Consider the following 144,179-nt stretch of genomic DNA (forward strand, 5'->3'; position numbering starts at 1 on the left):
TCCTCCAGGTTGGTAACGTCCCCCTCCGCAGACTCCTGGTCCACCACCTCCGGTGGCCTATCCGTCCTACGGGGTGGAGACGCCGAGGCAGGCTCCTCCTGTCCTCGGTTCTTCCCTTGACTGGCAGCTGGCTGGGCCTTTGTTCCAGGCTCCAGCCGGAATGAACTCCCTCTTCGGGTAGTCACGGACCTTGTGCTAACACAGGCCCAGTCAGGTGTACCCAGCATCTCGGTGTGAGTCCGGTATTCCACCTCCTTCCAAGCGTTGTGCTCCATGTCATTGCCCAGCAGACAATCGACTGGCACGGCAGGGCTTACGGCAACTCGAAGTGAACCTGCAACCCCCCCCCATTCAAAGGGAACCTCAGCCACGGGATAGTGGCCGGTTCTGCCGTCAGCCATCGCGGCTGGGTGGAGTACATCGGGAATGACTTGCTCTGGAGACACCAGTTGGCTACGTACCATAGTCATACTGGCTCCTGTGTCTCTCAGAGCCTCCCCTCTTTGGCCGTTGATGGTGATCCACTGCCCATACTTTGCGGTATTTGCGGGCACCTGGATCTTAGGAACCATCTCCCGTTCTCCCAGGGACACTAAAGTGACACCCGCCCACTCCCTTCCCTTAGTTAAGGGCATCTCCTCCCCGAGCACTACACTAGCTACTCCGGGGGGCTTTCCTCCAGTGGGAGGGGGTGATCGTTTCTGACACTTCGGATCTCCTTTATAGTGTCCAACGCCACCGCACTCGTAGCAATGGACAACCCTAGGCTGCTGACTCTGGCCAGGATTAGGGTTTCTGGGTGGGTTAGCCTTAGAGGTGAATCCTGTCCCCTTCCCTTGGAAGTTATTTTGGGGGCCTTTGGAGAACTCCTTTTTCTTTTCCCCTCCTTCTTTCTTCTGGGGGGCGCCCTGTCCGGCCTTTTGAGTATCCCCTCCAGTCCCCCTTGTGGACACCCGGGTACTAGCCCAAATGTCCGCCTCCTCAGCAAGCTTCCGGGGACTGGTCAGCTTGCTATCCACCAGGTGTTGCCGCAGTTCAGGGAAACATTTCTCGAGTAGGTGTTCCTTCAATACTAGGTCAAACAGCTCCTCGTAGTTCCTTACTTCACTGCCCTGAATCCAACCTTCCAGTGCCTTCTTTGCATAGTCCAGGAAGTCCACCCAATTCTGTGTGCCCAGTTTGTGACTACCCCTGAACTTCTGTCTGTACTTTTCCGGAGTAAGTCCAAACTTCCTGATGAGCGCCAGTTTCATGGTGGGGTAGTGGGTTTGCTCATCCTCTTCGAGGGCCAATAAAGCATCCCTACCAGCTGGAGGCATGTATTTGTACAACCCCCCTCCCCAGTACTTCACTGGAACCCCATGGGCCCTCAATGAGACCTCATAGGCTGCGAGCCACTTGGCGATGTCGTCACCCGCCCCATAGCTTGCTACAATGTCCTTTGGCAGGTAAGGTTTGGATTCCCTAGTGGACTCTTGGTTTTGGCTGCCACCATTAGGAACAGTTGGTGCCCCAATTCTTAGGATCTGAAGCTCTATCTCCTTCAGTCTTATCTCATGAGCCATCCTCTCTTTCTCCGTCTCATGAGCCAACCTCTGTTCCTCCTTCTCCTTCTCCAGCTTTGCTAAATCCCATGTGAGTTGTCTTTTCTCTCTCCGATCTGCTAACTCCACGCTGGATAAGCCCCCACTAGAGGCACGGCTGCCCCCCCTAGAAAGTGTCCTGGGCCCTGCTGACAGGTTCCCCACCTCAGGTTGGTACATCTCAGCCCCCTCGGGGTCAGGCTCTCCATCCCTGTCTTCCTCCTCAGCCTTGCTTTCCCTGCGTGCCTCCCCCCAAGCCCTTAAGCTGGTTTGAAGTGCACCCTTCTTTGCTCCTGGGGGACAGTACACCCCCTCTCGCTGGCAAAACTCCCTGAGTTGGGCCACAGTGTATGTTTCTAAATCTTCAAGAACAAACTCCATCTTGCCCACTCAGGTTAGAGGACAGGTTTTGTGCAGTAACAATGCAGGGGGGTACCTTTAGTAATACCTCCTCCCACCACCAGAGTAAATTTGAAAAAAACAAAAACCCACAATTAGGAAGGCCGCTGTGAGAAAACTCCCGGTGTAGGCCTATGGACTACCCACAGTTATTGTTGAGTATATGTAGGCACAGCTCTATCCCACCACTGAACACCAATTTATGTTGGAAACAGCCCACTCCCACTCCGCAGGGTGGTGGTGGACCTTCCCGACACAACGGGGTAGCTTGGCTCGAGTGGTCAGGAAACAGGCGCAGTGCTAAGCATACAATATACCCATACAATAACCATGCGTGCATCCGTTCCAAAAACGACTCTACACCGTAAAAATTATGAAAATATGTTCTCTTTATCTTTCTTCTCTTAGTTGCTGATTGGGAAAATAAATAACAATCACAGTATATACATTTTAAATAGAGCAGGTCAAATAAATATTTGCTGTTTGCTGAAATAAATAGGGGTGATCATAAATAACAGGGCATAAATACAAGTGCAATATATACAGTCAATTAAATACTTTGAGGTAATAAATACTGTACCAATAAATACTGTCCCAATAAATACTGTACACCAACAAGTCCTGTGGACCTATAAATTCAGTGCAGCAATAAATAGATAAGAACTTAATAAATACAGTATCCCCAATAAATAATTAGAAGTATACAGTACACTTTGTGAATCAGATGGCACTTCAACTCTTAAGGGCTGATTTGGCCCAGGTACAGCTTGTAGGGTGTGGAAGGCTTGAGGGGGGCTACTCCCTGGCTGAGGCAAAGGCTGAGGCCTAAACTGAGGTAGATCAAAATGGGGGAAAATTCCAATGCCCTGGCTTCCCTCCTCCACACAACCTCTCTAGGTCAGTCCCAGTTCACCCCAGGCACAGTCAGGTGGGTTTCAGCACCTCCCTAGCCCCTTAGAGTAGTCTCTCAGGTCTCCACAGGGCCTTAGGCGCCCTCTACTCCACTTACTGCCCTTTTCTGATGTTCCGACGCCGCTGGAGTCGTGTCGACGCCGTGAGGCGGTTCCGGTTCGGTCTCGGCGGCCTCGGCACACTGTCAGTTCTTTGACGACGCCGGTAGGCGGTTCCGGTCCGATGTCGGTGGCCTCGGTTCGAACTCGACCTCCGATTCGACGGCGTCGGGCAGTCTCTTCACACGATGTCGACTTCGGGCGGCTCCGGTCCGATGGCGCTCTCGGCTCCGATGACGTCGGCCGGCCTGGCCTCGCTGTCGACTTCCGGCGACTCCGGGGTGCGATCCTCACCCCCGACCTCCGGTGTTCCTCCTCACAGGTTCCGGGCGACTCCGGAGTGCGATCCTCACTCCCGACCTCCGGTGCTCCTCGACCTCGGTCTCCGACGACTCCGGAGGGCGGACTTCACTCCTCCGATGACGCCGCTCGCTCGACCTCGGTTCACTTCCTCCTCGACCTCTGGTATTCCTCTCGACCTCCGCCGGCGCCCTCTTACGACCTCAGGCGGCTCCGGGTACGACGTCTGCTACCTCAGTCAGCGCCGCTTCTCCACCTCGGGCTCCAGGTCTTCGGCTACTCGACGCCAGGCTCCAGGGAAACCAGTTTCCAGGTCAGGATCTTGCTGCTTTCTGCTTCTAAGGCCTGTTCCTGCTGTCCAGGTCCTTAGGCTGAGTTTTTCTGTCTTCTTCCCACACAGGGCTATAGGCTGGGATCCATCAGTAGGGACAAGTATCAAGGGTGGGTTTATGGACCCCACTCCAGGCACAAGTTTCCACCCCTGCTGCTTCACTCCTTCCTCCTTCACTGCTGTGCTCCTCACTCTTCACCAGTCAGGTGCCAACTGCCAGCTCCAACTGCCAACTGCCTCTCTTATCCTCCCAACATTCTAAACGGTTTCCAACTGTCACACCGTTCTGGAATCTCCTGGAAGGTTCTGGAAGGTGCTGGTAGGTTCCAGTGGATGCTGGTGATGTCATGGGAGGCCACCATTTTGTGCTCCAGGCCCTCAGACAGAAGTTTCAGGGATAGCTAAAATGGCTCCCTGAATCTGTAGCAACACGAAAAAGTCTGGTGGTTCCCAATAAAAAGGAAAAAGTCAAACAGGGTTTGAGGCAAAAGTGGGACAAAATAAATAATGATGAGGAGGGACCACCCAAAGGGCTGACAGGTCTAACATAGAGGCTCAACGATTTGCTTCAATATCCGGGTATAAACTCAACACCAGTAAAACTCAAACGATTACTAACATTGAATACAGCCCCTGCCCGTCTATTTTGGGTGTTACCCAAAAGGCCACCTATCTTGGGATCAATCTCAATAGTCACACTGAGGAAATAGTTAAGATTAACTATGAACCACTACTCAAGAAAGTGGCTACGGATCTACGTAGGTGGCATCAGCTACCCTTAACCATCTGGGGGCGCTGTAATGTTATTAAGATGAATGTCCTCCCAAAATTTTTGTATTTGTTTAGGAGTATTCCCTTGCGGGTTCCTTCATCATTTTTTAAACGACTGGACGGCATTATAGGTAGTTTTGTCTGGGGGTATAAAAGGGCCAGGCAGACCATTAAACTTCTTAAACTCCCATATGAGAGGGGTGGTTTGGGGTTACCTGATTTTAAATTATATTTATGGGCAGCCTTTGCTACGCGCTTGCAGAGTCTGATGGACGGTACCAATACGTCTCAAAAGTGGACATCATATCAGTTAGCATGCGGGTCGGACTATAGGTTCGTACTAGCCCAGATGACAGACCCAAATTACTTCAAACGCGTTCGCTTTAAGATTTTGAGGCATGCTGCTTGGATTTGGCGAGACATTTCAAAGCAGTATAATATTCCCGAGCTGCACGCTAGCACGTATTTATCGGGGAATCCCAGGTTGGGGATTTTATTTGGTGATAATGCCTGGAAGGTCTGGCAACAGCGCGGCCTACTGCAGCTAGGGCAATTATATGATCAGGACGGATTCAGGCCATTTTCTTCTTTTAAAGATGACTTTGGGGTTCCCAATCACTCTTTCTTTACATTTTTGCAAATTAGAGACTTTCTTATTAATAGGGAAGGCCTAGTGAGAGTTAACATATTAGGGGAACCCGCAAGTTCACTCTTACAAATTCATGGCAGGGGTTGCATTGGGAAGATCTATAAGTGTTTAATTTCAGACGCAGTAGACGATGCTCCCCAGGTAGTTGAGAAACTAAATCGCCACTTTGGTACTAGTATTACCACAACTATTCTATACAGGTCATTGTCGATAATTAATACCTCTGTCACTTCTATTAACTTAAAACTTCAGCAACATCAGATGCTATTTCTTCTATATTATACACCTGAAGTTATCTTAAAATGGTCTACGTCTAACTTGGCATCTAAAACTTTTTGTCCTGCTTTTTGGACCAGGATTGCCAGGGAGTTATGTAACCTCTCAGGGACTAATATTGTTATCTCGGAGAAAGAGATACTGCTGGGAATAATAGAGGAGCCAGGTTTAATCACAGCAGCTTTATTCTCTATTATTATGGCTTGTTGTCGATTATGTATCGCTAGGGTCTGGATTGAACCTAAACCACCAACGTTTGTGGAGTTTTGGCAGCTGTTAAGGGGGGTGTTTGAACTAGAAACCGCCCTGGCAAAGGCTAGGGGACCCCGCTCTCAGAATAGAACAGAACGAATTTGGCAGTGTTTACAATGGGACTAAAGAGTAGCGATAATTTTGTTGGCACACACTATGCTTCTTGGATTTTGTAACCTATATTTGCCTATCCAGTCTGTACTCTTCAACCTTATGGTTTGCTCTGTATTCTGTCTGGTCGTTTCTCTCTTTTGACTGAATAAAAAAATATATAAAAAAAAAAAAAGAAAACGTTGACACAAAAGGCTGTTTTTTTCAACTAATTTTCAATTTTTCCTATATTTAACTGTTAGTTTCTATAAAGAAACCTTGAAGGATCTACACAAATGACCCCTTGCTGAATTCAGAATTTTGTCTACTTTTCTAAAATGTATCCATTATTGCTTTCATAACCATTTCTACCATTAACTGGAAGGAGGTTGAAAGCACAAAAAATAGCACAAATAGGCTATGTCCCAGAAAAATGCCAAAACTGTGTAAAAAATGTTGGTTTTCTGACAAAAGTCTGTCATTCCGTAAATGCTGGGACAATGGTGATTTCAGCCACACAAACCCTTTTTTGATACCATTTGCATGGAAAAACCCAGACGCTTTTATTTGCAGCCCTCTATTCCCACAAAAACGAAATTTTGCTGTACTTTGGCTAATTTCTGGGACCCCTCCAGGGGAATCCACAACCCCTGGGTACCTTTAGAATCCCCATGATGTTGGAAGAAAAGGACTCTATTTTGGCATGGATACCTTATGTGGTCAAAAAGTTACAGGGGCCTAAGCGCGCACTACCCCAAATAGGTAAAAAAAAGGGCTTAGCACAGGGGGGGGGGGGGGGGGTGAAAGGCTTAGCAGCGATGGGGTTAACAAAAGAGACTAAGAATTTTGTGTTAAAATGTAACATCTGTCAGCAGATGAAGGGTTCCACCGTGGCAAGACCAGCGCAGACACCTTTACTAATATCAGACAGACCACTAGCGTGTGTCTATCTGGACCACTGTGGCCCCCTACATTCGGATGGGGCTTACAAGTATATCTTGGTGGCAGTGGATTCATGCTCAAGATTCCTATGAGTATGGCCTCAGCGCTCGGCCGACGCTTGAACCTTTATAAAAGATTTACGATTCTTTATAGGGACATACGATTCTTTATATGGACATAGGGACATACGCAGTAGACACATTACATTCTGACGGTGGCCCCGCCTTTAGCACTCGGGCTTACAGGGAAGCCATGGAAGGTTTGGGTGTAGTATTGCGGTACTCCTCTCCGTACCATCCCGAGGGAAATTTGGCTGGGGAGAGGAAAAACCAGGACTTAAAGCAGTCTTTAAGAGCTAGAGTATTAGATTTGGGTGGTAGTTGGGTCAATCACCTATATGGGGTACAGCGTGCCCTCAACAATATGGCAAGAAGTTATCTAGGGGTGTCACTCCTTGCGAAGTACTATTTGGGATGAGAATGTGGGTACCTGATCTAGATTGTGAAGGCACAGTGGCGGATGAAAAACCGTTTGAAATCAATAAACGTTTGGCTGTTTTACAGGATCTGAATGCATCCAGAGCACTACTAAGCAACGTGAAGGTCAAACGAACCACCACTGGGGGAATTCAAATCAGTCACAGCAAGACGTGTCTGGGTCTCAAAAGTCAAGGGATCTGGTCAATGAAAAGATCGAGGACAAAAAAGAATTTGGGCTATCCTACAGAAAGCCTGTACCTGTCCTGGCTGTCGAAAGTACAAGAATAGTACTTCTGCCTCTTGCCGGCAAAAAAGAAAAGAGATTTGTCTCCATTGATCTGATCAAACCACACTATGTGGCCGATACTGAACAGTAGGCCTCGTGGGCTCCTGTGCACCAACAAAGTCCTCTCGCTACCATACAGGAAGTTCAAACAGAAAGACCAATAACATTCGAAGAGTCACCAATACAAAGTGATGGAATTTCCAACAATCAAATGGGACTTGAACCTCTGGAAACTGAACTTCAAACTACAAATGAAAGACAAATATCAATTGAGCCTACCACCGATGTCTACATCAATATGCCTCAACAAGAGACATCAACTGGTTCCACACAACCTGCTGAGCTACCAAAGATAGATCAAACTGCATCAGGCTACTTCATCGATTTTGATACCTTCTTTCTTCATCCCAGCGAACCTGAGACACCACCAGCTCCAGTTTCCCGTAAGCAACAAATTTGTGAATTCTACACTTTTCTGAAAACGACTTACTTACTGTTACCTTGGCTCCAGCTGTTGATCATAACTGGAATATAGTTTTTTCTCTTTTGGATTGGCCTAGTGACTGTCTTTTGCTTAATGGTGAATGGAAAATATATCCCAGAAAGCTCTGCAGTATCAAATGTGAAATTGGTCTTGACACCTCATACATCATCTCATCGTGAACAAAGAGACTTGTTTTCCATGAACATTACAGCTGTTCCAATTCCTGATGGTAGAGTTTGGGATAGGGTTGGTTATGATGTATTTGGCCCTACTGAACTTTTGAAAGTACCACATTTATTTAAAATTTCTCTAAATGATATTATTACCTCCAGTACATTTTCTGACGATTGGGATTTTGAAACTGTGAATAATATGTTGTCTGATTTAGACAAATCTGCTACATTTTCAAACAATAAAATGTTAGAAGACACATCTGATTTTGATAATATGTACTGTTTTCCTCATTATGACCATCACTTTTTACACAAATCGAGTATCCCTCGAAATGTTTTCACATACCACCAATGGGAACATTGTCCAACACCACCAAAAGTTAGTTTGAAAACGTTTGCACAGATATGTTCATATTTTTCAGGGTTTGACACTTCTGACCCAACCTCATTTTACTATAAGGTTCCACCTACACCTGCACAGAAAAATATGATGACTAACACCAAACAGATTTATTCTGCATCCTTTATTGCCCAACTGTCTGAACAGGGTTTCGACTTATGGAAAGACACAATAGACACAGAATCAGTCTAGGGTTCTAAGGATTGGCAAGTTCAGGGACCATAAGCACTATTTAGAGCGTGCCTCATTCCGCAACAAATGATATTTTTGAATGAAACTGTGCAACAGACTTCCTGTACTGGACTAGCCAGGAACAAGGATTTGAACATACCACAGTTTCCCACACCTTCACACATCAATTTTACATCAAGTGGAGGGGATACAATAGATGACATCATGCAGTACAACACATCAGACCCCGATTGGAAGGGAGGTTAGTCTGGCCCACAGACACAAACAGATGTCAGTCAAGATTCAGGGGTACAACCAAAGGGTTAAATATCCATAGGCCAGACCCACGATATGTACAAAGAGTACATCCGGGGGTAGTGACATCATACAGTGTTGGGAAGTTGTGCCTCGATTGGCTAAAAACCTCAACACTGTCCCAGGTGAAACAGCACTTATCCTTACTCTCAGAAGAGGTGGATCTAAGGGATTTTTTACTAGGTCCCCAAAAGCCACGTCAGAAACGTTTCTATTACGCTGTCTATAATGAACTCTTGAAAATCTCTCAAGAGGAAGCTGCAGAGAGACTTCGTGAAATAGATAGAATTAAACTAGAAAAGGCGTTAGCTGTAGTTGACAATGGTCTGACTACATTAACTTGCAGGATTTATTCACTGTGCAACATTGTATCTTCTGCTATTGATATACTAGAACAGGATCTGTATATTCTATAATACGGACAATCTCAACTACGTTCTATTATGTTATTGAGCTGGACGCTGCAATCATTGCGTGCTGGTTATGTGCCATGGCGATTTATCAACACAGCACGTCTCTATTTTCAGCATACAATCTAACAGAAAAACAGATTACAATGGCACAAAGGGGAGCAAAATATACAATGCTGCGTATTGAAAAACTTGACAATTTACCTTTTACTGTGGCAGAGTCACCATCCACAGAATGGTTAATCCATGGCCATATAGCATTACCAGTCACTACTTTCCAGTTTCAATATTGCCTAGAACGACAGGCAGGCAGATATGAAGCAATGGGTAGGAAATTCATCAGGGAATCTTGGGAATTGCTGTACAGATTTCGATGTAGGAATGGGGACACGGAAGTGTTTCTTAGCGGTACCAATTGTGAGAATTCCTTAAGTGGATCTCTCATATGCCAGGATATTATGCTTCATGGGGCCTGTAATGGTTCAGTTGCTAACTTATCCTGGCACTTGAAAGGTTCCCCGGCTGTCGTGATTAATCCGGTATTCGAGTTACTTTTAAATGGGAGTTACTTGATGCTGAATGGTCAAGGTTGTTGTGGGATGCTCCCGGGCATCGCATATCTTTTCAATGTAAGCTCCAGGGTTACTTGCTGTTTGCAAGTATTGTTTCCACCGACCCACACAATCAGGGAGACGCCGTTATGGCCTTCATTGAATGTTTCCTTTGTATGGTTTGATACTCTGAGCCGAATGAAGGCTTTTACAGCAAACCGTGCCCTTAACCTCCGCCCGAGAAACTTACGATAGTCAGGTTGCAAAGTCCTCGGGTGAGATATAGGCACTGATACAAATAAACTGCCCTTTCCATTTCACAGAAATGGTACAACGTATCTTTAACATGTCTGATACAACGGGTATTGTCCACCTATTTAAGACCATAGGTTCAGGACTGTTAAGCACCTTTCAGACAATCCTCTGAGTTGCTCCCAACTTTATACACTCCGTATTCTGAAGCATTTTTGGAGGGTTTCCGCTGATCCTGTTTCTAATAGCAGGTATTCTGATTGTCCTTTTTCTGCTACGCAATGAAAGTCCCAGTCACCAAAGAGATAGAACGAATGCTCTTAGAGCACCGATACTGTGATCGCATGGTAATCCATCTGGGCACACCTCGTCTTTGAGAACTGAGCAAGTCTTGGTTCTTGTCATTTAGACCAGTCTGGATCAACTGTATTCTGCCTGTCCTCCGATGCCTGTTCTGTGGACATAGATGCGTGTTGGATCTTTGTCTGACACTTCCAACAATTGCTCCACTGGACGTTGGTGCTTTACTGGACCCGATAACGGCCCTCTGCAGTGTCCTCAGCGTATTCCAATGTTGATGTCTGCATTCTTAGAGCCACCACGGGATGCTTCAGCTCCTGTTTTGAAGGATACCGGCTCCTCAACAAAACCTCAGGCCTCGGATGACACTATTACATCCCCAGAAATGTCTGTGGTGAATACAGAGGAACATCTGTGCTCGATTGACCTGATCTGCCATTGTTTTTAGAAAAATCTACATTTTTTAAGTACTATTTTTTGGATTTATTAATAGTTGCCTACCACATTTATCAGTACGTTAGACTTTTTAGTATGTCGTCCAGTCGGATGAGGAGTGGGCGTTATGTTCCATATAGGCCTCCCAATATAGGATCAGATAGTCACCTAACCTCTCACCTATATTCTCCGTACCATTACACTAAATAATGGTTCTTAGTACTGACCTTTTACCTAGTTACAGTAATGTCCAGAGGTGACATGGGGTTTTCTCTGAAAAGCTTAAGCCTCATTCATTTTTTTTTTGTTTAAATATCTTTATTGGTCTTTTCATATTTTTCCATTTTCTCAAGGTACACAACATAACAGAGCGTCAGAAATAAAAAAAATAAAAATAAAAATAAAACAACATTTTCAATTACATATTGCATTTTCGCAACAGCACTGTTGTGAATTAACTACTCATGTTAGAGCAGATCGCATTTCGATGCATTACAACACATCAACTTAACATCAAGGCTGTCTCTCATAGCGTCTTCGTGATCCTCTGACCTCCATTTCTCCCCACACCACTTAATCGCCCGTGATGACAGAGGCGTGCAACCAGAAAGAAAAAGGAGAAAGGAAAAAGGGTTCCCAACACAACATGATGGACATCGCCTATAACAATTAAAGCAACCCTGATCTGATCGCCCCGAGATAAGCAAATATTGAAAACAGTCCTATGCGGCCAGTCCGATAGGCCGACAATAAAATTGTACCAAAAGAAAAAGAAAGAGGATAAAACCAAATACACCAATTAAATAAACAATATAATAACTATTAACAACATAACTAAAGAGCTGCCATCTAAAAACCATTATGAAAGCCAGTACATTACAGAGCATGGGACTATAACGTGTGGGAGGCGCGACAGGGCAGCACACTGGGGTGACAGTCAAACTCGTGTCAGTGCCAGGAGCCAGCCTCATGAGTGCAGGCACCGGGACAAGAGGGAGTGAAGACCACGCTACACCAAGCGTACTCTGCGAGGTGACATCCGGTGTGGTGTAAGTGTGTGCCATCATGTTCCCGTCCCCCGTTCCCAGGATCTCTGGCATGCGTCCTATGGAATAGCTGGCTAGGTGTCATTATCCTCCCCGGCATCCGCAGTGTTAAAAGCCGACAGTATGGTGTCCCATTGTAACGCTACGGTATATATACGAAGCCCCGCCGTCTCCTCCCTGTGAAGAGAGGTGCTTTCTGCCTGTGCCCATATCTTAAGTGATTTTGTCCAGCTGATCATCTCTGGGGGGTCTGCCTCTGTCCATCGTTTTGTAATTAAGCGCTTGGCAGCCATTAGTCCTAAATCCCTGAATCGCGATGAAACTCTATTTTTCTTGGACTTAATATAGATTCCTAATATGCAGATTTCCCACGTGGGTGGCAGGGAGGTGCCAATGCAGAGCGCCAACGCTGCAGCAACGCTCTGCCAATAAAGTCGAAGGGAGGGACAGGACCACAACATGTGGAGTATATCCGCGTCAAGTTGTTGACAACGTGGACACTCAGATGTAGCAATGTTGAAATATCTGTTAATGTTGTCAGGAGAGAGATACGCTCTCTGTATAATGTAAGTTTGTATTAACTTGAATTTAGAACTCCGTGGTATATATGTGGCACCAGCCAGGATAGTGGTCCACTCCTTGTCTGTCCAGGGCTGGCCCCTGTCAGCCTCCCAGCGCGCGCGAAGCGTCAACAGTGGCCTCAGCGTGTGCATGAGTAAGGCTGTCACCAGCCAGTGCACTATGTGGGAGCCCGCCCCCATGACATATAGATATTGCAACAACAGGTGTGTCGGCGGTTCGGATGTTAACTCCCCCAGAAGGGCCGAAAGGGCTCTTTTGAGAGAGGTATGTAGAAGAAATTGGCCAGCAGGTAAGTCAGTATCCTCTGTTAGCTCCTGAAATGTTAAGAGTATGCCCTCTCTGTAAAAATCCCCTAGAGTGTCTACTCCCGCCGTGTGCCAATGCCGGAGGGCGGCTTCAGAGGTACCCAGTTCTCCTCTAGGTGTCCCCAAGAGCGGTAATATCGGGGCGTATGGGAGTGTTGCACGGGTAAGGTATAAGCCCCTGTTATAGCATCTATGGGTGAGGCCCAAATGGAATTGGAGCGGGCGTGGGGTCCGGGCAGCCGGATGGAATAGGTGATATATGTGAGTGTGAGTCCACGGTTGCTGCAAAGTCGCCGTGTCCTCCAGATTAGTGCCATTGAGCCACTTCGTTACCCACTGCAGCTGAGCCGCTATGTAATACAACTCCAGGTTGGGAACAGCCAGCCCTCCCTGAGAGGTGGGGGCGTATAGTTTCCACAACGCGACTCTGCGCCTGCCCTTGTTCCATATGAGGTCTCGGGACATACGCTCCAATTCACGGAAGGTCTTATTTGGAACATAAACCGGGAGGTTTGAAAAATAATACAATAACTTGGGAAGAACTATCATTTTCAACAAGGTAACGCGACTCATGGCGTTCAACAGGAGTGCCCTCCAGAAGTGCACCCGTGCTCGTACCTCCGAAATTGCCCTCATCAAATTACCCTCCAATAAATCATCTGGGTTCTATATATATGGATCTCTAAATACCGAAAGGTGGTGGGATACCATGGGAGCCGCGAACCGTTAATGAACACATCAGTTTCTGTTGTGGCCGCACTAAAGGGATACACTCCAGACTTGGCCCAATTTACCCGGAGTCCCCACTGTTCCTCAAACATCCTCAGTACATCTGCTATGGACGCGGGTATGTCAGTGACATCACGTACATACAATAGTAGGTCGTCAGCATACAGAGACACAGCATGCGTCCCATCCCCAAGTTGTATGCCCCACACCTCACCTCTGCGGAGCAGCATCACCACAGGCTCCATGGCGAGAGAGAAAAGCAGCGGGGACAGCGGGCATCCCTGGCGTGTACCCCTCCTCACTCTAATAGGAGCAGACACAATCCTACCAGTGCGGACGCAGACAGTGGCGCGTTGATACAAGAAGTGTACCATGTTGAAAAAAAGTTCACCTAATTCATATTTGCGCAACACTGCTGCCAGATAGGGCCATTCCAAAGAATCGAAGGCCTTCTCCAGGTCCAAGACCAGACATCCAGAGCGGGCCATCTTTGTGTCGCATACTGCTGTATTCTAAAAAATCTACAGAGGTTTAGTGAGGTGTTCCTAGTGGGTACAAAACCGTTTTGATCTGGGTGCACCAATGAGCACACCAAAGGCGAAAGACGCTTAGCTAGAAGAGATGCAAACATTTTGTAGTCGGTGTTTAATAGTGCCAGCGGGCGGTAGGACCCCAGCAATTCAGGGTCTTTGTCAGGCTTGAGGAGGGACACCAGCAGGGCCTCATTTTGTGTGTCAGTGAGCGTGTATTCTTCCAGCGCCGACTCATATACTTTCAGCAGTTGCAGCACCAATATATGTGCATAAGCCTTATAAAATTCAGTCGGCAGGCCGTCCGGTCCTGGTGACTTCCCATTTGCCAAGGAGAATATGCTGTCCCGTATCTCCTCTGCAAGAAGAGGATCATTTAAGTCCTCCCGCTGTATGCGCGTGGGTGTCGGTAGATCTAACCCATCTAAATAAAGCTGAAACTCCTGGGCCGTCGCCTGCGTGCGAGTCACATATAGTCCCTGATAATGACCAACAAATGTATTGTGTATGTCCCGCTGCGTGTAAACGAGGCCCCCAGCCGCCGTGCGCACCGACGTGACAAGAGACTGCATTGCATCCTGACGTATAAGCCATGTGAGTAATTTCCCAGCCTTGTCCCCCATGTGATGCGTGCACGCCGAATGTGCGGCATAATTGAAACATCGTAACCATTCTAGTAGCCTGGCATGCTCCTTTCTATAGCCATCAAGCTGGCCCCGGGGTCCCCCTAGCGCGACCTGTTCTGCGGTCGCCAGTTTCCTCTCTAAAGTGGTGAGTTCTTTTTCCAGCTGAACTCTAATGCCCGCCTGCGCGCCCAAACAGTGACCGCGGACGACTACCTTAAGGGCATCCCACTCAAGTAGGGGCGAGGAAGCCGTGCCAGCATTCTCCTCAAAGTACTGTGTCACGGTCATGGCCAGGAGGTCTCGGAAGGGTGCTTCGAGTAAAACATCTGGCTGAAGGCGCCACGTAGGTATCGGCAGCCCCGTATCATCCCATTGTAATTCTACCATGTGCGGCTTATGATCCGAGTGTGTGCCCCCCATATAGTAGGAACCAGATATGCTCGAAAGCAGGTCAGTGGATATCATAATGTGATCCAAACGTACATGAAGACAATGCGCCCCCGAATAATAAGAATATACCCTGTCCTGCGGGTGATGGTGGCGCCATGCGTCAAAAAGACGCCAATGTGTGGCCCACTGATTCAGTGCTTTCGCAGCCGCATGTGTAGCTGTGCCAGACAAGGGAGGGAAGGAGCGATCTAGCGACACATCCATAACACAGTTATAGTCCCCGCCCAGAATCATGGGGACATTAGGCCATTCGGCTAGTCTGTGAGAGACCGTTTCGAGGAAGGCCGCTTGTTCCGTGTTGGGTGCATACAATGATGCAAGTATAACCTGCCTCCCATCCAAAACACCCCGGACCACGAAGTACCTACCCTCTGCATCTATGCAAGATTCCAATAACCCGGAAGTGAGTCCCCGGCCTGACCCACACCAACACCCCACGCGCATATGCTGAATTTCCTGTCGCAATCAGTTGACCCCGCCAGCGCCTATGCAGCCGGGCTACTTCCGACTTCTGTAAATGTGTTTCTTGCAATAATGCAATTTGGACATGATGGCGTTTCAAGTAGGAATAAATAAGGTAGCGACATGATGGACTATGGATGCCCCTCACATTCCAGGTGCCAATCTTGATGGGTGCCATGTCGTTGGAAAGTTAGGGGCATATGTGGGCCAGGCAGGCCTGAGGAACGGGCGGACAGGGTAATGCACGTGAGTATAAGTCCAGAGGCAACTCCCCAGTGTTGAGCAGTGTCATAGGTGTCCCGTCTCAAAATGTAGAATTTGGCATTCAGGGGAATAAAACAATCGGCAGCAAAGTTAAACAAAAAAACAATATCACATGGGCTACCACGCAACTCGCAGCCACTCAAACTGAAGAAAAATACCAAAAGGGCGAATATGCAACAGGCAATCGTCCAAACCACATATGTAACCATCGTACAATCTACGTCTAAGGGGGTGAGCTGTGCGCTATGGACTAAAAAATGTAAAGAAGAAAAAAGAGTGTCCCCCGGGCTCCCCTGTAACCAGCAAAGTATAGGCACACCTGCTCATTGCCCCCCGGGGGTGCCGAGTGATCTCCACCAGTTGAAGCAAATATAAAGACATGGGGCGTATCTGCCGTGTGAGAGGTGCTTCCCATTCCATGACACAGAAGATAAACCAATCATGAGTGGCATCACTACAATGGATCAGCAGGACATATGACATTTACCGTGTAAAACAACATACAAATCACAAAACTTTCAGCCATATACTTGCGTGTAAAGTCCCAGGACATGGAATGTATCGAGGGGAGCGAACAGCAACAACAATTGTCAGGCTAAATCATCGGCAGTCTGTGGAGTGATGATCGGCAGTTCATAAGAGTCTTGCGTGGTGAGCGGGTCGTCCGAGAGGTCTCCGGCTTCGCTATCTTGTTCTTGCTGGCTAGTGACAGACTCGCTCTCCTCCACCTGCGACCCGCTGATACTCCCCACAGCCTGAAGGGTGCCGCGCTGGCCTCGTAGCACCTGGTCCAGATCCGGTCCCGTCGTCTGTGATGAGTGCAATCGCTTCAGCTTCCGCACGCGGAGACGTTGACGACGAGGAGCTGTGCCAGGTCGTTTGTCCCTTGTATGATCAGGCAGATGCACAGCCCCCGCTGGGGAATAGGTGTCTAGCCAGCTCTCCGCTTCCTCAGGTGTAGCGAAAAAGTGCGTTTTGCCACTGGCCACCACTCTCAGGCGCGCCGGGAACAACAGGGAATATTTTAACTCGTATTGCCGGAGGCTTTTCTTCACTGCCATGTAAGAGTGTCTTTGTCGTTGCACTTGAATCGTATAATCAGGAAAGAACATCACTTTTTGATTGTCTACTTGGACGTCATGCATCTTCCTGGTTTCCTGCAAAATAGCGTCCCTGTCCCGATAATTCAGTAGCCTGATCAGGAGCAGCCTGGGGTTCGATCCTGACGGTAGTGGTCAGGGTGGCACCCGGTGTGCTCTTTCCACCACAAAATACGGGGATAAGGTCCCTTCCGGTAGGAGTGTGCACAGCCAGGACTCCTCCCTTCTTTTCCCTCTGACAGACCCACCACTCGGACGTTATTACGTCGGGCCTGGCCTTCCGCGTCCTCTGCCCTGTCCTGAAGGAAGTCTACCCTAATGAGGAGCTATTGTATGTGCTTGTCTGCTGCCTGCACATTTGGTGACACCTCCACCATCTTGGTTTCCAGCGCTTCCATTCGGTCAGCCAATTTGCGGTGGTCTGCATGAAAAAGCGTTAGATCAATAATCGCTTCGTCTATTTTGCCCTCCAGAACAGTACGGGTATGGTTCAGGGTTTCCCACAGTTTCTCCACAGCAGCCAGGACCGCGTCCAACTTGCCAGACATAGCAGCTGGGGACTCTGCTTCCGCCATTCCACCCGCCGCGGCCCGCGCCTGCGGGGGGGAGGGCTGAGGTGTCAGGCACGTTCATCTTACCCCGTCTGCCCCGCGACATTGAACCAGGTGCGCTTGTGGTTCAAGCCAGGCGTGCCAGGACCATTCCAATGCTATTAGGCCCAGGGGCTACCACCACGCCTGTGCACTTGCACTTACTTCCACCAGCTACACAGGTCACTGCAATCGGCCAGTTCCCGGGGCAAGGCACGGAGACTTCACTCAGGGCAACGCCGCAGAGGCTGGGACACGGGCATGCCACCCAATGCCCACTCAGCTACTTGGTCCTCGCCTTCAATTTTCAGGGCACTACCTCATCTGCAGGGCCGCCACAGGATACCAGGGATCACCATCCGCTCCACCCCCAGCCGGGGTCCAGCAAGAGCCACGCAGGGGCTCCAGCACACGTATATCCGCCACAGGCGGCACAGACAAGGCTCACGGTTCGGGCAATCGTGCCAGGGAGGGGCCGGTGTCCACAGCGCCAGCCGCCGCCACCCCCGCAGGGTCCGGGAGTCTGCTGGAGCCGACCGCCGGAGAGCGGGACAAAAAGAGCAGCCAGGTCCACAACGTAGGGCAGCAGGCCCTCGGTAGTGTCCACCCCAGCAGCGGCGGGCGGCCGCGGCAGACCCAGCGACAGCAGCCAGCCGTGAGTGCGCCACGCCGTGAGGCCTAGTGGGCAGAGCCGAGCCCCAGGCTAGCGCGATTCACCTCGCTGGCGCGGCCACACTTTGCCCGGCCTCAGGGAAGGTAGCGGGTCCCGGCGCGGAGTGTGCCATCCGATCGCCCCCAAACTTGCATCGGAGCCGCAGGAAGTGTACATCAGGCGGTGAGGGAGGTTTCACCTCCTGCAGAGCCCCTTTGACGGAGGATAGGGGTTAACTTGGGGAGCCTCCGACGGAGCTCTACTCAAAGACGTCCTCCGCTATAGCCAGCGTAGCCACGCCCCAAGCTTAAGCCTCATTCATTATGCATGAGGATACTTGGAATCACAGCAGGCCTACCATCTTCTGCACAATAACTATGTATAAGTGTCATTCCTTCCGTCATCCTAGTCTGACATGACACAGCAAGGTATATCCCCAAGGGGTACCACTTTGGGTATATATACATCATCTCTTGCTGAGATAGTCAGAGGAGAAGAGGACTTCCATGCCGACACATTGACACGAGACGCTGAGGCTTCTGTATGCAGATACTCCAGCTCGCAGTGGTCTAAAATCCCTTGCGGGGTGTTCAACTTGAGACGAAGACGGGATCCCACAGGCTCTCACTTCAGATAGTGGAGTTGACTTTATCCTAGAGGAATTCTTGGCTTTACACCCACATACATGCTTGGTACATTCAGGTACATCTAGTTAGGGACGCATCGTAGGAGTACGCATTTTTCTGTCATGTATTTTATATACTTGCCTATATTCACTGTTTTAGCACGATGGTAGAAATCTACCATCCTTTTACTCTGTTACTGCTTATAATCATTCATATCTGTTATTGTCTAATGGTTATTTCAGCACACCTATTTTACTTTAGAATAATGCTGGTTCAATAACTGCTTATTGAAAAACGTCCCCACCGTTTATTTTGTGTATCTATCTGAGACAAAGTGAGCATGAGTGACAGAGAGAAAAGTGGCACTGTTTCCATGATCCCTGATGGGACAGGGTTGTTATGTTCGATAGTTGCCAAGAACTATTCTCACCTTGGTAAGAAGAGTTTCTGGTGGCACTGTGAGATTGCTGGTACCCAGGCTGACATATCCGGTAGGGGTGTCCAGAATCAGCCTGACTCCAATCCTACAGTATTTGTTGTCTAAACGCGCAGATTCTATATAAGTTTATAGAAACTACATGACAAGATTACTTGGACATGTTGCGGCTAACGCCTTTCTCAAAGTTTAGTGGGCCTGCGCATTTCAATACAATATATCACATTTCATTGCCTCAATCACTGATGGCATCACAAATTCATTGACATAAAGAAAGTAGCATTTGCAAGAGGGCACAATTCTGAAACACATTCTAGTGAGTAAAGCATATCTATATAAGTCATCACTGGGTAATATAAGATACCCGGGCACATATTAACTACAAAATAAGGCATGGTAAAATACCAGGCAAGCAGTACTGCAGTATGGGTTTTTATCTTTAATTCTAATTTTCGAACCATAGATGGTTTTAATTAACAATCATTTATGGGTTGAGAAAGTGATGGAAATTTGATAGAATGAATTGTAAGTCAACCACTAATGAATGTGATGTCAATTAACTAAAAGGAGTATAACAACATATAATTTAGCCGTATGGCATAGAATTCATCCCGAGAAAGTTATTGCATGTTAAAAAATGGTGGCCACAATTGCACAGTCCTCAACGAAACCTCTCGAAAATGCTACTTTCTTTACGTGAATTAATTTGTAATGTCATCAGTTATTGAGTGCAGTCTCTTCCTTGTGATGTTGTGAAGGAGAGATCATTTGTGAGTCCACCCTCTCATATGACCAGCACTCGCCCGTGAGTGCAGTGCTTTTCTGGTGGTCCGGAGCATTGATATATATATATTACCTATTGGTGGTTGCCAGCATGTAGCTATAGTTAGGACCTACTTTCCAATGGAAAAGCGTTTTTTGTTTTGCCAATATCTTTAGCACCCGTTTGACAAATCTTCCCGAAATCTTCAAAATTATTATCACGTGCAGTTTACCTACTGTGTTGTATGTTTCGGGATGATCCATCAAGCGAGGGCCAAGAAAAAGGGGGGATCCCAAAGTGTGCTTTCCCCATGCAATTTCCACAGGGATTTTCAACACGACTACAGCCCGAACCATTGGACGGAATTACACCAAATTTGGCAAAAAAGTAGCTCTTGGTCTAGAAAGAACCCTTTCTTGTTATTTGGTGTAGATCCATTCAGTAGTGTTTGAGATATTAATGGGAAAACAAATTTGTATACCTAGAGGCGCAAATGTTTTGTAAATCCTTAGCGACGCATCACGAAATCCACATGCCAACTTCAATGCTGTGATTGGCTGACAGCAACCTTTGTAGAAAGTTGCAGCCACAATTTTATGTAATGGGATACGGTCCTGGGGGGCTCAAAATAAATATTCAAAGTAATAGAAGGGGTCAGGGTAGAGGGACCTCATTGGTGGAATATAGGGGTCTTTGTGGGACTGCTAATGTTGTACAAGATGTCGAGAAAAGAAAATTCCCATGTGCAATATTTGCAAATCATTCACGATGCTCAGCATGGTTCCCCCTGGTAAAGTTGCAATATATTCCCGAATATCACTGAAAAAAAAATATATGTATATATATACTTTCACATACTCACTCAGGCACTAACGCACTCCCTCACAGACCCACAAAGAGACCTAAACACCCGCTCGCTCACCCACTCAGAAACTCGTGCATTCACTCACAGACCCACTCAAACACTCACACTCCCAATCACATGCCCACTGAGGCACTCATGCACCCACTCTAAGACTCATATTCCCCCTCGAAAACCTACTCATAGACTCACACACCCACTCAGACACACCCACTCAGACACTCATACACACACTCATAGACCCACTCAGACACTGATGCACCCACTCGCAAACCCACTCAGACATTCATACACCCACTCAGAGACTGAGGCACACACTCAAAGGCCCACTGAGACACTCATGCACCCACTCACAGACCCATTCAGACACTGATGCACACACTAATAGACTCACTCAGACACTGAAACACCCACACCCACCCACAGGCACTGATGCACCCACTCAAAGACTGACTCAGACACTCACACAGCTACTCACAGACCCACTCAGACATTTATGCATCCACTCACAGACCCACTCATTGACTCATGCACCCACTCAAACACTTACTCACAGACCTACAGACACTAATGCATACATTCACCGACCTACCTATACTCACACACTCACTCAGACAATCACACACCCACTCACAGACCTTCACAGACACTGACACACCCACTCACAGACCCACTCAGACACTAATGCAGCCACTCATAGACCCACTCAGACACATGCATCCACTAACAGACCCACTCAGAAACTCACACACTCACTCACAGACCCACACAGTCACGCATCTATTCACTGATCTGACACTCACTCACATACTCACTTACAGACCCACTTAGACACTCACTCACCCATACACAGACTCACACAGACACTCCCACTCACAGATTCACTCAGACACTGATGCACACAAACCCAACCAGACATTGACACACCCACACACAGATCCACTGAGACATTCATGCATCTACCCACGGACCCACTCAGACAGTGATGCACACACTAACACTCACAGATACTGACACACCCACACCCACTCACAGACACCAACACACCCACTCAGATACTTATGCATCCACTCACAGACTTATGCAGCCACTCACAGACCCACTCACAAACTCACTCACAGACCCACAAAGACACTTCTGCTTGTATTTAGAGACCCACTCAGAGACTCATGCACCTATCACTCATCCACTTAGAGACTCATGCACTCACTCACAGACCCAAGACCCACTTAGACACTCACTCACCCACACACAGACTTACTTAGACACTAACACTCCAACTCCCACTCAGAGACTGGCTCAGACACACACGGTCCCACTCACAGACCCACTCAGAGACTCTTGCAGCCACTCACAGACTCACTCAGACACTCACGCAGTCACTCACAGACCCACTGAGACAATCACTAACCCACTGACAGACCCACTCAGACACTCATGCATCCAGTCAGATGCATAGTCACTCATACAGTTGTGAATTTTAAATGTGCTTGTGCCTATTTAATGTCTGAGTGTGTTTTGTGGAATTGCAACAGATTCACAAAATCATACAAGAACTTTAAAAAAGGGATTCCTAAAGAAATGTAACCAGTGTTAGGGTAATAGGGTGGCTCTGAGAAGAGCCACTGTGTTTACTGCATGTAGATGATAACTACACATAACACAGGATGCAGTGTTTCAAGTTGTTGAGGAACACCTTGTTGCCTTTCTCTGTGAAATAAACTCCATCAATTGCATAGATATCATCCATATTAAAGCATAAAGTGTTGCTGTAGATAGAGCCCATATTATGATCTCTGAGGAATGCAGAAACAGTTTTATTTACATTTTTTCTGGCTTTGTCTATCTATGAACAGAATTTGTTTGACCACTTCAATTTCTGCCTTTAGCAAATGTGGAGAACAACAAGGCAGTCTGAGGTAAAAGTATGATTTATTGAGCAAAGTATCCTTCATTAGGATTTCCAGTCCTTCCCCAGTTAGTGCGCCTAGGTCACTGTCACCACAATGCACAATCATGCGGTCAGAGTGCTGGCAATCCACGATGCTTTCAACTAAAGGCAGCAACTAATGGCATTTTAACTCTCTCTGGCCAACCCAACTAATGTCCACATTAGGCAGACCCAAGTCCCTCTCAATGCCACTCTTTCTAGCATACTCTGTAGTCCAAAACACAAAGCTATGACCCACAATCCACGCTCTAACCATTTTGAAGGCAAGGAGGAGTAGCACACAGGTGAAGGCAGAAGCTGAATGAGACAGTATTAAAAATGAAAGGCAGTTAAAATGGAGGACCTGGCCCGGTTTTAAAAAAGGGACATATTTAATTGGATGTTGTGAAAAAGTAGATAGCTAAAACTAGGAAGTGATTTTTAAGGAAAAGTAAGTAGATCTGTGATTGGCTCTGATAAAAATAAAATATATATAATGCAATCTTGGATATGCTTTTAATTGCAAACAGTCAACCACACCTGTTGCTGTTGATTTTGAAACTAGTATGCTGCTTCTAGAATGTGTTGTGAACGTTTGACCTACTGGTTGAAGAGAGTGTTCTAAAGGAGTTTGCTATGGAAAATCTGTGGGGGGAAGTGCATTACACTGTAGTGTGTTAGTCAAAGTTAGAGTGGTGTTGACTCATTGCTTATTAAGGAGGATGTATTTTCTTAGTCAGAACTATCTTATAAAGTGTGTTGCAGTTGTAAAATATGAAGAGTGCAATGCTAAATACTTTTTCGGACTCCCACAGGTATGCACAAATCCATCGCGAATTACACAGGAGTCCGTGATGAGTATCGCAACGGATTCGTGAACCCACCCAAAAACACTACCAGATTGGGCTTCTTTACAGAAGTGCAAGAAAGGGTTAAGAAACTTTGACCATTGAGAAGTGGAATAAAAAAATGAAACAGACGTTATGATTTGCTAACTATGACAGTATCACTGAAAGCAAAGTTGGAAAGATTGCCATTAATGGCTGCTTAGTATGAGTGGTGTACCATTCTTATGCTTAGATTTCATGTTTTCTGTGAGAGAAGAGTGTAACTGATAAACTGAAAAACGTACCAACCAACAAACTCATTTAACTGATATGTGGTTTAGAGTGAAGTTAAAAAAAAATTGATTGAAAAGGTATGTGTGTAGATGAGGTGGATAAAAGTGTGTATGGTGTTAACAAAAGTATTGAGGGGCTTATTTATGAGCCCCTGTGTCACATTTGCGCCGCAGTTGCGTCACTTTTTGTGACGCAGTGGTGGCGTAAAATATGCACCACGTTGCGCCCTGATTACAAAGTGAGGCATCTAGGCTGATGCATCACTTTGTAAACCCCTACCCTACATTATACCTGCGTCATGTATAATGTATGCAGGGTGGGCGTTCCCCTGCATCTAAGCCTGGTAGAAGTGGCGCATTGAAATCTATAAGATTTTAGTGCGCCACTTCTAGGACGCCATTGTGTGAAATCCTTACGCATGCCTCAGGGCAAGCGTAAGACTGACGCAGGCCGTTTCACATGGGGCTTGCCCCATGTGAACGGAACATTGCTGGAGTTGAGCCATGCTTCCGACACAACTCCAGCAATGCGTCAGTTTTGCACCGACAGATACGTTAGTAATACTGACGTATCTGTCATTCTTTGCGACATGATGTGTCATACAGTAAATATGTTGCATTCATCATGTCGCAAGAAGGGCGTACTGAGAAGTGACGCATTGCTGTTTTCACGCAGTGATGTGTCACTTCTCATAAAGAAGGCCCGAGTGTTTGTGGTGATCTGTGAGTTGGTGTGTGAGTGTTTTTGTGGGTTTATGAATGGGTGTGTGAGTGTCCCTCTAGGTCTGAGAGTAGGTGTGTGAGTAGTCCTTTAAACATGTGTTGGGCCTGCTACTACTGTTGAGCGTTAAATCTGCTTGCCAAGCTTTAAACTTCTCTTTTGCTACATACTATTCACTACTAAGTTATGGTGTAGGTAAGTCATAGGGCATGGATCTATGTGCTGAAGAGGTAAGACATGCACTTTGAAGTCTCAGTGAGTCACATGTGTACTTCCAGACCCATAGGCACAGTTCAATATCCAGTCCCCCACACATACTGTAACTCACATATGTATTTACAAAAGCAGTCACTCACTTAGCCAGACAGTGACAGAGGCATTGACATGCCTATACTGCACATACGTATCCAGTAGTAACGGAGCCAGTTCCATACACAGTTATAAAACCCAACACTGCAGTAGTAGAGGCAGTAAGTAATATATACAATCAGTTACATACACATATAGAGACCCTTAGACATACTTAGATAGCTAATCATATAGCGTTATAGTTACTTACACATCCAGTGACACACCCAGAGAGGGACTGATACACTTATTTAGGTATGTACTGAAGTACTGATACCCCATCAGCCATCCAGACGAGTAGTCCTTTAAGCATGTGTTGAGCCTGCTACTGCAGAGCATGTGTGTGCAGTTTAACGGCCAGGTTGAGTTGGCATTTAACACTCCTTGTCAGGTTTAAACTTCACTTCAACTACATATACGTCACCCCTAAGGTAGGGTTTACGTAGGCCATAGGACAGTTTGAAGTTTTAGTGAGGGACATGCACAGTTCTAGACCTATATGTAGTTAAACATTTATTTTTTCACCTATACTGTTACTCACATACCTATTTAAAAAAGCATACAGATACTAACAGGCCCAGTTAGACAGAGACAGAGACACCTACAAATTCAGTCTCATACCCATATAGCACCTATGTATTCAGTAGTAATAGAGCCAGTTCCACACACAGTTATATAATCTTAGACTCACTAATACAGCCAGTAAGAAATCCATAGAGCCATTTACTTACATATATAGAGACCTATGCAGATACTAAGACAGCCAGTCCTATAGCAACTTAGTTGCTTACACATCCAGTGACATACCCAGAGTGGGACTCATACACTTATTTAGATTTGTCCGGAAGTAGTAATACTCTTAGTCACCCATCGAGTCCAGTAGGTCTTTTAATATTTCTCGATCTGCTACTGTGCAGACTGTGTGTGCAGTTTTACTGCTAGGTTGAGTAGACATTTAAAATCATTTGCTAAGCCTTAAACTCCTTTTTTGTACATATAAGTCACTGTTAAGATAGGCTGTAGGCAGACATACACTGATGCATAAACTGAGACACCAAGATACACATTTATGCATACACTGACACACCCCAGCACACTCTTATACATACACTAACAGAGGCAGGCACATACTAATGTATACACTAACATACCCACGAACGGAATGACCCATACACTGACACACCTAGGCATACAAGGATTTACTGATGGACACACTAACACACCCGGTGACACATTTACCCATTCCGTACGAAATGCACCCACACACTGATCAATATACTGGCACACCCAGGTAGACAGTGATGCAGATGCTTACAGACACTGATACACTCTGACGCATACACGAGTACATTTAGGCACACACAGATAAAATACACATACACACCCAAGCAGACAGTGATAGATACACTGACATACACAGGGATGCATTCATGCATACACTGACACACCAAATAACACATGTACGCATACACTGACACACCCAGTCACACACTGATCCATAGACTAAGACACCAACGTGCACACTGATGCATACACTGACACACCCAGGCACACTCTCCTGCATACAATAATACAGCCAAGCACACAGTGATGCATATGCTGACACAGCCAGGGATATACTGAAATAAACATGAAAAGTAACAGACTTAGAGTGACTATAACATAGCGACATAACTGTTTGTCAGTACTTAAATGCTAAAAATATGTAATATAATAGTATATAATGACAAGCTAAACGTATTGATTTGTTTTCTCTTTCCAGAAATCTACTTGCACTTAAAAACAGAGATTTATAATGCTGAAAAAACAGAAAGGAGAAAGAAACAGAGGAAAGGATATTATATCCTTACAACAGAGAAAGACAAGTGACAAAGTAGGGACAATGTAATTAAAGAGAAAAGAGCTGCTGGTAAGAAAACTAAAACGTTTCTTAAAATAGTATGTGGAAAAATGCAAAGGAACCAAAACCAAGCAAATAAAAAGGAAGGTTTCAAATTAGCTAAGAAAGGATAAAAACTAAGTGACATTAAGAGTAAAAACTTGTATAAGAAGGCAGATAGTTTAACAAGAAGACAGAGGCAATATAAGGAAATAAGAGTCAATGCTTCGTAGTAGGGTAAATCAGAATTTGGTATGAACTACGAGACACTATAAAAGGAGAAGAGAAGCAGTCAAACAAAAAAGAACATGTGGAGGCTGTAGATGATAAAGCTGCTGCAATATTTTTTTATTCAAGAGCAGACTGAGAACACTGGATAAAACAGTGTTGTCTCTGAAGACATGCAGCCCAAAAAATACTTGTGCATAGAAATAATTTCTGTAAATTTTACAGAGGTGTATGGAAGGATATGTCCAGTACTGAGCCTTTCTTTAATGAAGAAAGCTATTTCCAAGAGAACATGTTAGTGTATGCAGTTGAAACAACTGTTCAATGTTATGAAGTGAAAGATGTTACTCCCTTTGCAAAAGAGGAGATGGTTCCTAGGAATGTATAGGAAGTGATAGCTGAAGAGGTACAAGGAAGACATAGACCGGCCCCTGTGTACAGATGAAACTGTAGCAGTATTTGCAGTGTTCATTGGGAATCAATTGATATATTGAGAACTTTCCTAAGTGAGTTTCCATGTAGAAGTCAGAAACAGAAAATCACAATTTTGTAAGGATTAGATCTATGCAAAGTAAGGAAGCATGCTAATTTTCAGGGACATTCACTGGCATGTGTATCGAAGAAAGTGTGCAGAAGCATCTTCAACACTTCAGAATGGTAGCTGTTCATCATCCTAAAATGCAAAATTTAGTTAAGAGACTTTACTATGTGAAAACTCCTGCCTTATGTTTAGGAGAAATGAATAGAGCTCTTTTGCATGGCACAGTAGCAGAGGTAGAAAAAGTTTGTGAAGATGTTCAGTTTTGTTTCTTTGGTCCTGAACAAGAGTCTAGGGAAAATGAGGAGTTGGTATGTGCAGGTGTAGAGGAACAAGACACAGGTATTATTATTGAGAAACGTTACCCAAGAGGTCGCAATGTTTAACACAGTATCTTCAGATAAATCAAACTGTGTTTGTATTTGTTGTCGATGCACTAACTACACAAGCCAAACGCGCAATGTTGTTCTGTACTCAAAAACTGAACAAGAGAACAGAGATAAGTGGCAATAATTTGCATTATATTTATTTGTAGAGGAGTGATTTTATTTGCCCACACAGAAAAGTTTATGTAAGTAGTCCCGTGATAAGTTAGAGGTTAAACAATACCAGCTAGAGCCATACATACCAAATTAGAATTAATATCAATTCTAATTGCAACTTCAGGAATTAAATGTTTATGAATCAATTCTCATACAATATATACACCCATTCCAGGAAATAGTATGCATGGAAACAAAGACAGGGAAGCTGCCACCAACTGAGTTACAGAAAGGCCTTAAAGGAAGAGTTGTCTACTTACTTTTAGATTTCCAACAGAATATTGAAACTGTAGGGGTAGAGACAGATATTGATTAACCACTTAGCATTATAGTAAATGGTGTGCCTACCAAGAACAAAACAATCTGGCAGAGTTAGAGGATGTTAATAAAGTAGCAAAGCAACCTTACACCTGATAGAAAATAATATTTATTATAAAAATGTTGTTTGATGTGGGAAATGGGGTTTCTGGATGGCTAGGGTTTGCACCTAAGCCAGACAGAACCCACCACTCTAGTCAGGGCAAATACGTTACACACCAAAGATAACCTGTGCTCACCCTCTGGTAGCTTGGCGCAGAGCAGTTAGGCTTATCATCAGAGGCAATGTGTAAAGCGTTTGCGCAACACACTCACACAATAACACAATGAATACACCAAAAAAGAGACTCCACACAAGATTATATAAGAGTGTATAAAATATATTATGCATAAAACATAGACCACAACAACATGAACCATATGCACTGTGCATATTATGCAAATACGAGATCGTATGTGTTATCCTGACAGTGCAAGAATCAAAACAACACACAATAAAACCTCAGTGAATACTTAGGGCATGAAATGCAACAGATGATGGAATGAAAACGTGAATTACCAAATGTCACCAGAAAACCATAAACATGTGTAGGTTAAATCTTCCAACATTACAGTGAACACATAGCCCGAGCGCATCTGCATTCCTATCACACGTTATTCGGTAATACAGGGAAGTAATCCTCTAAAATTCCAGTGAACATATCGGTATAGCGCACCTGTGCTCTGATAACAGGTTATACCGTAATCTAGGCAGTTTCCCGAATGCAGAAATACTTGGATTGGTGTCCTCTGTCATTGACTCACTTGGAAATGCCAACAGACAGCATTGCAAGTAAACCCCGGTACGGCCCAACAGGGGAACAGGCCCTCACACACTGCAATCAGTAGCGGGGAGACCTCACTGAGTCCCGCACGTTTGAAACAGCCAAACGTACCTGTCCATGTGCGCGGTGTATGGCCGTTAACCCAGTGAAGTGAAATCCCCTAAATGTGCCTTGCAGGGTAATGGGGGAGAAGACCCAAGCTCAGGACATCGGCAGGGTGGCGTCAGGCCATAAGGAGGCCAAAGTTGCTTCCAAAATTGTGTACTCCTCGAGGCACAGGCGACTTAGGGGGCTGGCAGAGTGATTTTCCTTTGGCAGCTGGGCCCCTCCCACTGCTGACATTGGCAGGGTTTCCCCGCAGGGCCTTCTTGACTGCCACAGCTGAGGCTGCCCTTCTCACTTCAGAGAGTGCTGTGCCGATGGGGAGTGGGGGTAACATGAAGCACTCCACATGTGCAAAAAAAGTTGCAAAGCGCTCAACACTAGCTGACCAAGACAACTTATTTTTTTAAAGGGGAAAAGCACTCTGTTCTGCTAGTGTTTGGGCCCAAAGACGAATAAAAAAAGAAGCGCTCATCATGCGCTAGTTTTGCAGACACAGTGTAAGCCAGCATGCCCTGGGAGTACTCTTGGTGGGACACACTCAGGGGCCAGGCAGGCAGTAGGCCAGTACACAGAGTCACTTTGCAGAATCCAGCTAGTTAGCACAACAAAGCAAATAGTCCAAAAGGCGGTTCCTCTTGGCAGCCCAGCAGCCCCTTGGCAATGTGCAGTATGTAGAGCAAGCAGTGCCTGGTTACACATCCATGCATTGCCTAAAATCATGAGGTCAGAGCCCCTGTACTTATACTCAACATTGTCTTTGTTCAAGGGAGAGCTTCAAAGGAAACTTAGAAGTGCGCAACACTCCCTTTCAGCCCTAGCTCCAGACATCAGTAGAGGGTAGATTTTAAAAACAGAGTATGACATGCTGTTTGGAGGAAAGCACTTACTGTGTTGACCTACTACAACGTACCACCGTCAATGGGCAGTACTGGAAATGTAAGCATTTGGCTAAACTTCCAATACAAGGAACTGCTTAGGAATATGCGTCAAGCATCTGACGATGAATATGGAAATATTCTGAAGGATATTAGAGTAGGAGTTCTGATAAAGGAGGATAAACATTGCTTAGAAAGTTGTCTTATCAAGAAACAATTTTCTTCAAACAAAACAGCAGGACACCTAATGTTCAATTTAATTGAAGAAGGGAAAACCATAATCTGCCTAATGCCTACACTTCAGGAGTGTTCCAATGTTAACAAAGAATAACTACAACTGGTGAAAGAAGAAATTTGGGAAATTACAGCAATCGACAAAATGGAAAACCAGGGGCTGATAGTACTACTAAGTGGAAAACTACGAGCAAAATTTAATTCAATGAAGAAATTTGTTTCCAGTACTGCAGGATTAGAAAAAGACTTACGCGTATGCAAAAACTGTAGAGTAATTTTGCAGTGTAATTTAAATGTTGAAGAAGGATTAGTAAATGGTGCTATGGGTGAAGTGATTGATTCAATTAACTTTCTAAATAGGGATGAAGTTGAATACTTAGCCATACAATTTGATCAGAGTGATGGAGTGAAGCAGATTGGTAGATGTATTGCATGTTTTTTGCTTCTAAAATACTTATATGTCCATCTGCAGCAGTTCCCAGTCTCTCTAGCATACACTGTAACTATCCATACATTTCAAGGTTTAAGCGTAGACGCAGCTTTTATTAATATTAGTAGTGCTATATAGCATTGTCTTGAGTTAGAACATTGTCCGGTTTATTTTTGTTTGATTTTGATGATAGCAAAGGAAGAAGAAAAATCTGGAGAATGAGGCAAATATTTTAGGTTACCAGTTATCACACCCTACTGGTGTCAACTGCAATGCAAATACTGTTCTCAATGTACTCTTTCATTCACCACATTTCATAAATGAAATTGAACAGAAACCACAGAAGAGATTATGTTCTGCACTCTGTCATTTGCTGCAACGTTTACATAGTGATAGGACTGTAATACAGTGTGCTTTAGGAATTCGACATCTACTAGATATATGTAGTGGAGCAGTACAATTTACTCTCAACAATCAACAAGATGCCCAGGATTTTATAATGGTCATCCTCTGAGTTTTAGAAGATAAAATAAGTATTGATGACTGTTTTGGAATGAGTTACTCATTGAACCATGAGTGTGAAGATTACTTTATGTCTACCACCCAAATCAATTCTGATCGTTTTCTGTACTTAACACTACCAGATTCCAAAAGTGTATCTTTTGAAAGATTGATGAGAAAAGCTTATGAAGACAATACCTACCCAAATTGTCGATCAGATGTTGTGCCTACATTACATATACGAAGAAGTGGAAAATACCTTATATTAATGCTACAACAATGCAGAGCAGATGGAAGAAAAATGTAAACAGAAATTAAAAACTTAAAAGCTGGACAAATATAAATATCTGGAATAACTTATACTACTATGGCTATCATCTTTCATGGAGGACTTAACCTAACATGTGGACATTATACTGTTCGTTTAAAGAGTGAAACTGGATGGACCGAATGCAATGACAGCAACCATAAATTCAAACAAAAACTGCCTTTCAAACTACCTCATTCTTACCATTTCTTTTTTCAAACAAAGTTCTATGGAGGATTATTGTTTAATAAGTGATATACAGTATTTGTTCTACGTGGATCGTATGTGTTTAAGACATCATTCAGCCTATCAGGTGTAATGTTTTCAAAAGAGTCTCCAAAATTCAAGTGTGCTTTATATTTATTAGTACTATTGTATCACTTTTAATATTAATTGAGTTATTTTTAAGATATGTTTGTTGAGATTAGTTCAGTAACAATAGGTAAAACAATTGAATAAATAATTGTAGTGAGTGCAATGAGCAGTGTCACTTATTTGTAGTGATATGCTGTGCAGTTCTGGGTACTTCTTCTACAATCTTTGTGATTTTTACTTCCCCGCTGTTCAAGGATGAACGTGTATATGATACATTGTTTATAGTGTAGAAGTATAAAAGCTGAGAACAGAAGAAAGGGAAGATTAAATGCTTTACTATAATTTGAAACACTATTACAACATAATCTATGTCTACTATTTTGTTTGTGGAAAATTCTAAATGTAACACTAACTTATATTTATTTATGTTCTTTTTCAATAGATTATTGACATCATCTATTGGAGTAAAGTAATTTCCTAATTACTGTGTAGTTCAACAAACTTACATTGTCAAGGCACACACCAAGGAAGACACTGATACAGCTACTGACACATCTAGACACAGACTGATACACCCATTCACGCATCCATATAGCAACTTACACTCCTATTCATGCACACATACACCCACTCACCCATACAGCCACTCACATATCCACTCCCTTACCCATACAACCACTTACATACCTATTCATGCACCCATACTGCCACTCACATACCCAGTCACACACCCATACACCCACTCACTCACTCACCCATACAGCTATTCATACGCCCTCTCACTCACTTATACAGCTACTCACACATCCACTCACTCACCCACACACCCACTCTTTCACCCATACAGCCACTCATGCACCTTCTTACTCACCTACACAGCTACTGACACATCTATTCACGCACCCAATACAGCCACTCACACACCCAGTCACTCACAAATACAGCTACTCATGCACCCTCTCACTCACCTGTACAGACACTCACACCCATTCATGTACCGGAACAGCCATTTACATACCCATACACCTACTCACACACCCCTACAGCCACTTACACACCCTTGCTCATCTATACAGCCACTCATACACCCATTCATGCACCCATACACCCACTCACACATCCACTCGCACTCAGTTACTCACCCATACAGCCACTCATATACCCACTTACTCACTCATACAGGCATTCATACACCCTCTCAACCACTTATACAGCCACTCACACGCCCATTCATGCACTGAAACAGCTGCTTACACACCCATACACCCACTGACACACCTAGTCATTCACCCATACAGCCACTCACACACCCATTCATGCACCCATACACCCACACACTCAGTTACTCACCCATACAGCCACTCATGCACCCACTTACTCACTCATACACTCATGCACCCTCTCAACCGCTTATACACCCACTCACACACCCATTCATGTACTGAAACAGCCACTTGCATACCCATACACCCACTCACACACCCACTCACTCACCCATATGACTTACACACCTATTCATGCATCCTTACTGCTACTCACACACCTATTAATGTACCCATACACCCACCCACACACTCACCCACCCATACATTCAGTAACACAACCAATCACGTAAACTTATAGCTAATAACACACACACTGACTCACCCTTACAGCCACTCACACACCCACTTACTCACTTATACAAACAGTGATATACTAAAAACACATAACTTGTAGCTTGTCTTTTTTAAACAAGGCAAAGGTGGCTCCCACAGGAACCTTTTTTTTTTTTTTTACTTTTTAGGTGCTTTTTGTTAAAGTTTGAACAGTAGAAACTGTAAAACGAATTCCAGAAAAACAACATGCATAACTTGTGAACAGCTCTTCAACAAAAGAAAATCAGCATTTGTGATTTTTGGCTGCCTCGATAATGGCTGGGATAGATTGTTCACCCATTGTTAAAATTATGTTGCAGAATTTGCAATGGGTCCCTATATTAGCCAGTTCACGAGCTGTAGCTGGGATCATGGGAGTCGCAGGATGTGCAGTTGGTAAAATGTCTCCCAGTTGTAGTGGTTGCACTGATGTTGATGATGCAGTACTTGCATCACGCTCCCTTTCTGCTCTTGCCAGACGTTTCGAATGCAGGGACTTCAGATGTCTTAACATGCTCCCTGTGCCACATGAGTACTTCTTTGATGATCCCCGAGAAAGTACCGTTTTACAAATAATGCACGTAACCTTCTGTGCTGACACCTTTTTCTCACCACTTGGAATGGTAAAGAAATTCCACACAATACTTTGCTTCTTTGGTGGTGGCTCATCTTCGGAGGAGGAACTTCTATTATCGTCCTGTGGGTTTGGAGCAGAAGAAGCCATTAAAAGAAAAAATGCAAAAAACACCAACGTTCTAGCAGTTTAACAAAAACAGAGGTGTGAATTGCAACAGCCACACCTAGAGGATGAAAAGAATGAAAGGTGACTTCCTGTTTAAATGATTGATAGCTGTTTTAATCAGTAAAATACATTTCTTCATGTGCTATATGGGATTCACGACGACTTTGCAATGACAACGAGATGTCATTGCAAATCCCAAAAATATACTAAAACAACATTTTAGACTATTTTTCTTATATACCATATAAGTTTCTTTATTATTTTAGTTATTCACTTATTTCAAACATTAATTGTACATGCTCTATATATGTCTTTAAACACTGTCCAAAAACACGCTGGTTTCGCACATAACTGTGGTACCGGAATACACTTATCGGGACTAGTCACAATGGATTTGCGATTCTAAAAACAATTCAAAATAAATCTACAGATATGAAAATATGAAGCAACATCAATAACATATACATATATATACATACATGTGTATATATATATATATATACATACACATATCCCAATAACGAAGTAACGTACGCTCTCAGTAGAAATAGGCTAATACACAAATGCTGGTTCCAAGTGTTTATTTCACACAACGTGTTTCGGCGGAAAGCCTTGTTCATGTGAACTGAGAGTGTACATTACTTCGTTATTGGGATTTGGATATTGACTGACCGGCGTGCTCCGCCGGAGTGTACGCCAACCTTCGTGGGTCCCAGTAATCCGGAAGGAGCACTTTTTGTTTTGCATATATATATATATATACATGTATATATACATATAAATATAAATAAATATTTATATAGAACTTCTGTTACAATTTGTCTATATATGCTGCTATTATGATCCATGTGCTATTAGTAGCTGATTATCTATTTCTATTTCGATGGCATTTGATTATTTTTTCCAATCTGTTTAAAATATTGACTTTCTGTCTAATGTTGCACTATCTACTCTATAGACGTTACTAACATGCATGATATGATTGTCAGAGAGATATTTCATGGGGCACTTGCCCGATATATCATGATTGTATTTTTACCATCAATTTCTTTATGTGGATTTTTTGAGTTGTGGTTTTAATTTATAAAACACTATAACTGTTTTTTAAACTATGGTTCAATTTTGACCCAAAACAGTTTACAAAATTCTCCACTATCGTGTTTTTACATCTATCTCTGGACATATCTGTTTGTATTTCACATTGTTTTGATATGTGCTGTAGTCTGTCTTCTATGGACTTGAGTCGGGTGTGCTTGTGTTTCTAGGCGATAGTGCACATTTTCACTTTTTAATGAATTCCTTCGGAGGGGAAGCATCCTGTGATCAAGCTCCCAGTGAGGAGCGAAACGCGTCATGGCAGGCATTATGCCTGTACACTTTGTGGTTTAACCAATGGAATAAATTGCACTGATTCATCCACCAATGCTGTGTGGGCCTTCGTGATTTTTTGCTGGAGTGTTGAAGTCCGTGCCTGGAGTTCCGCCTGACCGAGAGGCGGACAGGATTCCTTCCGATATCACTTCATCCAGAGCTGGCTGTTTCCGAATTCTCAGGACCCTCCCGACTCACTGAGGCACAGCTGTTATTCAGACGTCTGCATTTTAGCGCATCAATTTTCGTTCTCTGAAGAGATTTGCAAGTGCTGTACGGGGGGCTGCAACGAATAAGACAGTACCGGAAGGATTCTCCCGACGGCGTGTAATTGCGGAGTCTGTTTGGTCGGAGGACCGGGAAAGCTGCATTTCTACCACCGGTAAGGAGACCTTTGGTTTGGTAATCAAGCCCTGCGAGGTTTGCAGCAGGTTACGGGATTCTCCTTCAATATTTTACCTTACTTTGCTAAGATTCAGTGGCAACCGTTATTTCATTCATATACCACGATGTTTTCCAATGATGCTATCCGTGATAGGGAATCAGCGGCGGAGGCCCTGTTCCAGAACCTACCAAAAGTAACAGATGAGCGGAAAGTAACTAATGCAGACACAGGAAATAATGATGTTACACCTTTATTGAAAATGTTAGAAAAACTATTAAAAAATGAACTCTCAAAATGGTGGGAGAAGAAATCACTAGAAAAGTACAGAGACGCCAATCGGGTTCCAAGAGGGTTGCGTGTGCTTATTGCCCCCACATTTAAAAACACAAATCCACTTATGATACAAGAATGGGCAGAGAATAAATTGCAGTCTTCAATGAATATGATTCATATTTTAATAAAATATGCAGAGACCGATCGTAATGCTCTCCTGTTCGGAATTGATCGTATTAATGGACTACTTGATGCTACTGGACAAACTGATTTGATTACCAAAGGAAAACATTAGATTGAACTACGAGTAAAAAAACATGAAGACACCATTAAGGAAAGAAAGATTTTCAAGTTTGCGCGTGATCAAAATTATTATGCTACTGGTAGAATTTTCACGTTTGCGCGCAATATGACAATTACAAAAGACAGGCTTTGACTGGTGGCAATTCCCAAAGCAAACAGGGACAGACTAGAAGTGAGGCCACAGTAAATGAAGTTGATTCTGATTCCGTCTCTCTTACATCTAATAGTGGATCTGAGGACAATCAACCGAGTACATCTGAAAATTTGGCATCAGGCCCCTCTAGCTTCACCCTAGTAGATGAACTGAATTTTGTCAGCGAGCACCAGCGGTATACCTTGCGCCCCCGCAAACCTCAGTATGCGCAAGGAGAGCATCTAACAAACGTAGGAGGGAGAGGAGGGTCAAGCACCGCAAAAACTACCTCAAGAGGGAATGCACAAAGGAATTGGAAGAAATAAATACTGGCATTCAAAACACTGTCATTAATTTAACGGACATTATTTTATCTAAGGCTGAAATGCAACTCTTATCGTTGGGGTCTCTCCTACTGTCCTAAACATCGTTTTTCTTATAATCAAGCCAGGATTGATGTGTTTAAGTTCATCAGAAAAATTAAGCTATTAAACATTTTCAATTAAACACATTTACCAGCAAATCTTTAACCAATTCTTCCAGTACTACCAATACAGAGGGTACACTTCAAGTAAAAGACATACCCTATCTAAAGGTGCTTTATGATCTTGCGCAAGAAAAAAGTGGTGATGACTCAGTCTCTATCACTCAAAAAATGTGCCTAAATAAGTCGTCTCCCAGTCCTTTTCGTCCAATGTCTACGTTTCTTCCTCTAATACAGAAGGATGCAGTAGACGTCTTCAGTGACAAGAGTCATTACTGAATTGAAAGCCTTAAACAGAACAGTAACTCCATCACAACGACGTATGGACTATAGGAACATACAGTACCATACCCTAATTTCCAAACTTCAAAAGAACGCAGATCTCATTATCAATAAATCAGATAAGGGTGGAAACACTGTTCTGTGGTCATGTACTGACTATCTGGCAGAAGCGGACCATCATCTTTCTGATACCTTATGCTATAGGAAAGCAAACAAATTTGAAATGAGATCAGCAGAGGATAAAACGCGTAAGTAAATTCAACAATGGAGGAGAAGTGGTCTGCTGACTAAAGATGAAATGAACTTTTTAACTGTTGAACATCCTGTAACTCCAATGCTTTATTTCCTGCCAAAGGTACATAAAAAGACGACTCCCGTACTGGGCCGACCTATAATCTCAGCCCAAAAGAGCGTGAATGAAAACCTTTAGAAATATGTAGACTATATCTTAGAACCGCACGTGACTTCTCTACCTTCATATATAAGAGACACAATTGATTTTCTAAATACGATTCAAAATGTAATATGGTGTCCTAATTATTTGTTGGTGGTCATGGACATTGAATCGTTGTATACCAGTATCAATCATGTGAATGGCTTGAGCGCAACTATGCACTTTCTGGAGAACAGAGACATTAATATGAAAGAATGTAACTGTATGCTTTTGGAACTTATTGAACTGTGTTTAATGACTAACTACTTTATATTTCAGAATGAAGTATATCAACAGATTGTGGTGTGGCGATGGGGGCATGTTTCTCCCCCAGTTATTCATGTTTGCATGTTGGCTGCTGGGAGAAGCATATCCTCAGGGCCAAACACCTACATTGGTGTAGTCACATAGTTCTTTATTGGTGTTATATTGACGACATCTGTTTGATCTGGAGTGGTTCCAAGGAGGAGGCTGTTGAGTTTGTAGGAGACATCAATTCTAATGATTTGAACTTGTAGTTTACAGCCTCCATAGATAGCTCCAGAGTGGAATTTCTTGATGTGCTGTCTCCATTGAATGTCAAAAGGATGCGTATTGTAGATTCCTTGCTCGGGGTTATAAGAAATCTCTTCTGACCCTATCCTTGAACAAAGCCAATAGTCTTTCAAGAGACACTCTGTTACAGCCCAAATCTACCAGTGCTGCTAACATTAATGATGGATTTTCTAACGAGGTACACTCAGTTCGATTGATTACTACTTTCAGTGAGCAAGAGGATAAAATACGCAAGATAATTTACTCAGAATGGCCTATTGTACTTACTGACAATATTCTTGGACCCATTTTACCGAGCCTACCTGCCATTACTTTTAGAAGGGCACCCTCAATGAGGGATGCCCTGGTGAGACCAATGCCAGAGGTTAAACTTAAAAACACTTGGCTCACAAAAACAGGGTTCTTTAAATGCAACTCCTGTCCTGCTTGCAGGTTTGCTAAAAATGGTACCCATTATAAAACAGCGTTTAATGATAAACCAATAGCCATTCAAGAATATCTTACCTGTTGTACTGAATACTCAATCTACAAATTGAAATGTACCTGCAATTTGGAATATATTGGCAGTACCAAACTGCCGGTGCATAAGCGTATCCTCCAACACATAAGAGCCATTGGTAATTCTGACCATAACTATCCGGTCGCCAGACATTTTAAAGCAATTCACAACAATAGACTGAATGATCTGGAATATACAGTTTTAGGGTCTGTCCCTAACCCCGGACGGGGAAGGAATCGAGATAAGTTACTTAGGCAACGTGAATCACATTTTATACTAGCTCTCGATACAAGAGTCCCTAATGGCCTTAATATGAATGAGGATTTGCACAACTTTCTATGATGTTAGTTGGATTTCTCTATTTTTTCTGCATTTTTTTTGTGATTTATGAACTTTGTCCACTCATTCGTGATTGAGACTTTAGAGCAATTACTAATTCCATTTTTCTTCTTTGTGTCTGCCTTGGTCTTTTTATGCTTATTATAGATGTGGTTTTATCTGCGAACTAGATACTAGGTGATGCACTTGTACTTTATTATCATTTAGGTTTAAATGATATAAGGGTCTCTCTTATGCTGCTAGTGAACTAGTATTTTGCACAGCACAATTTTGCACAGCACAATTTGCACTTTTTCTACTTTGCACTGATAACAATCTTTTTACAGACTATTTAACGTTGGATTTTAACATGATTTTTTTACTCATTGGAAATTACTGAATTTTAACTGGAGTTTGGATCACATTTTTTTAGAGCTAGGAGTATACTGTTTGTTCTGTTCAGTCATTTATTTTCACTTGCATTGTATCATGACGTCTCATCCAAGAACTTCTGTTACAATTTATCTATATATGCTGCTATTATGATCCATGTGCTATTAGTAGCTGATTATCTATTTCTATTTCTGATGGCATTTGATTATTTTTTCCAATCTGTTTAAAATATTGACTTTCTGTCTAATGTTGCACTATCTACTCTATAGACGTTACTGACATGCATGATACGATTGTCAGAGAGATATTTCAGGGGGCACTTGCCCGATATATCATGATTGTATTTTTATCATATAGCCATGTCTGAACTGGGGTATAGGAGTGAGCTAAAGAATGATGATGGATTAAACCCAGATCAGTTGACTGGGGGTGAGTGCTTGCAATGTTCGAGAATCATAAAAAGGGGGAAGTCAGAGGGAAGGGAAAAGCTAGGTCCACCCTCCTGTATCAATCGTGAACGAAAAAATCCCAAAGTTTCGGAATAAAGAACCTAGCTACAGACAAAGTTTTTTGTTTAATTGGGAAAAAAACTTTGGTATTGAAAGGAAAAATGTCCTTTCTTGAGTCCCCTCACTCACCGGGGTTTCCCCACGGTGACATGCTTCATCATAGGGGCCATCCCAACCCGCTGCGAGTTGAGGCGTGCTACGACTTGCGACACTACGTAGGAGCACTGTTGTTGAGTGACTATGTGTAGTGCAGTGATGTGCGTGGAGTGGGTGGGTTAAAAATATCTAACTAGTGGGTAAAATTACTTTAATCGGGCCCCTAGTTGATATATTAAAAACGGGGTCGGTCTCTAGGGTACCTGTTGGTTATGAGTCAGGAAGTCCCTAGTGGATGTCAACTAGTTTCGAGCTTCCCCAGTGCTCTTCTTCAGGACAAACACAGGGTCCAGCCCTGTGTGTACCACTCCTAAAGTGACCTAAAGTGAGGAAAGAAAATTAAATCGCGCTGCAAATAATTAAGCAGGCGTGGTTAATACATACGATATATTAATCAGTGGTATCTGTGAAGTAAAAAGAGAAAGTTATCACATATAACCTATTCCTATTGGTATAAAAGTAAAGCAGTATACATGTTCGCTCATATGTTAGTATGCTTGGTTAGTGAAAACACACAGAATTGCGCACTCTTCTTATTTAAACCATTCCAAAATTAATGGCGCCGTGAATTAGTTTTGGGAAAAAATAGAAACAAACAGAATAACAAATAACAAAGGGTTTTAAATGAACATGATGGATAGAAATAGTTCGATGACTGGTTAGGCGCTTGCAGAGATCATGCGTTCAGGAGAGTGGATAAAATAAATAAACAATCGGTAAAAACACCCGTGTGCTCTCTCAACATGGTGTTTATCTAAAGCGCGTGGTTGTAGCGCTTTCTGTTGACAATTTAAAAGAGTCTGTACTGATATATTAACAAGACATACAAACATGTAGAAACACATATGAGGTCTAAAGAGACCTAAGACGACATACTATTTACGAAGCAAAATTGTGCCTCATGGTCATCGGGGGGCTGAGAAAGTTTGACTGGAACGCTGAGGGAAAAAAGGAAAAGAAGCAATGTTGAAAGCTTCATGGTGGGCCGGGGAGGGAAGAACGCGGGGGAGCCGTCGTCGGTGCTGCCGCCTTCCCGGTCTGTACCTGTAACTCACAGAAAGTACTTACTTCAAGGGAAATCCTCCCTGTTGAATTCGCCTCTCCTCGAGACCGCATATTGCTGAGTGTGTCTCCGGAGGAGGTTTTTATGGGGAAAGGTCCCGCCTAGTCATGCTGAAATGACTAGAGCGGAAACGTTGACAAAATGGCCGCCGCGATCGGCGCTGGTGGGGGCCCTCTTGGAGGGGGATCGGAGTGCTGAGCTGAGATACCAAAAATACATCAAAGGGGGAATACTAATAATTGAACAATACTCAAGGAATAAAAAGGGGGGGGTGATAAACATATAATGATACGTATAAAACAAAAGATGATTAACTGAAAAAAGTTTAACTGAAAAAAGTGCTGGGAATAAATATAAAAAATAATAAAGAAAGATAGAAATAAAGTTGAAAAAATACATACATACAGACAAAATATGGTGTTTGTTGGTTTCGACTATGTATTGTGATTGGCCAGGTTGAATAATAATGTCAGTGTTTAAGAAAGGCCAGGTTACAATTCAATGTAGGTGTTTAAAAAAGGGATGTTACGAAAACTGTCTCAAAAGGAGGGGTGTTGGTGTTCATGTCACTTGGTGAAATGCCCCCATGGTATGCCATCATTTAGGCCTTGGCTGTCTGTGTGAAGTTTGAAAACCCAACGTTGCTCTTTTTCTAGTAGTTTTTTCTCTAGATTGTCACTACTCTTGATGTGTTCCAGAACTACCCAACTCAGGTCATTGGGTGTGTGTTGCTTTTCAATGAAGTGAGACGTCATTTTGGTAGTGGCTCGCTTGCACCTGATGTTACTGCGGTGCTCAATGATTCTGGTGCTTACTTTTCGTGTGGTCATACCCACGTAGTGGAGGTTACATGTACAGGTGATAAGGTATACCACCCCTGAAGTATTGCAGTTAGTGAAATTTCGTAACTCCCAGGTCATTTGGTTATTGAATGTCACCTTTTTGGTTGCAGTCGTAAGGTGACACACACTGCAGTTGCTGCATGGGTAGTGTCCTTGGGGTAGTCCTTGTAAAGTTTCTTTGCCCATCTGATTTTGCATTGTCTTTTGGACGTGTGTGGACAAAGAAGTTTCGTAAATTGTTGCCTTTTCTGTGGCTAAACATGGGTTTTGGTATGTTTAGTAAAAACGGGGTCGGTCTCTAGGGTACCTGTTGGTTATGAGTCAGGAGTCCAAGGCTGTCCTTTGCCTCCTACAAGATCTGCAATTCAACCCTACCACTGACATTCTTATTGGCCTTGATGTGGAGAGTCTTTACACCAGCCTCCCACACAAGGAAACTCTACAAATCCTTGAAGAAGTGCTTTTCGATAACCAATGGATTTATCACACACCCAGGCACGTAGTTCTTGAATGCTGCCGGCTGGCCCTTACAGAGAACTACTTCAGGTTTGAGGATACCCTCTTCCGCCAATCACACGGTACCAGCATGGGGAGCACCTTTGCGCCGAGTGTGGCAGGACATTACGTCCATCATCTAGAAAGCAAAAAAATCCTCAACAATCACAATCCACACATCAGACACGTACAACTCTGGAAACGCTACATCGATGATGTAATTATGATCTGGGAAGGCAATGAAACTGAAGCAAGGGATTTCATCATTTGGCTGAACCTCCAAGACCCATTCCTGAAATTTACTTACACCATGAGTAAATCCAAATTGGTCTTCCTAGACCTCAATATACTGGTCAAGGAAGGGGGCTTGATAACTACCACGCATTTCAAACCTACAGCCAGGAACTGCCTTCTCACCTATGACAGTTTCCATCCAAGGCAATTAAAAGACAACCTCCCTTTTGGACAATTCCTGCGTCTACGACGTAACTGTACGGAGAGATATGACTACCACACTCAAGCCCAGGACCTATCCAAGAAACTAGAAGCAAGACACTACCCCAAACATCTGATAAAAACAGCAAAGAAACGTGCCGCAAACAATAACAGAGAGGCGCTTCTAGAAAAGAGACAAAAAGAAACTACAATGCAGGACACAAGACCAATTTGCATCACCACTTTCAATATCGCCTCAAACAAGGTACCCAAAATCATCAAGAAACACTGGCGGACACTAAACAGTGCTGAACTAAACATACCAAAACCCATGTTTAGCCACAGAGAAGGCAAAAATTTACGAAACTTCTTTGTCCACACACGTCCAAAAGACAATGCAAAATCAGATGGGCAAAGAACTTTACAAGGACTACCCCAAGGACACTACCCATGCAGCAACTGCAGTGTGTGTCACCTTACGACTGCAACCAAAAAGGTGACATTCAATAACCAAATGACCTGGGAGTTACGAAATTTCACTAACTGCAATACTTCAGCGGTGGTATACCTTATCACCTGTACATGTAACCTCCACTACGTGGGTATGACCACACGAAAAGTAAGCACCAGAATCATTGAGCACCGCAGTAACATCAGGTGCAAGCGAGCCACTACCAAAATGACGTCTCACTTCATTGAAAAGCAACACACACCCAATGACTTGAGTTGGGTAGTTCTGGAACACATCAAGAGTAGTGACAATCTAGAGAAAAAACTACTAGAAAAAGAGCAACGTTGGGTTTTCAAACTTCACACAGACAGCCAAGGCCTAAATGATGGCATACCATGGGGGCATTTCACCAAGTCACATGAACACCAACACCCCTCCTTTTGAGACAGTTTTCGTAACATCTCTTTTTTAAACACCTACATTGAATTGTAACCTGGCCTTTCTTAAACACTGACATTATTATTCAACCTGGCCAATCACAATACATAGTCGAAACCAACAAACACCATATTTTGTCTATATGTATGTATTGTTTCAACTTTATTTCTATCTTTCTTTATTATTTTTTATATTTATTCCCAGCACTTTTTTCAGTTAAACTTTTTTCAGTTAATCATTTTTTGTTTTATACGTATCATTATATGTTTATCATCCCCCCTTTTTATTCCTTGAGTATTGTTCAATTATTAGTATTCCCCCTTTGATGTATTTTTGGTATCTCAGCTCAGCACTCCGATCCCCCTCCAAGAGGGCCCCCACCAGCGCCGATCGCAGCGGCCATTTTGTCATCGTTTCCGCTCTAGTCATTTCAGCATGACTAGGCGGGACCTTTCCCCATAAAAACCTCCTCCGGAGACACACTCAGCAATATGCGGTCTCGAGGAGAGGCGAATTCAACAGGGAGGATTTCCCTTGAAGTAAGTGCTTTCTGTGAGTTACAGGTACAGACCGGGAAGGCGGCGGCACCGACGACGGCTCCCCCGCGTTCTTCCCTCCCCGGCCCACCATGAAGCTTTCAACATTGCTTCTTTTCCTTTTTTCCCTCAGCGTTCCAGTCGAACTTTCTCAGCCCCCCGATGACCATGAGGCACAATTTTGCTTCGTAAATAATATGTCGTCTTAGGTCTCTTTAGAACTCATATGTGTTTCTACATGTTTGTATGTCTTGTTAATATATCAGTACAGACTCGTTTAAAGTGTCAACAGAAAGCGCTACAACCACACGCTTTAGATAAACCCCATGTTGAGAGAGCACACAGGTGTTTTTACCGATTGTTTATTTATTTTATCCACTCACCTGAACGCATGATCTCTGCAAGCGCCTAACCAGTCATCGAACTATTTCTATCCATCATGTTCATAAAGCAGCGTCACGGGTTAAAACCCTTTGTTATTTGTTATTCTGTTTGTTTCTATTTTTTCCCAAAACTAATTCACAGCGCCATTAATTTTGGAATGTTTAAATAAGAAGAGTGCGCAATTCTGTGTGTTTTCACTAACCAAGCATGAATAAGCGTGCACACTAACATATGAGTGAACATGTATACTGCTTTATTTTTATACCAATAGGAATAGGTTATATGTGATAACTTTCTCTTTTTACTTCACAGATACCACTGATTAATATATCGTATGTATTAACCACGCCTGCTTAATTATTTGCAGCGCGATTTAATTTTCTTTCCTCACTTTAGGTCACTTTAAGAGTGGTACACACAGGGCTGGACCCTGTGTTCGTCCTGAAGAAGAGCACTGGGGGAGCTCGAAACTAGTTGACGCCCACTAGGGACTCCTGACTCATAACCAACAGGTACCCTAGAGCCCGACCCCGTTTTTAATATATCAACTAGGGGCCCGATTAAAGTAATTTTACCCACTAGTTAGATATTTTTAACCCACCCACTCCACGCACATCACTGCACTACACATAGTCACTCAACAACAGTGCTCCTACGTAGTGTCGCAAGTCATAGCACGCCTCAACTCGCAGCGGGTTGGGATGGCCCCTATGATGAAGCATGTCACCGTGGGGAAACCCCGGTGAGTGAGGGGACTCAAGAAAGGACATTTTTCCTTTCAATACCAACGTTTTTTTCCAAATTAAACAAAAAACTTTGTCTGTAGCTAGGTCCTTTATTCCAAATCTTCGGGATTTTTTCGTTCATGCTTGCAATGTTCAACACTCCGTCCATCATCTCATTTGGTTTTGCTTTGTTCGTCCTAAGTTGGCAGGGTATGCCCAGACGTGGGTCCCTTGCTCCCTTTGCCACTGGATTCAAGATAGCCTGGCTGATGAGGGTTATGAACCCGAAACCGATCCCAAGATGCTTGTTTCCACTCCAGGGAAGACATGGCTTGGCAGTTCGGGCTGGACTGTTCCCATGAGGCACAGGGTCAGAATGATTTGCATATAGCCACGTCTGAACTGGGGTGGCGGACTGAGCTAAAGAATGATGATTGATTAAACCCAGATCAGTTGACTGGGGATGAGTGCTTGCAATGTTCAACACTCTGTCCATCAGCCCCTTTGGTTTTGCTTTGTCCGCCCTAAGTTGGCAGGGTATGCCCAGAAGTGGGTCCCTTGCTCACTTTGCCACTGGATTCAAGATAGCCTGGCTGATGAGGGTTATGAACCCGAAACTGGTCCCAGGAAACTTGTTTCCGGTCCAGGGAAGACATGACTTGGCAGTTCGGGCTGGACTGTTCCCATGAGGCACAGGGTCGGACTGATTTGCATATAGCTATGTCTGAACTGGGGTGGCGGAGTGAGCTAAAGAATGATGATGGATTACACCCAGATCAGTTGACTGGGGGGTGAGTGCTTGCAATGTTCAACACTCCGTCCATCATCCCCTTTGGTTTTGCTTTGTTCGCCCTAAGTTGGCCTTTGGTTTTGGTTTGTTCGCCCTAAGTTGGCAGGGTATGCCCAGACGTGGGTCCCTTGCTCACTTTGCCACTGGATTCAAGATAGCCTGGCTGATGAGGGTTATGAATCCGAAACCGGTCCCAGGATGCTTGTTTCCGGTCCAGGGAAGACATGGCATGGCAGTTCGGGCTGGACTGTTCCCATGGGGCACAGGGTCAGACTGATTTGCATATAGCCATGTCTGAACTGGGGTGGTGGAGTGAGCTAAAGAATGATGATGGATTAAACCCAGATCAGTTGACTGGGTGTGAGTGCTTGCAATTTTCAACACTCTGTCAGTCAGCCCCTTTGGTTTTGCTTTGTTCGCCCTAAGTTGGCAGGGTATGCCCAGAAGTGGGTCCCTTGCTCACTTTGCCACTGGATTCAAGACAGCCTGTCTGATGAGGGTTATGAACCCGAAACTGGTCCCGGGATGCTTGTTTCCGCTCCAGGGAAGACATGGCTTGGCAGTTCGGGCTGAACTGTTCCCATGAGGCACAGGGTCAGACTGATTTGCATATAGCCATGTCTGAACTGGGGTGGCGGAGTGAGCTAAAGAATGATGATGGATTAAACCCAGATCAGTTGACTGGGGGTGAGTGCATGCAATGTTCAACACTCCGTCCATCATCCCCTTTGGTTTTGCTTTGTTTGCCCTAAGTTGGCCTTTGGTTTTGCTTTGTTCGCCCTAAGTTGGCAGGGTATGCCCAGACGTGGGTCCCTTGCTCACTTTGCCACTGGATTCAAGATATCCTGGCTGATGAGGGTTATGAATCCGAAACCGGTCCCAGGATGCTTGTTTCCGGTCCAGGGAAGACATGGCATGGCAGTTCGGGCTGGACTGTTCCCATGAGGCACAGGGTCAGACTGATTTGCATATAGCCATGTCTCAACTGGGGTGGCGGAGTGAGCTAAAGAATGACGATGGATTAAACCCAGATCAGTTGACTGGGGGTGAGTGCTTGCAATTTTCAAAACTCCGTCCATCAGCCCCTTTGGTTTTGCTTTGTTCGCCCTAAGTTGGCAGGGTATGCCCAGAAGTGGGTCCCTTGCTCACTTTGCCACTGGATACAAGACAGCTTGGCTGATGAGGGTTATGAACCCGAAACCGGTCCCGGGATGCTTGTTTCCGCTCCAGGGAAGACATGGCTTGGCAGTTCGGGCTGAACTGTTCCCATGAGGCACAGGGTCAGACTGATTTGCATATAGCCATGTCTGAACTGGGGTGGTGGAGTGAGCTAAAGAATGATGATGGATTAAACCCAGATCAGTTGACTGGGGTGAGTGCATGCAATGTTCAACACTCCGTCCATCATCCCCTTTGGTTTTGCTTTGTTCGCCCTAAGTTGGTAGGGTATGCCCAGACGTGGGTCCCTTGCTCACTTTGCCACTGGATTCAAGATTGCCTGGCTGGTGAGGGTTATGAACCCGAAACCGATCCCAGGATGCAAGTTTCCACTCCAGGGAAGACATGGCTTGGCAGCTCGGGCTGGACTGTTCCCATGAGGCACAGGGTCGGACTGATTTGCATATAGCCATGTCTGAACTGGGGTGGCGGAGTGAGCTAAAGAATGATGATGGATTAAACCCAGATCAGTTGACTGGGGGTGAGTGCTTGCAATGTTCAACACTCCGTCCATCATCCCCTTTGGTTTTGCTTTGTATTTTTACCATCAATATCTTTATGTGGATTTTTTGAGTTGTGGTTTTAATTTATAAAACACTATAACAGATTTTTAAACTATGGTTCAATTTTGACCAAGACAGTTTACAAAAGTCTCCACTGAGGCTGATGAAATCCCTTGAGGAGACTGGCGGCAGGCCCTATCACAGGTTTTAATTCACCAAGGCTCCAACTACCAGAGTGCAATGAATGCACGCGCCCACTGGGCGGGACTATACTGTGCAAATTACTACAAGTATCACCTGTGAGCTGCTTCTCCCTGTTACCATCCCTGTGAAAAAAGGCGAGATGAGCCTGAAACATGTCAGGAAAAAATGGGCGATAGAAAGCTGCACTTATCGTACACCTGTTTGATGCTGCCTTGTCGAATAAAGTACAACACGTTGTGAGAGGGCCTCCAAGTGTTAGGTGTCTTCATTATATATATATATATATATATATATATATATATATATATATATATATATATATATATATATATATATATATATATATATATATATAAAGAAAAGTTCCCAAACTCCAACAAATAAGTGGAAACAGGTACAGACCACAGCACGCTGTAGAATATAGTTAGTGCAGGTTTATTGTAGTCGATCGGCATGACGCGTTTCGGCCGCGTTACTACGGCCTTGATCACATGACACGTAAGGAACCAATCATGGAAGATATAGTGCAATGTAGTAACATCCCTCTCGTTTGAACCAATGGAATTGCGGCATACAAAACAACAAACTTCAGGATAAAACAGGGTGAAAATGGAAAAGATACTATGACTCTACATATTTCCAGGATAAATGTCCAATATTGAAGCCAATACTACCATAGTGGCAAAAAACTTGATGCACCCCGATTTGTATTATGCACGCATTTCCTTAAAACCAACTACTTTGTGTCGCAGAATATACCCAATCAAATTGGAAATGGCTTCTTTAAAAATGGGAGGGACACCCCAATGAAAACTGTCGATACACATAAAAGATTAATTAATTAAATACAAAGAGGTCATCGCGGAACACCATCTTAAAATATAACCTTCAAATCACATGACATAATTGAAATAATTTCAATGTAAGCAATTATCGACCACAAAGTACTTTAAATCATTCAAATTGTTCTGGTGAACTAATTTAAAATGACGGGCAACAGGGTAGCTTGGGTCAGAGTTGACAATAGCTCGTAAATGTCAGGATAAAACAGGGTGAAAATGGAAAAGATACTATGACTCTACATATTTCCAGGATAAATGTCCAATATTGAAGCCAATACTACCATAGTGGCAAAAAACTTGATGCACCCCGATTTGTATTATGCACGCATTTCCTTAAAACCAACTACTTTGTGTCGCAGAATATACCCAATCAAATTGGAAATGGCTTCTTTAAAAATGGGAGGGACACCCCAATGAAAACTGTCGATACACATAAAAGATTAATTAATTAAATACAAAGAGGTCATCGCGGAACACCATCTTAAAATATAACCTTCAAATCACATGACATAATTGAAATAATTTCAATGTAAGCAATTAGCTATAAACCCCTTCTTATCGTTTCCATCTCAAAATTGCTCATAATTACACATTGATATAAATATACACATATATACACATTTGCAATCATGATAATAAAACCAATATAGTTGCTCAACTGTATATGAAATAAAGTGCAAGTGCATCTGTGCAAATATCGCAAAGTATATATGGCAAAGGTCAAAATGTTGCAAATGCAACAATATGGGATTCTGACCTAATATAGTTGCTCAACTGTATATGAGATAAAGTGCAAGTGCATCTGTGCAAATATCGCAAAGCATATATGGCAAAGGTCAAAATGTTGCAAATGCAGCAAATAATAGATTCTGACCTAATTAAAGGAACATTCATAAAATATTCATTTGGCCATACAGCGAACAGTACCTGATTAAAACAACTGTACAAGAGATAAAGTGCAAGTGCATCTGTGCAAATGTAGCATAACATGTGCAAATAGCATAACATTCTAGCAGCAAGAATAATAAGGAAACAAGAGGGGTTATAACCAGATGGAATAAGTAACATACTGAGTAGAAAACTCACTAGGGCTGGGGTTACCTAGTAGAATACAAATGAAAGCACTTATTCATTCAATAAAACCTATAACAAGAAGACCATAGTAAAAACCTAAAAACAACCCAGAAGGGGTACGGTTAGGTAAAAACCACAGTCTGAGTAAAGGTGTAAGAATGATAAAATCAACTCACCAGGAGGACTGATACAAAAAGTGCAATAAAGAATGCAATAAAAGTTTGTGGTGAGAAACTGAGTCATCAGATAGCACAGAGAAAAATTTACCTATGAATCTTATTCATAGGAAATCGTGCATGTCTTCCCCTGTGTTAAGGCCGTTCGGCATCTTAGTGTCTAATAAAAGTATGTATTGGGTTTCTAATTGTCTGAGATGCTTTTCCCTGTTGCCCCCTCTTGGTAATTTAGGTACTGCATCGACCACAAAGTACTTTAAATCATTCAAATTGTTCTGGTGAACTAATTTAAAATGACGGGCAACAGGGTAGCTTGGGTCAGAGTTGACAATAGCTCGTAAATGTTGTAAAATCCGTGCTGATGCCTGTAATTTACTGCTGCCAATATACTTTAATTTACAGGAGCATTAAAGTATGTAAACTGCATGATCAGTTTTACACGTAAAGAAACCCTTAAGAGGAATGGGAATCTGATCAAATGCACTAATGAATTCACAAGTATTTATACCAAACTTGCACGCTCGGCACGAACTGCACTTAAAGAAACCCTTCCGATTAGACAACCACGTATTGATATTCATGACCTCAGGACTCGTTCTCACCAGGGCATCCCTCATAGAAAGTAATCTGAGGTAAATCAGGCACTAATTGTGACATAGTAAGGTCAGTTTTCACTATGGGCCAGTTTTTGTACATCAGTTTTCGTAAATCCTTGTCCTGGTTACTAAAAGTGGTAATAAAACGAATAGGGTTAGGCTCATTACACTCACTATTAGTACTGAAGATAGATTTATGGATAGTCGTCCTGGTAACCGACTCAAGATATTCGTTGCGGTTTGTGGTATTGGCTTTAGCTAGTGCAGATTCCAGATCATTTCTCTTGTACCCTCGAGCTAAAAATCTCTGGAATGACTCTTCCTGGCATTTACTACAATCAAATTCCGTGCTACAAATTCGCTTGATGCGAAGGAACTCACCATAGTGAATGCTTTTAAGTAAATGATATGGATGGAAGCTCTGAGCATGCAGTACAGCATTACCAGCTGTACTCTTGCGATGTACTTTAGTCTGTATGTTATTATCATGGATATACAATTCAACATCAAGAAATTCAACATGATCTGCACTAATATGGGCAGTAAAATCGAGATTCAAATTATTCAAATTGACCAGCTTCACGAATTCATTGGCTGATTCAATTGACCCATTCCAAATAATGCAGATATCGTCGATGAACCTCCACCAACGTACGACATGTGTCAAATATACTTCACCATGGGTGCATCTGAGGACATGTTCCTCCCACCAGCCCACGTGTAAACACGCGTAACTGGGGGAGAAACATGCCCCCATAGCTACGCCCTGCAGTTGCTGGAACACATCTTGATTGAACAAAAAATAGTTATTACATAAACATAACTCAATCATACGCAATAACATAATGTTGTGTTGATGGAAGATGATGTTTCTCTTCTCAAGATAAAATTTAACTGCCTGTAAACCATCGCAATGTCGTATGCTGGTGTAGAGAGAACAAATATCCATAACAATAAAAAGGTATCCATCTTGCCAAGGTGTTTTCAATACATTAGAAAGAAAATGCCCCGTGTCCTTAATGTATGACGGCAGTTCCTCCACAAATTCACGCAGAAAAAAATCAACATATTTGGATATGTTCTCACACAGACTACGTTGTGCTGAAATAATAGGTCTCCCAGGAATAGGCACTTGTTGTTTATGTACTTTAGGGATAAAATACAGGACTGCGGTAGTGGGAAACTCAATTTTCAGAAAACTATGTTCATTCTTATTCAATAAACCATCTCTTTTCCACTGTCCAAGTTCAGCATAGATGGAATCTTTCAATTTTCTAATATCATTGAAGGTAGCCTTTCTGTAACATAATTCATCATTCAAATGGCGATAGGCTTCCTGTAGATAATCGCTCTTGGCCCACAGGACAACATTGCCACCCTTGTCTGCTTTAGTTATTATAACTTCAGTATTGTTCTTCAATTTGTTGATTAGGGTGGAATATTGTTGCTCCTGATAATTCTGATGTTTATGTGATTTAAGAATCTTTCTATTCAGTAATTTAAGATCTTGAGTGACACAATCACTGAATATATCCAATGCATCCTTTGGCATGAGTGGGATGAACGAGGAATTAGGACGAAATGGGCTCACAGCCGGTGAGTTACCAATAGTACCTGAGTTGTGGAGTTGTTCTTGATTTGGACATACTGCATCATCTGTATTACTAATAAGAGCATGTAAAGTTTTGAGATGTGTCACATCGCTGGCAGTTAGTCGTATTCCAGTATTATCAGAGACTGCAATTTGTGCAGCAGTTTAGTTGTTTAATTTGAAGTGTTTTAGTAGTTTTAATTTTCTTATAAACTTGAAAACGTCAATTCGAGTTTGAACATACCTAAAACGACTTCTAGGGCAAAATGACAATCCCCTTGATAATATTCTCACCTCAGTCTTCGTAAAATTAATATTGGTCAGATTAATAACAGTATTGTCCCATATCAAATCATTATTCAATTTCTCTTCTTCGTATTTCTCCATCTTCCCCTGTTGTTTCCTCCTTTTGGCTTTACGTCTTTGTTTTCTACACTCATTTCTCCGTTTGGTCCTCTCTTGGATTGAGTAGTTTGCCGCAGCGTATAGCGGCGATCTTCCACTAAAAAACCAAGCTCCTCAGATGGGGAAATATTGCTTGGAATTGACGTAAATCCTGTAATGGGTCCACTATCATCTGAGCAAACACTGCTAACAACCGAGCTAAACTCTGACTCAGATTCTATTTCTTCAGGATGGCGCACATTGGAAGTTGATGTTGAAGTTACTTTCGATGTCAAAGCTTGCCTTTTGACATTATCGAATTTCCGTGCAAAAGTAAAAATTCTTCCAGACTCATAGTCACTCTTATCTCTGGCAAATTTGAATATTTTACATGCCTTAATAGATTCTTCATACTTCTGAAGTCGTAAATCAATTTCTCCCCTGCTCTTGGTAATCATTTCCTGTTGTTCATGTGACGCCAGTGTCAGGTTGAGAGCGTCAATCTGTTTCAAAATCTCCTCTCGGTCTATAGCAGCATATTTTATCAGTTTGGTTACCATGTTCATTGAAGCCTCAAGATTATTAGTAGCCCATTCCTTGAGCATCAGGGGGTTCGGATTTTCAAAGGAGGGGGCTATGAGCACTCTCAGCCCCCGTGGTACTCTTCCCACTTCTTTATATTTCTCCAGTGAATGTTTCTCCCACCATTTATTCAGTTCTGTACGCAAAAGTTTCTCTAATTTCTTAAGCAGAGATTTGATATCCGTAGTACTCGTGGGGTTAGTAGTATTGGTAGCCCCAGTGTAGTGAGGTCGATAGGAAGGTTATCAAAAAGGGTGTCCACAATGGCCTCTCGGTTCCTTAAAGCGTCTGCCACTGATGACATAGTGAAAATCAAACAAACCACTTTATGCACTCAGGTTTGTCCTGTCCGTCAGAAGCAGGTCTCCTGAAAGAATTGTAGCAGCGATGTCCTCGCACCCGCAAATACCCGATAATAGAAAAGTGTAACTAGATCACGGCTTACCCTCACTGAGCACCGAAAGGTCCACCAGCGTCCTCCGAACTATATATATATATATATATATATATATATATATATATATATATATATATATATATATATATATATATCCACCCAACACAAGATCGCTTCAACTCGAGCCACTTGTTGACGGCGGGCAAAGACGGGTTAGCGAAATCCCAATATCCAAACAATCCATTGCAGTTCTTTGTCAGAAAAAAACAACAACGCTTCACGGCTCCCAAATGTTTTAACCCCTTGCATGCTCATGACGGAACCACTCCGTCATGAGCCACGGGCGCCGTGTGCTCATGACGGAGTGGTTCCGTCATGCTGCGGCCGTTGGCGGCGGCTCCGCCCACGCGGAGCTGTTTCCCCGCCTGTGCGGGCGATCAACGCAAGTGGGCGGAGTCGTGACGGAACCACTCCGTCATGAGCACAGCTCGCCCGTGACTCATGACGGCGTGGTTCCGTCATGAGCATAGCGGCGCCGCGTTCACCCCAAACCCCCCAGCGTCGCGGCGGAATTCGCGCCGCAGCGAAGGAGTTAAGGCAGAGTTTATTTTAGGCAAACTTGTGAACAAGGAAACAAGTTTTTCCGAAACGAGTAGAGTTGTTTGCCTAAAATAAACTCTGCCTTAAAGCATTTGGGAGCCGTGAAGCATTGTTGTTTTTTTCTGACAAAGAACTGCAATGGATTGTTTGGATATATATATATATTCACTGAGTGAATGTCATGAGTGATGTAATATGTGACGTCATCAGCAGTGCATTGCGGGGGCGCGAGTTATAGTTAGCTGAACTAACTATAACAGGGGAATTTCTAGGGTTTTGTACGAGGGAAATGTCCAGCTAACTATAACGCCCCTGAAACCTTTGTTTTTTTTCGTGAATTTCAAAGGTTTTTTAAATGCCAATTTCTAACTATAACGTGCATGAAACCTATGTTTTTTTCAGTGAATTTCAAAGGTTTTTTAAATGATAATTCCTATCTATAACTTATCTCTAAAGATATCATGTTTAATGATTTTGATTGGATTTCTATATTTTTCAAATTCAGTGTGTCAATTTCATTAATTATGTTTTTTTAAAATACTTTTTTATCACCATTTTGAAACTTATTTTTTCAATTAATTCTTTAAAAATTAAAAAATATTATTTGAATTTAATGGGTTTTTAAAACATACTTTTTTATATTTTTCAAAATATTTTTTTAACCATATGTTTAAAACTTTATTTTATATATTTTTTTCCCATGTTTTTGGATCCACGCACACGTTAGCATCCGCGCATGGTACGAGTTGGGTACGTGTTTAGTGCGCGATCGCAATGCGACTGGTACGCGACTCCCAGCCTATACGCGACACGTTCGATGTACGTAACGCGACGTTTACCTGCTTCCGCGATGCGTCATGTGCGTCTATGACGCGGTAGGTGCGCGGGTCCCGCGAAATATTTAACATTTAAAAAAACATATATATATGTATTTCATGTGAATATTAATTGAAGAAAACTCTAAACTAGTCTTAAAAGTAATATATTTTTACATCTTATCCTATATTTCTTTTTAATTCAATTTCGCAGAGGAGCGCTGGGTGTGTGCTGCGTATGCGCAGGGTGCGCGGATCCCATGTGACCTGCAAAAAAAGAGATTTGATTGGTTCATTACATTTCCTGTTCTAACTATTGAAAGACCCCACCCAATTCAATCATTCTTCTTTGACCTTCTTTGGAGGAGCATCTCTTTGCAGAAAAGAAGATTTTTTAGACTAAGTTTACACTTAGCTCTAACTTTTTTCAACTAAAAATGGCTTCAGGGCAGCAGGCATCACCTGCATCTCCTCATACATCTGAGGATGAATTTTTGGAGGAGGCACCACGCAAAGAACGTTTTTCTTCAGTGGTGTGGACATTTTTTACTTTTCCCGAGGGGCAGAATAAAACCAATGCCACCTTGGTCACGTGCAAGATTTGCAAAAGAGTGCTGTCGCTAGGGGATCCTAACAAGAAATACTCGTGCGGCACGGCAAGTATGATGAAGCACCTGAGGACCCTTCATCCGAACAATCTTGCAGGACAAGAGTGCCGACGGATGAGAAACACTCCTGCTCCTGCGCCTTCCACCTCATCGCAGCCGAGCACTTCAAGAGTGCATCCATCAGCCCAAAACTTGGACATCCGTCCTCAATTTAAATATTTAAAAGTGCTCTGCACTAAGTGCAATGCGACTTTGTGCTACGGTGAGCAGTCGATCGATCTGATCTGCCGCCGGCAAGAAAGTCACATTTGCTATTTTTTTTTTTTTTTTGTTTCCTGAAGTTCATTGTTTGGTTCCTCCTGTTTTATTTTTTTTTTTTGCAGAAAAACCCCCCAAAATTCAAAATTGTTCAGAAAACCCAAAATAAAATATAAAAGAAGAAAGAAGAAAAAAAAAAGTTCTTGGAAGAACTAACTTTCCTGGTTTAAAAAAAGAGCTAAATTTCTTTGTTAGTGTGTGAAAGTTTAGATGAATGTATGTGTAGTACGTAATTGATTGAATTAATGCATTAGTAGCGTATGGTGAATGTATAAGTGCAGATCTATGAGGAAGTGCTGCAGCATCACACAGTAACCTCTTTAACTACAGTGTGCTGTAGTACTTCCGAAGCACAGGGATGCAACATATGTACATAAATATGTTGCAAATCTATGCTTCTCTCTGCTCGGCTGCTTAAACTGCAGCCATGTGGTGACACAGGCACCCTTGCGCCATAGTGCAAGGATATCTGTGTCATGAGCTGTTTGTTTTTGTGCAGGAAGACACACCTTCCTGCACAAAAACAATCAGTAAAGGCATTTTTCTCCTTCAATGTATGCTGAGCATTGTAGCATGCATTGAAGATATAAAAATGTGGAGAAATGAAAACAATTCTCCTTGTGCTTTCCTACACCAATTTTAGAATGGTGCAGCATTCACACACATATCGAGATTTATGATTTCTGACAAATCTAGACATTTGTCTTGTTCTATGAGTATTCAGTGCACAACAACACTTATAGAACACCCTTTCAACGCAAAGTGGTGTGTATGATGAGGTTGTATTTACATGGAGTAGAAAAAGTGCACAGAGTGCCTTTTCCTCTCTTTGTAAATATGAAAGAGTGTCTTGCGCAATAACTATGTTACAAAAAGTGACATATTTCCAGTTTTAAAATTCCTTGCGAATGATAGAAGGTAAGCACAGAGTTTTCTCCGCAAAGATGTTCAAAGAAGAATGATTGAAATGATTGCAGTCCTTCAATAGGTACAATGGGAAATATTATGAACCCCTCAAATCTCTTTTTCTTGCAGGTCACATGATATCTGATTATGGTCAGATTTCAAAACTACATAGGTATAAACAGAGTGTTTTTAGAAACGTGTTTCAACTTTGTAGCTTCTTGCAGACCTCCTCATTCTGCATATTGAGACTTAGTTAAACTTACCTTCACAGTAATAGCAATAAAAAATGGTATACATTTTTTTCAGATTTTCATTGCAATCTAAATTCATATAAATTGCGTATTTTTAAATTTGGATCTGTGAAGGAAAAGGAAAAAAAAATTATAACATGTAATAATACATTTTTTACAACACAGCTTAATTTCCACAAAGTAATTTGTTTGCCTTTTTTGCTGTTCTCAGAATATATTGAATTTCACTAAAAATAGTGATTTCAATCGTACTCCTCATTCAACACCGGCCGGAGCACCGGCTGCTACCAAGCCACCCCGAGACGCACCCACGGACCCTTCACCTGCCGAACCTGCAAGTTCACCTGCCTCCGGACCTGCGCGGCACCCGCCAAGCCGACCCCCAGCAGCAACCACCTGAAGTGCATCCTGCTCAACACCCGCTCCGTCCACAGACACGCCATAGAACTCTGGAACCTGCTCGACACCACATCTCCAGACGTCGCCTTCCTCACGGAAACCTGGATGAACGCCTCTTCAGCGCCCGACATCGCCATCCCGGACGGTTACAAGATCACCCGGAGGGACCGCGTCAACCAGACCGGAGGAGGCATCGCCATCGTCCACAGAAACACCATCCGCATCACGACCAACAGAGACGACACCCTCACAGCCGGCGAACACCTGCACTTCCAGATCCACACCGACCCCAAGACCACCCTCAGAGGCACCCTCATCTACAGACCCCCTGGACCCCGCACACACTTCAGCGAAGACATCGCAGACTTCATCAGCCCGCACGCCCTCCCCTCCGCCGACTACATCCTCCTAGGGGACCTCAACTTCCACCTGGAAAACAACAATGACAGAAACACCACCACCCTGCTGGACAACCTCGCTAACCTCGGACTCAAGCAACTGGTGACCACCCCCACCCACTACGCCGGACACACGCTTCACCCCGTCTTCTCATCCAGCAAGTACATCTCCTTCAGCCACGCCACCGGACTTCACTGGACAGACCACAGCTGCGTCCACTTCAGCTTCCGAAAGACCATGACCCACCACCACCCACAACAGGTTCCCCGCAGGAGCTGGAACAAGATCACCTCCGACCAGCTCACAAACATCCCTGACCCAGATCACCCCCGCCAGATCAACGGACCCCAGCCAAGCGGCCGACAACCTCACACAGTGGATCACCATCTGCGCAGATGACCTGGCTCCACTGAAGACCCCCCCCCAGTAGACCCGGCAGCAAGAAAGCCCCCTGGTTCACCGACGAACTCAAGAGCTCCAAGAGGAACTGCCGGACCCTCGAGAAAGCTTGGCGCAACGACCCGACTACAGACAACATGACCACCCTCAAGCACGCCACCCGCAAACACCACCAGCTGATCCACACCACCAAGAAGACAGCATTCAAGGAACGACTAGACAACAACGCCCACAACAGCAAGGAACTCTTCAGCATCGTCAAAGAGCTCTCCAACCCCAGCGCCGGAAACAACGACATCACTCCCTCGCAAGACATCTGCAACTCACTCGCCTCGTTCTTCCACAGCAAGATCGCAGACATACACAACAGCTTCAGCACACAGCCCACGCACCCTACCACCGAAACGACGCCCCCCACCACCACCCTCCGCGCCTGGACCCCGATCAGCACCGAAGACACCATCCGCACGATGAACACCATCCACTCCGGATCACCAACTGACCCTTGCCCCCACCACGTCTTCAACAAGGCCGAATCCATCATCGCACCCCACCTCCGGGACATCATCAACTGCTCCTTCAACACCGCCACCTTCCCGGAGAGCTGGAAGCATGCTGAACTCAACGCCCTACTGAAGAAACCATCAGCGGACCCCACCGACCTCAAAAACTACCACCCCATCTCGCTCCTCCCTTTTCCTGCCTAAGTCATCGAGAAGACCGTCAACAGACAGCTGGCCGCCTTCCTCGAAACGAATGGATCCCTCAACCACTCGCAATCCAGTTTCCGAGCCAACCACAGCACCGAGACCGCCCTCATCGCAGCCACTGACGACATCCGAGCCCTACTCAACAACGGGGAAACAGCGGCCCTCATCCTCCTGGACCTCTCCGCAGCGTTCGACACTGTCACCCACCACACCCTAGTGCAGCGCCTCAACAACTTTGGAATCCAAGAGAAGGCACTGGAATGGATCATCTCGTTCCTCACCGGAAGAACTCAGAGAGTCCGCCTCCCCCCGTTCAGATCCAAGGCCACCGAAGTCATCTGCAGTGTACCACAAGGATCATCTCTCAGCCCCACCCTCTTCAACATCTACATGAGCCCCCTCGCGGCCATCGCACGCCAGCACAACCTCAACATCATCTCCTACGCCGACGACACCCAGCTGATCCTGTCCCTCACCAACGACCCCGCCACCGCCAGAACCAACCTACACGAAGGGATGAAAGACAGCGCGCCAAAGGTAAGCCCGTCTGCGCCCGTCCGCGCCTGGACCGCGCCCAGTGCCAGGACCCCTGGCCCTCAGCGATGCAAGACGACCCGACAGACCTACGACGCTGCGGCCCTCAACGCACTCAATGCCGGCCGAAACCTCACCTGCTGCCGTGCTGCCCCAAGACGCACTCACGGACCCTTCACCTGCGCAACCTGCAAGTTCTCCTGCCTCCGAACCTGCACCACGCCCGCCAAGCCAAACTCCGGCAGTGACCTCAAGTGCATCCTGCTCAACACCCGCTCCGTCCACAGACACGCCAGTGAACTCTGGAACCTCCTCGACACAACATCACCAGACATCGCCTTCCTCACTGAAACATGGATGAACGCCTCCTCAGCCCCCGACATCGCCATCGCCATCCCGGATGGATACAAGATCATCAGGAGGGACCGCATCAACCAGACCGGAGGAGGCATTGCCATCGTCCACAAGAACACCATCCGCATCACGACCGACGCCGACGACACCCTCGCCACCGCCGAACACCTCCACTTCCAGATTCACACCGACCCAAAGACGACCCTCAGAGGCACCCTCATCTACCGACCCCCGGGACCACGCACGCAATTCAGCGAAGACATCATGGACTTCATCAGCCCACACGCCCTCCCCTTCGCCGACTACATCTTCCTAGGGGACCTCAACTTCCACCTGGAGAACAACAAGGACCGCAACACCGCCACCCTGCTGGACAACCTCGGCCTCAAGCAACTGGTCAACACCCCACCCACTACGCCGGCCACACGTTTGATCCCGTCTTCTCATCCAGCAAGCACATCAGCTTCAGCCACTCCACCGAACTCCACTGGACCGACCACAGCTGCGTCCACTTCAGATTCAGAAAGACCACAACCCACCACCACCCGCAACAGGTTCCTCACAGAAGCTGGAGCAAGATCACCGCCGACCAGCTCACCTCCTCCCTCAACCAGAACCCACCCGCCTGCACATCAGACGTCAACGAAGCAGCCCGCAACTTCACGCAGTGGCTGACCGACTGCGCCGACGACCTCACACCATTGAAGAACCCTCCCAGCAGACCCAGAAGCAAGAAAGCCCCCTGGTTCACCGACGAACTCAAAGAATCCAAGAAGACCTGCCGCACCCTCGAGAAAGCCTGGCTCCACGACCGGACCACTGACAACATGACCGCCCTCAAACACGCCACCCGCAAGCACCACCAGCTATTCCGCACCACCAAGAAGAAATCACTGAAGGAGCGACTGGACAACAACGCCCACGACAGCAAGGAACTATTCAGCATCGTCAAGGAGTTCTCCAACCCCAGCACCGGCAACAACGACATCACCCCTTCCCAAGATCTCTGCGACTCCCTCGCCTCGTTCTTCCACCGCAAGATTGCCAACATCCACAACAGTTTCGGCGCACCATCCACGCACCCAACCACCGAACCAACGAACCCCACCGCCACCCTCCGCACCTGGACCACAGTGACCACCGAAGACACAGCCCGCACAATGAACACCATCCACTCCGGCTCTCCTACCGACCTCTGCCCCCACCACGTCTTCAACAAGGCTGACTCCACCATCGCACCTCAACTCCGGGACATCATCAACACCTCCTTCTACACCGCCACCTTCCCGGAGAGCTGGAAGCATGCCGAGCTCAGCGCCCTACTGAAGAAACCAACAGCGGACCCCACCGACCTCAAAAACTTCCGACCCATCTCGCTCCTCCCTTTTCCCGCCAAAGTCATCGAGAAGATCGTCAACAAACAGCTTGCCACCTCCCTCGAGACGAACGAATCCCTCTACCCCTCGCAGTCTGGCTTCAGAGCCAACCACAGCACCGAGACCGCCCTCATCGCAGCCACCGACGACATCCGAGCCCTGCTCGACAACGGGGAAACAGCGGCACTCATCCTCCTGGACCTCTCCGCAGCATTCGACACTGTCTGCCACCGCACCCTAGTCCAACGCCTCGACAACACCGGCATCCAAGAGAAGGCACTGAAGTGGATCATCTCATTCCTCGCCGGAAGAACACAGAGAGTCCGCCTCCCCCCGTTTCGATCCGAGGCCACCGAAATCATCTGTGGAGTCCCGCAAGGTTCATCACTCAGCCCCACCCTCTTCAACATCTACATGAGACCTCTAGCCGCCATCGCACGCCAACACAACCTCAACATCATCTCCTACGCTGACGACACCCAGCTGATCCTCTCCCTCACCAGAGACCCCCGACACCGCAAGAACCAGCCTACACAAAGGGATGAAAGACGTCGCCGAGTGGATGAAGAACAGTCGCCTGAAACTGAACTCAGACAAGACGGAAGTCCTCATCCTGGGACCATCAGCCTCCGCCTGGAACGATTCCTGGTGGCTGCCAGCCCTGGGCACCGCCCCCAAGCCAACAGACCACGCACGCAACCTGGGCTTCATCCTGGACTCCTCCCTCTCAATGACCAGACAAGCCAACGCCGTATCCTCATCATGCTTTCACACCCTTCGCATGCTTCGCAAGATCTTCCGATGGATCCCGACCGAAACCAGGAAGACGGTCACCCAGGCCCTCATCACCAGCCGACTGGACTACGGAAACACCCTCTACGCCGGAACCACTGCCAAGCTACAGAAAAGACTCCAACGCATCCAGAACGCCTCCGCCCGACTCATTCTGGACATCCCCCGACGCAGCCACATCTCCGGCCACCTGAGGGACCTGCACTGGCTCCCCGTTGACAAGAGGATCACGTTCAGGCTCCTCACCCACGCACACAAGTCTCTCCACGACCTGGGCCCCAAGTACCTCAACGACCGCCTGACCTTCTACACACCCACCCGCCAGCTACGGTCTACCAGCCTCGCCCTCGCAACCGTACCACGCATCCGAAGAGCCACCGCCGGAGGCAGATCCTTCTCCTACCTGGCGGCCAAGACATGGAACTCCCTCCCTATCCACCTCCGGCTGACCCAGGACCACCTCGCCTTCAGGAGACAACTCAAGACCTGGCTGTTTGAGCAGTAGCGGACCCCTTCCCCCAAGCGCCTTGAGACCCTTCCGGGTGAGTAGCGCGCTATACAAATGCTGTGATTGATTGATTGATTGATTGAGCCGAGTGAATGAAGAACAGCCGCCTGAAACTGAATTCAGACAAGACGGAAGTCCTCATCCTGGGATCATCACCCTCCGCCTGGGACGACTCCTGGTGGCTCCCGGCCCTGGGCAGCACACCCAAACCAACGTGCGCAACCTAGGCTTCATCCTAGACTCCTCCCTCTCGATGACCAGACAAGTCAACGCCGTCTCTTCGACATGCTTCAACATCCTACGCATGCTCCGAAAGATCTTCCGATGGATCCCCACTGACACCAGGACGACGGTCACCCAGGCACTCGTCACCAGCCGACTGGACTACGGAAACACCCTCTACGCCGGAACCACAGCCAAACTGCAGAAAAGACTCCAACGCATCCAGAGCGCCTCAGCACGACTCATCCTGGACATCCCCCGACACAGCCACATCTCCGGACACCTGAGAGACCTGCACTGGCCCCCCGTCAGCAAAAGAATCACGTTCCGACTCCTCACCCACGCACACAAAGCCCTCCACAACCTGGGACCCAGGTACCTCAACAACCGCCTGACCTTCTACACTCCCACTCGCCAGCTACGATCGACCAGCCTCGCCCTCGCCTCCGTCCCACGCATCCGAAGAGCCACCACGGGAGGAAGATCCTTCTCCTACCTGGCAGCCAAGACTTGGAAACTCCCTCCCCATCCACCTCTGCCTGACCTCAGACCACCTCTCCTTCAGGAAGCAACTCAAGACCTGGCTGTTCGAGCAGTAGCGGACCCCCCCTACCCCAAGCACCTTGAGACCCTCCGGGTGAGTAGCACGCTATACAAATGTTATGATTGATTGATTGATTGATTGATTGATTGATTGAACCACCCCGGAGGAGGCCTCGCCATTGTCCACAAATGCTCCCTCCGACTGACATCTTCCATCTCGAACGACGCCTCACCCCCATGGAACACATCCATTTCCAGATCCAGCCCAACCCCAGAATGACACTCTGCGGATCTCTCACCTATAGACCACCTGGAACCCACTCCCCGTTCACCAACACTATCGCAGACTATATCACGCCCCACGCCCTCGCCTCCACGGACTATGTACTGCTCAGAGACCTGAATTTCCACCTTGACAACCTCAGCGACCCCAACTCCTCCGCCCTTCTAGAGAACCTCGCCAACATTGGACTGAGGCAACTAGTCTCCACCCCCACTCACAAGGTGGGACACACTCTCGACCCCATCTTCGCCGGAGGAAACAACATTCCCTTCAGTCACATAACGGAACCTCTGTTCGGACCACAACTGCGTGTACTTCTCCTTCTCGAAACCCACCGCACACAAGCCTACGCCATGCCTCCCATGCAGAAACTGGAGCAAGATCACCGAAGGGCACCTCACCTTCGCCCTCAGCCGCACTCCTCCGCCTACGACGGCAGACACCAACACTGCAGCCAACATCCTCTACCAATGGATCACCGAATTAGCCATCACGCTCGCCCCCTTCAGAACTCCGACAGACGACAAAACACTATAGCCACCTGGTTCACCACGGAACTCCGAGAATCCAAGCGCTCGTGCCTATGACTTAGAGAAAGCATGGAGAAACAACGAAACCCCGGAAGCATGCACTGCCTACAGGGCCACCACCACGGTTCACCACCAACTCATCAAATCTAAGAGAAACTTCATTCAGGACAGAATCCTTTCCAAATCCCACAACTCCAAGGAACTCTTCACCATCATACAAGAATTCACCAGACCCCACAGCGAAACCACTGACGTCCCTCCCTCCCAGGACCGCTGCAACAATCTCAGCTCCTTCTTCGACAACAAGATCAGGACACTCTATGACAACTTCGACGACCGAGACCAAGGCACTGACCCACAACCATCCACCTACGCCACCCAGCCGATCCTCCTCACCTGGACCCCTGTCACCACAGAAAACACTGCAAAGACCATGATGAGCATCCACTCTAGAGCACCCAATGACTCCTGCCACCACACATATTCCACAGGGCTGCCTCTGCCATTGCACCAGAACTACGATGGACAATCAACTGCGCCCTCAAAACAGGCATGCTGACTGATGACTGGAAACTCACCGAAGTCAAACCCCTCCTCAAGAAGCCCTTCGCAGACCCGACAGACCTTAAGAACTAAAGGCCCATCTCTCTCCTCCACTTCGCTGCCAAAGTCATCTAGAAAATCGTCAGCACCCAGCTAACGCACTTCATAGAAACCAACAACATCCTCGACTCATCTCAATCCAGATTTCGCAGCAACCACAGCACCGAGACCGCCCTCCTAGCCGCCACGGGCGACATCCGCTCCCTCCTTGATCAAGGCCACACTGCAGTCCTCATTTTACTAGACCTCTCAGCAGCCTTCAACACTGTCTCCCACTGCACACTAGCCACCAGACTCCACGACACCGGCATACAGGGAAATGCCTTAGACTGGATCCGCTGGATCCGGCAGAACTCAAAGAGTAAGACTCCCGCCCTTCCTCTCAGAACCCACAGAGATCAGATGCGGAGTACGCTAAGGATCCTACCTCAGCCCCACGCTCTCCAGCATCTACATGGCCCCCCTTGCAACCATCATCAGAAAACATGGACTCAATATAGTATCCTACACCAATCACACCCAGCTCATCCTATCCCTCACCAAGGAACCCGACATCAACAGGCACAGTTTCCAGGAAAGATATGAAGGACGTCGCATCCTGGATGAGCAGCAGCTGCCTGAAGCTGAACTCGGAGAAAACAGAAGTCCTCATCCTCGGATCCACCCCCGCCACGAGGAACGACACCTGGTGCCCCCCTGCCCTCGGAAACCCTCCCACCCCCATTGACCATGCCTGCAACCTCAGCATCATACTCAATTCCTCACTCACCATGAACCGACAGATCAACACTGTGTCCTCAACATGCTTCAACATCCTCCGCAAGACCTTCAAATGGATCCCCCCGACTCCAGGAAGACTGTCACCCACACACTCATCACCAGCAGGCTGGACTATGCAAACGCTCTCAACGCCGGAATCAACAAATCACTCCTTTGCAAACTCCAGACCGTCCAGAATGCCGCAGCCAGACTTGCCCTTAGCATTCCACGACATGACCACATCACCCAGCACCTCTGCAACCTCCACTGACTACCCGTCGAAAAGAGAGTTACCTTCAAGCTGCTTACACACGCCTACAAAGCCATCCACAACACTGGATCCCAATAGCTCAACGAAAGAATCTCCTTCCGCGCCCCCAAGAGAAACCTCTGCTCTGCCGACCTAGCCCTCGCCGAAATCCCCCGCATCCACAGAGCCAGAACGGGGGGCAGATCCTTCTCCGACATAGTGGTCAAGACCTGGAACGAACTCCCACTCGGCATCAGACGAAGCCCTACATTGCAAGCCTTCAGAAAAGACCCAAGACGGGGCTCTTCGGTTGACATCGGAGGTACCAGAACCCACCCCCACCACCTTGAGACCCTTACTGGTGAGTAGTGCACGCTATAAATCCTTGATTAATTGATATACATACAGGAACATACACACCCACTCACTTATTCATACAGGAACTCAGTCACCCATACAGCCACTCACACTTACTCACCCATACAGCTGATGACACAACAACTCACTATATATATATATATATATATTTATATAGTGTGTGTGTAAAAATGGGGGGGGGCCTAAAATGCATTTTCCCCACTCAATTTTCCGTAAGATAATAAGACACAGCTGCATTCCAAACAGCTGAACAGAATTACTCAAAATTTGGCAGAAACCATGATCTGGGTCCATAAAGCATGCTTTTCATGAATTGTTATAATTCTGTTTAGTAGTTTCAGAGAAATTAAGGTTCACAAACTTTGTATATTTCAAACTGCAGACCATTGACGGCTCCATCACAGAATATCCATGGATTATGTCACTCTCTGATTGGTTGACCATTACTATTCACATTGGATGGTAACTCTAACTTGTGCCCTAAGGTAACTATAAAATAAACGCCTTGTCATGCAATGTTAATTACCTCACATCTTACATATCCAATGACTTGTTCTATGACATCATTGATAACATCTCTGTAATCTCTGAAATGCATCATTCATGACAACACTGTGCATGACATAGCAAAAAACAATGTCTCAACAGGGAAAATGAATAAAGGGACCAATCAATACATAATTCAATCAAAGGAAGGGCAAAATTAAGAGAGATCCAAAATAGAGAAAGAACAGATTTAATAATTAGATACACAAAAGGTATATACAATTCAAAATAACCATAACTAACACATATGCACTGACAAGGAAGTGAAAAAGTGAACGGCGCAGTGACAAAAAGTGTGGAAGTGACAACACGGTACGGCGAAATGAATTAAATAAATTCAAGGTCAAGGAGAGTTATATACAATGGGTAATTTACATATAAAGATGAAGGTCTCACAGGACCCTGTGGTTAGCCGTAAATAATGCTGTCTGGTCGACGACGTTTCAACCTCCTTAAGTTGAGGTCATCATCAGGACTATGGTTATTGCAATATTCTAAATACCTGTGTCCGTGGTCAAAAACTACTTCAAAGTTAATTGCAGGGAGTTGTGGATCAATTATATAAGGTCCGTCACATTTAGAGGGGGATCATCAATTGTCTGTGGTTGACAACAGAGAAATGAAGGCCAATAGGAATGATAAATTTGTCCTAGTTGTGTTTAAAAAGCAGCCATCAATAGGGGCATTACGTTAAATAACGAGAGGGCATCCCGCAGTGATTAATTCCACAATATTAGAAAATGGACTTAGAATAGGATCGTAAATTGCCAAACAACGGGATTAGTCATCAGAACTAGGGGTAGGCAGGTTAATTGCCAAACGTCGGGATCAGTCCTCAGGGCTTAGAGTGGGTTCGTCAAGTTACCAAACATCGGGATTAGTCCGAGAAGGGGCCTAGGCGTCCAAACAATTAAGACGTGCTAACTATAACTGGTGAATTTCAGTGGCTCTGTTAGTTTAAGACAGTATGTTTTAACTGACATTTCGATATAACTATAACATCCCTTTAACCTTTGTTTTTTTCATTGAAAAAAAAGCGCGATCCACAATGATGGCGTTTTAGATGGTAATAGGGATGTTATAAATGTTGTCTTTGAAAATATAATGAGTGATTAAATATGCGGCGGTAAAAGCAGTGAGTTATAGTTACTTGAGATAACTGTAAATTGTGATTTTCAGTGGTTTTGTTAGTTTCAAATGATATGTTTTAAGTGACATTTTCACCTAACTACAAGTTCCCTTTAACCTTTAGCTTTTTCAGTAAATTTCCGATGTTTTGTTTAATGTAAAGTTTGATATTCTTACAATTCCTAACTATAACATCCCATTGACCTCTGTGTTTTTTCAGTGAATTTCTAGGGCATTTTTAACATAATTTAAAATGTTCATAGCTGTGCGTGGAGGGGGTTAGGATGGTTGGACGCAGGACCTGGCCTTGTATTGTCCGTAGTGCTGCCTCCACCCAAGCTTGCTGCCCCTAGTCCATGCCCCTGCCATTTCACTCCAGCCCTCTGTGGCTGTTGTTCTGCCATTGGCCTTCCCGCCTGACTTGCGAGGTTAGCTTGCTGCCCCTACCCACCTACTCCTTACTCTCTGTTGGCCGAATTCAAGCACTTCCCCCTTCCCTCCTTGGTTCGATATGCTACCATTGCCCTCTGAGGCTAGCTTGCTGTCCCTGTCCATACCCCGTCGTCTATTGCCTGAGTCTATGCCCCTGTCACTGCCTTTCTGCTTATTCCTGTGGCTAGCTTGCTGTCCTTACCCTGCTTCCATCTGCCCTCCAACTTCTGTGTGCATGCCCCTACCCCGTACCTTTTGCCCACCAGTTTCAACTGAGGTGCCGCTGCCCCTCCTGTCTACTCTAAGTGTTCTGTTGCTATGCCACAGCCCATCCAGCCTGCCCAGATTACTGCCCTCTTCCGTCCATGTGCAGGCCCCTGAACCCTCCCTCATACCTTCCATGGTACCTTTGTCTGCCACTGCCCCTCCTGCCTGCCCTGTATGGCTCTTATTGCTGACATTGCCTATCCCACCAGTCTTGTGTGGGGTCAGCTTGCTGTCCCAGAGCCCCTCATCTGCCCTCTGTTGCTCACCTCCATGCCCCTACCCCATAACTCCACCACTCCATTGTTTCGCCACTGCCCTCTCCTGCCTTTGATGATCCACTGTGCTACCACTCCCCATCCCGCCTGCCCTGCATGTCTGTTGTGCTGCCACAGCCCCTCCCGCTTGCCCTGCTAGTTGCACCTGCCCCTGCCGCCACCAGCCCTCTGTTGTCTGAGTCGCTGCCACTATACCCTTCCTCCAGCCTTCCATAGTCCATTGGCATGCCCGGCCCCCTCCCTCCTGCCCTGTATGGTCCATTGTGCTGCAACTGCCCCTCCTGCCTGCCCTATATGGTCAATTTCTGGCTTTTCTCTCCTAACCCCCAGCACTCTGTTGCCCTTGTCCCCTCCCTACTGCTTCCCATGGTCCTCTGTGCTGTACTGCCCTCCTGCTTGCCCTGTGTGATACATTGTGCAAAAGAGGAGATTTTCTGGAGGCGACAGCTAAAATAAGCCCTTTGGCCTTAATAAATAATGAGTCTCCCACCTGAATCAGGTCTGTTGGAATGTATGGTGTACTGCCACTGCCTCTCCCTCCTGCTCTCAATGGTCCATTGTGTTGCCACAGCCTCTCTCGTCTGTCCTGCATGGTTGCTTACCTTCCCCCTGCCCTCCTTGGTCAGTGCCCCTGCCTTCTGCCTTCCCAGTGTTCTAATGAACCACTAGATAGCTAACATTCTGTATTTATCACAAAAGTGTGGCACACCTAAAGTCAGCTTGATGTAATCAAAACTGTTAAATATAAAGCATAAAGCAAAAACGAGGTGGTCTTTTTCCAATAGAAATTATGGTCAGTGCTCACTAAAACGAGGACACATTCTCAAATAGTGACAATGCGCTTTTAAATGTTTTGCTATTTTTTACAGATGATCACATGATTTTCTGTTGCACAGGATATGGCATTATGGCCAGAGTTGCGACTTTGGGACTGGTGAACCAGGTTCAAGTCTCGGCTCAACATACTATGATTCTGGGCAAATCAATTAATCTCCCCATGCCTAAAACCAAAATGAATGTGTTCTTGTGTAATGTAACTGAAGCTCATGTAAAGCGCTCCAATATTTATGGGTCAAGTCCACGCTGTATAAAACTGCAAAAAAAAAAAAGAAAGTAACTATTTTGCACACTTATGTCAATGTGCTATATTTGAGCACCACTTGGTGATATTGGGGGCTACATTTGGGGTCTTTTTTCTCTGGTAACTATCTTGGGACACTTTTGTTTGTTATGAAGCTCCCTCAATTCCTCATTTACTGCAGTATCCTCAGTATAAAATGCTTTCAGATGAGGAACGCCTGAAACAACACGGCCAGAGTTCCACATTCCAGGACACCGCAAGCGTATCCATGCCTGCTGAACAACGCATGTGCAAATGTGCTCTAGTGTTCAGGATGGGTGGGGACTCGAGAGAAGCGTCGGAACGGGAAGCTCTGGACGTGGACAGGTAAGTGGGGCTCGGGCCTGGTCTGGGGTCTCTTTCGGGGGGGGGGACGCTTTCGGGAGGGGGGATCGGGGTTCTTTTGGGAAAGGGGCAGGTTTTTAGGGCTCAGGGAGTGGATTGGGGTACTTTTAAGAAAGGGGCAGGTATTTGGGGCTCAGGGTACTTTTAAGAGGGGGCAAGTATTTAGGGCTCAGGGCGGGGTGAGAGGGTTGGGGTAGTTTTAAGGGCTGGGTTTGGGGGGAGTTTATGAGGAAGGGGGTGGTTTTAGGCCTCAGGGAAGTGGAAGGTTGTTGGGGTAGTTTTAGGGATAGCGCGGAAGGAGGTCAGGACGGGGTAGTGTATGTTAAGTGGCAGGGTATTAGGCCTCAGGGTAGGGGGAGGGAAAGTGTTAGTTTTTCAGGGCAGGTTTTGGGCCTCAGGGGGGTAGCAGGTAGGTGCTTGGTCATTTTAGGCTAAGGGAGGAGGTTGGAGTAGTGGCGAAGTTAACTACGCATACACCTTTATCATACATGTCTTTACAGCAAATGGGTGGTTAAAACGCATCTGTGGTTCGGGCTGTGTGGTAGAGGCATGCAAGGTTTAGCCATGCATGCCTCTATCATACAACCCTTCCACATACCCACATTGATTCCATCAAAATGGCGTTCAGATGTACCACACCTTTGTCATAAATTCAGAACGTTGCTCACCAGGGAGTTAACAGGCAGTCTGCAGCTGGTGTTTAAAGTACGTATTTCAATCTGCAAGTCAGAATGTTTTAATCAAATGGATGAGAAAGATATCTGAGAGCTAAAGACCTAATTTTGTTTTCTACAGCACTAAGCATAATTCCTATGACAAAATGAACGCTCTCATTTTGTTCCTTTGTAAAGGAAATGTTTTAGGCTTTACCGGTTTGATTCAATCAAAATGGCTGCAGGTGTACCACACGTTTGTCATAAATAAGACTAGTTGTGCTTTAGAACACGCTGGGAGGCTGCAGTAGAACACAGGGGAATCAACTGAAAGGCTGCTGCTGTTGAAAGTACATGATTTACTGAGAATTACAGACTTTATATTCACATGGCTGAGAAAGACAGCGTGAAGTTATAAAAAAAATGTGCTCTCATTTTAGCCTCTGGAGCACCTGCCATAACCTCTGAGAAAATCATGAAAGAATACAGTTTTCTCTCAAACATGGCCTCTGAAATCCCAGCAGAGGGTCAGCATTTTTCAAATCACCTTAGAGCAGATCCCAATTCCTAAAATTAGTATGCTACCACCATCAAATGATTTATATGAGTTATATTATAAATAAAATCTGTTATTACCCTTTATATGTGTTCACTACAATGCATTTCAATGGGACCATGCCCCAGAGTTTTGTAACGGTTGTCATAACATGTTATCTGAAGTGCCTTGTAACAAAAGAACGCTGTAGCTCTTTTGGTTCCCACAGTATACTGTAGGCATGTGATGTAAGCGTTGGAGGGATGAGTTGAAGGCAGGCTTAGAATGTTGAGTTCTGACTTACACATAGTGAAATAAAGACGTGTAAAATTACTCTCTGTGTGGCGTACTTATTGGCAAGTGCCTAGGCTGACAGGACGCTACATTATCCATGTTGTGGCCAACCAATAAAGGCGGAGGGTCCCCTTTGGGATCTCTCCACATACCCTTTAGGGTCTGGGTGTTGTAACCCTGCCCCTTTCATATTTTTATTATTTACTATTAGGGCACAGGGATCAAGTACCTGAGGATTGTAATTGCTTCTAAAACATATTGTTCAGGTTTTCACCAAACAATTCAGATTGACCCCTTTAAATTGGCCAACAGAGCATATCTGGACACCAACTGTCCAGCTATCTATACACTTTTAACTTAATTTCTCAAAATCTGCTGAACGGATTTATACCACATTACAAAAATCATGCTTTCTGGACCAAGATCTAGCCTTATGCAAATTTGGTGTAATTCCATTCAGCAGTTTTGCAGTATTGCATTATAAAAACGTCCATGGAAACTCCATGGGGATTTTTTATTTTGGGACCCCCTCTTTTTCTCGGTCCTCGCTGGACGGATCACCTTAAAACCTTCCATGACCAAACTAGGCAAAAAAGAGCACTTTTTGGAAAGTTTTGTGGAGAATGATCAAACGGCACTAAAGTTATTAGCAAACCAAAAAAGGTATTTCCTATGGAAACACAATCCTAACTACAGCTACCTTGTACTGGGTAATCAATCAATAAATCAATCTATTTATCTATCTATCTACACTGGAAATACAGAATCGCATATATCGAGAATCGTGCAGACTAATTTTGATGACCTCATAAGCAGAAAGTGAGCTTCCTAGACCACATTGCTTGCTTTCACTTTGTATAGCACACATCTCAGTAGACCACAAGAGAATTGCCCATAATTTAAAATGTCTTGCCGGGACCAAACCAAGGATGATGGGGTGCAAAAGAAAAAATACGTTTTCAGCTGGCGAGCTAGAGATTGTTATGGAAAAATGCTTTTCTAACAATGTTAAACATTTTGACAAAACTTTAACAATGCCTGAGCATAATACAATTTGGATGGCCATACAGGAACACGTGTATTTGTGTATATATGAGCAAGGAGCTGAGTGCTCCGGAACGCGTATCGTTGTCCTTACCAAATAAAGCACACTTGAAAGCAGTATGGGCAGCGGTGTGTTGTTTCATTGAAGAAAACGGATGACACTTTTCCTGGAATTTAGGGGTTTGCTACCCCACCGCGGAACGCTATTTGAAAAGTGACTAGGTTTAAAGCTGAACTGATTGTTGGAGATATATATATATATATATATATATAAGTTCCACAAAGGTCCTCCGTCGACTCACAGGACTAACAGCACCCGTTTCTGCCGAAAAAAAGGAACCACGAACCACCGCAAATGTAGGCAATTTGAATATTTATACTTGTTTCTCTCGCGTTGATCACATCCAATATATATATATATCTTCACAAAATGCCAATGCATTCAGAGGCGCACTCCTCCAGCTGGTGAGTAACAACCTTTTATTTTCACAAAATAGAGTTACAACTCTAGTCATTCCTGTCCATCCGCCTTACGTGTTTCAGAGCAAACATGCTCTTTCATCAGAGGCAGTTTTTAAAGGGCACCGCAGTTCTTGTATTCTCCACAGTTCCTTACATCGCACTAATTTATAGGCTTCAGGTGTGCCTTTTCTGGTCAGTCCGGTAACTTCATTTACATGCATGCTGGGACTCGTGGTTTTGATATCCTGCTCATTACCTTCGGTGGCTGTGTGCGTTTTAAAACTTTGCATGGACCAATTATCGCCCTCCAGTGGGCCCCAGAGTTGGAACTCTGTTCTGAAATGAAGAGCCAGCTGCGCCATCTATTCCTTAAATTTTTGGAAAGAAGGTCCCCATTCCAATTTCCAGGGGCGGTGCGATCTCCTGCGGCTTGGACGTGCCGCTTTTACATCTTCACAAAAGGCCCAAGCATTCAGAGACGCACTCCTCCAGCTGTATATATATATTGAAATGTCTGCTCACGCTGCCGCGCTGCAAAGATTGCCCGCACTCCAGGTAAATCCAAAAATTCTTTGTATGTGTGTGTATATATGGTCCAGTTGAAGGCATCTGCCGAAATGCGTCAACCGTCCTTTCATGTTTTGCACTGATGGTGTTGAAAGAATAAAAATACCTTAAAGGAACAACTGTGGACTCCCTCTGTGCCGTGAATACTCTGGTGGTGATTGCGCCGAGTTTGCTTTGAAAATATATATATATATATATATATATTCACTGAAAAAACCATAGGTTTCAGGGGTGTTATAGTTAGCTGGACTTTTCACTTGTACAAAACCATTGACATTCCCCCGTTATAGTTAGTTCAGCTAACTATAACTCGCGCGCCCGCAATGCACTGCTGATGACGTCACATATTACATCACTCATGACATGGTCAGTGACATCACTCATGACATCACTGATGACATCTCAAATGACATCACTGATGACATCATCCAGTGAATGTGTGTTTTTCTGAAAATTAAATATGTTTTATATATGTATATCTCAAGGTCGATGGAAGAATAAATGGGTATATAAGTGTCTAAATGGATGATTTGTTTTTGAAAAATTGATTGTGTAACTGACTGATTAAGTGTATCATAGTGAATACATGGCTTAGTGAGTAATGTTTAAATATGTAAATATCTGTATCAGTCTCTCACTTTGTGTATAAGTGGCTGCATGGGTTGGTGATTAGCTACATGGGTGTCTATATAGGTTATTAGTTGGTTTTTTGAGTATCAGTCTGAGTGTCTGCATGGTTCGGTGGGGGGTATTACGTAGTGCATAGGTGCATGAATGAGTGACTCACTCTTTGTATGTGTTGAAGACAGCATGTGTGCAGGACTGTATGGGTGGATGAGTGTGTGTATGGGTGTGTTAGTGAGTGAATGACTGTCTCAATAGTGTCTTTATGAGTAACTACATATGTTTTAAACTAGTATATGTGACTATTGGTGTATATAAGCGAGTATATGTGAGAGTGAGAGATTGAAAGAGTTCCTGTATGAATAAGTATGTGTTTCTATAAGTGATTGTTTAAAAGACTAAGTATGTGTAAGTTTCCGTAGAAGTAAGTGTGGTGGTGTGTGTATAACTGTATATGCAAATAAATGTATGTTTGATTCTTTATTAGCATGAGTGACTATGTGTGTGAGTAACTCTATGGATGAGTGGCATTGTGTAACAGGATGTATAGATGTATGAGTACATATGATGAGTGAATACATGTATGAGTGACTGTATAGGACTGTTGGTGAATGAGTGGATGTATATGTGGATCTTAGAATTACTGAAGAGGTTGTTGTAACTGGTATTGGTATGTCCATTGTTTTGAAAAGTTTAGTCTCTATTTTTGAATGTGTGTATCAAAGGTTATATTAGGGTGAGAGGAGGTCTGCCACTCTATCACAAGGATGATGTCATCAGTGATGTCATCAGTGATGTCATTTGAGATGTCATCAGTGATGTCATGAGGGATGTCACTGACCATGTCATGAGTGATGTAATATGTGACGTCATCAGCAGTGCATTGCGGGCGCGCGAGTTATAGTTAGCTGAACTAACTATAACGGGGGAATTTCAATGGTTTTGTACAAGTGAAAAGTCCAGCTAACTATAACACCCCTGAAACCTATGGTTTTTTCAGTGAATTTCTGAGGTTTTTTAAATGCTAATTCCTAACTATAACGTGCCTGAAACCTATGTTTTTTTCTGTGAATTTCAAAGGTTTTTTAAATGCTAATTTCTAACTATGCCTACAGAGATAGGACATGTGAAGAAAGAAGAAAAAATGCACAGAAAGAAAAAAAAGAAGTGCAGAAAGAAGCAACAGAAGTCCTCAAAGACGAAGAAAAGTGCAGGAAGAAGGATAACGTGCAGAAAGAACAAAAAGAAGAGCAGAAAGAAGCCTTGTTGCAAAATCATCCTGTACCCTCAACTTTTTCAGACGGATACTGGTGGTAACTGAGTCTGACTAACCAGTCCTAGAGCCAGTGCTATGTTAAAAGACACTTAGAATACAGTGAAAACACCTACATACACTAGGGAACATTATGCGTTGGGGTCCCCCTGTGATTAGCATGACCTCCTCTGTAAGCCCCTAGTATATAATAGGGCAGGGGGATTAAAACTACCTCTTAAAACAAGCAACAGGGCGTTTTTGCACACGTTAACTCAGGCCCCGTCCCCTCCCTTCACCACTGTGTAAAGACGCCCTGTGTCCGTTTTTAGTTGGGAGATCAAGTTCATTTGAATCCTGAGGGTCCCTAGGGTCCAACTAGCCCACTAGGTACCTCCAGTAAGTGCCACAGAGCTGCGTTGCAGAGAGGTGTAAAAAGTGGCACGGCCTGGACCACCTCTATGCAATGCAGCTCAGTGGCGCTTACTGGAAGCACTTGGTGGGCTAGTTAGCCCCCAGGGGCCCTCAGTATTGAAGGAAAATTATATCCCCAATTTAAAACGTGCCATAGTGCGTGTTTGCACACGTCACCTCAGGCCCCGTCCCCTCCCTTCACCACTGTGTAAACGCGCCCTGTGGCTGTTCTAAGTTGAGAGATTAAGTCCCCTTGAATCCTAAGGGTCCCTAGGGTCAAACTAGACCACTAGGTACCTCCAGTAAGCGCCACAGAGCTGCGTTGCAGAGAGGTGTAAAAAGGGGCTTGGCCTCAGAACACCTGTCTGCAGCGCAGCTCCCTGGTGCATACTGGAGATGCCTGTTGGGCTAGTTGGCCCTCAGGGACCCTCAGTATTGAAGAGGAATTAATTCCCCAACTTACAACACGCCAGGGGGCGCGTTTGCAGAGTGCTGCAAGGAGGGGGCGTGGCCTCCGGCACGATGCCAGTCTTTTATTTATTTTAATTTTTTAAGAAGGGGGGCTGTGTGGTTCCCCTTCTTATTCTAATTTATTGGCCCTGATGACCCCATCCCCCAGGGCCTGTCTCCTAATTATATTTTTTGACCCCAATCCCCAGGGCCGGCCACTGTTTTTTATTATTTTTAAAAAATATATATTTATAGACACACCTAGGACATGCTGGACAAACCGTACGTACCTATCACCATGACGATTTGCGTGATATTCATTAAAGGCGACTATGCATACAATGAATCCACGTGGAATGTATTTACACCACTAGTGAAGCTCTGACATGTCTGATGCCCTACCGTGCCTAATCCCGGTAGACACCCTTGTCGTTTATTTATACAAACATGGGTAGCTATTGACGGGCACATTTAATACACATGCACACCAAGCCATTCAAAGGGGATTCGACAAAAATTCGACCAAAACTATGCAAGAAACCCCCCTCACGGTTAATAAAACACACATCCACTGCCGGATGTGTAATACTTTTTATTTTACTCTCTGGAAAGGGGACAAATATCACTTGAGAGTCACAGCGCGCTCCTGGCAGAGCCCAATGCTGTGTTACACCCACCATTGCCTGCTGAGTGCCACACACCTCTGTGTTGTATTCCACTAGCTAGTGCATATGCTATGACACTCTCTAGCCCATGTGCACTGTAACACCACCCCGTGAATATGTCATGCCACACTTGTCTTCGCACGGGTTATATTGCCCCATCTAACGTGCCTTCCTCGATGCCTATGTTATAACGCACAGTGCTATGCCATACATATTACAATCTGGGATCCATATCTTTGTCACAGTGCATATGCAACGTTACACTCCCCAGCACATATTTTATATTACAACTTTAGAGACTAGTTAGGTTACACAACACTGCCCTGTGCATATTACACTCCAAGGCGCATATCGCATAGCACGCGCTAGTGCCTGTGCTATCTCGCGCTCTCCAATGAATCTGTCATTGCGCACAATGTATTGCATATTATATTTCTCGCCCGGTTCATCTTATATCACACTTTTTGGTGCATAGTTTATACCATACACTATATCTAGTTTTCATTTTCAATCGTGCTCTCAGGACTATGTTCTATATAACACTGTGTTCACCTACCCTTTTCACGGGCATTACATTTTGCGATAGGGGGTGGAGGGTCAGGGGGTGTTTCTGCCAAGTGAGCCCGGAGTCACAGTCACAAACGTCCTCTTCTTCCTGAATAAAAGTGAAATTATGCTGCATACTTGTTCATATTTTAAGTAGTTTGCACAGACACATGTTTTAAAATCAATAAAGTTCCTAATACCCGCCTTCTCTGAACAGTTAGCTTGCTGCCCCATCTCCCTCCTCCCTATCCTCTGTTGTGTGAATCCATGGACTAGCCTCCTCCCTCCTGCCATGCATGGTCTGATGTGCTGCCACTGCCCTCAATTTAGTATGATGTACCAGTCCACTCCTCCTGCCCTCCATTGCCCAATTCTATGCCCCATCATTGACCTCCTGCTTAAACTCTGTGCTTAGCTTGCTGCCCCTATTCTCCTTCCCCCTGCCCTCCGATGTCTTTGTGTATGCCCCTGCTCCATTTTTTTTGCCCACCATGTTCCATGGACCTGCCACTCCTATCTACTCTGAGTGTTCTGTTGAGCTGCCACTCCCCTCCCACCTGCCAAGCATTGTCAGATGACTGTAACCTGTCCCTGCCACCTCCACCCTGCCTGTCCACATGCCATGCCCCTATCCTCTTCCTCCTGTCCTACATGGTCCATTGTACTGCCACACCCTTCTGCCCTCCCTGGTCTGTTGTGCTGCAACTGCTCCTCCTGCCTGCCCCGTGCGGTCTGTTGTGAGGCCCCTTCCCCTGAACTTTCTTGTCTGTGCACAGGTCCTGACCCTCCCTTCTATCCTCCATCGTCCTTTGTGCATGCCCCTGCACCCTCCTTCTTGCCCATCATAGCCATTGTGCTACCACTAGCCATGCATGGTCTTCTGTGCTGCCATGGCCCCTCCCACCTTCCCTGTGTGGTCAGTTAGCTGCCCCTGAACCCCTCCCACCTTCCCTCCAGGCTCTGTGTATGTCATCACAGTCTCACTGTTGCTCTTCATGGTGTGTCTTGCTTCTAGTGCCCATCCTGCCTGACCTCCATGGCTATCTTGCTGCTCCTGCCCTGCCCCCTTGCCCCCAGCCCTCTGTTTACATGTGCAGACCCCTACTCCCTCCCTCCTGGCTTGTCTGTTCCATTGTAATGCCCCTGATCCATCCCTCCTGCCCTTTATTGTCTGTTATGCTGCAGCTTTCTCTCCTGTCTGTCCATTATGGTCCTGCCTCTTGCCCCTCTGTTCTCTGTTGTCCATGTGCATGGTCCTGTCCCCTCCCTCTTGCTTTCTATGGATTGTTGTGCTGCACTCCCGTCCCGCATGCCCTGTGTGGTGTATTGTGCTGCTGCAAACCCTGATGCCTGCCCTGCAGGGTCAGTTTGGTGCACCTCTCCATGTCCCTCCTGTCCTCTGTTATCCAAGTCCATGTCCCTACCCCATTTCCTTCCATGATCCAATGTACCATACTTGCGAACATTTTGAACTTGGTAAGAGGGAGATTTTGAAAAAAAACTGGGGTATTGATTTTCCCCTTTGAGTTACATTGAAAAAGAGGAGATTGTAGACAGGAGACAGATCAAATAAAGCCCATTTGAGCTTAAAAACATTGGACGTTTCCTGGCTGAATCGGGTCTGTTGGCATGTATGGTTGTACTACCATTGCCTCTTCCTTCTGCCCACAATGGTCTATTACATTGCCACAGCCTCTCTTGCAAGTCCTGTATTGTTGGTTTGTTGCCCCTGCCCCCCTTTCCACTGCCCTCCATAGTCTGTTGTGCTGCCACGGCCCTTCCTGCCTGCTCAGTGTGGTTAAATTGTTGCCTTTGCACCCTCCTACCTGCCTTCAATTTTCAGAGTCCGTGCCCCTGGCCTCTGCCTCTCAACAGTATCCTAATGAACAACTAGATTGCTAACATTCTATATTTATTACAAAAGTGTGGAACGCCTGACGTCATCTTGATGTAATCAAAACTGTAATACCTAGAGTATTTCCTTTAGAAATTACATATATGAGAGGGTCTTATTGGCATCAAAATTATGGTTAGTGCTCTAAAAGACTAAAATAAGGACATATTTTCTGAGTTTTCAAATAGCGAGAAAGAACTTTTAAATTATTTGTTCCCTTTATGTTTTTTTATCCAGTTGGCCACTTGATTAAATGTTGCACTTAGGGGAGAGGATGTGGTGTTAATTCCAGAACTGCAGACTTTGCAACTGGGGAACCAGGTTGGAGTTTCTGCTTCAGCTCGACATTCTGTGATTCTGGTCAAATCACTTAGTCTCCCCATGTCTACAACCAAAATAAATTTGTTCTTGTGTGATGTAACCAATGCTCATGTAAAGCACTCCAATACCTGACAAGTCTGCACTATATAACACTGCAAAAACACAAAATAATGAGTGTTTTGCACACTTCTGTCATTGGGCTACATCTGGGTGATTTTGGGCTACATTTGGGCTCTTTTGCCTCCGGTGGTCATCTTGGGAGATTTATTTGTTATGAAGTTTCCTAATTTCCTCATGTACTGCACTCTCCTCAGTAGGAAATGCTTTCATTTTTTTACTTTGATTCCATCATGAAGGTATTCAGATATGTCAAACATTTGCCATAAATTCTGAATGTTAGCACTCTAGTTGCTCATTAGATCACTGTAGTAAAACTACTGTTCACCATGGAAGTCTGCTCCTGGTATTAAAAGTGCATGTTTCAGTCTGCATGTCAGAATTTTTTAATGAAATAGAAGAGGATTTGAGAAGTCACTCAAAATGTGCCCTCATTTTCTTTCTTCAGCATTAATCATAATTTCTATGGCAAAATGAACCTCCTCATTGTGTTCCTTTTTAAATTAAATGTTTTAAGTGTTACCTGTTTATTCCAATCAAGATGGCTTCAGGTGTGCCATACTTTTGTCATAATGAAGACAGTAAGCGCTCTAGTTGTTTTTAAGAACACTCTGGGACATTCTGTCATTGGGCTATACTTGGGCTACATCTTGGTGATATTTGGGCTACATTTGGGCTCTTTTGTCTCTGGTGGCCATCTTGGCAGACTTATTTGTTATGAAGTTTCCTAATTTCCTCATTTACTGCAGTCTCCTCAGTAGGAAATACTTTCAGTTTTTTACTTTGATTCCAAAGGCATTCAGATGTGTCACACATTTGCCATAAATTCAGAATGTTAGCACTCTTTTTGCTCATTAGATCACTGTAGTAAAGCTACTGCTCACCAGGGAAAACTGCTGCTGGTATTGAAAGTGCATGTTTCAGTCTGCATGTCAGAATTTTTTAATGAAATAGAAGAGGATTTGAGAAGTCCCTCAAAATGTGCCCTAATTTTTCTTTCTGCAGCACTAATCATACTTTTTATGGAAAAATGAACCCCCTCATTTTGTTCCTTTTTAAATTAAATGTTTTAAGAGTTACCACTTTAATCCAAGCAAGATGGCTTCAGGTGTGCCATACGTTTATCATAAGTAGGACTGTTAGCGCTCTAGTTGTTCTTTGGAACACTCTGGGAAGCTGCAGTAGAACACAAAGGAATCAACTGACAGTCTCTGCCCTTGTTGGATGTACATGTTTTACTGAGAATGTCAGACTTCATTCTCACATGACTGAGAAAGATAATGTGAATTTACAGAAAATAATCTCTCAGTTTAGCTTATAGATCACCTTTCAAACCTCTGTGGGAAAAGCATGAGAAAATATTTTTCTCTCAATCATGATATCCCAGCAGAAGGCTTTTTCACATGGTGAAATCACCTTAGAACATACCACAATTCCTAAAATGAGTATGGTACCATCAACAAAGGATTTATAATGTAACTAAAGTCTTAAAACCTTCTATTAACTGCAATGCTTTTTAATGAGGTGCTATCATGTATAGTGGTCCCAAGATGGCTGCCAACACTTCTTGGATGAAGTGCTGACAGCCAATCAGATCTCAGGATGAGATGTGTGGTTAGGCTCCGCCCACATATAAATATGATTTTACTTTTGATTTTCTCAGGAACTACTGAACAGATTGACACCAGACCTGCAAAAGGCACATCCCTGACCTGAGGACTACCTCTCTGCCAAATTTCAAGTAATTCTGTTCAGCCGTTCGGGCTGTACCTTGGACTAAAGGTCCCTATGGAAAATTGCATGGGGAAAACGCGTTTTAGGACCCCACTTTTTTCTCAGCCCCCGCTTGACTAATCCCCCCGAGACTTTCAGGGTAGGAGCGGAGCGCCCCACCTATTTTGAAAATTTTGTGAGGATTCGTCAACCGGCGCCAAAGTTATTCCAAATAGAATGTTGCGGATTTCCTATGGAAACACGGTCCTAACTATAACTATCTACTGGCGACCGCCAGTAGATAATATATATATATATATATATTCATCAAAAGTTAACCCAATTTAAAAACGCACTCCACTGCGGACGAATTCAAAAAATTCTTTTTAATACCAGCAACCGGCATTTCACTTTCGGAGTCATTTTCTTGCCTTACACGTTTTGGAGGCTCGCGCCTTGGTCACAGGCTCTCACGGTGCTCACAGATTTGCTGAAAGGGCATGCCGCTTTGCATTTAATTATTTCCAATGCCTTTAGTAGGTTCTAGCAGGTGAACTAACTGCATTGTGTGCTGGGATTTGTAGTTCCTTTCAGTTCAATTAGTATCTATAGTAGATTCTGTGAGACATCATGAATAATAAATAACATTTTACATTACCCTCAGTGGGCCTCTTATTGGTAAAAGTCTGGTTATTTCGCTTGCCTGCTGTTCCACATTTCTGCTCTGAATTTTCAGGCTTATGTGGCCCCCACTTAAATTCCCGGGGTGGTGCAGTCTTCAGGGATGAACTGCCGTTAAGTAATTATTCATCAAAAGTGCCCCCAATTTAAAAACGCACTCCACTGCATACGAATTCAAAGAATTATTTTTAATACCAGCAACCGGCATTTCACTTTCGCAGTCATTTTCTTGCCTTGCGTGTTTCGGAAGCTCTCTTCTTGGTCACTGGCTCTCACGGTGCTCACAGATTTGCTGAAAGGGCATGCCGCTTTGCATTTAATTATTTCCATTGCCTTTAGTAGATTCTAGCAGGTGAACTAACTGTATTGTGTGCTGGGATTTGTAGTTCCTTTCAGTTTAATTAGTATCTATATTATATTCTGTGTGACATCATGAATAATACCATTTTACACACACACACATATATATGTGTGTGTGTGTGTGTGGATATAGAATGTGAATTGACTTGATGTACAACGTCATCATACATATAAATCTATACATATATATTTATGCTGCTTTAACTACTTCTCCTTCAAGCAGAGGCATTATGTGTAAAACATTGCTTCAAATATGAAGTGGTAATATAAGGCCTAGGTCAAATATGTCATGTAATTTACAGCCTGAATTACAATCTGTTAGACTATTTCAAAATATAAAAATGTCTATGCTGCAGGTATAAAAACAACAGCTAAGTGCAATAACGTCTTTGGGACAAAGAATAAGTGGGCTAGAGGAAGCCATGCCATCAGGTTTTCATCATCTTGGTGATTCACATTAGGTAATATGTAGTGAAATAATTTCCTTTAAAAAGTCAGTAACTGCACCATGTGGATTAATGAATGTGGATTGACTTGATGTACAACGTCATCATACACATTTATTAAATAGATTTCAGGTGTTTGGAATATCTGTAGGTCACCTTGCTACTGCTATGAGTTCTTCTATCGGGACGATTTGTTAATCTGCTAATTGAGCTTATTTCAGTGGTGATGTTGCCAAAGGACTTAAAAAAAATTATAATGTTTGGAAGAGATTGAAACTACACATAATAGAAGAGCTGAGGGAAGGAAGTGATTATGAAGAGAGTGAAGAGTTCCACATCCCAATTCCAAATGGGGAGATCCGGGAAAGCTCCCTTAAGCAGACCCACAATAAATGCACAGATGTCAATTCCCTCAAGATATTTGGCAAGACCCAAAAATCGCACATTATAGCCTCTGGCGATTTTCAAAATCTTGTAGTTTCCATTGGACATCAGCCATTTGAGCATCGTGAAAGTCTACATGTAACTGTAGCTTGCCAGCAGCTTACTTCACCGCCTGTGTTTTCACAACCATATCTGAACATATCTTACTAACTTTGCGTATTGCTGAAGAATTTCACACATAAAAAGGTGCACTCAATAGAAATAATAATAAATCCAAGTGAGCTGATATGTTCCAAAGTTCTTCTTTTATTCATGAAACCATTTAAGAAACGGTAAACAGCCAACGCGTTTCGTTCCTTATTGCCAGAGGAACTTCTTCAGGGCTAAGAATCAATCAAGAATGGGGAATAATAGAACCACAGGAATCCGGAGTCCAAATTATCACAATGATGGCTAGTATATGTACTTCAAGTTGAGTGCATAAAAGGCACATCAGAATCTGAATCTTTACAAGACCGGTATGGATAATATCTCCAATATAATGGTACCGAAGCTGATCACACAAAGTGTAACTCCTGACGCGAGGTGCAGATGGTTTACATTGTAAAACTCTTAAATTAAAACAGAGGTATGAGTAATGCCTCCAGAATTTAGGTGCCGAAGCAAATAGTATGAGGTGTAATTCCCGACACAACAGCAAAAGCTTTAAAGTATGATGATCAGTGTTATCCGGATGCGACGAGCGGCATGATAACTGGCAGCAACTTCCCTCAACATTTTTGGCGAGACCCAAAAATTGCATTTTTAGCCTCTGGCGATTTTCAAAATCTTTTAGTTTCCATTAGACATCAGCCATTCGAGCATCGTGAACATCTACATGTGCCTATAGCTTGCCAGCAGCTTACTTCACCGCCTGTGTTTTCACAACCATATCTGAACATATCTTACTAACTTTGTGTATTACCCCCTGCAGTTTTTTGGTAGCCAGATGAGCCCTCCGATTCTAAGCTCTAGCCTCCCCCTGCACTTGTTATAACGTGCTATAGATAAGTTCCATAGTGGGAGAGTCTGTAGTTCCTGGAACTGTAGGGGTCCCATCCGGGGACTGCATTGTAGGCTGCTTAAAGCTACTACTAATACTTCCCCCTGAGCACGAGTCTTCTTCAGATAGTTCTTCGCTTAGACCCGACAGCCCAGACTCATCTGTCAATGAGAAAAACGTATCACATTGATCTGGGGAACAGCGTCCCCCACATTCCCAAGGCTCCTCTGACTTTTCTCAAGCCCATGGATGGGTGTATCTGAGGGGGCGCACCCATCCTCTCCTGCTGTTTTTGATCCCCTCTTTCGTAACCAATCAGGTACTGAATAGATGCATTAGCTGCTTCCCCTTGTGGTAAATTTCCCCCACCAAGCCCATTAAACTGGGTAACCGGTCACCAGGAGTAACAACCGAAATTAAAGAGCCATGCAGGGAGCCCGCAATGCTACTCACAGTCTCGTCAGGACCTCGGCCATCAAGCTCTTCCGCCTGTGTTCCTTCCATTTCTATGGCCTTCAAAGATTGTCGTGAGCCTGCAGCGGTGAAAATCGCCAGAATTATTGGCTGCTTTTGTCCAACATGCTCTGATTGGCTGATAGTACCCCGGGTTCTGCAGTCTCGGCTATTCTATTGCGGCTCCCAGAATCGCTTTCTGTTTGCTCTCTGCATCCAGTTCCGCTGCTGCTTTCCTCCATGCAGTTCAACATGGGAGGGGCAGCGCCATTGTGCTCACCTGTGGCGCGTCTCCTCACTCTTTCTCCTGCTCTTTCCCCACCTTACTTGGCCACGGCAGCCTCCTTCGACCTGGGTGCTTGAACCACCTTGTCACGGCAACACCAGTCAGCCTCGCCAACACCAGCGCAACCACCAGTCGAAATCTCGCTGATGAAACAGGACCAAGCAAGAAATATAAGTGGCCAAATGAAGCCACCCACATCTGAGGGTGTCTCAAGGTAGTGTAGATTCTTCTCTATTCCTTTCAGATTGTCATCTTCCCCTACTACATGCACCAGAGTCTTGGAGAGCGGTTAGTGCGACGTCATAGCTTGCCTCCAGAATTCAAGCCCAAGTACGACTATGCAATAATTTTGAATGTTCTCAACCTAAGAATAGGGAATCGATACTAGAAATTTGTGAATCCTTAACAGTGAATTGCTTATTGGTTTAATTTTGCTAAATAATAATTCAGCAAATATTCTATTCACAATGCAATTTTAAGAAATCTTTAAAAAGTTAACCCTCATACATATGGAGGCACCATTTTAGACTAAGGACCTGATATAGAGTTTAGAGCATGGGTTGATTCATCACAAACACAATGGATATCTTGTCTGCTCTATTCCATAGGATATATTGGAACTGTAATGCGGTGGAGGGGGTATCTGTCCTGTAACCCATCTGCCAAACTCTACATCAGGCTCTTTGTATTCTTTCGAACACAAGTTCCATAATTCCCTAATTGACACAGGAGGTTCTAATGATAGCCTGGGTGTGTGTGTCTTTAATGATAGATTTTGCAGCTGGGGTATGAATGGGTGTAGGAGAAGTCATTAAAGACATGCTTTGGTGATTTTTAATGGGAAGTTGAACCTAGGAGATAGCTGAGAGAGGTATAAGGGATGCTAATGGAAATTGTCAGGGTGTGGTGGTTGATTCTTAGGCTGAGGAATCTAAAGTTGTATGTGAAACCAAACACCTATTTGTGAAATATGGACCTAATCATACTGAAGCATACTCAAAACAGTCGCTAGTAAAATGTTATCCAAAAGCCAAAAGACCAGGTCTGTGTAAATCCAAGGTTCATGCAGCATGAGGAAAAGGAGCACTCCTTCTCTCATGAGAAGTGTGTCATTCTCTCAGACTTGCTGATCAACCATCTGAATATTGGTAAATACCAATGTCAACCAGTACTGCTTTGGCGCTCACTCCAGAACAGACACCACAGTTGGTCGACCCCCTCATCATGACTTATTTGAGTTAACACACATCATAGTGGGTCAACCCCCTCATCATGCTTTATTTATTTTTCACCTTCTTCTTCTAATAGCATACCTATCTCAACAAGGGAGACACAAGTTTATTATTGTTATTCAGTGGGTACGAATATCAAAGAACAGTTCTTAGAAAAGTTACTTATGTGCAATAAAGTTTCTACAGTTTGGGTATCTTTTTTATGCTCATCAAAAAATCCAGGAAATTAGTTGAAAATTATTCAATTTGATTTGAAAGAGGTCCTCCCAGGAAATGAACCTCCTAAATAAGGATACTTCTGGCATAGCAGAGATGCTGGATGACTAAAAGAAAGAGTTTCAACATTTCAAGGCTCTTGAATGTAAAAGTTGTTCAAATGTGCACCATTGCGTGATTTGCTTTTATCAGTTTCGTATGAGAACTAATAATAAAAGTAAGAAATATTTTGCACTTAAATACAATAACAATTTCCTGGGCTGGATGCCTAATTTCCAACATATGGTTCTGACTTTTCACGAATGTTAGTAACACTGGCCTCAGCAAGGTATTGCTTGAATATTTTCTTGAGTAATTTTGTCTTTATAGTATGATGGTTAACAGCAAAATTCATATCATTTTCATATTTCTTTTGGTGCTGCTTTAGAGAAAGCATTAGATTAATAGGTGATTTATTTTGAGCAGTTTATACCTGATATTTCTGTATTCATTAGCCTAGACATTTACCCATCTCATTACTATGCTCTTGTTTATTGATCTTATATTTTCACAAAACATTTTTTGAATTTTTCTGAAAAAATCCTTTCATTTATGTTAGGATGCTCAATAATTCTACCTTTATTTTCAGAGTACAAGGCATAAATGTTATGCTTTCACTTTCCCACCCTAGTTCAATCTCATTATTAACCTTGTGGTACCTGCCACCTAGCAGTTGGACCATAATGTGCCTCAAAGGCCATTAAATAGTGTTCCTCTATATAAACATATGACATATATGCATATATTTTAGCACCCTGAACACCATGAACGTGACAATTCTATTTCCTTTTTGGTGTGGATTGTAGCCTGAATTTTCCAATGCCAAGCAATTTCCTTTCCAGAGCCCCAATACTCAGTCAATCTTTGATTTTCTATTTGCATTTAGTGTTTAAATATGCTCAGTATTTAGAAATGATTTAAAAATGCAACATTTTAAAATATTTTAATTCTACTTCTGCTATTCCTGCAATAAGCCCGAGGTTGACTGAGGGTTGGAATAATAGAAAACACCTTTTCTGTAATAAGAGCTACTTCTGCTGAAGGAAAGTCCTCCCAAGATACTAGTAACAGATTATATCATTGTAAAATAGTGACCACATGTGTTAACGTTGCAATGTGACCACCAAAAACAGGACTCTCAATAGTGATCTCTCAAGCATCCCAGGAGCTGTACTATACAAAGTGCCCCTGGGGCGCAATGGGCATATACACCCACTTAGCGCACCCCCGGGGCATTTTAATATTACAGAAAGGGCTTCAGACGCTTGCGGCCCTTTCTGTACTACAGATAGTGCTGGCGCACATATAGCGCCAGCGCTATCACTAGAGGGTGTTCCTTCATTTGTATGGGGGCCCCATGAAAATAAAGAAATCCATTTGCCTCTGCGCCCGCGCCGTATTATAGACGTGGGCACAGAGGCAAATAAGCTGTCAGGAGGCGTAATGACAGTGCACCACTTAGCGGCTGCCTTGGGAGCAGTGCATTCAACATAATACAGCACACTCTCTTCGTTAGTGCCAAGTGCACCTTTTATGAGGTGAGCTCGGCACTAACACTGAGGGTGCACCATATTCTATATTACGGCTCCAGGTAAGGTTACCGAAAGGAATGCCAGGTAAAAGCTTATCAGTATTGAATGTCTCCACAAAACTAGCAAAGTAACATTCAAATTATCACATGCCCTCTGGCACGACTGACATAACCACATCAATAGGTCTCCCTAACTCAGCTTCAATTATCATCAAACTATCAGCTTTAAATGTGCTTTGGTATAGAAACTATTGTCTTAATCAGCATTTCAGCTTCTGAAAATACACATGTTCTACCACTTTCCATTTTGGGCAAAAGAAATAAATACAATTTCCCAGAAGAAAAACCTTAATTAAAAAGTTTTCATTTTTAGGAAAGATACAGCCCTCAAACATCATCCTGTAAATGTTGTGTACTCGCATGTACAATGCCTCACATGGACAGATTCTGCTTCAAATGCTCAGGCATTACAATCATAGGTCAAGGATGATCACCATAACACCAAGGATAATACCCGTCATTTTACCAGTGCCACCATTGCGCCAAAGTTGAACACCATAACGGCTAGGATGGCCTCCATATATCAGTAACTGCTATTATTATGCTTGGGCCAGCCAACATTATGTCTGGGTTGGTTTACAGTAGGCCAGTCACACGATTAATATGTCAATGATGGCTGCCAGTATGCCACAACTAGATAAAGAATGCCCACCATGGTCAAGGATGGCCATTATTAGGCAACTGACAATATTATCCTATGAACAGACACAATTGTGCCAGAGGTGAAACCCTTGTGATAGGGGCTAGAATAAATTTTTGGCATTCCTTGAACTAGTCGCAGTGTCCAGGGAGCAACACTTTTATGCACATATATGAATGCAAATTATGTTCTTACTTTTTTTCTACTCTAGATCTACACCATGCTCTCCTCAGATCTTGCTCTGATCATGCACCCAACTAACACTTTTTCCCTCTTGCACCTGCAGTCCCACATTTCAGAGGGTCAGCACTGGCTACTGCTTAGGTTAGTGCTAGCACTCTTCTTTCAGGGTTCATTGTTCGCACATGTGATAGGACTGATAGAGCAGGACATACAACATGGCCAGTCTCCTTGTGACTTAGCTAGATTGAAAGTGGATGCAGAAAGACATGTGGCAGACTGCATAGGTGTTGCACCTGAACGTGGCCAGCTTCTGACAGCGGGCAGAATGCGAGCTCCCATGGGAGCTGGAGGGACCGCTGAGGGAATGGCAGGCTACCGCACGCCCTAAACACACTTACCTCAAGGCAGCCAGCCCACTGGTGCTCTCTTGGACAGCAGCCCTCTTCCTGAGGACACGCTGGGAGACAGCTTTGATTTCTCCAAGTTGCTTCTCCTTCTTTTTCCCCAGAATCCTCTTGAGAGGATTTTGGGAATAGGAAATACTATCTGTTCCAAGATGGTGCCTTGTCCATTTCTTACAGTAGGATGTTTCCAATCCAACATGGTGGCCTAACTTCATGTGATGAATTCCTATCCTGAACCTATAAGAGAAAGGGCTTTCCATCCTTTCGTTTGGTTTCCTATGGTCCGTTCCAGGACTCCAGTCCTTCCTTGACTCCTCTGGGAATCTTCAGTTTTCTCCTCTTAACTCAGAGTTTGTCTCCAGCCATTTCAGTACTCCAGGTCTCTTATGGTGTGTTCCAGCACTCCATTCTTTCCTTGACTCCAACCTGTTGGTTGGATTCTCAGCCTTGTTTCTTGCCTCGAAGTTCCAATGGCGCCCAGAAGTCATCTCAGAGGTGTTTTGCCCTTGCACTTTTTTATCCTTCCTGGGGCCAATTCTGGAACACAATTTCTGCCTATGAGCTTTCTGTGTCAGCAGCAACGTGGCTACTGGAGGGGTTGCCCATACCTATGGCAGTCGAGAACTGTGAAAACCTGGTGCTCCGGTCTAACTCACAGCCATAGACTCTCCGCCAGCCGTCAGCTTCGTGACAGTTTGTGACACATGGAACCAGAACCGGCACAGCGCCAAGCAGTTCCAGTGGTCTAAGCACAAGCTCTTGTTCAGGCTGTTCAGCAGCAGACACATGAATTACAACAGCTGAGGGGGTCGAAATTTGGCCTTAAGACAGGCTTTAACATCTCAAGCCTCAAAAGTTCCAACGGTTTTATCAACCATTCCACAGTATTCTTCAGACTGAAATAAATTAAAGGAGTTTCTTGATTCTTTGACTGTATTCTACGCCTTTCGACCTGCTCAGTTTTCAAAAAATCGTGCTAAGGTGGGATATTTGATTAGTGCCTTGTCTGAGCCAACACTAGCTTGGGCGACTCCTTAAGAAGCTTCAGAAGATTCCAGTCTCTCTAACCAGGCCACCTTCTTGACTGTTTTTAAGCAAATGTTTTAAGACCAGATGTGAAATATTTAGTGGAAGAAGCCCTATGTGTAATTCAACAGGGAAATAAGGATGTTTTAATATATGATTTAATCAACCGGCTGCCGAAATGACTTGGGTCGAATGAACTTTGATAACCCTCTTTCGCAGTGGCCTCAAGGCACTTGTTCACTCGCCTTGAGCAGACTCCATTTCTGCCTTGATTGATCATGTTCTACAGATCGAATGCCAGTGTAAGGCAGAACGACGAAGGGTTTGCTCTTCATCCGGCTGTGGTCCATCTCAAATTCCATGTAAGAGGATAGAGGTTCCTTCTGAAGAATCCCCAATCTTCATCGCCCAATAAGGAACCTATGTAAATAGGCCTTGCCCAGGACCCTCTTTCTGAGGGTGAAAGAGAAACCCATCAGAAGAAAAGAATCGCTTGAACATCTGATCTGCAATTTTCAAAGTTCATCCTCCAAGGCCGGCGGGAAACAACAGGTCTTGTCCTTTATGAAACAGAGAAGGACGAGAATTTATCAAGTCTCTTTTGTCACAGTATCAGGAGATACTCTAGTTCCACTTTTTCTGTTACCAGTGTTTTTGGATCTACCTGACGGCAAGAGAGAAAGAATCCTGGCATTACTCGATTGTGGTACAAGTGTCCTGTACCTAGATGAGGCCTGGGCCAGGAACAAGAATTGACCTAGGTTTGCTAAAGAGTCCCCAGAACAGGTCCAAACTGTCAATGGCACTCCCCTAAATTCTAGGCCAATTAAGGAGATGACTGTTGGACTTGGCCTTTTGTGCAGGGTCATCATTGAACTTTTTGCCTTCCTCCTAGCCTTTCTTCTGACATGGTGTTGGTGGTTTTAGGACTCTGGGCACTTTAGCACTGCTGTTCAGTGCAAAGTGTGTGTGCTCTCTGTGATAAATATGGTATAGATGGGTCTACACCTGTTTGGCATATTTAATTTACCTGTCAGTCCCGTGTAAAGTGGTATCTCAGATACCCAGGGCCAGTAAATTAAATGCTACTGGTTGGCTTGCAGCGCTGATTGTGCCACCCACCAAAGTAGCTTTTCAAACCTGTCTCAGGCCACTGCCATTGCACGACCTGTGCGCGCAGTGTTACTGCCGCTGTGACGTGGCACCTAAAGTGTGTGCCATGTCTGTGACCCCTCTTTTACTGCATGTCAGTCCCCCCTAAGGTAGGCCCTAGCTAGCCCTATGGGCAGGGTGCATTGTAGGTAAAAGGTAGGACATGTACCTTAAATGTGTGACATGTCCTGGTAGTGACGAACAGCCATTTTGGTTTCTCACTCCTGTGAGGCTGCCCTCCCATAGGAATGCATTGGGGATTCCCTGATAAGTGTTTCAGTGGTAATTCCTGAGAGGAGCAGTGTGGTCAAGTTTGGTATATTTGGAATGGTAATAATAAATGCTGCACAATGGTGTGCGCAGATTTATTATAACTTTTTTAGAAATGCCACATCTAGAAGTTGGCATTTCTGTGTGCTATGTGTCTGCCTGCCTGATGTGTATTGCATGTTTGGTTTTGGAGTAACAGGGGCTGGTGAGGTGTGTGTGGCTCCAGGAGGGGCAGGGTGATTAAGCACTAGGCTGAATAGGGGATCTGCATTTGGAGTAGTGGGAGGAGTAGCCCCCTGACCCTGAATAGGTCTGTGCCTGCCTATGTGAATCCTGGCTCCGCCCCCCTGTGGTGTGTCTGATGACGAGCCCCCACCTGACAAAGGGGAAGAGGAGCCTTGTCAACAAAGTGCTCCAAAAAACCCCAGAACCAGACAAAGCAAATGTTGGTATAAATATTGGGGCTGTGACCCCATGAAAATGTTGTGCTTCCTTGTGCTGAGGGGACCTGCTGCTGGTGGGCTCCGGGAGGAACCGCCACACGGGACTGCCTCCCTGCTGGAGGGCCGTGGGAGCTGGTCTGCCTGTGCCCAGCCTTGTGCCCCCTAGAACTTTGCTTGCTGGACCTGTGGCTCTTAGCGCCTCCTGAGCGCTGAATTTATGCTCCTGGAAGAGCGCTGGAGCTTCGCAGTGTGGAGCTGTGACCTATTTCAAGGGAATCCCGACGTGGTGAATCCCCCGCATTGCTGGCTTTTTGCGGGAGCCCACCCTGCATTTATGCTTACTCTTGCGCGAGCCCACCCCGCATTTGAGATATTCCAGGCAGGAGCCCACCCCGCATTTGCGTGCACTTTTTCGAGAGCTCACCCCGCATTTGAGATATTCCAGGCGGGAGCCCACCCTGCATTGCACCGCAGAGAAGGAGCCACCGCTCCGGGAGCGACCCGGAAGCCAGCTGGCCGTGCCTGGTTGGGGGCGGAGTTGCGGCCGAAAGAGGCGGGCAAGAAGGAGGACAGGAGCCTACCCCGCCTCCCAGGGCGTCCCGGGCCCAATGAAGAAGTCCGGAGAGCCCCGGAAGCCAGAAGAAGCCTGGCTGTGTGCAGGGCCGGCCGAGGCACCGTGCCGGTGCCCCCTTTCCCCGCCCGGAGCTGAGAACGGAAGACGGGAGGAGTCCTGAGGCGCCCCGGTGAGTAGGGGCAGACCGGAGCAGAGATGGCGCTCCGGGAGGCACCGTGGTGCCTGTGCTGATATTTTCTTTCTCGGGGGCAATTCTTGTGAGAGTCCCGGCGTGGGGCTCAAAGGCCAAGTTGGTGCCAGGCCTCATAATTACAGCTGCATCACACAAGCGCGGGCAGCTGCCACGTTGGGCACATTTGTTGGAAAGTTCCAGTGGGGACCCAGGAGGTACAGTGGTACCAAAGTCTGAATTCCAGCTGCACCGCGAGAGAGCGGGCAGCTGCAACCTGGAGGCATTTTGTTTTCCTAATGAGGAGGGGGTGAGTGGCACCTTGTTTCTGCTGCATTGGCAGCCAGAGGGCCACTTAGACGGTCCTACAGTTACGCCCGGACTTTTGGGACAGAGGGCATTGGGGCCCCGGTGAAAGGCCAGTTGGCCTGGGGTCATTCGGGTACCTGTGTGTACTGAGAGGGCGCAAGGCCCCAAAGGATTGCCTAATGTTATTGCCAAATATGATTTATGCACCCTGATCTGTGCATTATGTGTTTATGCTTGTGAGGCCTATTACGTAAGTTGTTTTATGCTTAGGAGGGTTGGGCCTAATGTGTTTTTATGCCTACTGTGATGCAGATATAGTGCGTTCATGATGTTAGATATAATGAGGTCATTACTGTACCAGTAGTTACTGGTTGTGTTTTATATCTACTACCTGCATTCTGATGGTTCTGACCCTGGCCTGATTGGCCTGGTGCTGTATATAGTCCCCTGTAAATATTTCCTAGTGCCAGTTGGCACAGTGTACATTGTGTGATTATGATTCTAATGTGTTGTGGATAATACAAAGGCTATTTTAATATATACTTGTGTGGCGTTTCTTTGTGGTGTGCCTACTGTGTTGCTGCTGTGTGTGTGTGTTGCGCAAACGCTTTACACATTGCCTCTGGGATAAGCCTGACTGCTCGTGCCAAGCTACCAAGGGGGTGAGCAGGGGTTATCTTCAGCGTGTAACTCCCTTGCCCTGACTAGAGTGGTGGTTTCTGCCTGGCTTAGGCGCAAGCCCTAGCCAACCAGAAATCCCATTTCTAACAATGACCATACCAGTAAGAATGACCTTTGGAAAACAATCAGGAAACTGTCTTTTTTTTTACCTCATTTAATCTCCAAATCACACTCCAATCCTGGAGTGTCCTTGGTTGACTCACAATAACCCATATATCAATTGAGAAACCAGAAGTATTTCCTTATCTTCACAATTCTGTCATAACAATTGGTATTCATCAGATGACTACTGGAACCCTAAGGAAATGATTTCAGCACATGACTCTGAAATGATACACCTTCTCCAAGGAGTTCCCACTCAATACTACTATTTTTCGGACCTCTTTGACAAACCAAAAGAAATATCCTTGCCCTCCTCATCGAGAGATGATTGTGCTTTTACAATTTAACCTGGAGCAACAGTTCCTTTTGTAAGGATGTATTCTCTATCTGAATTCGAAAAAGAAAAACTACATAACAGCCTTACAACCCAGTCTACTGCTCCTGCTGGGTCTTTATTCCTGAAAATATGAAAAGCTGAGACAAAGCATAGAGTTCAGAGGCTTAAACAAGGTCACCGTAAAGGACAGATATCCCCTTCCTTTAATCAAGGACATTTAAGAATCGATAATGAATGCTAAAACATTCACCAAACTAGATCTTTGATGAGCTTACCACCTTCTCAAGATGAAGGACAGAGACGAATGGAAGACAGCTTTTCGGACTCCTTTAGGTAACTTTGAGTATTGGGTTATGCCCTTGGCTTAAGCAATGCACCATCCATATTTCAGCGTTTAATGGATCACATTTCTCTAACATACTCAATTAATTTGTTGCAGAGTACCCTAACAATATTCTCATCTTCTCAAAAGATCCTCAGTTGCATCATGAGCATGTCAGAAAAGTGTTAACTGGACTGTGCCAAAATCAACTCTATTGCAAGCTTGAAACATGTGAATTTGATACGTCTAAAGTTGATTACTTAGGTTTTTGAATAAATAGAACTCGAATTTCCATGAATCCACGCAAATTTCTGGCATTCTGGATTTGACGTCTCCTACAAGTGTCAAGGATACCCAATGCTTTCTTGGTCTAGCCAATTTCTACCATCAGTTCATTGAGAGTTTTGCCCCATTAACCAGCAACTTCAACTTTCACCCTCCTTAGAACACGTCTGGACTTGAAGATCAGAAGAGGAGTAAACCTGCTGTCTGTGACCTGAAAGAAGGCATGCAGCACTGAACCTGCTTCCTCTTGTGCTCAGGACAAGGATGTGGACTCCCAAGTCTCATAAGGCTGACCTACAGTTCAAGCTACAGAGGTGTAACGAGCTCCAAGAAGCCCTTTTCTACAACTACTCAGGTGATCACTTTGGATTGGACATGGCCAGTACCCAACTTTGTCCTCTGCTGGAGTAAGTCCTGACTCCCAAGGGCTGTTCCTCTTGTCATGGAACCCTTGCCTATGTCTGGCTCGGATTTTCCTCACACACTTTTGGAAACAGAGACTTAAAACAATTTCATCTTCAAGACATCTAGAAAACTGGGACAGACCTGAAAACCCAATATGCACAAGGAGCGTTGCAGCTGGGCTGAAGATTCAGGTTTTCCCACTTGAAGAATCTCTGCAACAGCAAATCCAACTCACTAGGACCTCATGGAGAAGATATCTGGATTTATTCAGCCTTCTTTGGCAACAGCTTGCAGCCTAGCCTCACTGACCAATTCAGAGATCTTAAAATGTGACTATGTGTGAACTTAGAAGTCTTGAATGGGCAAATGCGTCAAGGGTATCTGGCCAAAAAGAAGACTTCCCTGGACGTGAAATTCAACTTTCTCCCACTTGGACCTTTTTCCACCAAAAACAATAGCTTCATTAGGACCATGTTCAATGGCTATCTGACATAACTGAACCCTCATTGGCTACAGCCGGGTACTTTTCCTCACTGAATATTTTGTATCTCCGTTCTTGAGTCCCACGGACAACCCTCCTCCCGGGTTAATTCTGCTACCTGTATCCTACTCTCGCTCCATTGCAGTCGGCTTCAAATGATGCCTTGGTCGGTCTACAACCATCAGTTGACTGTGGTTGGCAATTAATACTATTATATGGTGCCATTTTAATTTAAGAATTCATAGCTGCTTGTCATCTTATTGAATTTGTTGTCATTTTGGGATCATTTAACGATTAAAAAATACTTTTTCTGATTCAGTTTGGGAATTTTACTTCACACATTGACCTAAGTTTAGCCTGTCAGCTCTGTGTCACAGTCACCAGGGGGTTAAGCTCAGGTTAATTTAGTGACTTTGAGTGTTCATCCTGACATCCTGTATTATTCAAGGTGGTTAGTCACCTCTCTTGACTAATAACCCATATTCATACATTGGTGTTCAGTGGTGAGATCCAGAACTTATGTTTTGCAGTGGCGTTCAGTGATTTTAGAAGAAATGATTAAATGCTGCCCTTCCATCAAGATCAGGTAGAGCCAGGGTAGAGATCTTAACTCTACTTAGAAACATGTTACGTCTGGAAGTCGTGTCATATAATAATGTCTCTCCTTTTTATCATTTGTTGCTCTTAAAAAATGAGGACACTATTCTTTTAGTTAATTTTTATAATAACAATTTTACAGGGGATATAAAAAAGGTTGTAGACCAGCTGGAGGAAGATATTAATAATTGCCTTAGTACCTCATAAGATACCCCAAATAGTTTGTGGTTGGGTGATTTTAATGTACACTGCTGTCATTTTTCAAACTCAACAGCATGTGGTTTCAATGATGATTAGGGTGAACCCTTACATCATTTTAACCATAATCACTATGGGAAGCCCTGAATAGATTACTAGTGATTAATAATTTAGAAATGTTCAACCCAACCGATATTTCATCGGGTATGCTGCAAAAAACATTTGGCACTCCACATCAGGGTACAACAATTGATTACATAATTATAGCCGAACCCCTTAAAAAACTCATTTCTAGCTGTGAGGTTAAGTCCCTAAATTTGTGTGATCACACTGCAATCACTGCCAAATTGAATTGGGCAGGAACACGTGTGAGGCAGCCAAGACACATTAAACCAACGATAACTAAAACAAATGGGATAACCCTAAAATGGGCCATGATAGATAAATCAATTTTTGTCCAGAATATAATTGCAAAAAATCAAAATAACATCACAACGTGCTTAGAAACTACATCCAGCCCAACACAAGTAATCATGGCTTTTGATTCTATACTTTTGGAGATCAAGTCCCAACTATTTAGAAAAAAGGTGAGCCCTAAAACAATTGGGCCGAGATGGTTTGACCAATCATGCACTAAGTCCCTAAGAGTCCTGCTTCAGGCCCTTGGGTCAAATCCCAGAGATACGGCCCTAGTAAAAATATGCAGTTTCCAATATAATGAGGCCAGGAATCATGGGTCACATATTTTTCCAGTACATTTGGTCCTAATATGGAGGGGGAGAAACTGCAGTTTCTACCTATGTGTGACCCTAGGAAACCTCCCCCGATCTTTGATCATCAGGGGATAAGAGAAGCCCTTATGCAGTACTCTGGCAACAAAGCACCCAGACCGGAATGTACCCCCTATAGATTTCATCCTTAATCAGCCGGACTTATGGGGTCCTGTCCTGATAAATGTCTTTAATGCAATATCTAAAGTGGGCCCACCAGACTCATGGAAGAAATCTATCTTAGTTCCAATCTATAAGAAAGGGGACAAAGCCGAGGCCAAAAACTATACGCCAATTTTGTTGCTAGATAGCACAGCAAAACTAATGGGAAGGGTCTTACTAAACAGACTAGAGGAGGGGGAAGCCAATAATAAGGTCTTAATTCCAGTCCAATCTGGCTTCAAAAAGGGAGTGGGCTTAAGACCAGTGCCTTAATTTAAGTCTATTAATCGACAAGTACTCTCAAGCATAGTTCCCTCTAGGGTGTGCGCGTGCGCGCCTGTGCACCTATGCTTTCTGAAGCGCGCAGTCTATAGTCTGAAGCGCGCTGAGACGTCATGTGAGAGACCATGAAAAAGCAAATTACTTTTTTTGCGTCGCTCCTGTTTTAAAAGCAGCAGCACAAAAAAACTGTAATTTGCTTGTTGGCAGAAGGTCATGAGTTGCGCAGCACGTGACTCTTGCAAATGCCACTTGCTGCGTTCACTTCAGGAACAGGAGCGGGGCTCCAAGTCACACATGGGCAGCAGCGCCATCTAGAGGCATTACACATGGCTCCAGTATTTTTACAGGCCATAAAATACTCTGCATTGTGCGGCATTCAAAAAAATATGCATGCAGAAATAATACACGACTTGGAGACAATATCTTTTGTTTATCATCTGTTTTGAGGCATGTAATTTATGAGCAGACACCAGCTGCTCCTGCAGCGAGGGCTTCTGTTGTTTCACTAAAGTTGGTGATAATGAGATAAAGATCAGCCTGGTCCCTCTTTGTTCATCACTGCACAGGCCCCACACGATTAGACTGTCTCATCTCCATTGCCTTTTCAGAAGAAACATACCAGGCATTTGCTCATGTTTAAGACAGCTGCTGGAATGCACCTTCATTTAAAACAACCTTTGTTGATTTGTAGCATAACGTTTGTGTTTATGTTTACTTATTAGTCTAGCGAAGCGCTAGTATATATTTTAAAGTGCTTTCTGCAAACATTTGATGTCTAAAGTGTGTACTGATAAGGGGAGCAATACCAGGTTTCTGTGATTTTGTCCATTTTTGTAGCAGCGAGGGCATTAAAATTCACATCATGGCAGTAGAAATCCATGATTGCACTACCTGAGGGCAGGGGTAGGGACCTTTCACCTACCTTTTCTTGGCTCATGCGCACCTCCTTGGCCACTATTATACTTACTGACTTCCAAACCTTACTAAGGAGCAAATGTGTTAAGTGTTTACATTGTAAAATTTCTATCCAAAAAGTTAGCCATTCGTTTAATTTACAAATGCAGTTTGATTTATAAAAGTAGCAGTACCAGTAGATTTTAGTGTATATGCTTTAAAAACACTTCACCTTACATACTAATTTAAATGCATGTGTTTTGGAAATACAAAACACACAAACTGTCATCAAGTGTTAAAATACTCAGGTCCTATATTATTTATACTGTAGTCCAAGTGATGTTCAGGATTCTACAGCATGAGAAGAGGAGACGTTTACAAAAACGCTGTCCAGGCTGTTTTGCATTTCAAAAGAGTATCATTCTTCATGCATGTGATCTGCAAGCTGCAGATCTACACAGTGGGTATGATAGTCGTCTGAACTACCTGACAAGTTTCCTAAGGCACAAGTATGCAAGTGGTGAAAGTGTGTAATTTTTAAATGAGAATCACCAAACGTGTTGGATCAATAGCTCCAAGCACTTTATTTTTGTGCCATAGGAAAAACTGTGATTTTTGCACTGCTGCATGGCTTCTGTCGCCCCATTACCAGTCCGTTTGAAACAAAATATGCGGAGGAACATGGATGCATTGTTTTATTTCATTATGCATTTTAGGATTATTTACACTTTCCAGATCATGTAGATATGTCGTTTTTTGTGCAACATATGACTCTTGTACAGTGCATACTATGAAATGAGTCACATTCAGGTGTCTTGGATAGATACTGTGGGTGCGTTTTAAAGATGGGACCTGATTGAGAGCTCTGGAGTTGAGGCAGAATGCAGTGCCGGTTTCTCACAATGCCTGTCAGTGGGTCCTAAAGGTGTCCAGACTAAATCCAACTCCAAACGTTAGCCTCTCTACAAACCACAGACAGCAATGGTGTGAAGCCAATAAAACAAGGTCTCTCTATTTGAATGAGAACTACTAGGTAGTTTCTGTGATCTACCAGATCAGGAAAAGGGATAACTAGACATTTTTATGAGTGGGTTGTATTCACTTCCAATTCAATAATCAACAACATAGGATAGAGAACTCAATAAGTTGCAAATGATCCAAAATGCAGCTGTGCGTCTCTTGTTAGGTATCCCTAGGCACTCATCAGTCTGAAATCATTTGTATAAGCTGCACTGGCTTCCAGTTAGGAACCGCATTATCTTCAAAGCCCTATGAAATACCTATAGAGCACTCCAGAGTACCGCCCCATGTTTCTGAGATGCCTACTTTAATGGTATGTTCCAAAAAGGCATTTGCGCTCCAAAGGAGCTAAACTGCTAGCAACTCAGAGAGTCTTTAAGGCCTGATGGGGTGGTAGTAGCTTTAGGGCAGCTGCCCCCAAACTTTGGAATGCACTCCCTCTTTCCATCAGAACTCTCCCAACTTTATTTGCCTTTGGGAAGGCCTTGAAAACCTGGCTATTTGAGAAATAGTCACTTTTTCGTCTTTACAGATACTGGCTTAAGCCACTGCTTAGCGCCAAGACACCCCTGGGTATTCGCGTGCTTAATAAATATATTAACATAACTTGGTAGTACATGGGTTGTCTCACTACCTTGCCACATAAGAGGGGTGTCCCTATTTATTTAAAAGGACTGTCACCTACCGGGACTCCCAATGGTATGCTTCATCCTTGAGTCCTCATCCAGGACTCTACGATGTAGCATGCCTCTGGGATGTTGTATATGTGGAAATCCACCTTCTTTTCTCCTTTTTGAACAAAAGTTAGAAGTGGTATTTGCCACTCATGTTTGTCGCTGTGCTCACATAGTCAGTTTCCTGACGCACATAGCAGTGGCTGCAGTGCACAGAGACCTTAAACTGCCGCACACTGAAGAAAAAAATTAGAGGGAACATTGCTCTTAAGTAAAATCCGAGAGATTATACTTGCCGTTTATGGACTTGTCTGCAGCGTTTGACTGGTGGCACATCAACATCTTTGGAGGATAATGGAAGAAATGGGCATAGAGGAGTGTACTTTATCTTTTATTAGGCAGCTCTACTCATCAGCCACGGCCTGCGTCAGATACAGGAAAGATGGGGAATGCACCACGGCGTTTCCAATTAATAGGGGGGTCCGGCGGGGTTGTGTGTTCGCCCCATTTCTTTTTTCTATGTACACCAATGGGGTGGAAGCCCCCCTGCTGGACTCAATATCAGACGTCCCTAAAATTAATAACGTTTGCACCCCATTTCTCCTGTATGCTGATGACGCGGTCCTTATTGCCCGCACGGCCTTGCCCATCAAAAGTTATTAGATATCTATGTAACTTGTATGCAAAAACTAGGGCTAAAAACTAAAGAGGCCAAGTCCTTTATTTTAATTACTGACCGCAAAAATAGGAAGGTTCCAAACTTCCATATAACTGGCCAGAAAATAGCCCATACTGATACCTTCTCCTATTTAGGTGTAACGTTTGATAGGCCATCATGGTCAAATATGCTTGCTATTAGGGGTTTATCACTAGAGAGAACCATTATTACTCTCCACTCATTTATTAAAAAATTGGGTGTAAAACACATTAACATGGCAACACAAAGTTTACGCAGCAAATTCAGTGACGGTAGCAACTTACGGGGCAGGCATTTGGGGATATATCAACCCCTCTGCCCTACAGCCCACAGAGGACACATTTTGGGAAAAACTAGTGGGCCTTCCGGTAAGCTGCTCCAATTTTATTGCCCATGCAGAATTGGATGTTCCATATCTGACCGATACAGTTGCCTTGGCCCCAATAATATTGTGGCATTCTACATGGAGAAGGAAATATATCCATATCACCCAAAATCTAAGTGAAGACTGCCTATCCCTGGAAAATGCCCATAAGATTCCATGGATCTCCTATAATAAATCTAATCTTTCCTCCTTAGGTTTAGAACCCTTATTTGCTGTCCCGAGTGACTTTGAAGTTCTCAAAAAAGGAGATAAAATCAGGTTTTCTGAAGTTAAGGGCTGAACTAAGAGTGAAAGCAAACTGTACAAAAGTATTGGTCAAAGCCTATTTAGAAAGCCCAAAGGTACAGGAAGGGCCAACATCCTAGATTTTTACTGTGAAAAATTCACGTCACAGACTTTTTCTAATTAGGTTTTGTTTGAATTTTATTCCATGTATGTTGGACCATCCAGCTGGAATTTATACCACCCTGTCCATGCAATGGTGTTTCTGCACAATCAAATCTACATATTCTCTTTTTTGCAAATTTTATGCAGAACCACGTAAAAGATTTATTCTGCCCTTGATGCGTAAATACTGTTTTAAACAATGTCATGTTGCAATGTATTTTCTACAATCCTTGCCTAACCCTATGGTTTGTTTATCCGTGGTGTCCTTTTTAATCCAATCACGAAAGATTAGGAAATTGAACAATAACTGAGAATCAATTTTAAACTGATCCTATCAGCTGGCTTTTATTAATTGTTCTCTAATGGTGTTTGTTATGATGCATTTACCTATTTTATCCCTCTATGTATATAATTTCCTTTTTTGTATAGATGTTTTTAAACTGTAAGATGTTTTTAAACTGTACCTTTTTTTTGTACTTTTATGATCTTATACTAAAAGTATTGAATAAAGTAAATTGACTGACTGTGGCTGGCAATTAATACTATTATATGGTGCCATTTTAATGTAAGAATTCATAGCTGCTTGTCAACTTATTGAATTTTTTGTCATTTTGGGATCATTTAACCATTAAATAATTCTATTTATGTGATTTAGTTTGGGAACTTTTTGTGTTGTGTTTCGACTTTATTCCTTTTTGGTACTACATAAATACTTCACACATTGACCTAAGTTTAGCCTGTACGCTCTGTGTCACAGTCACCAGGGGGGTAAGCTCAGGTTAATTTAGTGGCTTTGAGTGTTCATCCTCACATCCTTTATTACTCAAGGTGGTTAGTCGCCACTCTTGACTAATAACCCAGATTCATACATTGGTGTTCAGTGGTGGGATCCAGAACTTATGTTTGCAGTGGCGCTCAGTGATTTAAGAAGAAATTAATAAATTCCTTTTTAAATTGACAGTACAAATTGACTTTTTAGACTATTAATTGGCTTTTGATTTTCAGTGGGTCATTTAAAAATGTCCTAAACATAATCTTTCTTTAGTTTTTGTACCTTAAATTTTGGAAGTACAGGGGTAGATTCGAGCAGTCTGGAGGTGCTCAGCAGGTTAAAGCTCAGGTATATGTGCTAGGGTCGGAGGCTGAGCTGAGCAGGGTGTGCAAAACAAAAGAATACCAGATTGCTCTCAGAGTTCCGGAACAAAATGGGCTGATACAATTGACCTCACAGAGGAATGGAAATGAGGTGGAGAGGGAGATGAGGATTACACAGAGAAAGCTCAAGTGTCACAGGGGTGTGTAACCCCAGAAGCCGTCTCACTTGCATTGTTCAGGGCAGAGAGCAGTGTATGAGCCCACTACTTTGGCCCACTTTGAGCTGGAGGACTGGCAGGTGGAGTGGGCTTTGAAACTGCAGCTGGCTACCCTATCCTTGTAAGAGAAAAGGCTGCCCTTGGATGCTGAAGAGGAAAAGCTGGTCTTGGCTGCAGAGGAGAAAAAGATGACCTTGGCCTCAGAAGAAAAGAAGGCCCTAGTGACACATGAGAGGAGCCAGTGCTAGGTAGACTTGCTGGCTCTGAGGGCCTCTGAGTCTATTGGTGATGGTGGCAGTGATACTAAAGTGCCTATGAGTGGAAAGTGTAGGGTCCACTCCCAAAAAGCATGGTACCTAGGTATGTAGTGGGGATGGCATTGATAAGTGTTTGCAGCATATGAGGTGGCCTAGCAGATGCTTAGAGTTCGAGAGGAGGACTGGGGGTAGCCTGTAGAAGCAGATGTCCGCTGCTGAGTGAGATTCGCTATTGGCCCTAGATGCAGCTAAGTGGGTTACCTACTGCCCCATTAACGAGGCCTTATAACTAAATGTGGTCTTACCCCAGCGTAGTATTGCCTGAAATTCAGAGATGGCCAGAAACAGGCACAGTTTTGGGTGGACTTTGTAGACGCCTGTAGCAAGGCAATGACTGTTTGGATGAAGGGCAGTAAACTAAAGGACTATAATGGGCTATACAATTGTTTTATGACTGAGCACATCTCCAGTAATTGCTTTACCGAGTTACGTCAGCTCCTAATAGATGTAAGCTTATTGGGTCTAGAGAGTTCACATCCAAGCAGAATCTCCACACATTATGGGAAAACGAAATACATCCACAGAAATAACATGAGGATAAAAAAAAATCATATACAAAGACTATTTCCAAGTCATTCCACACAAACACTGTCTCATACCATGAATGGCACACCAGGTGAGGCTAGTACATTTTTTTGTGAGTATTATCAATTTTCCATGTATCTCTAAATCTCTATGGTGGTGAGTGTGGATAGTTTGAGAAATTAACAGCAGTAAGAACTTAATATTCATAAGGGCACTTGGTTTTGCTAGGTGCAATTGTCACTCTGGTGCAATTTCCTGAAAATGAGTGAAAATAACTGTGATTATATCCTAAGAAAGACTTGACTCAATGAGGTAGTACATGAATTGTGAGTAAAAACAAGTGTATCAGTATGAAAAGACACATCCAAGTACAGAAGAAATACAACCATAGACAGATATCTCTGTAAGTGTGATAGACTGGCATGAAAAGGCAGAAGAAATAGAAAATGAATAAAGGTTCACCAAATTAAAGAAATTAGATGGATGAATGGATAGCATGACGAAAAAAATGAAGAATGATTATTCCTAAGTAGCAGGGGCTATGCACAATACATTACACTTTATGTGCACAAAATCTATTCACCAGAAAAGCCTAGGTAGTTTAGACAGTGGAGAACAACACTAGGGAACTAGCCTACTCTCCTGTAGAGTGTAAAAAAGAAATGAATTTGGTTCAGTTATTGTGTTGTAAAATTTGAGAGATTCGGTACCAAACTTGATAGTCTTAAGCTGTTCATAAGTATATGCTAAAGCTGAATGTACAAACCTTTGGAATGGATGGCGGTTTTGTTAAAACGTACAGTGGTGGTGTCAGGACGCCTTGGGGTTTTGGCTAGAAGAAACAAAAATACCAGCTTACATTTACAGTGTTTAAAGGTATGTTCTACTTTTGAAATCACACTTTAATTACAAAATTACATAGATTTTTAAAAGGAGTTATAATTGAATTTGTAAGGATCTTAACCTCTCTATTAGGGGAGCTAGATGGACAGGCAGTTGTCAAAAGAGACTTCTGACAAATAGAACGATGTAGGTCCCAATGTAAAACAGTTGATTTAGTTGAAGGAGAATGACTATTGCATTAATTGCAAATACAAATCTTTTAGTAAGAAAAAATGGCAAGTAAAGTTTATGAAAATCAGATAATTTTTGCAACATTTTAAAATAAATGCTGAATTGAAGTTGTAATGGTTAGGTGAAGAAAGGCTAAAGAGAATGCAGAGTGCAAATGCCAAGAGTATCAAGTAATTTTAAGGAGAGTCAGAAAAGTACCACCAACATTGAGCAGCAGTTTGAACAGATACATCTAAAATGATAAACAACTATTTTATTTAAATATTACAAAAATCATCATAAAGTAACTAACCTATACTGAACTATGTTTTTCTTATAACCAAAAACCGTTAAATAAATACACACAAAAAATGACTTACATTGTCGTCAATAATCTCAATTTTTACATCCATGGTAGGAGTGCTCTATTGGTGAAAAAAATTAAAATCACAAACAATTATTTACAATGCGGCATAAACTGGAGCAAAGAATGATTGATTTTTTGCTGGAATAATCTTAGCCTCTTTGAATAGAAGACAACCATTTGCACGCTCACTCCAATACCTAAGATACATCCAAACCCAAGATTAAATATGTGCTTAGCACACTTCTTCACTTTTGCCATGATTTTGATATTTCAAGTGATACGAAGTTGCAATAATACAAACATTTTTATACTGTATTTGCATTTAAGTCACACACTGTTAGAATATAGGAAAGCCAATCCAATTAGCACAAGCAAAAAAACGTGTGTGCTAACAAGTCATCTTTAAAATTTACAATAAAACCACCCAGAAAGACTACTTCCACATGGTTTTCCACATTTTAAGAAAACACTATCTTCATACCGTGAGCACCACATTGCTAGGGGTGGAGCTATACGGGGTCTAGTCGCTTCTCGTGTGAGCTGTAGCTGGACCCACCCCCTCCTTGCTGCAGCATGGCGATCCGCGCTCGACGTCCAGTGATCAGCAGATGGCCAGAGCAGAGGAAAAGTTTGCCGAGCCACAAGAGATAAAGCCGGGGGAATTGGAATTGCCCTCCATTTGTGAGAGCTGCAAAGCGGTCCCTGATGTTTTTTAGTTTACGACCTCAACTTGGGGTAAATGTTTTGACAGCTATTTGAAAGAGCTGAGTCCACATGAAATGGCCAAGTCTAGCCAGCAGATGCCTTGGGGAGACCAAGTGACCTACATTGTTCAAGACGTTGCCTGGCCTGCCTTGGGGAAACAGCTGAGGCACTCCGGGGAGCTGGGAGACAATGCTGGAGTGCCTCAGGTAAGACATAGGCTAGGTCTCCTTCTTTTCGCGCATCTTTTGCCTAAGTTTCATGCACCTATAGTCTGTTCCCAGGCTTTTTGAGTATGCTGATGCTCAAGTCGAAACTTAACTCAGGGGACACTGCATGGGAAAGCTACGACTCCTGTGTTAAGGAAAAGCCCTGGTTCTTTTCAACAAGGAAAAGCACCTTTTCATCTGTATCTGCATAACAATTAAATCTATCTAAAAAGGGTGCCAGCAGGTCTGAAACGGTAGCTGAAGCAATACTGGACACTCCCTCTCCATCTTCAGGTCCTGATCTTCTGGTGTCCACCTTCATTAACTACGTTCCATTCTAAAGAGTATGGGGGCTAGCCAGAAGGGGGGCCTCCGCAGAAGAAAAGAGAACTCTCTACTGTCAGTCTATCAAAATCAATCAAGCGATGACTCCCCAAGAGAATCATTCTCGGTGCATTGAAGATGGGAATCTGGGGGTGACCCAAAAAGGAGGCTTCTTGTGGGTGTCTGGGGATATGCTCGATATGGCTTGGCCTGCCTGAAAGGAATGTGGCTCAGTTTTTTTAGTAGTATCATCTTTAGTCTCTGCCCTTCCTCCGCTAAAGCAAACTTTGGCTGGCGCAGAATTGTTTTTCCAGTCTTAAATAAAGTAGGCAAGGCTTCCGCAGCCACCATTTCTGCCTGCCACATTGGGGTAGCTACGGCGGCAAAAGAGAATAGCAGTTCAGTGACTGGGAATCAACAGTCTATTCAGCTAAGTAAGTCTGACATGTCCCAAGCTCCCATAGACCTGGAGAATGCAGCAGTCAGCTCTGATGCAGAAATGGCTGCGGTGGGTAACCCTTCACTAAAAGATCTTTCTCCCCTAATGCAGCTGGTGAGTAAGGGAGTTAAGCCTTACCCATCTGACACTAAGATTGAATCCTTACTATTGAAGATCTTGATAGGAGGTACAGGAGGTCAAGAATGCTCAAAACTCCCCAGCACACACTGGGTGTTCGGATGGTAGAAATGGAAAGAAAATTGGAGTCTTTGGGGGCACTAGTTTAAGGAATAACTACTAGAATCTTGGATATTGAAGATACCCAAAATGTGCTTGCCAAAGTGAATTCAACTTTACAAAACGAACTTGCCTCTGTGAAGCAACAGCTTGAGGATCAAGATAATCGCTAGAGTTGGTTTAATCTGAGATTTGTTGGAATATCTGAAAGGGAAGAGGGGAAAGCTGCTTCGGCTAGCAAGCGTGTGAGGGATCTGATTTGTACTTATCTTCTGACGTGAAATACAGAGGACTTGACGATAACACGCACTCTTCTAATCCCTTTTCAGGAGTTTCCAGACACTTCTCGCCCTTGTACTATGCTAGTGAATTTTGGGGACAATAGGATGCGAGAAAGGTGTTGAATAGTGCAATCAAACATAAAGGTATCCATATCAGGGAAGACTGGTCATACAAGTTTTTCCTGCTATGTCATTCGAGACCTTAAAGCAACAGAAGGAATTTCGGCAAATTATATCTTTATTTCAAGCTGCAGGTGGTCAAGCTAAGGGCACGATTCACAGAACTAACTTAAGACAAAATCCTAAACTTACTACCATTTTGGTATTCACAGAAGGCACTTACTCATTTTGGTATTCAGAGAAGGCACTTACTCATTTCGGTATATGAGTAACTAAAGTTAGGAGTCCTAACTTTACTACTCCTAAACTGAGAAAAATCCTATCTTTAAGACTTTCGGTATTCACAGAAGGCATTTAGGAGACCTAAAGTTAGGATTCCTAACTTCTGTGAATACCAAAATGAGTAAGTGCCTTCTGTGAATACCAAAATGATAGTAAGTTTAGGATTTTGTCTTAAGTTAGTTCTGTGAATCGGGCCCATGATTCTACAACCAGCTAGACCAAGAAGTCTGGTTAAAGCTAAATGTAAGGTGTTTAATGATTTTCAGTAAGCACAAAATTATTTACGTGAGATACAGTCCAAGGAAATATGATGAGTAATTCACTGATTCTTGATTGGCACAGGTGTGTTGGTGTGGGGGATTGGGGTCGTTCGATAGCCCTAATGGGGAATTGGGCCAAGTGTTTTTTTGGTGGAAAAATGGTTTCTTGCAGGCATGTGTTAATTCACGTGGGGTGTACGAAAGGCTGTATGATAGGGGTCTGCTGCTGTTCGTTGTTGTTTTGCAGATATTGATATGCTAAGTGAGACTATAGGGGGGTATTGCAGGGTAGTCTCCGTTAATATCAATGGTTTAAATGACCCTCATAGATGGACTGGCTTGCTAAGCAGAGGTCATCTTTGGTATTTCTGCAGGAGACACATTTTAGAAAATCTAGATTGTCTTCACTTAACTAGTCACCTTTCTAATTATTATGCCACTCTTCGGCCTCAGCGTCTCATAGAGGGGTTGCGGTTCTCCTCAGTAAGAGATTTGAGGCCCGATTGGATCAGGTGGCGGCAGATCGGTCGCGTAGATGGGTGGTGGCTGAAAGTTGTATCAATGGTGAAAGGTATTCATTGGTTTCTTTTTATAGCTCAACTTTAAATGACCTCAGCCATTGTATGAACTGTCTTTTCAGTTGGCTAATCACACTAAAAACATAATAATAAGTGGTGATTTCATTTAAAACTCAGAAGTTGATATTGGTAGGGGAACCCTCCCTCAGCGTAAAGCTAAGATGGCAATGGCAATATCTATAGGATCAAAGAGGAGCATGGTTTGGTAGATCACCGGCGAGCTCGATAAACAAACACCAGGCGCTACACTTTTTTCTACTCCAGGTATTGCGCAGCGTCGAGGATATATTGTTTTCTTACCTCTAAGGATATTTCAGTTCTTGCTTCCTCAATTATATCTAATTTTTTATCGGATCAAGCTTAGATTTGGGTTTATCAATAAGGCTCTCTTGTCTAAATGCTGGTCTTTAATAGATTATTACTTGTTGATGAATCATGTATTGTACAAATGAAAGGGCAGGCTTCCCTGTTCTTTGAGGAAAATCAGTCCACTTCCTCCTTAGATAATATTTGGGAAGCTCTGAAGGTAGTTATGAGAGGGGACCTCATCACTTTTCAAGATTATTCCAACAAGTGAGCTAAAATTGAGTTTATGGATTTGTTTACGAATTTCTAATTAGTAGTGGTCAAGCTTTCCCAGGTGCCCAATGCTTTACATTTTAATGAGAGACAGTAGTTCTTGTTAGAGAAGCAAATTATAAATGCTAGAACTTGTGGGCATGAGGAAGGAGAAGGAAGAGGGTAGGTGCTAGGTTGGCGAATTAGAGCCCGACAAGCTAAAACTGTTGTAGTTAAATACAGGAGCCATCAACTGGCTCCTTGCTGAGGGCAGCTTAATTAATTGAGGGGTTCTTTCATAAGCATTTTGCAACTATATATGGCCAGCCCTCCGATATGAGAGATATGTCCGGATGTTTAGATGGAATTTCCCATCCGAAGCCGTAGAGTGAAGTAGCTCTAAATCTGGTTTGCCCTATAACATTATTAGAGGTAGAGACTGTGGTTAGAACTTTGTCAAGAGGTAAGGCTCCAGAGAAGATGGGTTTCCTTTAGAGTGGTACCAGGATTCACCTAATAGAGAGGACACAAGTGCGGCACCGCTGTGTGCGAGCCGTTTACAGAGCCCACGGGATCAGATAACGGGACTCTGATGTGTCTTTACTCTTGAAACAGGGCAATTTGGAAAGCCCGACGGCCAAGCTATATGCTAGCTGCTTAAGAGCCCACAGGAGCAAATTCCGGGACTCGAGGGAGCTATTTGTGAATGACAAGCCTGCCTACTAACTCTTAGAGATACTAACAAGACCCCGTGAATTCAAAGCCCACGGATATCTCAATTCAGTGGGATTCCCAAATAATGTTGGTACACAAGTTCATGAAGGCACTATGTGAAAAGTAATCCATAGAATCACGCCGAGCCCCCCCTGGACTGATTGCCTCACTTCAAAGAGCGACGCTTGAACTCCTTGATAGGACTACTGTTTTTGATTCCTAGTGAACCTTATTGGAAGAGGCTAACCACCAGTTATTTTTTCCTGTCCTGAAGAAGACCCACATTTGATCCTCTATTACAGCACAGATTTATCAAGGTCGAAACGTCGACGCTTAATTAGAAGTAGTACATTCCACTGTGACCTTACAAATTGTGTAAAGAAATTTCTGGTCTATGTGAGAATATATATGTGTTCTTTCACTCCATGTTTGAATGTTTTTTGTCATTTGATTTCTATATTCAATATAAGTCTTGTGATGTATGTACGTTATACACTTTATTGCACTGTCTCACATCCTCCACCACAACTATTATGTGTAGTACTCGCCTTTCCATGATTAACCAGTTTATGTGACTAGAATAAATTAATGTATGCCACAATTAATTTATGCTGTCTTACTAGCATCTTTTGTTTAGACATTTTTTCTAGAAACATTTGTGATATTTCAAGCGAGTAAAGGGATAGATAACTTTGAAGTTACTTTTCTTTGTTAAGTAAAGTTGTGGCAGAACCACTGTTCGCTTCACCTGATTGTCCCCAGGTTCTGCACGATACTGGGTATCCCCATTGATTAATACTATACTTATTTTCTTAAGCACAACAAAGATCCGGAGGATATAAATTAATTCCGCCCAATTACAATGCTAAATATAGACTATAAAAGCTTAATGAATATTTTTAGCAGCTAGGCTGGCCAAAGCTATGCCTTATTTAATTGGAAAAGACCCGTTTGGGTTTATTCCTGGGCGTCATCTTGCTGCAAAAGCTTTTGAACTTGTGAGCAGGGATTATTTGTTTAGGTAATGAAGGCCATGGGATGTCCATCATTGCTCACAAGGTCAATTGCGGCCTTGTATCAGGGTTCGTCTGCCGTCATATCAATTAACAGGAAGGTTCTAGATTGCTTCCAAATCTCTAGTGGCACCAGGCAGGAATGTCCTCTATCTCCAACTCTTGTTGCCCTTTTTATTGAGTCCCTGGTTTGCTGCATACGCCAGAACATAGTAGTGAGAGTGGCAGCCCGATGATATCAAAACCTAAATTATACATGGACAATCTAGTCTTATTTTTGGCACTGGAGATGGGGTTGCTCTAAGAATTGTTTGGTGTTTTTTCCCAGTTTTCAATGTTTACGGGGTATCGAGTCAAAATCTCCACAATAGAGAACCATATATTTAACACTAATGTTTCTACCCTACCCTCGGATTTGCAAAATATATACCAGCAAAAAAAAGTTAGGCATTTGGGCATAAATGTTTCTGAAAAGTATGAATATCTATATGATTGAAATGACCCTGCCTTACTCTGCAAACTTCAACAATTGGCAGGGTGGCACTAGTTTAAATGCATATCTTGCCCTTGTTTTTTTGTTTTTTTTTACATCACTTCCTTGTGGGCTCCATGATCATTTTTTTAACAACTGAATGGGCAGATCAGTGCTTTGATATGGTTAAAGAGTAGTCTGAGAATTAGTATGATGAAGTGGACCTCGGAGCTGGGGAACCGGGTTCGGGTCTTGGCAGAGACGCTCAACATTTTGTGATCCTTGGCAAAACACTTAATCTCCCAGTGCCTAACAATAATGAACGTGTCCGTTTGTAACGTAACTGGTGCTCATGTAACGCGCTCTGATACCTTCAAGTCTAGTTCGCTCTATATAAAACTCCACAAAAAAAGGGTATCTAGGCGATGAAAAACAGATGTTTATTGTTACCCAACTCATTGGTACTCATTTTATCGACCTCAGAATGATGAAAGGCTGAGTGGACCCGCCAGAATTTGAATATTTGACCATGAGGTCGAACACATGCCCCTACAGTAGACACATTAGTCCACTAAGCCACCAGACCTGGCTTTGAGATTTGAGAATGTATTACTTAGCAGCCCATTTGCTGAATTGAACCAGGTATGTTGATTTGGCCAAGAGAAAAACGTTTGATAATTCCTTCCTTCGTGCCACATGTGAAAGAATTTTATTTAGTTTAGACCTCAATCATCCCCTGAAAAAGAATCCAAAAAAAGGTTAGGTATCGCATGCTTTTGGCCTTTAGAACTAAGCAAAAGCAACTTTTTCACTGGGTACAAATTCCTAATATCCATGCTCAGACTCCTGTTAATAGTTTGTGCTCGATGAATTGCTTGGGGTAGCTTCTACACTGGAGAAGTGAAGTTTAACCTTGGGAAAGTTGGGGATTGGATGTTTAATAGAGAACTGATTCTTTGGGAATCAGTTCAGCTCCTTGTTCTGACATTGTGGGGGCTGAATAAGCTGGTATATTATCAGATTGTGTCAATTTTAAGGAAATACCAACCCTTGTAAATTGAAACACCCCAAGAGGCAGTTATGCCTCTTTTCATTAAATGCAGGGCTACACGAAACACGGCAAATGGCTAAAACAGGGATTAACTTTCATGCCTAGTTTCAAATTATGCAAACCAAATGGCCACAAGAGAACAAGGAGAATCTAACTCAAGAACAATGGCTCGAAGCTTCTGCCCTAAGCTCTAAAGTTTACGGGGCCCCAATTATCGTAAAATGTATCCGTATGTCCAGTGGATGGTATATTATACGCCAACACTGTTACATAAATGGAGTATCAATATATCTCACCAATGCCTGAGATGATCTGAATCAGGTAGCCGGATCCCCATTATCTGGGAATGTAAAATAGTATGAACAGTCGCGGCCGGTGCAGGTTAAGTGCGGCAGGGCGATGGAGAAGGCGGTGCAGGGGGAATAGGTTTTATTTATTTATTTAATTTTACCTATTCCGTTGTCTTTCATCTCGCCCCCGTCCCCGCCTCACCGCCAAGTGTGAAAACTTTTTGGAAAGATGTGCTGAAATGGTTGTGGGTTTCCCTTGAGAAAACTTACTCAGTGGATGTGACTACTGTATTGCTTGGCTGCTCGAAGCATCTAGGCATTAGTCCAGCTTCAGCTCGCAATTGGTGGTTTATGGCAATGTTACTGGTAAGGTCTACTATCACATTGGGAATCTGCTGAACCACCTAGGCTACAATGTGGCTAGAGAAAATGTACAAAGAGCACCTTAAGGAGCTGCTCTATGCGAAGCGAGTAGGGAAAGGCAGAAGCTTTGATAAAATTTGAAATACTCTGATCCATTTATCCAGACTTAAAGAAAGACGGGAATAAGGTCGGCTTGGCTGTTCCCTGCAATGTGTTATTAACCCCTTCGCCGCGGCAGGAATTCCGCCGTGGCGCTGGGGGGGGTTTGGGGGCAGCGCGGTGGCGCTGTGCTCGTGACGGAACCGCTCCGTCACGAACCACGGTTGAGCTGTGCTCATGACAGAGTGGTTCCGTCACGTCTCCGCCCACTGCGCTAATCGCCCGCACAGGCGGGGAATTAGCGTCGCGTGGGTGGAGCGGCCGCCAACGGCCGTAGCATGACGGAACCACTCCGTCATGAGCACAGCGCAACCGTGGCTCATGACGGAGTGGTTCCGTCATGAGCGGGGAAGGGGTTAAAAGATTGCACTTTGGCTTTGTTTATATTTATTCAGTATCATTAGATGAGATGAATATGTGTCTGCTATTCTGCACTTGGCACTTTGAAATTGTATACCTGACGTTTTAGAAAATGAAATTTTACACTTGACACTTTTAAATTCTATAGCTGGAATTTTTGAGTCTGAATAGGTGGAATTATATGTATTTATAACTTTAGACTACTTTTCTTCCTGATACAATCAAAATGTTGGGAACTGCCCTGAACGTCATTGTGAATTATATTCACACTTTTCTCTGCTTACACTTTGCATTTTGCACTTTACATTCTGAAAACGGCATTGATGGCGCTATGAATAATATGAATAGGGTGTCTATGCATTAAGATGCATTGTAGCTTTCTTATCCTTTGTGGAAGTTTTTTGGTGCATTGGTGTTTGTTGAATCTGTAACCCTGCAATAAACCAAAATAAAGAAATGTATCTAAAAAAAAAGTACCACATCAGGTAATGCTATTTTCAAATTCGGTCATCATACATTTTTCAAGAATCTCTAAATGGTGGTGAGGGTGTACAGTTCAAGAAATATATACCAAAAAGAAACCATTAGTCATTATAATGGCACTTGAATGTGTTAGGTGCAATTGTCACTGGTGTATTTTCTGAAAGTGAGTGAAAAACACTAGAGCTTACATCCTAAGAAGTTAGCACATGAATTGTGAGTAAAAACAGGTGTATCACTATGAAAAGATGCATCCAAGAACAGAAGAAATACGAACATAGGTAGATATCTCTGTAAGTGTAAGAGATAGACTGGTGTGAAAGGGCAGGATTAATTAAAACAAAAAATAAAGGCTCACCAAACCAGAGAAATGAGAAGGATGAATGAATAGAAAAAGGAGGAGCAAATATTCCTAAATCATAGGGGCTATGAATAGATTTTATGCACATAACGTATAATATACTATTACACTTTGGGCCCGATTACGATGTCAAACTGAAGCCTCCGACCAGCTCTCGGAGGCTTCCCGCCCGACATGGTTGGTTTCATTCCGAGCGCCATATTAGGATGACGGCGGTCGGAGTGAAACCTGCGGGGAGATTCCGCTGCGCTTCCAACGGACTCAGGACCCTGTCGGAGCGTCGGAAGCCACCATAATCCCATAATGACGGTGGAGCCAGCCTCGGCCCCGCCGTCGGGGATTATGATGGCACTTTCCAACAGCCTTTCCGTGCCGGCCTTTCCGACATGGAAAGGCTGTCAGAAAGTGACACTGGGGACCCATAGCAGGGCCCCCTTCCCGCCTGGCCCTCCGCTATGGGGCCAGGCTACACATCCCTGCACCGTGTGGTGCCTGCCACACGGTGCAGGGATGTTCAATAACATCCATTTTGCAATGGCAGCTTGTGCTGTGGGCCTTTACTGCCCGCCGCACAAGCTGCCATGGGAAAATGGATGTTCCCATAGTGCAGTCGCATCCAAATTGTGTGGTCGGAACCGCAATGGTTGCGTCCTGCCAACATCGTAATTAGGGCCTTTATGTGCACAGAATCTATTCATAAGAAAAGCCAAGGTAGTCTAGATAGAGGAGAACCACACTAGGAAACTAGTGCTTCTTTCCTGCAGAGCGTGGAAAATAAATTAATTTTGATCAGTTTTCTGAGGTAATCCATGAGAGATTCGGTGACAAACTTGACCGAAAAATGGAATAATGTAAGTGCCAATGTAAAACAATTGAGTATGGGCGGTGGCATTAATGAGAAATACAAATCTTTTAGGACGAAAAAAATGTCAAGCAAAGTCAATCAAAATCAGATACTTTTTACAACATTTTAAAATAAATACTGGGTTGAAATTGTGATGGTTAGGTGTAGAAAGATTAATAATCATGCAGAGTTCAAATGCTAAGAGTATTAAGTAATTATATGAACAGTCAGAAAAGGACCACCAACACTGAACAGTGGTTTGAACAGAAATATCTAAAATGATAAACAAGTATTGTATTTTATTCCAATATTATAAAATTAATCACAAACTAACTAACCTACACTGAACTATGTTTTTCTTATAACCAAAAACAGTGAAAAAATACAGAAAAAAACTACTTACATAGTAGTCAATAATTTCAGTTTTTACATCCATGCTAGGAGTGTTCTATTGGTGAAAAACAAATGAAAATCACAAACAATTGTTTACAAGGGGGAATAAACTGGAGCAAAGAAAGATTGATTTTTTGCTGGAATAATCTTAACATTTCTGACCAAAAAACTACCATTTGCACCCTCCCTCCGATACTTAAGATGCATCCAAAACCAATATCAAAGGTGTGCTTAGGACACTTCTGCGCATTTGCCATGTTTCTGATATTTCAAGCGAAACGGAGTTGTGACAATACAAACATTTTCATACTATATTTGCATTTAATCACACACTATTAGAATATAGGAAATACGATACAGTTAGCGCAAAAAAACACGTGTGCTAACTGTAAGAAAGTGCCCCTTTTTGCATGGTTACCCCCCACTTTTTACCTGACATTTGATGCACTTTGGCTTGATGTGCCCTGGGTCCCTGCCAATCAGGTTCCCGGGGCCTGGGTTCTTTCCCAAAGCTGAACCTTTGTACACACAATTGGCCGATATCTGTCCACAGGTAAGCCCCTTGTAAAAGGTACCAAGGGCACTGTGAGAGGAGAAGACCTATAAGGGCTGCAGAACCTACTGTGCCATCCTTAAAGGCGAACCGAAGCAAAGAGGCAGATTCAAACCCCAACCCTGGGAGATGACAACAAGACAGCAGTTCTACAAGTCATGAAGCCCTCTACCATTATCAATTTATCTCAGAGGCTTTTAACCCAAGAGGAGGCTTCAGTGCTGGAACTGGGCCTAACATTTGTCCCCGATAGATCTACTGACTTCACAAAACTCAAATTGGAAGCGTTAGAGTTTTGCCGCAAAATTCTTCTAAAGGCATTTTTTTCAGGGAGGGAATATTACAACACTAAAGAGGTATCTGGTCTTTCGAATAAATCAAAGTGTATTCCTCCAATTCATACTGTTACCAAAGAAATTATGGCTTATGAGCAGGTAGTCCTGTCTGGGATTAGCCAGTTGGAGACGAAGAAATCCTACATGAAACGCAACATCACCCGAAAACAACAGATAGCCGTCAACAATCTGAAATAGGACACATCTGTAGTGATAAAACAAGCCGATAAAGACGGGGCCTTAGTTATTTGGCCCAGGGAGATGTATATATCAGAAGGAAGGAACCAGGTATACAATCAGGAATGGTACCGGAAGGTCAAAGAAGATCCAACTAGGTCCACACAGGAATTCATTTCAGGAATATTGAAGGCAGGACTGGACAGTGGGTTTTTGGGTCCCAAAGAATTTGATTATCTATCTAGAAAATTTCCCAGGATCCCGGTAATTTACTTTTTACCTAAAATACACAAGCGACTTGATGACCCACCCGGGAGATCTATTGTCTCAGGAAGTGATTCCCTTTTAGAACCAATTTCGAAATATGTTGAGTTTTTCCTCAAGCCGTTTTTGGTGGATGTGCCATCCTATTTGCGAGACACCGCTGATTTCATCAACAAGGTTGAAGGCCAAGGGTTTGATGATTCTTCACAGTGGATGGTTTCCTTTGATGTAACCTCCTTGTATACACAGATTCCCCAAGATGAGGCGCTCCAAGTAATAGAGGCATTTTTGGATGAAGGGCCACGTCCCCATCAGGTACCAACAGCATTTATTCTACAACTTGCGGAGGTGGCTTTAAGGAAGAACTATTTTAAGTTTGAAGATTCATTCTTCATCCAGGTGAAGGGTACTGCTATGGGTTGTCCCTTCGCTCCAGAGATGGCGGTCCTCTTTATGGCAAAATATGAAGATAGATTCATCTTCAACAACAACCCATACAGAGAAAAAATCGCGCAATGGCTGCGCTACATAGATGATATTTGGTGTCTATGGAGTGGGTCCAAGGAAGAGGTAGAAAGCTTTTACGGTTGGCTCAATACGTGCCATGAAGACATAAAATTCAGCTTGAACACCAGCAGGATGAGGCTGACGTTCCTTGACGTCGGGGTGTCCCCCAATGAGAAAAGATTGACAACCACTTTACACAGAAAGTCTACTGATAAGAATATTATTCTACATCACAGAAGTGCTCACCCAAGGAGCGTGAAGGAAAACTTGCCGTATGGTAAATGTTATGTTATGTTAATTGGCTTGTATAGCGCATGAATCACCCCCGGAGGGGTATCTCGACGCTTGCGGAGTTGCAAAAGAAAGTGCGGTGGTATGTTATGCCAAGAAGAGAGTGGATTTCAGGGGCTTTCTGAATTTCAATTCAATTCAAATATCAATTGTTGCGGATACGGCGAAACTGCTCAAGAAAATCTGATTATGAACAGCATGCAGAAATTTTCAAGGAGCAGATGACCTTGTGAGGATATCCTAAGAAACTACTCAAGCATGCAATAAAAAGAGCATGGTACAGGCCTAGAGAATATTTGCTACAAAAGAAAATCAAACCACCATTGGAAAGATTGGTTTGTGTTACAACTTTCAGTCCAGATACCAACAAATTCAGACAAATTGTGTTAAAAAATTGGCACCTGTTGGAAAACCTGGAGTGCCCATTCCCGAAACCACTCTTTGCCATGAAGAAAAACAGGAGCATTGGCCAGCAGATTGTGAGAGCTGACATTTTTCCATCGCAAAGCAAACAAAATCTAAGGACACAATGGCAATTAAAACCAGTTGAGGGGCATCATAAATGCGTAACTTGTGCTGCATGTGACTCCACAATAGAGGGGATTGAGTTCTCACATAAAGACATTAAATGGCGTCATTTTGAATTCACGAATTGCAAATCTAAGAACATTATTTATGCGATACTTTGCCTTTGTGAGAAATTATATATCGGCATGACTAATCAGCAAATAAACCAGCGCATCACGCAACATCGTTCCAGGATCGACAAGAAGGTGGTTACTGCACCAATGGTGCAACACTTCATGGATAACTTGCACAGTGAAAGAGACTTCAAGTGGACAGTCTTGTCAGGTCTGAATACAACCAAACGTCTGATAGACATCGACAGCGCGTTGCTACAAAAAGAAGCTTACCTAATTCTAAAGTTTAATAGCGCAGTAACTGGGTTGAATGGGATGACAAAACTTTCAAGAGTATAGCTCAGAACTGCATGTCCCAGAATGCACTAGCCCGGCCTTAGCCACAATGGGACTTGAACGTCAATGTGATTGGTCCAAAACATTTTCCCATGATTCATAGGGTAAAAATACAGGAAGTGTTCACACGGGGAATGCATAGCTGACAGTGAAGTTGCGGTTCATATTGGATATAGAATATGGATGTGCTCAAACTTAAAAACAGTAAGTGCACTTCATGCTGGAATCTAGCATGTTTATAAGATCGTTGACAAGTTGATGGCTTCAGTAATATGTCCCCCATTTGTTTGTAGGGATGCAATGATTACAGAAATAGACGCCTGCCTCTGAGCAAACTGGGAACATTTGAAAGGTACTTTTTGACCTTGTCCAGTCGAGTTGCCCAAAGTCCATATATTTCAATATACTAAAATAGACACAATCATTTTAATGTTTTGTAGAAATTCCCCCCGGCATAAACTACGACGTGCACTGCAGTAATTTCCGTTGAGAGATTCTGGTTACCACTCAAATAGGATTCAGAGCAGCAGCTCTGTTCGAGAATCAGGCAATCAGGTACAGAAAAATTGAATTAAGCATATTTAAGGAGTAGTGTTTAGCTTTCATTTTCACTAATGCGGAGTTTGCATCATTCATTTATGTTTTTTAGAAATCGCTGACCATTAACATGAAGCCCTGATGAGAGTCCCGGTACCAGAGGTAACGCGTCGGCCCTTTTTTTCAAAACAGAGGAATTTGAATAAACTTGTTGTGATGTGAGGAATTTGTATTGAATTGTATGCCCCACGCACACAATCTAAACATTTTCCCATGTTTGGCCCCAAAAACAAGATAGCGATAAGAGTATTCTAGTTTCTGATGTTATGATGCAAAAGTCCAACGTTGTTGTATATAAATGTGTTTGTATATAAGTATTTCATGCACTGTCTATTGTGAATTGTCATAAGTATTTTTCATGTATTGTATGTTAATTTGAAAAATTAGTGTCTCTTCACTTCTCATGCAACTAAAACCTTTTTGGTAAATATAAACAATTGCAAAGAAAGGAATGGTTTAATAAAGATTCCATTCAAACAGAAAAGATAGTGGTCTGTTTGTTGCTCAAAAATAATAAGAGCATAATTTCAAACGGAGCCAGGTTCTCCTTTCTGTATTCAATCCTTAGAGACCCTGCACCTTAACACCCACACACTGCCATTGCAGTGAGCGTGTTTTGGTGCAGAGAAAAGTGAAGAGTCGACAAGGCACACATCCCTGTGTGCCAAGCCTGCAATCCACTGCCTGTGGCCTAGGTAAGTCACAACTCTAGCAGGGTGCACTATACAACAGGTGAGGGTACAGTTGCAGGAGCACTGTACCCCTACAGTGTCTAAGTCCATTCTTAGACATTTTAAGTGCAGTAAAGCCATAAAGTTTATATGGTCTGGGAGTTGGTCATTATGAACTCCACAGATCTATAATGGGTTTACTGAAACCGAAGTTTGATAGCAAACTTCTCAGCACATTAATCCCACACTGATGCCAGTGTGGGTTTTAATGTAAAATGCACTCAGAGGCCATCTTAGAGATGCCCCTGGTGTGGTTCCTCAATGGCTACCTGCCATTTGCCACCACCAGACAGGTTTCTGTACCCCTGTGTCCAGAAACAAAACCCATTCTGGGCAGAGGTGACACGACTTCTCCCCCAGGATGGGCTGGGTTCATAAGGGGAAGCTTTAAAGACCTGCCGCCTTTGCAAGCTGTCCCTGTCTTTTGCCGCCCCCAGCAACTGGCTCCCACCGGACCGGTCCAGTGTGAGAATCAGTGGGAAAACCAACTTAGGTGTGGAAGGCGAGGTGAAGCACACATCTCAGTCCCCTCCATCTTGAAGATGAGAGGACTCGTCCAATTAGGGAGAGGCTCATGCCCCCTCCCACTGGAGGGCGGTATAATAGGGGATTTACTCGCCCCAAGGAAGGGACCCATTGGTCCTCACTTACCGCCCCTGTAACGCCCCTAAATTTAGTATTTAGGGGCGACCCAGAAACTTGCCTCCTCAGATTCGAGGATGAAAGAAGAAGGGCCGAACAGCTGTGCTGACCCAGGAAAAAGAGGACACAAACTGCTTTGGCCCCGGCCTACCGGCCAGTCCCGACTCAGACCTGCCTACAGCGAATCCCCCAGAACCTGGAGGACCTGCACTCATCTGTAAGACTGTCTCCCGTGAGCACCGGATTTGCTCAACAAAGACTCCAAGCCCAGAAGCCGGATCCAAGCGGTTCCACGGTTCTGCACCACTCTGCACCCGATGTCGATGTCCCTAGTTTGAGTGGCCCAACACCACAAGGAGGCCTCCCCATCAATCCTGACCTGGGATCTGGTGATCCCTGACCTACCTCAAGCTTCAAGCACACCTGCAGCCTCAACCTGAAGGGTCCCCCTGACCGCGGCCGGAGCTGGTAAGAAGAGCCGAGAGACACCCCCGCAACCGACGCCCCACGGCCTTGGGTGGGCAAACCAACAGTGTCCTGGCAACCCCCAAGAACCCAATTTACCTCTCCTGCCAGTGGTCACCTCCAGGAAGCATCCCTGCCCGAGCCTGCAGTCTTTTCTTCAAACCAGGGATCTCCATTGTAAACCACAGGGCTCCCGGCTTCTTCTTGGCAATCCGGCTGCCCCTGTGCCGCTGGTGGTGCAGCTCCTATGCTGATTGTTGGCCCCTGCAGAGCTGATCCTAAAGCCAGGAGCTTTGCTCCCACACCCAAGTGGCCTGTTCATAAGTAGCTCCTGACTGAATGCCCCCTTAGCCCCATTGGCTAACATTGGGCCCCTGCACTCTGCAGCAGGCCGCCCGAGTGCCGCTGGTGGTGCAATTTGAGTGTTTACCTGAACCTTGGGAAACCTTGGTTCTAACCACCAAAAACTATTCTTGCAGGTTGTTTACTTACCTGCAAACCGATAACCTTCTTTTCCCCATAGTAACCAATGTTACAAGTTATTGTTCCTATAATGTTCTAAGTGTTGAACTGGAAGAAAAGTAACTGTGCTTTACACCAAAAAGTGTGCTACTTACCATTGTATTGTAGAATCCACGATGTGACATCTAGGCATATCACCCCGAGTAGTCGATGTAATCGAAAAGTAACACAAAAGTAACAAAAGTAATATCTATGTATTTTAAACTGTTTTAAAAGCAAATACAAACCTGTAACGATTGCAATTCAATTCCCAACTGCATTTCCTTGTAAAACTTTGCATTTGAAAGTACATTTTACCTACCTGTGCCAAGTTCTGCTTGGTTCTAGAAATAAAACATAAGTATACATTTTTTATACTTACCTAATTGGTCTGGATTTTGTCTCTGAGTGTGGGTGTAATCAGTCCTTGATTGAGTGAATACAATAAATGCTTAACACACCCTCCTGATTAGCCTAACTGCTTGACCACACTACCGCAAAAAGAGAGCTGTTAGTGATTATCTAATTCAGCCTCTGCTATACCTCTGGGGATCCCCTGGAATCTGTGCACAATATACCTTACTTTGGTATAGTATATACAGAGCCAGCTTCCTACATCGATGGATCAGCTGTGGGGGTCTAAGACTTTGCATTTGTTGGACTAATTTAGTCAACACCTTATCACATGACAAGAATCCATAAATTTACTTTAGTACAACTCAGTTTTTTTAATTGACCATTTTTCAAATTTCTAAAAGTCTGGATAGGGCCTTGGATTTTTGTTAGAAACATAAAAGTCACCAAAGTAAGGGGGAAGTACTTAGAACCTGTTTGTAGGTCTTCTAAAAAGAACCCCACTTTAGTAAAACAATGAGCAACCCAGAGACGATGGCTGAGGAGCTCGACCTCACCCCTTACTCCATCCTAGAGGTTAGAGAGTTAAGTCTTCTCTGTAAAGCTAAAAAAATAAGAACTGGGTCCAACCCTACCAGATCACAACTCCTGGAGTTTCTTGCAGGGCATGCAAGGGTCCACCCCACTACTGAAGGAGAAAATCTCCAGGCAGATGGGGAAAGTAGCGAGGATAATGAGGTCCTAAACCAACCACCTCAACTAGTTAGGGAGTATGGGACCTTTGAGTCCTATCCAGCCAAGCCAAGGAGTACAGGGTCTAGATCCTACAGAGGTAGGGCTGGCTCTATACCAGACAGTGAGGACAACTTCACTGAAGAGGACCTCCTTTTAGCAAGGATGACCAAAAGACTAGAGCTAGAGATTAGGCTCCTAGTCCTAGAGAAAGAGAGAGCAGAGATTGGCATAGGACCCATCAATGGTAGCAGCAATTTAAACAACAGAGAGAGGAAAGAGTCTTATAACCCCAAAGGGATTATCCCTACATTTGAGGATGGTGATGACATCACCAAGTGGTTCACAGCCTTTGAGAGGGCTTGTGTAGCCAGACAAATGAGGAAGACTCACTGGGGGGGACAATCTTTTGGGAACTGTTCACTGGTAAGTGCATGGATAGACTCCTGACCCCTACTGGGGCAGAAGCACCCATGAACGGCACCCTGATTGAGGGATTTGGACTCACTGAGGAGTACAGTTTTAAATTCAGGGGGCTCAGAAATCCCAGATTCTATCCTGAGTGGAATTTGTGGTCTACTCAGTAAAAAACACTAGGTGGCTGTCGCGATCACTGTCCAGGCGCGAGGTCGCAGTTCATACAGGTCAATTCCCCCTTCCTATCCCAGTGAGAGTAAGAACAGGCGTGGATGTGCAGCGTGTAACAGACCACTAGGGGCGAATGGAGCATGAAGAACTACATGACCCAGAAGCCTTCCGGATATCAAACCGAAAGTCGAATCCGGCGTTACCGCCCGATTTGCTCCTACAAAGCCCCTCCCTTTCTCCAGAATGGGACTGACAAACTTTCCAGCTCTTGCCTGCGGAGTCCCGTAAGCGGATGGTGTTCCCCGCTGGAGCACCGGTTTCTTGAACGCCGTTCGTGTAGAGCATCGGGGGAGTGGAATCTGGCCTCATTCTTACACCCTAGCGCTGCGGGGGCATCCGGACGCGTTACCCAGTTCTTCAGGCTGCGAGGGCGAGGCCTCGATTCAGGACCGCAATTTCACAGCGCCTTGCCGCGCTTGGATTATTTCAGGTATTTAGGTGTACGGGGAAGGAAAGCAGCACAGGATCGCTCTTCCTGATCCCCGTTTTCTGTTCTTTTGACCTTTTTGGATTTGGTTCTCATTTCATCGCATTGACAGCCCCGGCGCTGTGAAGTAACAGCGGTTTGGGGATTCCTGTGAAGCAGGAGCTTCTAGCCTATGGGGCCAGTACGGTATTTTTCAAGACCCTGGTAAAACTGAGAAGATGCTGCCGGCTGGGTACAAGCTAGGCTCAAGCCTCTACCTTGCTCTGTGTGCACTGCTGTTTTGTGTGAGTAGGTGGTTCGAGTCTTGACGTGTGTGTGCTGTGATTGGTCTCTTATATGGCTTTACTCACTACCACACTTCTTGTTTTGTTTCCTATACTTAGTTACACACCTATGGAACTCCGCATGCTTCTGTGCTGAACCCTGAAACAGAAGCAAGACTAGGAGGAACCATTTGACCTGCAGTGTTTTTTATTTTATCCACTTCCCTTTTCCCCGGGGTGCATTTGTGCATAGTAGTGTGGTTATCACTCTGTGTGGGGTTGCGCCCAGGGGAGTAGGGGGGCATTTCTGCTCATCATCGTTCCCGCTGGTGATCTTCCGAGGTTAGTGGCCGCTTGATTATCCAGCGCTACTGACTCTGGTCGACTGAAAGTGCAGGATTATGAGGGACTTTATCACAAAGGTTTTCTTCTGGAAAAATAAGTTTGTTTGCCCAAAACGGAAAATGATATTTGATAGGAAAATTTGTATTTTCAGAAACTGATATGCTGATAAAGTCAAAAGGTTGCAATTCCAAAACACATTTAAAGTTGATAGTTGAATGACAATTCAAGATGAATTGGTGACACTCATTGCTGTGGTTATGTCTTTTGGGGGCATGTGAAGATTTAAATGTTACATTATTAGCCAGGTTTAGGCATTTAAAATTGATAAATGCTTACCTGGCATTTCCACTGGTAACTTCACCTAGAATACTTGGGTGGTCACTACTGATAATCCTGATTATGGTGGTCATAGTGTAATGTTAACAAGTGTTGTCAACATTTTACAGTTATAACATTTGCTAGTAGCTTGGGGGGACTTTCCTTGTGCTTAAGTAGCTCTCCTTACAGAAAAGGTTGGAGACCCCTGCTGTAAAGACTTTGAGAAAAGAATAGAGCATTCATATACATTGTCACCCAGAACATTATTATGAATACAAACTCTAGGCATTTTTATTACTACAGTTAAACAACAACAAATGTTAATACATAAACTTATAATAATTGCTACTCACAGTGGTGGAGCCAGCTTTGTGTGCCTGATGGTGTCAAGTGCTCCTTGCGGGGTACCATGGCCAGTAATGCTTGTTCAAATTTCAAAATGGAGGTGACATATAGGGCAGTAGTGAACAGTAGTGGCTGGCAAAGTAATCTAGAGTGAATACCCAATATAAATTGCACACTCCAGAGGTCTGGGGGTCTTCACTCATAGAAATAGTGATCATTATCTGTACCTCCTAAACTTGCTAAAAATACATAGGCTCTGAAGGGGCACTTATGATGTGGTTCTGTAGCTCATAGTAAACCAGCCGTGCCCGACCCTCGTCAGAGGAGTATGGAGATTACCCTCCCCAAGGAAACTTTGAAAAACTGTAGGACAACATGGACATTTTTCAGCATAATTTCACTAAAAATTCCCAAAAAGCCATTTATATTAGCGGCAGTTCAAACAATCTGAATGTTCTATGTCACATAGCCTGTTGGTTTAGCATCTCTTTCACATCTACAGTCCACTTCCTTCCACTCTTTAGTCCTGCAGTTCTCAGACTGACCTTATGACTGGAAATCTACTTGGAATGTACAGTGTGCAAAATTAAATGCTACACAGAACTGGCAATATCAAGCTGGTGCGTGGCATGGTCTGGATTTATGACAGAGATGGATTAAGTGATAGGGACTGGGAGCACGACTCGTTTTACAGCAAATTTGAACCAGACTTTGAAAAACACAGATTTTATATAGAATTATAGATGGGAAGTGGTAATATAGGGTATACTTTACACCAAGGAGTTCTGAGAGATATCAACTATACAATGGAAGTGAAGCTCAAGTTCTCTATGTTACTGAGAAATTTAAGGTGAAAGTATAATTGTATGTGCTTTACGGTCACAGAAACTGGTTCGCAAGGATAGAGGAGTAGTGGGGCGAGTAGTTTGTGACTTGGTGTTCCGACTGTCAGGGTGGGGGAGCATATTTTGCTCACCACCATGTCAGACTGTTATCTTCCAAATTTCTAGATCACCACAAACCCAATGGGGATCTCTGATAGCTGGTCTTGTTCATTATATTTTAATTTATAATTTATGTTTATTTATTTAGGAAGTGCCTGCAGCTTGGATGCCTTTGCCTGTCTTAAAGACACAGTGCTATTTACTAAACACCATAGAACAATTTTTTGTTTCACTTTACCGTTATGACATGTTGCTGGAGCTACAACTTTTTGTTCAGAAAGTATACATGTCTTCACATGTAGGTTCCTAAAGATGCATCAAAACATGGGCTTTTGTCAAAACCATCTACCAAGCTATATTTTGCTGCATATATCTTTAAGTTCACAACTGACATCATACATTTCATCTTCTGGCGCCTTCTCATGGCACTCTTCTTTGACAGTACAGTTTAACTATGTTAATGCAGTCTGATCAGCAAACAGCCCTAGTTCCTGCAAACATATTGATTAAGCCCTCCTAGATTTTACATCCTTATGGGATTTTCTTTCTAGGACAAATGAGGCAACACACATATATTTGCCAGCTAGTACCAAACACTTACCATAACAAGGTGCCAGACCTACTAGCTTTGCCAGTGCTTATTTCTAGTGATTATACAGATCTTAAAGTTATTTTATGTGATGGTATGTTATGTTATGCAGATTTGTAGCACGCACTATCACCCAGGAAGGTATCCAGGTGCTTAGCAGGTGTGATTCAAGACACACCTAGGGACCTAATAGGACTACTTGAAAACAAGCTCTTCAGTTTCTTGCGGAATTCAAGAAGTGGGGAGGAGGCTCTTATATGCAGAAGCAGGTCATTCCATTCTTTAGGACCAATGTAGGAGAAAGCTTGACGGAAGGATCTGGTTTTCTGTATGCATGGGGTTTGTGCAAGTAGGAGTCCGAATGAGTGGACATGTCTGGAAAGTTTGTGAAAGCAGATGCAATTGTTGAGGTATGTTGGACCAGTGTTATGCAATGTAGGAGTATGCCGCCCAGACGACCGGCATGGCGGCTGACAGTGGTGAGTGCTATTTTCCTGATGGGGAAGCGTGGATAAAAATTGTGTGTGCCCAGATTGCGCTTAAAGCATCGATGAGGTGGCGATCGGTCCCCGAGACCTGATGAAATTTCCGAAAATTATTAGGCAATGAAACATATCAGCCGTTGTAACTGAAATGGTCTAAAACATGCCGTTCTCTTAATCTGAGTATGATCACTGCGATTAATAAAGTATGCACACCTGCAAGTGAGTCACAACTCATTTTAGCTCGGAGAAGCAATTTTCTTCTTTCACGTTACGGGGTCCAATTGGTTGATGGATGACACAAGCATCGACACTACAATCTGTTTCTTTTTTCACCTTCTCTCACATTAACTATAAAACTTGGACACAATAACCTTTTTTTTTCGTTTCGGTCATGAAAATTACCAATGAGGACAACGTGAGGAAACTGGTGAGTACCAACCACCAGCTCCTTTGGTGATGCTTGCGTGAGGTACTTTCTCAGGGATGTGGAATTTCTATAGCCCGACGGCCAGGTTATATTGTTTGGGGTCAAGAGCAACAAGTTTTCATGTGTATTTTGTCCTTGGGACAAGTGGTCCAACCCCCTGCAGCACAAACCCTTTGGCTGCCAGTTTGCAGCATCACATTATGGATCAGAGAAGGGCACCGTCTACAGTTAAGGTAATATTTTTGCCCAAATGGTAATGCTGTTCAAACTTGTATTGGTGGTTCATTAATTGAAAGTCTTTATTAATAGGGTGAGCGCTCCAGGTATATTTTATATGACTGCACAACTGACTGGTTCCAGTATAAAAATGTGTACACACATTTTCAAAGTTTAGCAATATCAGGCTATGTATAATGCTCTCAGAATGCTCTCTAATTTGATGCAAATATTTACAGAAGCTTGAAAAGAAGCAAGATTGATGATTCTTTGCTTTCAAAATAAAATGTTCATAAAAAAATGAAAGCAGGAAAAAATACATTTTGCTGAACTACTGTAAAATTTCAGGTACCATTTCTTTGCAGCATCATTTAGAAACAAATGTTGATGCATGCTAGTATTTCCCAGAAATACCCATAATAGAAAATCAGTGTAACCAGTTTCAATATGATTATGGGAAACAAAAATAAACAAGCATTGGCAAAGCCAGTAGGTGTGAAATTGGTGGTCAGCTTTCTAGTTTCGTCGATGTGTGACTTGTTTTGGCATGGTTTTGTAAAAACTTATTGGTGTGGGAGCTACCGGGCCCTCACCATTATAACAAACATTGGTAAAAGCAAAAATTATTTTTTGGTCTCAAAAAGCACTCTCTGCCACAGTAGTTGCTGGCACTGAACAAAACTACTTTGTGTGCCGATATGCTCCTTGTGAAAGAGCAGAATGCTGTCACTCACAGTGAAGCCAGACAATACAGGGAGAGGGAGACAGAATTTTAATAAACACAAAAAATGCCAGACCAAATTAGGGTCCCAATTATTACAGAAAGTCTCAAAAGTGCACCCATGGTATATGTCCTTGCATTAAGTGCAGCTATACGGCTTTTGTGAATTCCAAAGAATTCAAAGAAGTAGGACAAGAAATAGTACTCCTAGAAAATATTTGTGAACTCATTTTAGCAGGAGCAAATATGCATGTGCAAACTTGCTCATGCGAAAATCTGAATGTTTGCAAGTTCACTTTCCCTCCAAACACTTTTTCCCAACTCTGGAAGAAGGTTTACGTCTGCTATTGCCAGGAGTACATTTCCAACATTTCTCAGTATAGGAAAAGATTAGAGAAGAATTGTTGAAAACCCTTAAAACATGCAAGTTAGTAGGTTTGCAGGGACTCAAAAGAGAATTCTAACCCTGGAACTATTGCTCAACACTACTTTCAGCCCCAGTATGTAGATCTGTGGAAACGTGGCAACATAAGGGGATTGAAAGTATTCAAACATTACTATGGTATGAGCCCTGGCATAATCAGAGGCTATATCAGAGCGCTTATATAATGAGATTGCTGCCATAATGTGTCACTGCACTACATGGCACCAAAGGGGCAAGTGGATTTTGTTACAGGACAAGTAAATTTATGAAGCAACCTGCCCCATGGACAAGTATATATTCTATTAAATTCCACACCCGTTTCTGACCTCTCACACCTTTTTCTGGTTCTGTTTATGATGTGAGAGTATGTATGGTGGGCTGACAAACTTTTAAAATTTAGAGTACAGAACACTTGAAACTGGACAGGACTGGTAATTTGGTGGAGCCAGCCTTTGGCAGAGATTGGTTACAAAGACTGCCACTGGTATTTTGAAAGTGTATAGTGCTCATTATAATCAGGTCACTTTTTGCATGGTCCAGTGTTATGCAGTGCCCTGAACGTGTGGGTGAGGAGTTTGAATTGTGCTCATTTGTGAATGATGTGAGTGTTGGCTGGGAGGCTGAGAGTGACCTATCAGGGCCTTAATGTGTGTGAAAGTAGATGCGATTATTGAGGTATGCTGAGCCAGTGTTATCCAGTACCTTGAAGGTGTGGGTGAGGAGTTTGAATTGTGCGCGTTTGTGCGATGTGAGTGCAGCGTGGAGGGGTTGAGAGTGACTCTGGCTACCCAGTTCTGAATGCTCTGCAGCCTTCTGAAGAGTGTTTTTGTTGATCCCAGCATGGAGGGTGTTCCCATAGTCCAGCTTGCCGGATAGCATGGCAAGCTTGACGGTTTTCCGGGTGGTGATTGGGAGTCATTTGAAAATCTTCCTCAGCATTTTCAAGGTATGAAAGCATGAGGTAGTGATGGCACTGACTTAGGTGGTCATGTTGAGTTTGCTGTAGATGACGACACTGAGGTTCTTGGCAAGGTTTGTGGGAGTGGGTGTTAGTCCTATCCTGCTGCCCACCAGGTGCAGTTCCACAGTGAAGTGCTCTTCCCGATGATCATGACTTCGGTCCTGTCGACGTTCAGCTTCAGACAGTTGGTCTTCATCCAGTGGGAGTTTACAGTCAATCAGGCACTAAACTTGATCTGGGTATTTGGCATCTTGTCCGTGAGGGAAAGAATAAGTTGTGTGTCGTCGGTCTAGGGAGAGGACATTGACCTCGTGAGGGCAGATGATGCTGGTGGTAAAGCAGAAAAACTGCTGAATCCTTACTTGACATATGAAACCAATATCTGACAAAAAAAAACGAAAAACGACAAACATGCACAGTTGATGCTGTATTTACATTGAAGATTTTGAGAATTAGGTCATAAAGAACTTAGTTACTGCATTGTAAAAGCATGCAGAAAAGAGAGGACTCGATGAAAAAGTTCTCGTTGGAATAACAGGTTAAGAAGGAGCAGATCCATCAGAGTCTGTTTCCTTAGATTCTGATGTTGTGTAGGCGTTGGATGAGGGTGCGATGGGAGACTGTGTCAGACACTGTAGAGAGGTCCAGGAGGATGAGGGCTAGTATGTTTCCTCCTTCCAGAGCCATACGGATGTCATCCATAGCCGTGATGAGGGATGGTTGTGTGCTGTGGTTTGGTCTGAAACCAGATCGAGTGGTGTTAAGGGTTTGGTGGTCATTGAGGTATATGGTGAGGCACTTGTTGATGATTTTCTCTAAGACCTTGGCCAGGAAGATTTTGAGAATTAGGTCATAAAGAACTTAGTTACTGCATTGTAAAAGCATGCAGAAAAGAGTGGACTGGATGAAAAAGTTCTTGTTTGAATAACAGGTTCATGTACTAAGATTTCATGGTATTTTTCTGAAGTGAAATAGAAATGTATAAGTGATGACACACATATTGTGGAAAATTCTATTAATCAGTTTCTTTGGGTAATGATACATATAAACGTAACTAATTAACAGAACTAAAAGCAAATTAGATGGCATTATGAACGTTTATTAGAAAATTGTTTATGCTATTTTTGCTCATGTTAAAGTGTGCACCAACATAGAAAAGGAAATGGTGCTGCACAAAAATGCTAACTCCTATTTTGCTGAAACTTTCAGAGAATGATCTTCATAACTGTACTAATGAGAATTATTAGAAATAATTTAGCTGACATGTATTTTGAAATGATTCTATACGTTGGTATCTTTCAAATGTAGGAATGTGTCATGGCTATATGCGTTAATTTCGATGAATTTAATTCTTTAACAAGTGACGTAAATTAGAGAAAAATAATTAACTTATATTGTGTATTACACGAACTAAGATTCAATTTGGGCCTGCATTTTCTTTCTCTGGTGTAATGCCGTTCTCATGAAAAAGCCTTTTACAATTGCATGTTGGATGAAACAATGCTCCACAGAGCGAGTTTTCATACATACCAGGTCTATTTGCCACTTTAGGAACAGCTGCCGTGAGAAACTGTCCTCTTCAGCTCACTCATGTGCCTTGGTTAAAAGCACATTGTCTACAATTTCCTTTATTGAATACCTCAACAGTTTAAGTGATGATCTCCACCCTCTGGACGTAAAATGTGTCTTCTTTACGTTACATGACAATCGTTTTATATGAACTGACCAATGGAATGCGTGGTCTGATTAAAAAAGGTGACCAAGGGGGTGCCACTGGAACTGGAATGAATATGCTACTTACCAGTATGCATCTGTTCTTGGCATGTAGGGCTGCTGACATTCATATCTGTGCATAGATCGCCGCCTAGTGTTGGGTCCGGATGTTTGCACGTTGTTGTCCTGGAAGAGTCTTCGAAGTATCCTTGGATAGGTGACTCCTCCCCTGGACTACAGTGCGCATGGGCATCCTCTCCATCCTCAGATTGTTTTTCGCCATTGTGGCAGTGATGGAGTAGATACAGAAAGTGATGACCATGCTTGCAATAATTCTGAGAGCTGCAGCTGCGACAGGCGCCGGGGAGGAGGGAGGGCGATATGAATGTCAGCAGCCCTACATGCCAAGAACAGATGCATACTGGTAAGTAGCATATTCAGTTCGAGGCATGTGGGCTGCTGAATTCATATCTGTGCATAGAATACATAGCAGTGCCCTCTATTGGCGGCGGCTACCCGTGCCAGCTGCAGCGGTCTGAAAAAGTGTTTTGAGAACAGCCTGTCCTACAGCTGCCTGCTGTTTTGACTGCACATCTACGCAATAGTGTTTTGTAAATGTGTGTGTAGTGGACCATGTGGCTGCTCTGCATATATCATGCAGGGGAATGTTTCCTAGGAAGGCCATGGAAGCCCCCAACTTGCGTGTTGAGTGGGCTCGTGGTGGAATAGTTAATGTGCGTTTTGCCTTTTGATAACAGATTTGAATACACTTAACTATCCATCTGGCTATCCCTGCTTTGGAGATGGCGTTACCTTTGTGGTGTGGGGCAAAGGCAACGAACAGTTGTTTTGTCTTCCTGAAGGGTTTAGTCCTGTCGATGTAGTACATGAGGGCCCTCCGTACATCTAGTGTATGTAATGCCCTCTCTGCAACAGTTTGTGGGTTTTGGAAGAAAACGGGCAGTTCAATAGTCTGGTTCATGTGGAACTGCGATATTACCTTGGGCATGAATTTGGGGTTGGTACGTAGTACGACCCTGTTGGCGTGAACCTGAATAAATGGCTCTTGAACGGTTAGTGCCTGGAGTTCACTAACTCTTCTTAGGGAAGTGATCGCTACCAGGAAGGCTACTTTCCAGGTAAGGAATTGAATCTCGCATGAGTGTAGAGGTTCAAAGGGTGGACCCATCAGGCGTGTGAGGACCAAGTTGAGGTTCCACATTGGAGCCGGTGGGTGACTAGGTGGAATGACTCGTTTGAGTCCTTCCAAGAATGCTTTGATGGCAGGCACTCTGAAGAGAGAGAGGTGCTGCCTGGTTTGCAGATAGGCTGATATTGCGGTCAAATGGACCCGTATAGAGGTGTACGCCAGATTGCATCGGTATAGGTGTAAGAGGTAACATATGATGTTGTGGATGGATGTGTCCAGCGGGTTAATGTCATTATTACCGCAATAAATGACGAACCGTTTCCATTTGGCTGCATAGCAAGCTCTTGTAGTGGGTCTCCTGGCCTCCTTGATGATGTCCATACAGTCAGGTGGCAGATTGAGATAGCCAAACTCTAGGACTTCAGGAGCCAGATCGCCAGGTTCAGCTGTTGCGGATCTGGGTGCTGAACCTCTCCATGGTTCTGCGTCAAATGCGCGGGTTTGATCCGCAGCCTTTGATGCGGTACCACGGAAAGTTCGAGGAAGGTGGTGTACCACGGCTGGCGTGCCCACGTGGGAGCAACTAGGACGAGTGTCAGGGAGTGTTGTCGGAGTTTGCGAGCCACCAGCGGTATCAACGGTGCTGGAGGAAAAGCGTACGCAAATTTGCCGGACCAGTTCATCCATATCGCATTGCCCTGCGACTGCGGGTGTGGGAATCTGGCGGCGAAGCTTTGGCATTTTGCGTTTTCGCTTGTCGCGAATAGGTCTATTTCTGGGTGACCCCACTGCTGGAAGTACGGTTGGAGTACCGATGGGTGTAACTCCCACTCGTGCATCTGGTGGCTGTGTCTGCTGAGCAGATCCGCCATCTGGTTGTCCTTGCCGGGGAGGTGTTCCGCCATGAGGAACATGTTCCTCTGAATGGCCCACTTCCACATGCTCTGAGCCAGATGAGACAACTGTGGAGAGTGTGTCCCTCCCTGCTTCTGTATGTAGTACATTGCGGTCATGTTGTCCGTCCGGATCAACACGACCTTGTTGCACAGATGTACTTTGAAAGCCTTCATGGCCAGGAAGATTGCCATCAGTTCCAGAAGGTTGATGTGCATCTTCTTCTGTTGTGTCGTCCATAGTCCCTGCACTGTGTAGTGGAGTACATGAGCTCCCCAACCCTGGAGAGACGCGTCCGCTGTCAGTACTATTTGTGGAACAGGCTCTTGGAACGGTCGGCCCTTGCAAAGGTTTTGTGGATTCCACCAATGCAGAGAGTTGTATGCCCGACCGCTCACCAACACTAGGTCTTTCAACTGTCCTTGAGCCTGATTCCACTGACGTGCTAGGCACTCCTGAAGTGGGCGCATATGTAATCTCGCGTGCGGGACTATGAAGATGCAGGAGGCCATCATGCCTATCAACTGCATAAACACTCGCGCTGGAAGCGAGTGGTTGGGTCTGAACTTGGAGATCAGCGCTTGTATGCCGTTGATCCTCACTAAATTTGGCTGAGCTGTGGCCGCCAGAGTGTCTATAGTCGCACCTAGGTACTGTTGTACGTGTGCGGGCTGGAGATGAGACTTTGGGTAATTTAGTGAGAATCCCAGACTGTGAAGAAGGTGAATGGTACGGGACACGTGGCTTGCACATTGCTGGGCCGATCTCGCTTGAACGAGCCAGTCGTCTAGGTAGGGGTAGACGTGTATGTGCTGTCTCCGTAAATGTGCCGCCACCGTAGCTAGGCACTTTGTGAAAACCCTGGGCGCTGTTGTCACGCCGAAGGGAAGGACTTTGAACTGATAGTGCTGCCCCTGAACAGTGAACCTGAGGTATTTTGTGTGTGAGGGGTGGATGGGTATGTGAAAATACGCATCCTTGAGGTCCAGTGATGCTAGGAAGTCTCCCTGCTGGAGAAGCGGAAGGACTTGCTGTAGAGTGAGCATGTGAAAGTGCTCCGAAAGAATGTACTGGTTCAGGGGTCTCAGGTCTAATATAGGCCTGAGCGACCCGTCCTTTTTTGGAATTAAGAAGTAGAGGGAGTAAACCCCCGTGCCCCGCTCGTGGACGGGTACGACCTCGATAGCGCCTTTTAGAAGCATACTTTCTACCTCTTGCTGTAAGAGCGTCAAGTGCTCTGAGGACATAGGACGGTTTCTTGGTGGTATTGTGGGTGGAGTGGAAGTTAACTCCAGACAGTAACCGTATTTTATAATATCTTTGACCCACCTGTCCGTGGTGATGGAGTTCCACGTGGACAGGAACCGTTGTAGCCTTCCCCCGACAGGTGTTATGTGGTCAGGAGGAAGGGAGAGGGCGTCACTGCTTGTTCTTGGGGGAGGACCTGGTGTTGCCGTAGCCACGTCCTCTGCCCTTGGTACTGGAGCCACGATAGCCACCTCGGGTGTTCTTATCGTAGGTGGTCTGCGTATTACCCTTGTTATATGTTTGTTGTGACCCCTGTCCTCTGCCTGCTCCCTTGTTTCCGGGGCGACGAAAGGAGCCGCTCCGAAAGGACTGAGTTTGTAGGGCGCCCATGGACTTTGCAGTGTCCGTGTCCTTTTTTATCTTCTCGAGGGTGGCGTCAACCTCAGGCCCGAACAAAAAGTCGGGGTTGACGGGCTGATTAAGGATATTGTTTTGTACCTCAGGCTTGAAGCCTGAGATACGTAGCCAGGCGTGACGTCGTAGGATGACGCTAGTGTTGATGGCCCTGGCAGCCGTGTCAGCAGCGTCTAGTGCACATTTGATGGCAGCATTTGTGAGTAGCTGTCCCTCTCTGATAAGGATTTCTGCACCTTCTTTGTAGGGGTCAGGGAGGTGTTGAAGGAGGTGCTCCATTGTGTCATAGTGCGCCCTATCGTAGCGAGCGAGGAGCGCTTGAGTGTTAGCTATGCGCCATATGCTTGCAGCTTGTGCGGCAACTCGCTTGCCGGAGGTCTCCAGCACCTTGGACTCCTTGTCCGGGGGAGGAGCGTCACCCGTTGTCTGCGAGTGTGCCCTCTTGCGGGCATTCGCCACAACGATGGAGTCGAGTGGTAATTGTCCTCTGATGTAAGTAGGATCCCCAGGTGCTGATCTGTATTTCTTATCGATCCTGGGGTTTATCACTCGTGCCCTGGTGGGTTCCCTGAAAATGTCAGTGGCTGGCTTAAGGACCCCCTTCAACATCGGCAGAGTCTTTACATGTCTTTCTGAGGATGCAAAGGTGTCCATTAGAAAGTCATCTTCGATGATATCAGAGTGAAGCTGTACATCATGGTTGTTCGCCGCCCGTTCAATCAGAGCGTTGAACGCCGCAGTATCCTCTGTGGGTGACGTTTTTGCCCCATATAGTTGTGGGTCCTGTGCATCAAGAGGTGCACTGGGGTCTGCAGGGTCGCCCCAAGTTTGGTCAGGGTCCTGCTGGTCATCAGGGTCCGTGTCCACATGGTAGGGGACTTGTTCACCCATGTAGTCCTCCAATGCATCCGTGTCGGAGCGTGTGGGGGAGGCCCGGTGTGGATCCTGGTAGGGTGAATGAAAGGGTTCATACAGGAGAGGTTCTGTGTCCACAGACAGCTTCCTCTTTAGCGGGATCCTGAAAGGTTCCAATGGCGGTTCCGAAGTTATCCTTCGGTCGTGGAGAATCATCCTGCCAGTGTCGGCGTCGATGACGCGTGACGGAGACGGCTCGACAGGCGTAACCGCAGTTTTGGTGGCCTGTGTCCTGAGTTGAAACGCCTTCGGGATTGTGGATGGAGGCAAGCCGAAGGTAATGCTGGTCGGCACCGACGAAACCGCTGGATCGATCGAACCCGACTGGTCCTGGAGGGCAGCCTTGGTTTTGCAGCCTGGCATTGCGCCAGGCCGTACTCGGGGCGCCTTAGAGGTCGTGGCCCCCGCCAGGGTCGTCGAGGCGGCTGCAGATATCTTCTGCGCCCGTGGTGCATCGAGCCGAGGTGCGGAGATCACCGTCGACGTCTTCGACACGTGAGGTTTCGGTGTCGTCGAGGGAGTGCTGCGAGGCGTAGCAGGCGGGACGGCCCTCGGTGTCGGTGGCGTCGACGCCGGTAACCGAGCAGGTTTTTCGGCGCCGATGGCCTTCTTCCGTTTGTCGACTCCCATGTCGCCCGTCTCGAGTTCGGCACCGAAGTCCCCCTTGGTGCGGTCGGTGCCGACACGGTGCGCCGGCGTCGAAGGTGTTGAAGGCCTCGATCCGACTAGCGCCACTTTCAGTTTCGGTTTCGTAGGAACCTGAGCAGCTTTCGGTTTCGGTTTCGTGGAAGGGAAACCAGCTGGCTTAAGCGGTAATGGCTGCCGCTGAACGTCCGAGGCCGGGCCCGAGGGCGGGGCCGAAGGACTGCGTGATAGGTCTCGGGTAAGGCCCGAAGGCGATCCCTCGACCGGAGCCATAGTCTGTAGCACTGGTGAATTCTCGGTTTGAACAGGTAGGCCTTGTTCATCATCGGAGCTACTCTCTTCGGCCCCTAAGGCCTCCTCGTCGTCTCCTACCTCGGTGTCGTCTTCACCTCTGTGGAAGAGTGACTCGTCGGCCTCGTCCGATCCGGGTTCTTGGTCGGAAACGGGACTGGAGGGTAAGACTTCTACTTCTTCGACGTCGTCCGCGTCGTCGAAGATGTCAGCTGGGGCCGGTGCCGCGTGCTGCGCTTCGAGCCTCGCCGCTCGACGATTCCGCAGAGTCTTCTTTGAACGGAACCGGGCACAGGCCATACATGTCGACTCGTCGTGGTCCGGCGAAAGGCATTTGTTGCACACCGGATGGACGTCGATGTGTGGGTACTTCGCATTACATACCGGACACCTTTTGAATGGCGTCCTCGATTCCATCGTCGAAGTAGTTGATGGGCAGGTAAATGCGAACAAAGTCGGTGCTGAAAGTTAGTAAACTAACAGAGAGTATCGAAAACCGATCGATAAACAGTACCGACGCGAACTAAAGGCCTTGTGGCCTCGACAAAATTTTTTCCTAACTTGAGCTAAGATAGCACATCCGAACCCAATGGCGGAAAAAAACAATCTGAGGATGGAGAGGATGCCCATGCGCACTGTAGTCCAGGGGAGGAGTCACCTATCCAAGGATACTTCGAAGACTCTTCCAGGACAACAACGTGCAAACATCCGGACCCAACACTAGGCGGCGATCTATGCACAGATATGAATTCAGCAGCCCACATGCCTCGAACACATATATTTTACATTGGATTGATGATTCGCGGGAGCATTTAGGCATTCAGCATTGCATGGCCATTGGCATTTCACTCATTCATTGCTACCTTTCTGATGAGGGTTCCTTTCTATTGGACTGAGAAACAGCCTTCGAACTTGTGGAATTTCCTGGCTGGCGCATACACTGTGTGCGCTACTCCCAGACTTCTTTCCCCATAGGAGAGAATCTTTGAGCTTAGGCACTCTTTGTCATTTCCTGAACTCTCCTTCTAAATCTTTGGTAATTGAAGGCCCAACATGATAAACCTGACCTATCTGTACTCTTAAATTTGAATGCCTGCGGTTGATGTATTGCTTTCTAAATTTACTGATAAATTCTAATCATTTAAAAATCCTGATTCTATCTCTCTCTGACTTGTTTCCAATGATTGATTGTGCATTCCAATAGCATTAATGAGGGATGGGAAGCCTAATAGAGCGTTCTAAAGTCAACAGGTCTTAATGTTACTATTTAGCACAACTTTATCTGAATTACTGGTTTGTATGGTTTTAGCTCGTCTAAGTTTCTTCAGATTAGGTTTAGCAGTAATAACTGTATATCATAGTATTTAGAGTCATATACAGGAATCTAATTAGTAGCTTGTAAGTCAGTTATCAAATGTCTGGTTCTTATTGGATAACTGGATTGGATTCCCTATATCCAAGCCCTCACAGCACGGTCAAGGTCCTTTGGAGGACCGAGTAAACGACTCTGAGGTGTAGTGCCAGATAACATAAGATCAGAGTAAATTGGCTCAGTGGTGCTACAGCAGTGGCTAGAGGGATCATGTATGCACTGAAGAGGGTTGGGCGTCAGGGAGAATCCTTGCAGAGCTCTCCAAATGAGCATTTGAGATGCACAGTGCCAGGCTTGCTGACTAGGTCCTTCCAGTTAAGAAGGAGCAGATCCACCAGAGTCTGTTACCTTGGATTCTGATGTGTAGGTGTTGGATGAGGGTGGGATGGGAGACTGTGTGAGACACTGTAGAGAGGTCCAGGAGGATGAGGGCTATTTTGTCTCCTCCTTCCAGAGCCATACGGATGTCATCCATAGCCGTGATGAGGGAAGGTTGTGTGCTGTGGTTTGGTCTGAAACCAGATCGAGTGGTGTTAAGGATTTGGTGGTCGTTGAGGTATATGGTGAGGCACATGTTGATGATTTTCTCTAAGACCTTGGCCAGGAATAATAGCAGGGAGATCTGTCTGCAGTTAGTGAGCACTGAAGGGTCTGCGGAGCATTTCTTCAGCAACGGGAGGACAGTGGCATGTTTCCAAGTGTCTAGGAAGGTTGTGGAAGAGGTGGAGGAGGTGGTGGGGCGAGGGTCTGATGAGGCCCCAGAGTGGATGGACTTCATGGTGGTGGCGGTTTCTTCAGGGGTGATGACGGGCTATGTGGTTAACATTGGCTCTTTCGATAAGATTGGGAGGCGTTTGGTGACTTCTGTTGGGTCTGGCTGCAGGTTAAAGTTGCTGTAAATGGCGGTGATTTTGTTGCTGGAGAATTTGGAAAGACTGTTACATAGGTCCTGTGGGATGATGATCGAGTTGGAGGCAGCTGCTGGTGAGGTGAAATCCTTCACAGTGGTGAGGATTTCTTTACTTCTATTGGTGCTGGTATCACTGCGGTCTGCCAGAACGGCAGGCTCGGTGGTCTAAATCATTTGGTGACAGCTTCTCATGGTGAATTTGAACGTGCTCCTGTCTGCATTATTCTGGCTCATTCTAGATGTGTGCACCAGTTGTTTCCATTGGAGATTCATCAGTCTGGCTTCCTACGTGTACCAACTTGCCTGGGGTCTAGATCTTGTTGTATTGCTATGTTTGAGGGGCACCAGAGAGTTGGTGCAGGAGGTGATCCAATTGTTGAAATTTTTGATAGCTATGTGGAGACTGTTGCTTTGTTCGTGTTGTTGGGTGCTGAGAGTGGTGTTCTAGTCCTTGTCAGTAATGCTGTTCCAATTTCCGTTAAGTGGTCTGGCAGTGGTGCATGTGCATAGCACCGGGACGGGAATGCTGAACTTGATGAGGGCATGGTCTGTCTAGGAGACTGTTGTGAGCTTGTAAACACCAATGTTGTTGAAGGTAGCTAAAATAGGGTCTTGCCTGGTGAATTAGTAGCAGGTTGGGATGACTGTGGCGATATTAGGTGTCAATGTAGATGCTTTGATAACCTATAAGACTAAAATGAGACACCTTAAAATAAGCTAACAATAGCAGACCTAGATTTTTTTTATATGTGAGAAAAACATAGAATTGCATAAACTACATGGATAAAAAAACTAAAATACCGGAAAAAACTATCAAAAATAGTCAGGAAATTAAAAATTTGTGAGGAGAGAAAAAGTATAAAGGAAGCCCTGTGTCAAAAGCGATGATTAGTCTATCAGGAGAACAATCATCGAGGGAAAGAGAAAACAGCATGCACTGTCTGGCTACTGTTGAAGGCATCCTCTCAGTGCAAGCACCCGAGGAAGGGACAATAGAAATATTCCTGTAGGTAAAATGACCGGCGCCCCCCGCGCCTAGAGGCGGGGCGCCCTTAGTAGCGCCACGGGACTGGACCTTCCCCCAGGGCAGGAAAAGGGGGCTGAACGAAGTGACGTCGTCAGGGCGCGCTGGAAGGCTTATTTGAATCTGCGCCCTGCGATCCTCAGCCTCTTTGTCCCTTCGAACCTCCGGCAAGCTGCAGGGGCACATCGTCGACGTCGAGGGAGTCGAGTCGGCGGAGTGTTGCGTGTGGCACAGGAGGTTTGAGTGGGCCTAGGCGTAGCTACATGGGGTCTGTTGCGATCGGATATTTTAATTAACTAATTTCATTTTGAGTGTTTCGCGGGTATTTCCTATGAAGGCCACGTTGTGATAGAGATCATACTGTTCATAGTGGAGGCGTCTTGCTGCGATATGCGAGGGGACACCCACCTCCCTAGTTGTAGTAATTGTTTGTGCTCTACAAATGTGGTTTATTATTGAGGGTATTCGCGCTAAAAGTTTTGAATAATATTTCGGTGTGCACATTATGGAGTGTTACATGCGGGGGAAGCGCCGTTGTTTCGCGTGTAATTCCATATAAAAGAGCGCGTTGTGTGAGGAACCATACGTGAGAGGGAATTCATGATTTTTGAGATGTGTCTTTCAAGAATTTCATTTGCATTGTTATTTGTGATCTATGTTGGGTATTCAGCTTCAAACTCTACAAATCCACAAAGAAAACAATGAGGGGTTATCTCCGGTGCAGCTTTTTCGTAGCTGTATCCTGTTTTATCCCATAGTCTTAAATTTGCAAAGCTCTGGAGGTTTCGTATTGCTATTCTGCGGAGGACGAACGTTCCCGTTTGGTTATGACTAGAGACATTTACAAGAGCTTTTCTGTGGTTCATCGTGTTTCATTCTTTCGCATAACGCATTATTGTTCATGTATCTATGTATTTATTAGCATCTCTAGATGATTCAGCTTAGATGGTGCGGAATAATTATACATGTAATGAGTTACTGCTTAGCTGTTAAGGCAATGTGATGTTTATTATTTGCGAGGGGTTTCGTGCAGTGGGTTGGAACATTTTGGCCGTTCGAAACATCAGTAGGTGGTGCAATTGTTGTTGAAACGGCGGCTATACCTCTTTACATCTCTTCATACGGTGCTTGCCGTATTATTTTACCTACTGATCACTCCCTCGCATATCCCCGCCAGGCATTGGGAGCGGCTCGCGGCAGGATGTTTCACTAAAACCGGATGAGGCGAGGTAAAAAACACCTTTGGAACAGTCTTTTGTTGTACACGAGGGTGATTTACCTCGTGTCATAGCATGTGGGGCGCAGTCTTTTCTCGCTGTCCACCAGCCCCCTCATTATTGTCTCCACATCTAGGGTCCTCCCACTTCCGGCGCGGTTCGCCTAAAACAGCCAGACGTTAGCTCAAAGGTACGGAGGGAGGCGGCTTGCGGTGAAAGGCGGCTCTCGCTATTTTGGAGCTGGGACGGCGGGTAGGGATCTAATGCATTTCAGCTCAAGGTTATTAGCCCGGATCTTGATATATTTACTATTTCCGATCGGGAATTTTGGTCTCCCAATGCGCCGCATGTTAAAGAACCATTAAAATCTGCCAGTGCGATTCATACAAGAATCATAGTCATCATAGACCGGTTATTTGTTCTTTTCCCCTGCAATCTGTATTCTGGCTGGCGAAGCTTTGTATTACAACATATGTCGTAGATGTAGTGTTATCACATGATATTAGAAGTCCTTGCGCATCATGCTGTCTGCTTCCTGTATTTGGCTGTAATGATATTCCGGGTGAACTGTAACTTTTCTAACGGTGGTTGAATTTACAGTGACTTGCTTATATCAGAATAATTAGCATAACAAGTATAGCAATATGTATAATGATCGTAGTTGTATCTCAGGGTATCAGAAGTCGTTGCTGGGCATCATGTCGTCTGCTTCCTATACTTGCTGTACATCCAGGTTATGGGGTTGAATTGGTAGAAGTGCCGCAGGTACTATCATTTTGCGCACTCCAAGTCCATGAATTAACTGTTTCACCTGTAATTGAATTGGGAGAGCCCTACAACTATTCCGAGCGGTTATTTGGCACGCTACACCCGTCTTAGATGATTGGGTACTCTAAATGTGCCATTCGTAATAACACTGGTCAATCATGCGCACTCAGTTGGCATGCGCTGCACTTTGAAGTTCATCCCATTTCTGCAACGTAGGCTTCAGCACACTCTTACAGCG

General features: G+C 44.4%; 1 protein-coding gene across 1 annotated transcript; it reads right to left on the bottom strand.

Moving 5' to 3' along the window:
- Positions 1-33,941: 33,941 nt before the first annotated feature.
- On the bottom strand, positions 33,942-106,706 carry LOC146797459 (uncharacterized). Its single transcript, XM_085627555.1, has 3 exons — positions 106,665-106,706; positions 105,998-106,063; positions 33,942-34,431 (listed from the first exon to the last, which is right to left on the bottom strand). The coding sequence occupies exons 1-3, from the start codon at positions 106,695-106,697 to the stop codon at positions 33,979-33,981; spliced, it is 552 nt and encodes a 183-aa protein (XP_085483681.1). The 5' UTR covers positions 106,698-106,706; the 3' UTR covers positions 33,942-33,978.
- Between the last annotated feature and the right edge of the window lie 37,473 nt (positions 106,707-144,179).

The sequence above is a fragment of the Triturus cristatus genome, chromosome 9 (assembly GCF_964204655.1).
Source record: "Triturus cristatus chromosome 9, aTriCri1.1, whole genome shotgun sequence".
Classification (NCBI taxonomy): Eukaryota; Metazoa; Chordata; class Amphibia; order Caudata; family Salamandridae; genus Triturus; species Triturus cristatus.

Excerpts from the sequence above, each read along its gene's own strand:
- LOC146797459 (XM_085627555.1), bottom strand. The coding sequence starts at position 106,697 with ATGGATGTAAAAATTGAGATTATTGACGACAAT. Across the intron at positions 106,064-106,664 it reads TTGAGATTATTGACGACAAT|CCAAAACCCCAAGGCGTCCT; the intron begins GTAAGTCATTTT and ends TGTTTCTTCTAG. Across the intron at positions 34,432-105,997 it reads AACCGCCATCCATTCCAAAG|GACGATAATAGAAGTTCCTC; the intron begins GTTTGTACATTC and ends CCAAACCCACAG.